At 46.9% G+C, this 126,485-nt stretch overlaps 4 protein-coding genes and 1 long non-coding RNA gene across 5 annotated transcripts in view; all 5 read left to right on the top strand.

Moving 5' to 3' along the window:
- LOC133362418 (zinc finger protein 260-like) overlaps positions 1–13,702 on the top strand; it is a 14,431-nt gene extending 729 nt beyond the window's left edge. The window contains exons 2-4 of the mRNA XM_061581360.1: positions 515–578; positions 1,562–2,035; positions 11,309–13,702. Coding sequence (XP_061437344.1) covers positions 1,590–2,035; positions 11,309–12,614 — 1,752 coding nt within the window. The 5' untranslated portion in view covers positions 515–578; positions 1,562–1,589 and the 3' untranslated portion in view covers positions 12,615–13,702. The remainder of the gene's footprint in view (positions 1–514; positions 579–1,561; positions 2,036–11,308) is intronic.
- Positions 13,703–21,470: 7,768 nt separating this feature from the next.
- LOC133362424 (zinc finger protein 883-like) lies at positions 21,471–52,270 on the top strand. The gene is made up of 6 exons (XM_061581365.1): positions 21,471–21,526; positions 22,447–22,513; positions 23,021–24,166; positions 36,370–41,472; positions 50,367–50,436; positions 52,191–52,270. The coding sequence occupies exons 3-4, from the start codon at positions 23,049–23,051 to the stop codon at positions 37,151–37,153; spliced, it is 1,902 nt and encodes a 633-aa protein (XP_061437349.1). The 5' UTR covers positions 21,471–21,526; positions 22,447–22,513; positions 23,021–23,048; the 3' UTR covers positions 37,154–41,472; positions 50,367–50,436; positions 52,191–52,270.
- Positions 51,714–84,783, top strand: LOC133362427 (zinc finger protein 271-like). Its single transcript, XM_061581372.1, has 5 exons — positions 51,714–51,847; positions 52,257–53,224; positions 60,636–61,120; positions 70,551–71,577; positions 82,372–84,783. Exons 1-5 carry the CDS (start codon positions 51,714–51,716, stop codon positions 83,244–83,246), a joined length of 3,489 nt encoding a protein of 1,162 aa, XP_061437356.1. The 3' UTR covers positions 83,247–84,783.
- LOC133362425 (uncharacterized) lies at positions 66,153–70,461 on the top strand. The gene is made up of 3 exons (XR_009757499.1): positions 66,153–66,212; positions 68,561–68,630; positions 70,376–70,461. It is a non-coding gene; the product is annotated as an uncharacterized LOC133362425 (long non-coding RNA).
- A 12,280-nt stretch (positions 84,784–97,063) lies between the features above and the next one.
- On the top strand, positions 97,064–98,686 carry LOC133362423 (zinc finger protein 626-like). Its single transcript, XM_061581364.1, has one exon. It carries the CDS (start codon positions 97,274–97,276, stop codon positions 98,012–98,014), a length of 741 nt encoding a protein of 246 aa, XP_061437348.1. The 5' UTR covers positions 97,064–97,273; the 3' UTR covers positions 98,015–98,686.
- The last annotated feature ends 27,799 nt before the right edge of the window (positions 98,687–126,485 follow it).

The raw sequence follows: 126,485 nt of genomic DNA on the forward strand, positions 1-126,485 counted from the left end.
TGTGGTGGTGGTGCTTGTGGTGGTGGTGCTTGTGGTGGTGGTGGTGCTTGTGGTGGTGGTGGTGCTTGTGGTGGTGGTGGTGCTTGTGGTGGTGGTGGTGCTTGTGGTGGTGGTGGTGCTTGTGGTTGTTGTTGTGGTGGTTGTTGTTGTGGTTGGTGTGTACCGAGGTAGAGCCTCGCTCTCTCTCTCGTCGGGATGTCAATTCAGTAGCAGCGAGCATGGAAGCGATGTCCAGGTTGGAACTTTACAACGCGGGGCCTTGCCTCCTGCCCTCGCCTGATCGCGTTTGCTTCAATTCTGTCACTTAGAGTTGTGTTTTTTGTTTGCGTTCCGACTGCAGGTATTGTGGTCTATGCAAACATGACTCCTCGTAAAAAAAGGTGTCAGTTTTCTTGCCAGATAGAAGAATAAAAAAACAATTATATCTCGCTTAAGTTGAATTTATCTTCACTCGGCTCCCCACTTTGTAACTTTGTTTTACTTTAAATATTAACACAGTTTTTATTTTTACCAGGCCAAGCCCGCTTGAGCTGCTGTACCGCTCTTGTTTTCAGAAGCGACCCGCCCACAACAACAAGGTGAGGCTCGTCAACAGCGTGGCGGTGTTCACTCTGGACGCGTGGCGGTGTTCACTCTGGACGCGTGGCGGTGTTCACTCTGGACGCGTGGCGGTGTTCACTCTCTGCATGTGGAGTGGGGACAACCGGGGGATCCGGAGGGAAATCCACGCGACCACGGGAAGAGAGAAAGACACACAAACTAAATATACAGCAGGCGTCAGAGTTTGGATGAACCCACGACTTCCTGTATGCCAGGAGAGGTAGTTAACATCTCACCACGGGGAGCGAGAGAGACACGCAGCCTCGGCGGTGTTGATTAATCCTCATTGAATTACTTTGTGGAGTCAGGAAGCATTAATAGTGAGCGGATGAAGGTGGCTAGGCATGGGTCTGGACACACCTCTTAACCATGCCAGTGTGTGACAGTGTAAAGTTTGTGTTTGCAATAAAGTCTATTAACTCTATTGAACACGGAGGTTATATCACAACAATAGTTTGTTTTTGTTTTCCTCTGGAACTTTATAAGAATGGAAACAGTCAAGAAGTTAACACAGCACACACATGCAGCTGAAGTCAGATCTGTTAATTTCAGCGTGCAAGAACATCGTGAGCCTGGCTGGCTTCACACCTCTAAGTTGCGATTGAACATTAATATTATGCATTTTTGCATAACACAAATAGTATCATTTTCAACACCTTTTGCTATGTCAGCTAAATTTAGCTTTCATAAATATTCCTTTTGTAGCTAGACAGCCAAAATTGTGTGCTCGGAGTTTTGGGTTAACATTCATTTTGAAGATTCGAGTGCTTCCAGGCATGTTTATGACCATTCGCCCTCTCATTGCGTGCCAGAACAGCCCATGTGATGAATTTGGGAAACTTTTTCACTATATCATGAATATATGAATAAGTGTCGACTTATAAGTCATGTGTTACTGTGTAAATATGCATTCCTATGTGCATTGATACTGACGTGGATATAACTTTTTTTCTGTCTGCAGCTGTCGCTTCCTCTGTCGAATTTGTCTGATGGAGCAAAGGCACTCGGCGCGGCTCGGTGCAAAAAGGCATCAATGCGACCAGTGTGCATACAGCACGGATTATATTAGACATTTGACACAGCACCAGAGAACTCACACAGGAGAGAAACCCTTTAAGTGCAGTGTGTGTGGGAAGGCGTTTTCAGATTCATCTACTCGTGTAATACACCAGAGAACACACACGGGAGAGAAACCCTTCAAGTGCAGAGTGTGTGGGAAGGCGTTTGCATGTTCATCTAATCTTGTAAAACACCAGAGAATGCACACGGGAGAGAAACCCTTCAAGTGCAGAGTGTGTGGGAAGGCGTTTGCAGAGTCATCTACTCTTGTAATACACCAGAGAACACACACGGGAGAGAAACACTTCAAGTGCAGTGTGTGTGGGAGGGAGTTTGCACGTTCATCTACTCTTGTAATACACCAGAGAACACACAAGCATCAGAAGATCCACAAGGAGTGGAGTCTGAAATCAGCTTGCGAAAGTCAAAGTGCCGCAATGAGCCCATCCCTCATCAAACAAGAACCGGAAGACAATTTCGGCTTGGACGATGTTAAAGGTATCGAGGTGAAACATGAAGAGGTGCAGGTGAAATGTGAAGAAGTGATGGTGAAGAGCGAAGAAGTGAAAGTAAAATGTGAAGATAAAGATTCAACTCCAAAATCGGACCTTCACATCGATGGAGGCAACGTGAAGCAGGAGGAGAATTCTGACTGTGAGGCAGAGCGAGGCAACTCCCAGCAGTTTGTGGAAGTGGAGGTGTGGGTGGACTTCCTCCGAGAAAATACAAAGTCAAATGGAGACCCGGTAGATGCGTAAGCTTGAGACGATGTCGCTCCAATCGATGCACCTTTGTCACAGGCCTTTAATGACAAGAATGTGAAGTTGAACACTCAGTTCCTAGGTTCAACCTGCAGGGTAAGAGCAGCCAGTTCTTGTAAACCTGTGTGTTGGGTAGATCTCTAACCAGGAGCGGGAGCCAATAAGCTCCCCAGCATTCACTATGTTATCAATTGTATTTATATGGTGCTTGCTTAATCGCCCCGGCAATTCGGAGTTTTGTATCGTATCTCGTCTCAACCACTCGAAGAGCATCCCCAAGTAGCAGCTGCCCCTGTGTGGCACAAGGTGGTGGCCCTGCACCGGCCTACATGTGGACAAGAGCCTGTCAGTAGGGGGCGATGGTTGATGTGGCATCTCAGTTGTGGAGTTTGTAATGTTTAGCATTTGATCAATTTTGACCCAGACGCCAGCATGCAATGGCCGACTCGTTTTGAATGACACAATAGTATGTTGTACATACACTGTTAAGCAGACGGTGGTATCATTTAAAATAGCTACTTGTTAATATGATGTAACCTGATGCAGCATATTTCAGTGCAGTAATTCAATTTTGTTAAAATGACTCAATAAGTTAGAATGATTACTTGTCTGATGGTGTGCGTACATGTAACATTTTGTCTATAAGGGTCAAACATTGAATAAGTCATGTTAGGACACAGTTTGTGTTTTGAAGTAACCTGTACAGGATCACTCAGGTGAGACTCCTTCGTGTGATACAGGTCAAAGGGTATTTTCGTGTTTTCAGGACGCATCTCCCTCTGGAGCAACTCATTGTCTTTCAAATAGGGAGCACACTTGGATAATTCATCTGTTAAAAGGAATACCACTCAAAAGTTACACGTAGAGGAGATACATTCTCTACAACACGAATTATAATTTTGTATTACGTGTTGACGTAGATTTTGTCGAATTAGGACGAGAAATGGTCCTTGCCGATTAAAGTCTGGATGTTCACAACCATGGGTTGAAGCAAGCCTGACCGCCTGCGGTGCCCCTCACAACCATTTACGGCCTTGGGCCAGGAAAGTCACAAAAAAAATAGCACACGAACGACGCATCCGCGCAAGCACCCGATGCTCCGTTTTGAAGTTTGAAAATGAAACAACTTTGAATTATTCATTGAAAACGACATTTCGTGTAAATTTTATCTCGTCGTTAAGTAGATGGCCTTGCTGGGGATTTCATTCGATGCGGACTTTCACCTGGTTGGGATCGCTGGATTGAGATGAGGCGACACAGAGCTGGCCGTGCGAGAAGACCGCCGTCTGCAGATCAATTCCAACGTGATCGAACGTCTGTCCCTGCGCCTCCGTCGTTCATGCAGGGGGCGCGTAGGTTTACAGCGCCCCCTGCATGAAAACGACAGAAAGTGCAGCGTTCATTACAGTTAAAGTAGTGTGCTTATATATAAATTCATTTTTTGTCTGTCTGTGTGTTCACGCGCTTGCGAGGGATTTGTCTCTCTAACAGTGGGGTTTACGAAAAAAATTTGCCCGGTACCACGCCGGAAGCCCTGCGGTTGGCAAGCACTATTCGTTTTTCACATCCGTCACCATTAAATTAGTTTAATTAGCGATTTTGTGCGATATTTATTTATTTATGTAGTTTTGCCGCACGATGCGGGACAAAGCACGCAATTGCGCCCCTAGCAACGCACACACGATCGATAAAAAAATCTCATTCGCGTTAACAATGCTTAAAAAATATACACACAACGCTGAGGTTCATTCTTCAAAGTCTTATGTCCCCCCCACCCCAATGCGTGCAGTTACTGCTATAAAGTCCGTAGATATTAATATTAGAGCGCTTAGATGGCATTGTTGCAGCGCGGGTGGGGAGAGCGGCCCAGCCCCCAGCCTGGCAATGTGTCACCTCCTCTGGCTTGGCAATCTAGGCGAGGCCGCGGGCTCTGCATGGGACTAGGCCCCACCACGGCAATGTGAAGTAGAATTTTATTTAATCTTTCGCTAAGAACTCAAGTTTATTGTTTACTATTATGAAACAAATAAGTTAGCAAATATTACAATAAAAATGTTTGTGTGTAGAAAACTAATATTGCACTATTTGGTTGCTAAATATGTTCTTGTTTAGCTGTGTTTCTATGAAGCTGAGACGGTGTACTGCCAGTCCGTGCTGTTACCTGCTGCCTGCTCATTAATTAACGTCGGTGCACTGGCACCATTTTGGCGAATTGCCCGATGATGCGAAACGTCGTACTCAAAAATTGTAAATGTTGTGGATTCACTCTTCAACACACCGGTGGTCTAAAGTAGGGAACTTTTGTCTTTGTCAACGTGACAGTTTTTTGCTGATTGGCCGTGTCGGGTGGTGGAGGATTACGACACATAAATAATAACGCGATCTAACCCAAAAATGTTTGTAATAAATAATATTGGTCGCGAAAGCCTACATGTTAAACTATTATCTACACTGCTAATTTTGCTTTTGGGCATTGAGTGTATGCCAGTCTATAATCTGTTGCCTGCTTCTTTACCTCACTCGGTGTACTGCCAGCCTTTCATGTTGACTGTATCCTGCTTTATCAGCTGCTGACCATATTGCCAGCCTTTTATGTCGACTGTAGCAATGCTTGTGTCATTGAGTCGGCGTACTGGCAGTCTATAATCTAGACTGTAGCCTACTTCTCAACTTAGCTCTGCGTACTGCTGCTCTTTAATGTAAGCTTATTTCATCTTATTTCTTCAATGCATTTCTATTGTTTCGATTGCACACGTCACGCTATTTACTGATACGTAGTACTGCGATGCCGATTAATATGTTATACTGCTAAATACGTTGGATTTTCTTAGCTACAGCCCATTGCATTTCGTCTATCGTTTTGTTACATTCGTGGGAACATCACCCATTTAAATTTTGTCGTACCGCACCTTTACTTTCCACCAAAGCGGGGAGCACGCAGGGAGGTTCAATGCCCCAAATATTGTTGACCTTGCTTTCTTACGGTGGGTGAGGAACATTGTGAGAGAGACATTGTTCTTCCATACCAAGAAAACACCATCGCACAATTTCTTGACACTAACAGAGCATACAATGCCCTACAATAACACATTTTCTTGTCGCAAGGCCAAGATGGGTACCACGTCAAGATTCCTCCAATTACAAATTTGCAGGACAAAGACATCCTTACGAAACTGTCTCGTCTAAAAAAACTTCTATTCCTTCGTGATCATGGACAGAGGAGGACACCACATTGTGGTGCGCCAACCTCTATCACCAATATGTTGTCGATGAGTATGCCAACATTGAGAGTGAGCGCCTTTTACATTCTACTGAATCAAAACCGCCTGTGTGTGAACAGTATGCTCATCTCTGGGACGCCATCAATTCCGAAGGAGATGCAAACTGTTACAATGTGGGCTGATTAGTTGTTTTGCCTTCATCCTTCACAGCTCCACCAAGATACATGCATGAGAAAACTCGGGATGCCATGACGTACATCAGCCAATATGCCACTCCCCATCTCTTCATCACATTCACTTGCAATCACAAATGAAAGGAGATCCAGGTTTACCTTCATCCAATCCAAAAGCCACCAGACAGACATGACATCTTAGTGAGGGTCTAAAACTCAAAGTTTATGACCTCATGATGCTTATTATGACCAACGAAGGCGGCGTGTTTGGATAGACAAGCAGTAACTTGCACACCGTTGGGTGGCTAAAACGTCGTCCACCTCGTGCTCACATTTCGCTATGGATGAGGGAAACAATTCATGCAAGTCACATTGACACATTAATCAGTGCTAAGCTATCTCACCCCCATCCAGACCCTGCTTTTTTTTCTGTGCGGTCTGCAACCAAATGGTCCATGGCCCATGTGCCCAGTTCTAGCCAAATGCGCCATGTATGCAAGACCACAGGTGTACCAAAAGGTATCCACGGAACTACTTGCAAGACACTCAGTGATGGCTATCCTCGATATCGTCACAGAAATACTAAGCATGGTGGATTTCAAACAATGCTCAGACCTGCCACTAACTCGCTAATGAAGGTTCACAACCGGTGGATCGTTCCCTACTGCCCTGTACACACACACAGTGTGTACACACACACACACGGTGTGTACACACACACACACGGTGTGTACACACACACACAATAATGTCCACGTTGTTGAGCTGAGCTCACACACCCAAGGGGTCCCTGTTCAAGGGAGGGAGCGATGAAAAATGAATCTAAATCAACTTAAACTCCAACCCCGCTCTGTGACGTCACCATTCATCATGACCTCATCGGTGTGAAACGCCAGCGGGAGGTGTGCCTCGCTAGTGGCGTCATGTCACCAAAGTATTCACCACACCCCGCCCAACGGGCCCTTGAGCGTGACGTCATCTCTGCCTGGGTCACTTCCGTTATATGTTCAAGTACTATGCTTATTTGGGCAAAGCCACACCCAGTGACTGGTGGTTCATTAACATAATTTATTCGTGAAAGACGTCACGAGTTCGTTGTGACCTGTTCGGCACCCACGCCCATCCCTCCACGTGTGGGCCAGGCTCAATAACATAATTTATGTAAGTTACAGAGCCGCTCATTGTGGGAGGGGAGTGTCTTGTACCACGCAAGTGACGTCATGTCACCTGCTGCTGCCGCGTGACGTCACGAGGTAACGGAAAGTTGCCGCTCCGCGCGGGAACTGAAATCCGAGGTGAGAAATTCTCATCGCGGTTGTGGTGGTTGTGGTGGTGGTGGTTGTGGTGGTGGTTGTGGTGGTTGTTTACCGAGGTAGAGCCTCGCTCTCTCTCTCGTAGGGATGTTATGTGAGTAGCAGCGAGCATGGAAGCGATGTCCTGATTGGAACTTTACAACGCGGGGCCTTGCCTCCTTCCCTCGCCTGATGGCGTTCGCTTCAATTCTCTCGCTTAGTTTAGCAATTTCGATTTAAAGCTTTCGTGACTTCCGGGTATTCATCTCCTTGGTTCTTTTGGTAAAGTCACGTAGAATGGAAATAATAAAATACAAATTTTTTAAACAAAATAATACGAATAAAACATAACAGTTTATTATGTTTTATATCACGTAGAATGGAAATAATAAAATAATAAAACTAATATTAGGTTTTATATGTTTATTATTTTATTATTTCCATTCTACGTGACTTTACCGAAAGAACCAAGAAGATAGTTTAGCAACCTGTGAAAGAACGCGATCAGCCAGGCGATGCGTTAGTTGTGTTAACTCGAGATGTGACGCTTTCGTGACTGCCAGGATTCATACTCTTAGGTTTTTTTCGGTAAAGTCACCATGTAGGTAAAAAATGAAATAAAAATTCATAAAAGTAACAATAGAAATAAAATATGAAATAAATCACGACGTTTCGGAGGCAACACAAGTCTCCGTCATCAGGTGGCACCGTCACAGCCAGATTTGCTGCATCAAGTGAGGCGTGATTTTTTATTTATTTCTATTTTTACTTTTATTAATTTTAAATTCATTTGTTACCTGCATGTTGACTTTACCGAAACAACCTAAGAGTCTGTTAGTTGGTGTGTTGACCGACTCTCTGTGTTGCATTACATTTGAAATGTTAAGTTTGTTTGATTAAGTGTCTCTCTCTGTGTGCAGTCACCAAAGCTCCAAATCTCTCATTGACACAAGGCCGTAATTATAATGTTATAATAAATATAATATATTAATTATAATGTTATAATAAGTATAATATGTTATAATTATAACATGTTATAATAATCATAATATGTTATAATAATTATAATAATCAAATATGCCCCTCCAATATATTGCTGTAAAATATTTGTAAATAATAATTGCGATGCTCTGTTAATAAAAACAACAATTTGCTAAACCTTGGCCACGAAATCTGGACTTGTCTTCATATAACAATGCATAGATTTCTGTTTATATGATTGCGTTGTACTTTATGAATCCCTAATCTCTGCCATTACATACTATGAAACAAGGAAAGGTAAAAAAAGAAAAAACAGAGCAATGTAATACAATACACTATTAGGACATTATTGTATAAAATAAAACAAATTCCATCCCATGTGCTAGTGAACTTTTACAAATATTTTAGGGAGGAAAATGCAGGAAATGAGTTTTCAATTTTAGATATTTTTCTGGGGGGGGACCCCAGACCCCCTGCAAGATTTGGTCCCCCCAATGTTGACTCCGTGGCTACGGCCTTGCATTGACATGCTAATTTCTCTACCCCCCCCCCCCCTCTCTACCCCCCCCCCCCCTCTCTCTCTAAGGCCTCGACACAGGCGTTGTTTCTCTGTGTGTCTCTGTGTGTGTGTGTCTCTCTCTGTGTCTGTCATGTCTCTGTGTGTGTCTCTCTCTGTGTGTCTGTGTCATCTCTCTGTGTGTCTCTGTGTCTCTGTGTCATCTCTCTCTGTGTCTATGTGTGTGTCTCTCTCTCTGTCTTTCTGTCATCTCTCTCTGCTTATGTGTCTGTCTATGTGTCTCCGTGTCTGTGTTTTGTCTCTCTCTCAAATTGAGAAATCTTTGGAAGAACGTTATCAACCTGTTGGGGTGTTGACTGTTATGTTAGCTGACTCTCTGTGTTGTATTGCATTACATTTCTAAGTTTACTAGGTTTTTTTTCTCTTTCATTTGTACCTGATGATGATTGCTTGTATTGCAATTGAAACGTTGTATGCTATTTGCACACAGCGTTGGTTTTAGGTGCTTTTTGTGGAATATTTTGCTGTTTTTCCCTGGATTTTCATGTTTGCACAGTCACTTAGTCACTTTAAGATGTTTTCTCGTTCATGTTTTTGTTTGTTGCGGTTGCATCCGATTCAAGAGCCGAATGGCTCACGGGGCTATACCAAATAAATGAAACTGAAACTATAATTTTATTTATTTATTTATTCTACGTGACTTTACCAAAAGGACCAAAGAGTATCTTGCTTAAGTTTTAATTTCTCTTCGCCTGGCTCGCTACTTTGTAACTTTGTTTTATTTTAAATATTCGCAGTTTTTTTTCTTCATTTTTTACCAGGCCACGCCCGCTTGAGCCTGCTGTACCGCTCTTGTTTTCAGAAGCGACCTGCCCACAACAACAATAACAAGGTGAGGCTTGTCAACAGCGTGGCGGTGTTCACTCTGGACGCGTGGCAGTGTTCACTCTGGACACGTGGCGGTGTTCACTCTGGACACGTGGCGGTGTTCACTCTAGACGCGTGGCGGTGTTCACTCTAGACGCGTGGCGGTGTTCACTCTGGACACGTGGGGGTGTTCACTCTAGACGCGTGGCGGTGTTCACTCTAGACGCGTGGCGGTGTTCACTCTAGACGCGTGGCGGTGTTCACTCTGGACACGTGGCGGTGTTCACACTGGACGCGTGGCGGTGTTCACTCTCTGCATGTGGAGTGGGGACAACCGGGGGATCCGGAGGGAAATCCACGCGACCACAGGAAGAGAGAAAGACACACAAACTAAATATACAGCAGGCATCATGGTTGGGATGAATCCACGACTTCCTGTATGCCAGGAGAGGTAGTTAACATCTCACCACGGGGAGCGAGAGAGACACGCAGCCTCGGCGATGTTGATTAATCCTCATTGAATTACTTTGTGGAGTCAGGAACCATTAATAGTGAGTGGATGAAGGTGGTTAGGCATGGGTCTGGACACACCTCTTAACCATGCCAGTGTGTGACAGTGTAAAGTTTGTGTTTGCAGTTAAGTCTATTAACTCTATTCAACACGGAGGTTATACTGTATCGCAACAATAGTTTGTTTTTGTTTTCCTCTGGAACTTTATAAGAATGGAAACAGTCAAGAAGTTAACACAGCACACATGCAGCTGAAGTCAGATCTGTTCATCCCAGCATTCAAGGACATCGTGAGTCTGGCTGGCTTCACACCTCTAAGTTGCGATTGAACATTAATTTATGCATTTTTGCATAACACAAATAGTATTCTTTTCAACACCTTTTGCTATGTCAGCTAAATTTAGCTTTCATAAATACAGTGATCCCTCGTTTATCGCGGTTAATGGAGACCGGAACCCCCCGCGATAAGTGCAAATCCGCGAAGTAGGATTGGCCCCCCTAAGAATTTCCGTATATGTGTGTGTGGGTACCAGAATGTTTAAAATATGTATATTTATACTTTATATATATATATATTTTACTTAAATCTATTTAATTATAAAACCTTAATATTATACATTCACTCTCTCTCATACGATACGTATTATGGTGTTCTACACTCACCAGTTAATTTCGAACAAAACACTAAGATACGCGAGACACAGTTGACAGCATGAACGAGAGTGGCGAGATACAACAAGGGAATAAGCTGGGAGAGGATGCGATGATGCGCAGCCAATCAGCTCACGGGATACTGTACATCCACTCGTGCTCTCATTCGTCGATCTCGCGCCGGGAACCAATCACGTGCCTTGTCTGAAAAATCCACGATGCACTGAGGCCGCGAAACTTGAACCGTGAAGTGGCGAGGGATTACTGTATTCCTTTTGTAGCTAGACAGCCAAAATTGTGTGCTCGGAGTTTTAGGTTTAACATTCATTTTGAAGATTCGAGGGCTTCCTGGCATGTTTATGACCATTCGCCCTCTAATTGTGTGCCAGAACAGCCCGTGTGATGAATTTGGGAATCTTTTTCACGATATCATGAATATATGAATAAGTGTCGACTTCTAAGTCATGTGTTACCGTGTAAATATGCATTCCTCTGTGCATCGATACTGATGTGGATATAACATTTTTTCTGTCTGCAGCTGTCGCTTCCTCTGCAGACTTGGTCTGATGGAGCAAAGGCACTCGGCGCGGCTCGGTGCAAAAAGGCAACAATGCGACCGGTGTGCATTCAGCACGGATCGTCCTGAACATTTGACAAGGCACCAGAAAACTCACACGGGAGAGAAACCCTTCAAGTGCAGTGTGTGTGGGAAGGCGTTTTCAGATTCATCTGCTTTTATAAAACACCAGAGAACACACACGGGAGAGAAACCCTTCAAGTGCAGTGTGTGTGGGAAGGCGTTTTCAGATTCATCTAGTCTTGTAAAACACCAGAGAACACACATGGGAGAGAAACCGTTCAAGTGCACTGTGTGTGGGAAGGCGTTTTCAGATTCATCTGCTCTTATAAAACACCAGAGAACACACACGGGAGAGAAACCCTTCAAGTGCAGTGTGTGTGGGAGGGCGTTTGCACGTTCATCTGCTCTTGTAATACACCAGAGAACACACACGGGAGAGAAACCCTTCAGGTGCAGTGTGTGTGGGAAGGCGTTTGCACATTTATATACTCTTATAACGCATCAGAGAACTCACACGGGAGAGAAACCCTTTAAGTGCAGTGTGTGTGGGAAGGTGTTTTCACAGTCAGCTAATCTTGTAGCACACCAGAGAACACACACGGGAGAGAAACCCTTTAAGTGCAGTGTGTGTGGGAAGGCGTTTTCACAGTCAGCTAATCTTGTAGCACACCAGAGAACACACATGGGAGAGAAACCCTTCAAGTGCAGTTTATGCGGGAAGGCGTTTGCACAGTCATCTGCTCTTGAAAGACACCAGAGAACACACACAGGAGAGAAACCCTTCAAGTGCAGTGTGTGTGGGAAGGCGTTTGCATGTTCATCAGATCGTCATTTACACCAGAGAACTCACACGGGAGAGAAACCCTTCAAGTGCAGTGTGTGTGGGAAGGCGTTTGCACGTTCATCTGCTCTTCATGCACACCAGAGAACACACACGGGAGAGAATCCCTTCAAGTGCAGTGTGTGTGGGAAGGCATTTGCACAGTCATCAAATCTTCAAAGACACCAGAAAACACACAAGCATCAGAAGATCCACAAGGAGTGGAGTCTGAAGGCAGCTTGCGAAAGTCAAAGTGCCGCAATGAGCCCATCCCTCATCAAACAAGAACTGGAAGACAATTCCAGCTTAGACTCTTTTAAAGGTATAGAGGTGAAACGTGAAGAAGTGATGGTTAAGAGTGAAGAAGTGATGGTGAAGAGCGAAAAAGTGAAGGTAAAATGTGAAGATGAAGATTCAACTCCAAAATCGGACCTTCACATCGATGGAGGCAACGTGAAACAGGAGGAGAATTTTGACTGTGAGGCAGAGCGAGGCAACTCCCAGCAGTTTGTGGAAGTGGAGGTATGGGTGGACTTCCTCCGAGACAATACAAAGTCAAATGGAGACCCGGTAGATATGTAAGCCAGTGACGATGTCGCTCCAATAGACGCACTTTTGTGACAGGCTTTTAATGACAAGAATGAAGTTGAACACTCAATTCCTAGGTTCAACCTGCAGAGTAAGAGCGGCCAGTCTGTGTGGACCTGTGTGTTGGGTAGATCTCTAACCAGGAGCGAGAGCCAATACGCTCCCAAGCATTCGCTATGTTATCAATTGCATTTATATGGTGCTTGCTTAATCGCCCCGGCAACTCGGAGTTCTATATTGTTTCTTGTCTCAAACACTCGAAGGGCATCCCCAGGTAGCAGCTGCCCCTATGTGGCACAAGGTGGTGGCCGTGCACCGGCCTGCATGTGGACAAGAGCCTGTCAGTAGGGGGCGATGGTTGATATGGCATCTCAGTTGTGGAGTTTGTAGATAATATTTTTAGAATTTGCTACATTTTGACCCAGATGCCAGCATGCAATGGCCGACTCGTTTTGAATGGTGCATTAGTATGTTGTACATACACTGTTAAGCAGACGGTGTGTATTTTTTTAATTAGCTTCTTGTTAATAGGATGTAACCTAATGCAGTATATTTCAGTGCAGTAATTCAATTTTGTTAATATGCCTGTCAATAAGTTAGACTGAATACTTGTCTGATTGGGTTCGTACATGTAACCTTTTGTCTATAAGAGTCAAACACTGAATAAGTGATGTTAGGACACTGTGTGTTTTTTGAGTAACCTGTACAGATTACTCAGGTGAGACTCATTGTTCTTGTGATACAGGTCAAAGGGTATTTTTGTGTTTTCAGGAAGCATCTCCCTCTGGAGCAACTCATTGTGTTTGAAATAGGGAGCATACTCGGATCATTCATCAGTTACAAGGCATACCACTCAAAAGTTACACGTAGTGGAGATACATTTTCAACAACACAAATTAAAATGTTGTATTCCGTGTTGACGTAGATGTTGTCGATTTAGGACGAGAAATGGTCCTTGCTGATTAACGTCTGGATGTTCACAACCATGGGTTGAAGCAAGCCTGACCGCCTGCGGCGTCCCTCAACCATTTACGGCCTTGGGCCAGGAAAGTCACGAAAAAAATTGTCCACGAACGACGCATTCACGCAAGCACCCGATGCTCCCTTTTGAAGTTTTAACATTAAACAACTTCGAATTGTATATTGTTTTGCATTTGATATTTGTATTTCATTAAAAGCTGATATCATTTTACATCTGGAAGACTTCATTGAAAACGACATTTCGTGTGAATTTTCTCTAGTCGTTAAGTAGATGGCCTTACCAGGGTTTGGTTCGATGCGGACTTTCACCTGGTTGGGATCGCGGGGTGGAGAACAGGTCCCTGCGGGGTGGGCTGGTAGGAACGAATAACCAAAGAATATAAACATAATGTATTATTACACTTGTTTAGCCAGGAAAGCCTCACTGAGTATAAAGGTTTTTGTAGGGTCCTGTCAAGTGTTTGCAGTAGGGGGTGATGTTGCTACACCGAATCAGACGATACGAAGGGAGAGTTTGAGGCCTAGTTCTAGGCTTTAGGCCGCTGTGAGTTAATTTTTAAATTAAATGTTTTAATTAAAAGCTATCTCAGGGAATGTTACACTTGTTTAGCCAGGAAAGCGTCACTGAGTCTAAAGGTTTTTGTAGGGTCCTGCCAAGTGTTTGCAGTAGGGGGCGATGTTGCTACACGGACGGACGATATAATCTATTGTAGGCTGGTTCACTTCGTTCCTACCAGTATAAGGCGACATAGAGCTGGCCGTGCCAGAAGACCGCCGTCTGCAGATCGATTCCAACGCGATTGAACGTCTGTCCCTGCGCCTCCGTCGTTCATGTAGGAGGCACGTAGGTTTGCAGCGCCTCCTGCATGAAAACGACGGAAAGTGCAGCGTTCATCACAGTTAAAGTGCGCTTATATAAGAGTACTCGCGGGAAGTACCCGACATTGCCCGGGCGAAAAAGACACACACATGGACTTAGACACACGAACATGGACCCACACACACAAACACATCTACTTACACAGACATTCGTTTCCGATACACACACATGGAGTTACATATGCAAATCGACGTACACACATACAGGGACTCGCACGCAGACTCTCACACTCACATGGACCTAAGCACACATGGATTTACACACATATCGACTAAGAGATACACACATGGACTTACACACACATGAACTCACACACACATGGACTCACACACATACATATCTTGAGGTGCAAATGACGACGCGGAGGCAGCTCTTCAGTTAAGGGCTTGCGCCAGTTATTTATTAAGAGTTTCGGGTAACTTCCCCAGGGGTAAGTGTCCTTCACTAGGTTTCTTCACACGAACCTTCACTCTGTCTCTTCCTAGCTCGGCGAGCTCCAGGGCTCTCTCCCTCGAGTCGGATCGGGGGTACAACCAACACTGACTGGGGAGAGCAGCACCTTCTATTACTACGGCCGGCTTGTCTCCAGACTCCCTGAGCTCTACCCCTGGCTGGCTCTTCAACCGTTCTCTATCTCGGGCTCCCACAGTGACCCTGCTTTCGACACGAGGTCCCCCTTAAGTACCTCGAGGAGGCATGACGTCATCGCCTAGCCCAGCGCACATGACGTCACGTCCATGACATCGCACTGGACAGGGAACATGATGTCACATCCCCATATTACTCCTCTACACATAGACTCATACACATTGGCCTACACACACATACGGACTCACACAGATATGGACTTTAGATACACACACATGGAGTTATACACACATCGACTCAAACACATTGACTTACACAAATATGAACAAAGATCAAAAACTTCGATTTAAAGCTTTCGTGACTGCAGAGATTCATCTTCTTGGTTCTTTCGGTAAAGTCACGTAGAAGGAAAATAATAAAATAATAATAAAAATAAAAACGTAATAAAATAATTCTCACGACGTTTCGGCCACAACGCAAGCAGCCGTCCTCAGGTGGAGAACAGGTCTGTCGAGAGGACGACTGCATGTGTTGTGGCCGAAACGTCATGAGAATAATTTTATTACGTTTTTATAAAATGTTTATTATTATTTTATTATTTCCATTCTACGTGACTTTACCGAAAGAACCAAGAAGATGAAAGATCAAAGATCCCCCGTAAAGCCTTAAAAGACTGTAGGGGCAAGTGCTGTTAGCGAGCACCTATGGACAACAACAACAACAACCGCCATTCGCCACTAAGTGGCGGTGACGTCACCACGACGCTTGTGCCAGGCCAAGTGCACCTTGAGGCCACGTGAAGTGTCGAACGCCCGCTGGCAGGAGGTCACGGGGCAGACCCAGGTGCCACGGGTCGACTGACCGAGATGACCGAGATGACTGGCTGATGCACCACCTGTGCCCTCTACTGTACCAACTTGCTGTGCTTTAGCCACCCGGCGCTCCGCTCGTTGTTGTGAGCGTCGCTCCTCCGCCCTCCGTTGTTGTTGGAGGGCGACTGCCTCCAACTGCTCAGTAGCGTCCTTCACGAGCCTCCTCCACTGAGGCCGATCTTGACACCGCTGGTACCAGTCATCGGAAAGTCCACTCAGCTCCACGTCCTCCTGTACCACATCACTCCATCTCTTCTCTAGCCCGTGCCGCGCCCGTTTAGCCCCCTTGATCCGGCCGAACAAAAGCTGTTTAGGCATGCGGTGGCTGGGCATGCGGGCTACATGACCCAGCCAACGCAGCCTTGCCTGCCGGAGGAGCTCACTGATGGGACTTTGCCCAGATCTTTCAAGGACTTGTGAGCTCCTCACACAATCCAGCCTGGTTAAACCCAGGATGGATCGTAGGCAGGCCAGCCTAAATGTTTCCAACCGGCGAAGATGCTCCATTAGGGGGGTCCACGTTTCGCAAGCGTAGAGAAGGGAGGGAATGACCGTGGCCGAGAAGACCTGAAGCTTCGTGCGGAGCGACAGACCAGGTAGCTTCCACACAGCGTTACGCAACCGATGAAAAGATATTGCCGCTCGACTGATTCGGAGTGAGACCTCTGCTGATAAACTGGAGCCGGTCATAAGCACACTGCCCAGGTATGGGAAACTCTCAACTCTCTCCACAACTGCCCCATCACCGATTGGGAGTTGTGGGGGTGGAGTGTCCGATGGTACAAAATACCCAGGCAGGTGCTTAGTTTTGGTGGGGCTGATGGTAAGGCCCCACCTCTTAGTGGCACGCTCCAGTCTCAGCAGCAGCGTCTCCAACTCCTCTTCTGAATGAGCAGCTATTACCAAATCATCAGCATACATAACGTGGTTGACCAATAGGGAGCCAACCCTTGATCGCACCCGGGCGTCGATCAGCGCTCATTATATCTGTACCAAATGGAAATTCCCCCCCGGTACAGCTATTAAAGGCTTCACGAACTACGCAGTCGAAATAGATGTTAAATAATGTGGGAGCCAGAGGACATCCCTGTCGCACCCCAAGGTGTACAGGGAAAGGCTCCGACTCCCGGCCACGTAGTTTTACCCGTGCCCGCTCACCATCATGAAGGTCCTTAATGATCGTGAGCAGAGGGTCAGGGACTCCGAAAGCACGAAGAACAACCCAGAGCCCAGTCCTACTGATGGTATCATAGGCCTTGACCAGGTCAATAAAGCAGAGATGTAGGTCTTTTTGGAATTCCCTAAACCTCTGCTGTAGCAGATGGACAGAAAATATGGCATCTGTGCAGGACCGCCCTTTCCTGAAACCGCATTGGGGCTCCGCAAGCCTCTTCTCAGCGTGCCTAGCAAGGCGATGTTGAATAATCCTCGCCAGGACCCACACTGAGGAGTGAGATGCCCCTGTAGTTGTTACAGTCGGTGCGGTCCCCCTTCTTAAAGAGGGGAACCACCAGGGCATCCTTCCAGTCCTGCGGAACCCGTCCAGCGGTCCAGACTGTTGTTATGATGTCATATAGGGCAGTCTGTGCACAAACGCCACCCTCCCTCAGCATTTCGCTTGGGAGATCATCTCTGCCCGGTGCCTTTCCTGGTCTCAGACTCCGGATCGCCCTCAGTACTTCCTCAACAGCTGGCACCTCAGCCAGCCACTCACAGGGGGTGACCTCTTCCAATATTTGAGGCACCGCAGCCTCAGCAGGGTTATCCCCACTTTGTGCCATGATGTTTTCCTGGCTGAGAGATTTCCCTCCCCCAGGACCTCACAGAAATGCTCAGCAAATCTGCAAACCTGTTCCTGGGGGTCGGAGATTGGATCACCGTTTTTTCCTCTAATGATGGTAATAGGTGTGGCGCTGCAGGTTACTTTTTTTGATGGAGTTAAATAGTGATTTGTGATCGCGGGCCACTGAGGCAGACTCCATCTCCTCAGCAACCCTAACACATATGGACTAACACACATACACATCGACGTACATACACACATCAACTGACACACATAGACACACACACACACAGTGACTTACACACTCACATGAAGCCATGCACACACTTGCCCTAACACACACCCAGCGACTGACACACACACATGGACGAATATGCACACTTGGACTTACACACACATCGACGTACACAGACATCTGGCGTTGCCCGGTCAAAAAGGACACAGACACACCGATTACACACACACATGGACCTAAACACACACACATCGACTCACACACACATCGACTTACACAGCAATCCCCGATGATGCCACAGCTCGAGCAATTTTCTCTCGCTGGTGAGCCTTTGCGAGGAGCAGTTTGAAAACAAAGGTCTTCCCAGTACTGGCAGGTGCATCAATGATACAATTGACTCGATTTGTAGTCTCAATGTCTTTCAAGATTTCCCTGTAGGCTTCTATTTGTGCATCCAACAGCTTTGGTTAATTGTCCTAAATAAATGTAAGAATCTGTAAAGCATAATAGCATATTTCACGTAGGATCTCTTGAGCAAGGGCATGCAGGTTGTCCCTGTAGGGTGTTGGTAGTCCCATAGACGTGAAGTATTTTACAGCAATGGAGTGCAGTTTGTCGTGAAGGAGGATGAGGGCCTGTTTGAAGGTAACATCAGAAAAGTTGACGTCCAAGTTTGTATTTTGTTATTGAGCTCCGTGGAGGATGTCCTCTCTCATGCCCTCTTTGTATTTTTGCCAGAGTCCCTTGGGGATAGATGGGCTGCAAACTTGAAGATTTATGCAGAAGAGCAATGTCAGTTGTAAAGGGGACTGACCAACAGAAGCTTCTGTCATAGCTTTATGAATATGGTGATCATGCGCAATAATTGCACGAAGATTGCAAGCTTCGCTGTATGTTTGAAAGACAACTCGTTCCACTGTTTATATGTCTTGGAAAGATTCGTGCCATTTGGCAACATGGAGAAGCATTGGGAGAAAGTAGCACTGCTGATTGTTGGGATAAACTGTGTAGACTCGTCCTAAGGCATCCGATTCACCGTCAGCAGCACTTCGCTTCCATTTTTTTAGCAGTCCATGTATAGTAGGAGGGAACTTAATGGTAGAGCAAGTTGGCAGCAAATGGGTCACTTGGGCACAAAACCAAGAACGCCATCAGGGTGGTATCTTGTGGAGCCAGGGCTGTTGTTGGGCATTTCCTTTGGTGACATAGATGCGTTGACCATTTTGGAGGTGAAATGCCAAATGGACGACTGTGGGGGAACGGTCATGGATGGGGAAGCCAAGAATTCTGCAAATGGCCTCATTGTTGCTGATGTATCTTCCTTGGAAAAAAGGTTTGGGTCATGCACACTTTGCCCATCTGTTTTGTAAGGCAAAAACAACCATGTCAGAGCCTTTTTACTTTAAAATGTCATGGTGAAATTTCCCACTTTTTTACGTAATATATAGGATACTAAGGCTAAGCACACCCGAGGATTGCACTTTTGTTGAAAAATGAAGCTGTAAAATTTGGCCATTTTTGGCCAAAAACGGCATAGGTTAGTATGCTGATTTTCTTTATTGGGACGTGAACATTTCATCATAAAATGTTCCACTTTTAATCTAATACATGGCATACTAAGGGTAAATACAATTGATGAATGAACTTTTTGTTGAAAAAGCTATGAAAATTTGGCTTATTTTGGTTAAAACCGGTATAAGTAAGTACCCGATTTTCCTTTTGGGACGTGACAATTTAATCGAGAAATTTCTCACTTTTAAAGTAATATAGAGCATACTAATGCTCAACAAAATGGAGGAATTCACTTTTTCTTGCAAAATCTAGCTATGAAAATGTAGCAAATTTTGGCCAAAAACGGCATTGGTAAAGTATGCCGATTTGATCTTTTTGCTTAAAATTTCATGGTGAAATGTCCCACTTTTAATGTAATACATAGGCTACTCAGGCTCAATACAACCGAGGAATGCACTATTTATTTAAAAATACAGCTGCAAACATTCGTTCAATTTTAGCTAAAGACGGCAGAGGTTAGTATGTCGATTTTCTGTTTGGAACGTGAACATTTCATCGTGAAATTTTCCGCTTTTAATCTAATACATAGCATACTAAGGCTAAATACAATGGAGCAATGCACCTTTGTCGACAAATAAGGCTGTGAAAGTTTGGCCAATTTTGGCCGATTTAATTTTTTTACTTTAAAATTTCATGGTGAAATTTCCCACTTTTTAACGTTATAGGATACTAAGGCTAAGCACACCCGAGCATTTCACTTTTGTTGAAAAATGAAGTTGCAAATATTTGGCCATTATTGGCCAAAAACGGCATAGGTTAGTATGCCGATATTCTATATTGAGACGTGCACATTTCATCATAAAATGTTCCACTTTTAATCTAATACATAGCATACTAAGAGTAAATAAAATTGATGAACTTTTTGTTGAAAAGTTATAAAAATTTGGCTTATTTTGGTTAACACCGGCATAAGTATTCCCGATTTTATTTATGGGACGTGAAAATTTTATCGTGAAATTTCCCACTTTTAAAGTAATATAGAGCATACTAATGCCTAACAAAATGGAGGAATTCACTTTTTCTTGAAAAATCTAGCTATGAAAATTGAGCAAATTTTGGCCGAGAACGGCATAGGTTAACTATGCCGATTTGATCTTTTTACTTCAAATTTCATGGTGAAATTTCCCACTTTTAATGTAATATATAGGCTAGTCAGGCTCAACACAACCGAGGAATGCACTTTTTGTTGCAAAATATAGCTGTAAAAATTCGTTCAATTTTAGCCAAAAACGGCAGAGGTATGTCGATTTTCTGTTTGGGACTTGAACATTTCATAGTGAAATTTTCCACTTTTAATCTAATACATGGCATACTAAGGCTAAATACAATGGAGGAATTAACTTTCGTCCTAAAATAAAGCCGTCAAAGTTGGGCTTATTGAGCCTAAAAATGACAGTATGCCGATTAACTTTTTTACATTCGAAAATTTCATGCATGAAATTCCCAACTTTTTAACGTAATATATTGGCTACTCAGGCTAAACACAACCAAGCAATGCACTTTTCGTTGAAAAATAAAGCTCGAAAATTTTGATCAATTTTGCCAAAAAAACGGCCTAGGTTAGTATGGCGATTTTCCTTTTATGGACGTGAAAATGTCATCGTGAAATGTCGCCAGCGGTGTGCTGGAGAGCCAAGCCACGACATCTACAAAGTGCTGCTCATAGCGAGTAGCAGCACCGGTAGAGGTCGTCACGGCACACACAGAGGGGGTGGGTGGCCAGCACCACGCCCGGCCGCCTTTGTCTCCCCAGTGCTGGCGATGTTGACACACCACACCGGGGACTCGTTTGAGGCCGTTTCGACACTGCCGCTCCCCTTCTGTCAACAAACTTGAACTCTGACTCCGCTCTCTGACGTCACCGCTCAGCGTGACCTCATCGGCATCAAACGCCAGGGGGAGGTGTACCCCGCAAGTGACGTCATGTCACCTGCTGCCGCGTGACGTCACGAGGGACCAGGAAGTTGCCGCTCCGCCCGTGAACTGAAATCCGAGGTGAGAAATTATCATCTCGGTTGTGGTGGTGGTGGTTTTGGTGGTGGTTGGTTGTGGTGGTTCTTGTGGTTGTGGTGGTGGTGGTTGTGGTGGTTGTGGTGGTGGTGGTGGTGGTGGTGGTGGTTGTGGTGGTGGTGGTGGTTGTGGTGGTGGTGGTGGTGGTGGTTGTGGTGGTGGTGGTGGTTGTGGTGGTGGGTGTGGTGGTTGTGGTGGTGGTGGTGGTTGTGGTGGTGGGTGTGGTGGTTGTGGTGGTTGTGGTGGTGGTTTTGGTGGTGGTTGGTTGTGGTGGTTGTGGTGGTGGTTGTGGTGGTTGTGGTGGTGGTTGTGGTGGTTGTGGTGGTGGTGGTTGTGGTGGTTGTTGTGGTGGTGGTGGTTGTGGTGGTAGTTGTGGTGGTGGTGGTTGTGGTGGTGGTTGTGGTGGTGTTTGTTGTGGTGGTGGTTGTGGTGGGGGTGATGTTGGTGGTTGTGGTTGTTGTGGTGGTGGTTGTGGTGGTGGTGGTTGTGGTGGTGGTGGTGGTGGTGATGATGGTGCTTGTGGTGGTGGTGGTTGTTGTTGTGGTTGGTGTGTACCGAGGTAGAGCCTCTCTCGCTCTCTCGTAGGGATGTCAATTGAGTAGCAGCGAGCATGGAAGCGATGTCCAGGTTGGAACTTTACAACGCGGGGCCTTGCCTCCTGCCCTCGCCTGATGGCGTTTGCTTCAATTCTCTCGCTTAGAGTTGTGTTTTTTGTTTGCGTTCCGACTGCAGGTATTGTGGTCTATACAAACATGACTCCTCGTAAAAAATGTGTCAGTTTTCTTGCCAGATAGAAGAATAAAAAACCAATTATATCTCGCTTAAGTTGAATTGGTCTTCACCCGGCTCCCCACTTTGTAACTTTGTTTTACTTTAAATATTAACACAGTTTTTATTTTTACCAGGCCAAGCCCGGTTTAGCTGCTGTACCGCTCTTGTTTTCAAAAGCGACCTGCCCACAACAATAACAAGGTGAGGCTCGTCAACAGCGTGGCGGTGTTCACTCTGGACGCGTGGCTGTGTTCACTCTAGACGCGTGGCGGTGTTCACTCTAGACGCGTGGCGGTGTTCACTCTAGACGTGTGGCGATGTTCACTCTAGACGCGTGGCGGTCTTCACTCTGGACGCGTGGCGGTGTTCACTCTCTAAATGCGGAGGGGAAACTGGGGGATCGGGAAGGAATTTCACTTGACCACGGGTAGAGAGAGACACGCAGCATCGGCTGTGACAGCCAAAATTGTGTGCTCGGAGTTTTGGGTTAACATTCATTTTGAAGATTCGAGGGCTTCCAGGCATGTTTATGACAATTCGCCCTCTCATTGTGTGCCAGAACAGCCCGTGTGATGAATTTGGGAAACTTTTTCACTATATCATGAATATATGAATAAGTGTCGACTTATAAGTCATGTGTTACTGTGTAAATATGCATTCCTCTGTGCATCGATACTGACGTGGATATAACTTTTTTTCTGTCTGCAGCTGTCGCTTCCTCTGTCGAATTTGTCTGATGGAGCAAAGGCACTCGGCGCAACTCGGTACGACAAGGCAACAATGCGACCGGTGTGCATACAGCACGGATCGTCCTGAACATTTGACACGACACAAGAGAACTTACACAGCAGAGAAACTCTTCAAGTGCAGTGCGTGCGGCAACACGTGTTTAGATTCATATACTCTTGTAAAACACCAGAAAACACACACGGGAGAGAAACCCTTCAGGTGTAGTGTGTGTGAGAAGGCGTTTGCACGTTTATCTACTCTTGTAGCACACCAGAGAACACACACGGGAGAGAAACCCTTCAAGTGCAGTGTGTGTGGGAAGGCATTTGCATGTTTATCTACTCTTATAACACACCAGAGAACTCACACGGGAGAGAAACCCTTCAAGTGCAGTATGTGTGGGACGGCGTTTGCACAGTCATCTGTTTTTAAAAAACACCAGAGAACACACACAGGAGATAAACCCTTCAAGTGCAGTGTGTGTGGGAAGGCGTTTGCACAGTCATCTGCTCTTGTAGCACACCAGAGAACACACACGGGAGAGAAACCCTTCAAGTGCAGTGTGTGTGGGAAGGCGTTTGCACATTCATCTGCTCTTGTAAAACACCAGAGAACACACACGGGAGAGAAACCCTTCAAGTGCAGTGTGTGTGCGAAGGCGTTTGCACGTTCATCTGCTCTTCATGCACACCAGAGAACACACATGGGAGAGAAACCCTTCAAGTGCAGTGTGTGCGGCAAGGCGTTTGCACAGTCATCAAATCTTCAAAGACACCAGAGAACACACACAGGAGATAAACCCTTCAAGTGCAGTGTGTGTGGGAAGGCGTTTGCACAGTCATCTGCTCTTGTAGCACACCAGAGAACACACACGGGAGAGAAACCCTTCAAGTGCAGTGTGTGTGGGAAGGCGTTTGCACATTCATCTGCTCTTGTATTACACCAGGGAACACACACTGGAGAGAAACCCTTCAAGTGCAGTGTGTGTGGGAAGGCGTTTGCACGTTCATCTGCTCTTCATGCACACCAGAGAACACACACGGGAGAGAATCCCTTCAAGTGCAGTGTGTGTGGGAAGGCATTTGCACAGTCATCAAATCTTCAAAGACACCAGAAAACACACAAGCATCAGAAGATCCACAAGGAGTGGAGTCTGAAATCAGCTTGCGAAAGTCAAAGTGCCGCAATGAGCCCATCCCTCATCAAACAAGAACCGGAAGACAATTCCAGCTTAGACGCTTTTAAAGGTATCGAGGTGAAACGTGAAGAAGTGATGGTGACGAGTGAAGAAGTGATGGTGAAGAGCGAAAAAGTGAAGGTAAAATGTGAAGATGAAGATTCAACTCCAAAATCGGACCTTCACATCGATGGAGGCAACGTGAAGCAGGAGGAGAATTCTGACTGTGAGGCAGAGCGAGGCAACTCCCAGCAGTTTGTGGAAGTGGAGGTATGGGTGGACTTCCTCCGAGACAATACAAAGTCAAATGGAGACCCGGTAGATATGTAAGCCAGTGACGATGTCGCTCCAATAGATGCACCTTTGTGACAGGCTTTTAATGACAAGAATAAAGTTGAACACTCAATTCCTAGGTTCAACCTGTAGAGTAAGAGCGGCCAGTCTGTGTGGACCTGTGTGTTGGGTAGATCTCTAACCAGGAGCGAGAGCCAATAAGCTCCCAAGCATTCGCTATGTTATCAATTGCATTTATATGGTGCTTGCTTAATCGCCCCGGCAACTCGGAGTTCTATATCGTTTCTCGTCTCAAACACTCGAAGGGCATCCCCAGGTAGCAGCTGCCCCTATATGGCACAAGGTGGTGGCCGTGCACCGGCCTGCATGTGGACAAGAGCCTGTCAGTAGGGGGCGATGGTTGATGTGGCATCTCAGTTGTGGAGTTTGTAGATAATGTTTATAGAATTTGCTACATTTTGATCTAGATGCCAGCATGCAATGGCCGACTCGTTTTGAATGGTGCATTAGTATGTTGTACATACACTGTTAAGCAGACGGTGCGTATTTTTTTAACTAGCTTCTTGTTAATAGGATGTAACCTAATGCAGTATATTTCAGTGCAGTAATTCAATTTTGTTAATATGCCTGTCAATAAGTTAGACTGAATACTTGTCTGATTGGGTTCGTACATGTAACCTTTTGTCTATAAGAGTCAAACACTGAATAAGTGATGTTAGGACACTGTGTTTTTGGAGTAACCTGTACAGATTACTCAGGTGAGACTCATTGTTCTTGTGATACAGGTCAAAGGGTATTTTTGTGTTTTCAGGAAGCATCTCCCTCTGGAGCAACTCATTGTCTTTGAAATAGGGAGCACACTCGGATCATTCATCAGTTACAAGGCATACCATAGTGGAGATACATTCTCAACAACACGAATTAAAATGTTGTATTACGTGTTGACGTAGATGTTGTCGAATTAGGACGAGAAATGGTCCTTGCTGATTAACGTCTGGATGTTCACAACCATGGGTTGAAGCAGGCCTGACCGCCTGCGGTGCCCCTCAATCATTTACGGCCTTGGGCCAGGAAAGTCACGAAAAAAATTGTCCACGAACGACGCATTCACGCAAGCACCCGATGCTCCCTTTTGAAGTTTTAATATGAAACAACTTTGAATTGTATATTGTTTTGCATTTGATATTTGTATTTCATTAAAAGCTGACATCATTTTACATCTGGAAGACTTCATTGAAAACGACATTTCGTGTGAATTTTCTCTAGTCGTTAAGTAGATGGCCTTACCGAGGTTCGGTTCGATGCGGACTTTCACCTGGTTGGGATCGCGGGGTGGAGATAAGGCGACACAGAGCTGGCCGTGCCAGAAGACCGCCGTCTGCAGATCAATTCCAACGCGATCAAACATCTGTCGCTGCTCCTCCGTCGTTTATGCAGGGGTGTTGTATATGTTGGATTATGAAATTTTGATGAAAATAATAAAAAGTAATAATTTTCCAAAAAATGCGCAAAGCGCATTAATTATGTTAATGTGTGAGTTAATATGCATAAATTATGGTAATGCGTGTAATTATATGCATAAATTATGATAATCACGGAGATAACCGTTGTAATTTATGCGGATGCTTGCGATTATGTAAAAGTGTGCAGTTGTGATAATTAAGCTTAGCTTCGTTTATCCAGTGTTATATCAATCAGGATAACACGATTTTCATCGATTAAACGTTTACTGATTATCCTAGTGTGTGTTATAATATTTTAGGTCTCCAGTTTCAGATCTCATCACAGGCTACAGTTCTCAAGAATAAGACAGTTTTGCATGGACTTGGAAGGAACACTCGTTATGCTTCTGTGATAACAATTTTATTCTAAACAAACACGTGACATTCTATCATGCAGGTCAAACATGCGTCAATAATTCATTTGCGAGACTATGCATTTAACTAAATTGAATAACCAAACTCTTATGCATTTGCGAGATTATGCATTCGACTAATATGAATAACTAAAACTCTTATGCAATTACGAGATTATGCATTTGACTAAAATGAATGAATAAACACTTATGCATTTGCGAGACTATGCATTTGACTAAAATGAATGAATAAACACTTATGCATTTGCGAGAATATGCATTTAACTAAATTGAATAACTCAAAACTCTTATGCATTTGCGAGATTATGCATTAACTAATATGAATGAATAAACACTTATGCATTTGCGACATTATGCATTTAACGAACTGAATGACTAAAAACCCTCCTAACAATCGTAACCTCTACCTTTCCACCAGACATCTCATTAGTTCGCCCATGTATCGATCACAATCGGCGACTGGCCGAGTTTGAAAACAAGCATGACACACTTCCTATGGCGGTAATAAAAAGCACTTATTGTATCCCAGAGGCGAAAGTATATGTCAATAGATTCATCGGCAAGTATAAAATATTTTTAACGGAATGTTTGATATAATGGTGGGTGAGGGCGTGTATGTGGGAGAGCGAATCTGGCTCTGTTTTAATTAATGCTTCGGCGAGACTCTATGACAAAGGAAACTGGTTTGACAAGATATTCTCTCTCTGTGTACGGTCGATTCGTAATGAGGATTTCGAGAGGTTGAGTTTGCCTCGACGAGTCTATTGATCGCCTATGTGATGAGCGGAACAAGGGAAAGGCACGGAAAACAACCTCACTCTTATAACCGACGGACTCTTAATCACTCGATGGGCCACGATTCCTCATGGCCAGCTGATGGTTCATGTAGTTGATAATCAGTCTTCCGATAATTGTGTAGGGTTGATATGATGGTAAGGACGAAATAGATAGTCTCAAAGGGGGGTGGGCGTCGACGCGAGCGCATGTGAGCCTACGTGAGGGAAGTTGTGGGTACGAACGACTTTCGGAGAAGGGCCCTCTGGCTGACGCAGCTGCGGTGATCGGCTGCTTCAGACTCCTCCCTCGGCTGAGCCCGTACGAAGATTGACGGCGCGGCTGCGCTCGTTTGCGTGGTCAGGGGAGCACGTGTGTGGTGGCGGCAAGGGAACTGGCTCGTTCACTCTTGTGCGGCAGGCGAGCACCTCGGCGATGCACGTCAAGGCGATGCACGTCAAGGCGACGCACGTCGCCACCCCACGAGCCTCGTCCTTCTGGATGACGAGAGCTTCTTCGTTGGCGGCGACGAGGAGAGATGGCTGTCGCCCTGGAGATCTCTGGTGGGGCATTAGCCCGGAGACGAGATGAGATGTAGGCCGGAGCTCGTGAAGATCTGTGGTGGAGCCGAAGCCCTGGCGACGAGATGGGGCCCAGAGCCCCCTGACGATCTGCTTTGGATGGATTTTTCTTCGGCTTATATTGGGAAATTCCACTCAGTTTCCCGAGTTGTTCAAAAGGCTGTGTCATAAAACATTCCTGTGGGGGTGAACCATCTGCGTCCATGTGTGTGTCGTGTGCGTGTCCGTCCGTGTGTTTCGCGTGCGTGTTTGTCCGTGTGTTTATTAGCTTTGAAGACACAGCTGTGTAATCATTCTGAAAGGGGGGGGGGGGGGTGGGGGCCTCGCGACGGCGCCACCTAAGTTATTCATTAACCAGACCGATGATTCGCGTCGAGTTATATATAAAAAAAAATATTCGAATCCATGTTTTTGTTACTGAATAATATTTGTCGCGAAAACCTACGCGTTAAGCGAGCTTAATTATTCCCTCCCTTGCTCGGGGATCATATCTTTTGTCTCACACAGCTTAAGTTGTTTTGGTTTGGAAGTTGAAATGCGACTTATTTCCATTATGCCCAAGTTATGCCGAAACCGTGTTCACGATGTTTCATCGTGACCCGATCTCCCATGGAAATGTTATTTGCTTGCGTGGGCAATTTTTGCTGTCCGTGTTGCGGGGAGACAAAGACGGTTGTTTCCACGGTGGAAGCACCTGGCGCATGTGCTTATTTATTTATTCGAAGGCGTGTGTTAATTTCCTTTGAGCCATTGCCCCAACCTTTATGGGTGTCATTTCCTGGCTTTGTGCCTGCGTGTGGAGATCCTCTCGGAAAGACAAAGACGGCCGTATTGCTCGCTTCTCATGGGGTGTTGCGTTTGGTTAATTTTGAGAGCCTTCTCCGCCCTTAGCTCCTCTAGGATATCCACTTTAATTCCGTACTTATTATTTGACTTCTTGTGATTATTTAATCTGATATCCCGGCTAGGAATTTTGTTTTGGAGCGACCCAAGCCATAATTATTCTTTGATGCTTCGGCCCGGCCGCGTAGAAATTATTTAAGGTAAATAATGTCCGTATTTAATTAATAATGATGGGTCGTGATTCTGGTGCAGACTGTAGTCTGATTTCCAATTGGAGTGAGGATAGATTCTGTTTGCTTAATCTTCATGGCTAAGTTGGTAACTTTGTGTATCTAACATGGTTCAAAGACCCGTCTGTGCTTTTTGTCGTCAATGCTGTTTCTTTGTTAAGAATATAATTATCTCTTCCTCCGTGGTGCCTGGTTTTGTAACGAAAGGGTGTCATTCTAACCCCCCCCCCCCCCCGCTTGCAATTCTCCCCTCTCTTGTTCCTCTTGTGTGAAATTCGGGGAGTTTTTATGACCTTGATTGCCCTCTTTCATGCCCTCTTTCCTTTGAAATGAGGTATGCGCGCATCTGTGGAAGTGTGGGGGCGTGTTCGTTCCACGTTGCCCCGTGTCTATTAAAAAACGATATTATATATGTTGGCAGAATAATTCCTAAAAAAAAATAATATAAAAAAAATAAAAAGGGGGTATATACACAACAGGGGGCACGTAGGTTTGCAGCACCTCCTGCATGAAAACTAAGGAAAGTGCAGGGTTCATCACAGATGAAGTTGTGTGCTTATATAAGAGTACTCGCGGGAAGTACCCGGCGTGAAATTTCCCGTTTTTTATCGTAATATATAGGATACTAAGGCTAAGCACACCCGAGGATTGCACTTTTGTTGAAAAATGAAGTTGCAAATATTTGTCTATTATTGGCCAAAAACGGCATAGGTTAGTATGCCGATTTTATATATTGGGACGTGCACATTTCATCATAAAATTTTCTACTTTTAATTTAATACATAGAATACTAAGGCTAAATACAATGGAGCAATGAACTTTTGTCGACAAATAAGGCTGAAAGTTTGGCCAATTATGGCCGATTTTATTTTTTTACTTTAAAATTTCATGGTGAAATTTCCCACTTTTTAAACGTAATATATATAGGATACTAAGGCTAAGCACACCCGAGGATTGCACTTTTGTTAAAAAATGAAGTTGCAAATATTTGTCCATTATTGGCCAAAAACGGCATAGGTTAGTATGCTGATTTTATATATTGGGATGTGCACATTTAATCATAAAATGTTCCACTTTTAATCTAATACATAGCATACTAAGGGTAAATACAATTGATGAATTAACTTTTTTTTTAAAAAGAAAGCTATGAAAATTTTGCTTATTTTGGTTAAAACCGGCATAAGTATGACGATTTTATTTTTGGGGCGTGAAAATTTAATCGTGAAATTTCCCACTTTTAAAGTAATATAGAGCATACTAATGCTTAACAAAATGGAGGAATTCACTTTTTCTTGGAAAATCTAGCTATGAAAATGTAGCAAATTTTGGCCAAGAACGGCATTGGTAAAGTATGCCGATTTGATCTTTTTACTTCAAATTTCATGGTCAAATTTCCACCTTTTAATGTAATATATAGGCTAGTCAGTCTAAACACAACCAAGGAATGCACTTTTTGTTAAAAAATACAGCTGTAAAAATTCGTTCAATTTTAGCCAAAAACGGCAGTTTTTTCTGTCAACAAACTTGAACTCTGACCCCGCTCTCCGACGTCACCGCTCAGCGTGACCTCATCGGCATCAAACGCCAGGAGGAGGTGTACCCCGCAAGTGACGTCATGTCACTTGCTGCCGCGTGACGTCGCGAGGGACCAGGAAGTTGCCGCTCCGCCCGTGAACTGAAATCCGAGGTGAGAAATTATCATCGCGGTTGTTGTGGTGGTGGATGTGGTGGTGGTTGTGGTGGTGGATGTGGTTGTGGTTGTTGTGGTTGTGGTTGTTGTTTACCGAGGTAGAGCCTCGCTCTCTCGTAGGGATGTTATTTGAGTAGCAGCGAGCATGGAAGCGATGTCCAGATTGAAACTTTACAAAGCGGGGCCTTGCCTCCTGCCCTCGCCTGGTCGCGTTCGCTTCAATTCTCTCGCTTATTCTTTGGTTTTTTCGGTAAAGTCACGTATAAAAATAAAATAATAAATTAAATAATAGCATACGACGTTTCGATTGCAACACAAGCAATCATCATCAGGTATAATGAAATAGCGACATAGAATATAACCAGAAAACTATAGACAGACATATAAGCAGACAGATATCACCAAGATACATAGAGAGAGCAACCCAGGTACAGAGAGAGGTGATCGTCTCTGTGGGGTGGCCTTAAATAGACAGAGGGGGGCGGAGGCAGAGAGAGGGAGGGGGTAGGGAAAACATTTACATGTCAATGAGTACGAAGGGAGGGGAGTAAGGTAAGCAGGCTTAGAGGGAGACAGAACACACTAAATTAAATAACCTAGCAAAGTATCGAAATGTTATGTAAAACGACACAGAGAGTCGGTCAACACACAATTAACGCATTGCCTGGTCGATTACGTATTTCAAAGATTGCTAAGTTAGAATTTAAGTGTGAAAATTCCAAAGAAAGACAAAACATAAAAAAGAGGAACGGAGACACACAGACAGAGCAGAACCTAAGAACGATACAAAACGAGTGTAGACAGAGAAAATTACACTAAATATACAGGCAGAGAGAACAAGAAACCCAGAGAGAGAGAAAAAGGTAAACTTGGAACTTCCCCGTAGAAGTGGTTCAATCTTAATTTTGGAGCTTTCGTGACTGCAGGAATTATTCTTTGGTTTTTTCGGTAAAGTCACGTATAAAAATAAAATAATAAATAAAATAAAATAATAAATTAAATTAAGATTGAACCACTTCTACGGGGAAGTTCCAAGTTTACCTTTTTCTCTCTCTCTGGGTTTCTTGTTCTCTCTGCCTGTATATTTAGTGTAATTTTCTCTGTCTACACTCGTTTTGTATCGTTCTTAGGTTCTGCTCTGTCTGTGTGTCTCCGTTCCTCTTTTTTTATGTTTTGTCTTTCTTTGGAATTTTCACACTTAAATTCTAACTTAGCAATCTTTGAAATACGTAATCGACCAGGCAATGCGTTAATTGTGTGTTGACCGACTCTCTGTGTCGTTTTACATAACATTTCGATACTTTGCTAGGTTATTTAATTTAGTGTGTTCTGTCTCCCTCTAAGCCTGCTTACCTTACTCCCCTCCCTTCGTACTCATTGACATGTAAATGTTTTCCCTACCCCCTCCCTCTCTCTGCCTCCGCCCCCCTCTGTCTATTTAAGGCCACCCCACAAAGACGATCACCTCTCTCTGTACCTGGGTTGCTCTCTCTATGTATCTTGGTGATATCTGTCTGCTTATATGTCTGTCTATAGTTTTCTGGTTATATTCTATGTCGCTATTTCATTATACCTGATGATGATTGCTTGTGTTGCAATCGAAACGTCGTATGCTATTATTTAATTTATTATTTTATTTTTATACGTGACTTTACCGAAAAAACCAAAGAATAATTCCTGCAGTCACGAAAGCTCCAAAATTAAGATTCTCTCGCTTAGTTTAGCGACCTGTGGAAGAACGCGATCAGCCAGGCGATGCGTTAGTTGTGTGTTGACCGACTCTCTGTGTTGCGTTGCATTTCTAAATTTGACTAAGTTTGATTAAGTGTCTCTCTCTGTGTGCAGTCACCAAACCTCCAAATCTCTCATTGACACAAGGCCGTAGTTATAATATGGTATAATAAGTATAATATTATGTTATAATTCTAATATGTTATAATAATTAAAATACTCAAATATGCCCCTCCAATATATTGCTGTAAAAATCTTTAAAAATAATAATTGCGATGCTCTGTTAATAAAAATAACAATTTGCTAAACCTTGGCCGCAAAATCTGGACTTGTCTTCATATAACAATGCATAGATTTCTGTTTATATGATTGCGTTGTACTTTATGAATCGCTAATCTCTGCCATTACATACTATGAAACAAGGAAAGGTAAAAAAGAAAAAACAGAGCAATGTAATACAATACACTATTAGACATTATTGTATCAAATAATAATTCCATCCCATGTGTTAGTGAACTTTTACAAATATTTTTGGGAGGAAATGGCAGGAAATGAGTTTTCAAATTTAGATATTTTTCTGGGGGGGGACCCCAGACCCCCTGCAAGATTTGGTCCCCCCCAATTTTGACTCCATGGCTACGGCCTTGCATTGACGTGCTAATTTCTCTACCCCCCCCCTCTCTCTACCCCCCCCTCTCTCTGCCCCTCTCTCTATTGAAGGCCTCGACACAGCGTTGTTTCTCTGTGTGCTTGTGTGTCTCTCTCTGTGTGTCTCTGTGTCATCTCTCTGTGTCTATGTGTGTGTGTCTCTCTCTGTGTGTCTGTGTCATCTCTCTGTCTACAGTGAGGGAAAAGAGTATTTGATCCCCTGCTGATTTTGTACGTTTGCCCACTGACAAAGAAATTATCAGTCTATAATTTTAATGGTAGGTTTATTTTAACAGTGAGAGACAGATTAACAACAACAAAAATCCAGAAAAACGCATGTCAAAATGTTATAAATTGATTTGCATTTTAATGAGGGATATAAGTACTTGACCCCTCTGCAAAACATGACTTAGTACTTGGTGGCAAAACCCTTGTTGGCAATCACAGAGTTCAGACGTTTCTTGTAGTTGGCCACCAGGTTTGCACACATTTCAGGAGGGATTTTGTCCCACTCCTCTTTGCAGATCTTCTCCAAGTCATTAAGGTTTCGAGGCTGACATTTGGCAACTCGAACCTTCAGCTCCCTCCACAAATTTTCTATGGGATTAAGGTCTGGAGACTGGCTAGGCCACTCCAGGACCTTAATGTGCTTCTTCTTGAGCCACTCATTTGTTGCCTTGGCCGTGTGTTTTGGGTCATTGTCATGCTGGAATACCCATCCACGACCTATTTTCAATGCCCTGGCTGAGGGAAGGAGGTTCTCACCCAAGATTTGACAGTACATGGCCCCGTCCATCGTACCTTTGATGCGGTGAAGTTGTCCTGTCCCTTTAGCAGAAAAACACCCCCAAAGCATAATGTTTCCACCTCCATGTTTGACGGTGGGGATGGTGTTCTTGGGGCCAAACACGGCGAGTTGAGTTGATGCCAAAGAGCTCCATTTTGGTCTCATCTGACCACAACACTTTCACCCAGTTGTCCTCTGAATCATTCAGATGTTCATTGGCAAACTTCACATGGGCATGTAAATGTGCTTTCTTGAGCAGGGGGACCTTGCGGGCGCTGCAGAATTTCAGTCCTTCACGGCGTAGTGTGTTACCAACTGTTTTCTTGGTGACTATAGTCTCAGCTGCCTTGAGATCATTGACAAAATCCTCCCGTGTAGTTCTGGGCTGATTCCTCACCGTTCTCATGATCATTGCAACTCCACGAGGTGAGATCTTGCATGGAGCCCCAGGCCGAGTGAGATTGACAGTTATTTTGTGTTTCTTCCATTTGCGAATAATCGCACCAACTGTTGTCACCTTATCGCCAAGCTGCTTGGCGATGGTCTTGTAGCCCATTCCAGCCTTGTGCAGGTCTACAATCTTGTCCCTAACATCCTTGGAGAGCTCTTTGGTCTTGGCCATGGTGGAGAGTTTGGAATATGATTGATTGATTGCTTCTGTGAACAAGTGTCTTTTATACAGGTAACAAGCTGATATTAGGAGCACTCCCTTTAAGAGTGTGCTCCTAATCTCAGCTCGTTACCTGTATAAAAAACACCTGGGAGCCAGAAATCATTCTGATTGAGAGGGGGTCAAATACTTATTTCCCTCATTAAAATGCAAATCAATTTATACCATTTTTGACATACCATTAAAATTTTAGACTGATCATTTCTTTGTCAGTGGGCAAACGTACAAAATCAGCACTGTATGTGTGTGTCTCTCTTTGTGTGTCTCTGTGTCATCTCTCTCTGTGTGTCTATGTGTGTGTCTCTCTCTCTGTGTGTCTTTGTGTCATCTCTCTCTGCTTATGTGTCTATGTGTCTCCGTGTCTGTGTTTTGTCTCTCTCTCAAATTGAGCAATCTTTGGAAGAACGTTATCAACCAGTTGGGGTGTTGACTGTTATGTTAGCTGACTCTCTGTGTTGTATTGCATTACATTTCTAAGTTTACTAGGTTTTTTTTCTCTTTCATTTGTACCTGATGATGATTGCTTATGTTGCAATCGAAACGTCGTATGCTATTTGCACACAACGTTGGTTTTAGGTGCTTTTTGTGGAATATTTTGCTGTTTTTCCCTGGATTTTCATGTTTGCACAGTCACATAGTCACTTTAAGATGTTTTCTCGTTCATGTTTTTGTTTTTTGCGGTTGCATCCGATTCAAGAGCCGAATGGCTCACGGGGCTATACCAAATAAATGAAACTGAAACTATTATGTAATTTATTTATTTATTCTACGTGACTTTACCGAAAGAACCAAAGGGTATCTTGCTTAAGTTTTCATTTCTCTTCACCTGGCTCGCTACTTTGTAACTTTGTTTTAGTTGAAATATTCACACTTTTTTTTTCATTTTTTACCAGGCCACGCCTGCTTGAGCTGCTGTACCGCTCTTGTTTTCAGAAGCGACCTGCCCACAACAACAACAACAAGGTGAGGCTTGTCAACAGCGTGGCGGTGTTCACTCTAGACGCGTGGCGGTGTTCACTCTGGACGCGTGGCGGTGTTCACTCTGGACGCGTGGCGGTATTCACTCTGGACACGTGGCGTTGTTCACTCTCTGCATGTGGAGTGGGGACAACCGGGGGATCCGGAAGGAAATCCACGTGACCACGGGAAGAGAGAAAGACACACAAACTAAATATACAGCAGGCATCATGGTTGGGATGAATCCACGACTTCCTGTATGCCAGGAGAGGTAGTTAACATCCCACCACGGGGAGCAAGAGAGACACGCAGCCTCGGCGATGTTGATTAATCCTCATTGAATTACTTGTGGAGTCAGGAAGCATTAATAGTGAGTGGATGAAGGTGGCTAGGCATGGGTCTAGACACACCTCTTAACCATGCCAGTGTGTGACAGTGTAAAGTTTGTGTTTGCAGTTAAGTCTATTAACTCTATTGAACACGGAGGTTATGCTGTATCACAACAATAGTTTGTTTTTGTTTTCCTCTGGAACTTTATAAGAATGGAAACAGTCAAGAAGTTAACACCGCACACACATGCAGCTGAAGTCAGATCTGTTCATTCCAGCGTGCAAGGACATCGTGAGCCTGGCTGGCTTCACACCTCTAAGTTGCGATTGAACATTAATTTATGCATTTTTGCATAACACAAATAGTATTATTTTCAACACCTTTTGCTATGTCTGCTAAATTTAGCTTTCATAAATATTCCTTTTGTAGCTAGACAGCCTAAAATTGTGTGCTCGGAGTTTTGGGTTAACATTCATTTTGAAGATACGAGGGCTTCCAGGCATGTTTATGATCATTCACCCTCTCATTGCGTGCCAGAACAGCCCATGTGATGAATTTGGGAAACTTTTTCACTATATCATGAATATATGAATAAGTGTCGACTTATAAGTCATGTGTTACTGTGTAAATATGCATTCCTATGTGCATTGATACTGACGTGGATATAACTTTTTTTCTGTCTGCAGCTGTCGCTTCCTCTGTCGAATTTGTCTGATGGAGCAAAGGCACTCGGCGCGGCTCGGTGCAAAAAGGCATCAATGCGACCAGTGTGCATACAGCACGGATTATATTACACATTTGACACAGCACCAGAGAACTCACACAGGAGAGAAACCCTTCAAGTGCAGTGTGTGTGGGAAGGCGTTTTCAGATTCATCTACTCGTGTAATACACCAGAGAACACACACGGGAGAGAAACCCTTCAAGTGCAGAGTGTGTGGGAAGGCGTTTGCATGTTCATCTAATCTTGTAAAACACCAGAGAATGCACACGGGAGAGAAACCCTTCAAGTGCAGAGTGTGTGGGAAGGCGTTTGCAGAGTCATCTACTCTTGTAATACACCAGAGAACACACACGGGAGAGAAACACTTCAAGTGCAGTGTGTGTGGGAGGGAGTTTGCACGTTCATCTACTCTTGTAATACACCAGAGAACACACACGGGAGAGAAACCCTTCAGGTGCACTCTGTGCGGGATGGCATTTGCACGTAAACAAAATCTTCAAAGACACCAGAGAACACACAAGCATCAGAAGATCCACAAGGAGTGGAGTCTGAAATCAGCTTGCGAAAGTCAAAGTGCCGCAATGAGCCCATCCCTCATCAAACAAGAACCGGAAGACAATTTCGGCTTGGACGATTTTAAAGGTATCGAGGTGAAACATGAAGAGGTGCAGGTGAAATGTGAAGAAGTGATGGTGAAGAGCGAAGAAGTGAAAGTAAAATGTGAATATGAAGATTCAACTCCAAAATCGGACCTTCACATCGATGGAGGCAACGTGAAGCAGGAGGAGAATTCTGACTGAGGCAGAGCGAGGCAACTCCCAGCAGTTTGTGGAAGTGGAGGTGTGGGTGGACTTCCTCCGAGAAAATACAAAGTCAAATGGAGACCCGGTAGATGCGTAAGCTTGAGACGATGTCGCTCCAATCGATGCACCTTTGTCACATGCCTTTAATGACAAGAATGTGAAGTTGAACACTCAGTTCCTAGGTTCAACCTGCAGGGTAAGAGCAGCCAGTTCTTGTAAACCTGTGTGTTGGGTAGATCTCTAACCAGGAGCGGTTAGAAACATTGGGTCAAACATTGAATAAGTCATGTTAGGACACAGTGTGTGTTTTGAAGTAACTTGTACAGGATCACTCAGGTGAGACTCCTTCGTGTGATACAGGTCAAAGGGTATTTTTGTGTTTTCAGGACGCATCTCCCTCTGGAGCAACTCATTGTCTTTCAAATAGGGAGCACACTTGGATAATTCATCTGTTACAAGGAATACCACTCAAAAGTTACACGTAGAGGAGATACATTCTCTACAACACGAATTATAATTTTGTATTACGTGTTGACGTAGATTTTGTCGAATTAGGACGAGAAATGGTCCTTGCCGATTAAAGTCTGGATGTTCACAACCATGGGTTGAAGCAAGCCTGACCGCCTGCGGTGCCCCTCACAACCATTTACGGCCTTGGGCCAGGAAAGTCACAAAAAAAATAGCACACGAACGACGCATCCGCGCAAGCACCCGATGCTCCGTTTTGAAGTTTGAAAATGAAACAACTTTGAATTATTCATTGAAAACGACATTTCGTGTGAATTTTATCTCGTCGTTAAGTAGATGGCCTTGCCGGGGATTTCATTCGATGCGGACTTTCACCTGGTTGGGATCGCGGGATTGAGATGAGGCGACACAGAGCTGGCCGTGCGAGAAGACCGCCGTCTGCAGATCAATTCCAACGTGATCGAACGTCTGTCCCTGCGCCTCCGTCGTTCATGCAGGGGGCGCGTAGGTTTACAGCGCCCCCTGCATGAAAACGACAGAAAGTGCAGCGTTCATCACAGTTAAAGTAGTGTGCTTATATAAATTCATTTTTTGTCTGTCTGTGTGTTCACGCGCTTGCGAGGGATTTGTCTCTCTAACAGTGGGGTTTACGAAAAAAATTTTCCCGGTACCACGCCGGAAGCCCTGCGGTTGGCAAGCACTATTCGTTGTTCACATCCGTCACCATTAAATTAGTTTAATTAGCGATTTTGTGCGATATTTCTTTATTTATTTATGTAGTTTTGTCGCACGATGCGGGACAAAGCACGCAATTGCGCCCCTAGCAACGCACACACGATCGATAAAAAAATCTCATTCGCGTTAACAATGCTTAAAAAATATACACACAACGCTGAGGTTCATTCTTCAAAGTCTTATGTCCCCCCCACCCCAATGCGTGCAGTTACTGCTATAAAGTCCGTAGATATTAATATTAGAGCGCTTAGATGGCATTGTTGCAGCGCGGGTGGGGAGAGCGGCCCAGCCCCCAGCCTGGCAATGTGTCACCTCCTCTGGCTTGGCAATCTAGGCGAGGCCGCGGGCTCTGCATGGGACTAGGCCCCACCACGGCAATGTGAAGTAGAATTTTATTTAATCTTTCGCTAAGAACTCAAGTTTATTTACTATTATGAAACAAATAAGTTAGCAAATATTACAATAAAAATGTTTGTGTGTAGAAAACTAATATTGCACTATTTGGTTGCTAAATATGTTCTTGTTTAGCTGTGTTTCTATGAAGCTGAGACGGTGTACTGCCAGTCCGTGCTGTTACCTGCTGCCTGCTCATTAATTAACGTCGGTGCACTGGCACCATTTTGGCGAATTGCCCGATGATGCGAAACGTCGTACTCAAAAATTGTAAATGTTGTGGATTCACTCTTCAACACACCGGTGGTCTAAAGTAGGGAACTTTTGTCTTTGTCAACGTGACAGTTTTTTGCTGATTGGCCGTGTCGGGTGGTGGAGGATTACGACACATAAATAATAACGCGATCTAACCCAAAAATGTTTGTAATAAATAATATTGGTCGCGAAAGCCTACATGTTAAACTATTATCTACACTGCTAATTTTGCTTTTGGGCATTGAGTGTATGCCAGTCTATAATCTGTTGCCTGCTTCTTTACCTCACTCGGTGTACTGCCAGCCTTTCATGTTGACTGTATCCTGCTTTATCAGCTGCTGACCATATTGCCAGCCTTTTATGTCGACTGTAGCAATGCTTGTGTCATTGAGTCGGCGTACTGGCAGTCTATAATCTAGACTGTAGCCTACTTCTCAACTTAGCTATGCGTACTGCTGCTCTTTAATGTAAGCTTATTTCATCTTATTTCTTCAATGCATTTCTATTGTTTCGATTGCACACGTCACGCTATTTACTGATACGTAGTACTGCGATGCCGATTAATATGTTATACTGCTAAATACGTTGGATTTTCTTAGCTACAGCCCATTGCATTTCGTCTATCGTTTTGTTACATTCGTGGGAACATCACCCATTTAAATTTTGTCGTACCGCACCTTTACTTTCCACCAAAGCGGGGAGCACGCAGGGAGGTTCAATGCCCCAAATATTGTTGACCTTGCTTTCTTACGGTGGGTGAGGAACATTGTGAGAGAGACATTGTTCTTCCATACCAAGAAAACACCATCGCACAATTTCTTGACACTAACAGAGCATACAATGCCCTACAATAACACATTTTCTTGTCGCAAGGCCAAGATGGGTACCACGTCAAGATTCCTCCAATTACAAATTTGCAGGACAAAGACATCCTTACGAAACTGTCTCGTCTAAAAAAACTTCTATTCCTTCGTGATCATGGACAGAGGAGGACACCACATTGTGGTGCGCCAACCTCTATCACCAATATGTTGTCGATGAGTATGCCAACATTGAGAGTGAGCGCCTTTTACATTCTACTGAATCAAAACCGCCTGTGTGTGACCAGTATGCTCATCTCTGGGACGCCATCAATTCCGAAGGAGATGGAAACTGTTACAATGTGGGCTGATTAGTTGTTTTGCCTTCATCCTTCACAGCTCCACCAAGATACATGCATGAGAAAACTCTGGATGCCATGACGTACATCAGCCAATATGCCACTCCCCATCTCTTCATCACATTCACTTGCAATCCCAAATGAAAGGAGATCCAGGTTTACCTTCATCCAATCCAAAAGCCACCAGACAGACATGACATCTTAGTGAGGGTCTAAAACTCAAAGTTTATGACCTCATGATGCTTATTATGACCAACGAAGGCGGCGTGTTTGGATAGACAAGCAGTAACTTGCACACCGTTGGGTGGCTAAAACGTCGTCCACCTCGTGCTCACATTTCGCTATGGATGAGGGAAACAATTCATGCAAGTCACATTGACACATTAATCAGTGCTGAGCTATCTCACCCCCATCCAGACCCTGCTTTTTTTTCTGTGCGGTCTGCAACCAAATGGTCCATGGCCCATGTGCCCAGTTCTAGCCAAATGCGCCATGTATGCAAGACCACAGGTGTACCAAAAGGTATCCACGGAACTACTTGCAAGACACTCAGTGATGGCTAACCTCGATATCGTCACAGAAATACTAAGCATGGTGGATTTCAAACAATGCTCAGACCTGCCACTAACTCGCTAATGAAGGTTCACAACCGGTGGATCGTTCCCTACTGCCCTGTACACACACACAGTGTGTACACACACACACACGGTGTGTACACACACACGGTGTGTACACACACACACAATGTACACACACACACAATAATGTCCACGTTGTTGAGCTGAGCTCACACACCCAAGGGGTCCCTGTTCAAGGGAGGGAGCGATGAAAAATGAATCTAAATCAACTTAAACTCCAACCCCACTCTGTGACGTCACCATTCAGCATGACCTCATCGGTGTGAAACGCCAGCGGGAGGTGTTCCTCGCTAGTGGCGTCATGTCACCAAAGTATTCACCCCGCCCAACGGGCCCTTGAGCGTGACGTCATTTCTGCCTGGGTCACTTCCGTTATCTGTTCAAGAACTATGCTTATTTGGGCAAAGCCACACCCAGTGACTGGTGGTTCATTAACATAATTTATTCGTGAAAGACGTCACGAGTTCGTTGTGACCTGTTCGGCACCCACGCCCATCCCTCCACGTGTGGGCCAGGCTCAATAACATAATTTATGTAAGTTACAGAGCCGCTCATTGTGGGAGGGGAGTGTCTTGTACCACGCAAGTGACGTCATGTCACCTGCTGCTGCCGCGTGACGTCACGAGGTAACGGAAAGTTGCCGCTCCGCGCGGGAACTGAAATCCGAGGTGAGAAATTCTCATCGCGGTTGTGGTGGTTGTGGTGGTGGTGGTTGTGGTGGTTGTTTACCGAGGTAGAGCCTCGCTCTCTCTCTCGTAGGGATTTTATTTGAGTAGCAGCGAGCATGGAAGCGATGTCCAGATTGGAACTTTACAACGCGGGGCCTTGCCTCCTGCCCTCGCCTGGTCGCGTTCGCTTCAATTCTCTCGCTTAGTTTAGCAATTTCGATTTAAAGCTTTCGTGACTGCAGTGATTCATCTCCTTGGTTCTTTTGGTAAAGTCACATAGAATGGAAATAATAAACTACAAATTTTTTAAACAAAATAATACAAATAAAACATAACATTTTATAATGTTTTATATCACGTAGAATGGAAATAATAAAATTATAAAACTAATATTAGGTTTTATATGTTTATTATTTTATTATTTCCATTCTACGTGACTTTACCGAAAGAACCAAGAAGATAGTTTAGCAACCTGTGAAAGAACGCGATCAGCCAGGCGATGCGTTAGTTGTGTTAACTCTAGATGTGACGCTTTCGTGACTGCCAGGATTCATACTCTTAGGTTTTTTTCGGTAAAGTCACCATGTAGGTAAAAAATGAAATAAAAATTCATAAAAGTAACAATAGAAATAAAATATGAAATAAATCACGACGTTTCGGAGGCAACACAAGTCTCCGTCATCAGGTGGCACCGTCACAGCCAGATTTGCTGCATCAAGTGAGGCGTGATTTTTTATTTATTTCTATTTTTACTTTTATTAATTTTAAATTCATTTGTTACCTGCATGTTGACTTTACCGAAACAACCTAAGAGTCTGTTAGTTGGTGTGTTGACCGACTCTCTGTGTTGCATTACATTTGAAATGTTAAGTTTGTTTGATTAAGTGTCTCTCTCTGTGTGCAGTCACCAAAGCTCCAAATCTCTCATTGACACAAGGCCGTAATTATAATGTTATAATAATGATAATATATAAATTATAATGTTATAATAAATATAATATATATAAATTATAATGTTATAATAAGTATAATATGTTATAATAATTATAACATGTTATAATAATCATAATATGTTATAATAATTATAATAATCAAATATGCCCCTCCAATATATTGCTGTAAAATATTTGTAAATAATAATTGCGATGCTCTGTTAATAAAAACAACAATTTGCTAAACCTTGGCCACGAAATCTGGACTTGTCTTTATATAACAATGTGTAATGCGGGCGCGGGCGACCTCCCGGATGTGACGTCACGGAGAGGTGGAGTTAGGTGACGTGGGAGGAAAGGTTAAGGTTCTTAAGGGAGGAGACCGGAAGAGGAAGGCAGAACGAGTGGGACTGGACCAGAGTAAGGCCACGTGGGCAAAGCCAAGGGGTGGCAGCGGCGGCCAGCGGTGGCCAGCTAAGGGAGCAGCCAGCGGAGCTGCGAGAGAAGACAGCGGTGGGGCGGCTGGAGAGAAGGCGGACGAGGAGCTGCGGGGAACACAGCCGGCGAGGCTGTGTGTGAGGGAGAGGCTACGAGAGCGACGAGAGGAGAGAGAGGCTGAGAGAACGACGAGGGGAGGAACTGCAGGAGAGCAGTATCAGTGTCAGTATAGAGTCTTATAGAAGGACAGCCGTGCGGGTTAAGAGAGAAGAACCGAATAAAGGACACCAAGCCAGACATCGTGGTCGAGTCCTTTATTACATTGGTGTCGGAAGTGCAACGGCATGTCGAAACAAGTGAGAAAGAAAAATGTTCCAGCGCCGGCATCGGCTTCTTCGTCCGAAGACGAAGACTTCCCTCCAAACATGGATCCTGCCAGGGTGGTGGAGGAGAGCCCTGCTGAAACGAGTGCGGGGACGGGAGTGGAAGATGTAGCCACAGTGTCAGGGCCGCCGACACCATCAGACGCTGATCGGCGATGGCTGCAGGTGGCTGAGCAACTGGAGACTCTCAAGGACGCCCTGGGCCAATTGTGTCATCTCGTCACCCCAAGCACGGCGACGGAGAGAGCGGAGAGTGCTCCACAGGCCGCCACGGGTTCTTCACTCCCGGCGCCATGGGCCACGCGGCAGGAGGCCGCCATCTTGCGCGTGCCGCGGCGGGAATCCGCCATCTTGACCACGCCGCGATTCGACGCCATTTTGAATTTGCCTCCGGAGGAACCATCGGCGGAGGGCGGAGTGAAGCGAAGTCGGAGTCGCCATCTCACCACGGTCAAGGAATTCGCCATTGGGGGCGACTGGAGCGCTTTCGCCTGCAGATTTTTAGCGGCGGTCCGTTCTGCGAGATGGACCGATGCTGAGGCCTTGGAAGTGTTGCCGACTCTTCTGGACGACGAATCTGTTCGTTTTTTTCGCTCCATTAAGGCCGAGAAGAAGAGGACATTATATGGAGTTTTTCAAGAAATGGCCGACGCCTACGAGCCACCTGACGACGCGCATCGGCGATTCGCTCAACGACAACGAGCGCCCGAGGAGTCGCCTGTGGCGTACAGGGGTGCAGTGCTTGATTTAGCTATGGCCGCGTATCCAGATACAACACCTGACCTGCTCGAGCCTCTCATCTTGGGCAAGATGCTCGAGCTGTCGCGGGATCTTGGGATTCCCATGCCGGTGTGCGGGCATGAGAAGCTCACCTCCCGGGCGGCGGCGAAATGTCTGGATGCACAATTCAACCTACGACGATGGAAACAGGTCACGGCGTGGACAGGGGGGCCCGTCGCGGAGGGTGGCGCTCTGGGTTGGGACCCTACGAAGTCGGTATACGTGCCGGATGAGCGGGGCCCTCAGGAGCTGACGGCCGCCTCGGTGCCATGGTCAGGCCGCGGTGGACCGGCCTCTCGTGCTGCACCGCCGATACGCGGGCGGCGCGATGCAAGGCCTGCGCTTCGGCGCAACGACGCCGATTGCTTCCGCTGCGGACGGAAGGGCCACTACGCGAAGGACTGCTGGGCCCGCATCCCGGGTCCGCCACAACAGGAGGCCTCATTACCGGCCAAGCCGCCCAAGGATCCACCGAAACAGGCAAGTCGGCACGCACCAGACACCCGGCAAGGCTTTACACCTCACCCATCACCTTCGTTGTGCGGTCATAGTGTTGTTGTTAAAGAGGGACCTTCGACGGGGCCTTGTCGCTCTGTGACGCAGTGGCGCAAATTGGCACGGAGGGTTGTTGCGGCCGCTACGGGTTCGTCCACCGTGCCGGGGTCTATACAAGGGGTGGACGTGCGCATTTTGGTCGATTCCGGGGCGTCCGCGACTATTATTTCGGATGTCATTTTTCATCTGTTAGGCATCCCACCCGGGGCCGTGCGTCCGGTTTACGGGTCGTGCGTCGCTGCGAACGGGGGTAGTATGGGCATCGTGGGCCAGGTGGACGCTAAAATATCTATTGGGGATGTGTCGGCCTCGGGCGTTGTGTTGATTTCAAGATCCTTGGCAGTTCCCTGTTTATTGGGCACTGATTTTCTGGCTAAAATGCCTATTTTGATCAAAATTAATGAGAATTGTATTGAACTGCCGGGTGGCCGTCAAATTTCGTTTCTGCCGTCGCCCTGGGGGCGACCTGCTTCGGCCGTACAAGTGCAGGCGCTATCCGTGGCATCTGTTGATATTCCACCTGGTTCACAGATGCTTATTCCCCTGCGGTATCGGAAGCCCCTGCCTGGTCGGCTGGGAGCGGTTGGGATCTTGTTGTCACCTTCAGCCTCGATAACGGCCGGATCGGCGCTGGTCGGAGCGCAGACCATCGTCCGGCCAGATCAATTACCGTTTTTGCAGGTGCTCAATGCGGGTACGGAAAATGTCTGTGTCCCAGCCGGCACGGTTGTGGCACATGCCACCACGGCATTTACGGCTCACGATTGTTCGCATAGCCAGGGAGTGGTTGCTGGTGTTTCCGAGCCTGTGGCTTCGGATGACCGCTGGATTGCTAGCTTATGTGACGGAAATTCTTCCCTGTCTGTGGATCAACGGGGTGCGCTTCATAAATTGTTATTGACGTATTCCGATGTGTTTAGCTCCAATGATTTGGATTTGGGACGCACCTCATTGCTTCACCATCACATTGCTACAGGCGACGCTGCCCCTATTCGGTTGAATTCGCACCGAATGAGTCCGGCCGAGCGAGAACACGTTCGGGGGGCAGTGGAGGATATGTTGGCTGCGGATATTATATCGCCGTCGAACAGCCCATGGGGCGCGCCTGTGGTTTTGGTTAAGAAAAAGGATGGCAAATTGCGATTCTGTGTTGACTTTCGAAAATTGAATAAGATATCGGTGGCAGATGCGTATCCCCTGCCGCGTATGGACGACTCCCTCGACGCATTGTCGGGGGCTAAGTATTTCTCTACACTGGACCTCTCTTCGGGATTTTGGCAGCTTCCCCTTGACGAGCCCTCACGGGAGAAGACCGCATTCCGTACGCCGCAGGGGTTGTTTCAATTTAACTGCCTGCCGATGGGGCTGAATGCGGCCCCTGCCACATTTCAAAGGCTCATGGAACTCGTTTTGACGGGGTTGCAGTGGGAGACATGTCTCATATATTTGGACGATATCATCGTCTTCAGCCGCACATTTGATGAACATTTAAGGCGGCTGGAGACGGTGTTCGCGAGGATGCGCTCCGCGAACTTGAAATTTAAACCAAAGAAATGTCACCTACTGCAACGGTCCGTCCGTTATTTGGGGCACATCGTGAGTGCTGAGGGGGTGTCTACGGACCCGGAAAAAACGGCGTGCGTCCGAGATTGGCCGACTCCGGTCACCGTGGGGGATGTACGTCGCTTTCTGGGATTTGCCTCGTATTATCGAAGATTTGTACCGAATTTTGCGACCATCGCGAGGCCCTTGCACCTCCTTACGGGTAAGGGACGTAAGTTTGCGTGGGGACCGCCGGAGGAGGCGGCCTTTCAGAGTCTGCGTAATCTGTTGGCTACCGCCCCAACATTGGATTATCCGGATTTCAATCAACCGTTCATTCTTGATACGGATGCGAGCGACACAGGTATTGGCGCGGTGTTGTCTCAGTCTAAAGGGGGCGTAGAGCGCGTCGTTGCGTATGGTAGCCGGGTCCTGTCGCCCGCGGAAACACGCTACTGTGTCACTCGCAGGGAACTCTTAGCCGTTGTTTTTTTCCTACGTCAGTTTCGACCGTACCTGTACGGCCGTTCCTTTATCGTACGTACGGATCATGCGGCCTTGCAATATGCCCTTAAAATGGATCAACCTTCCGGCCAGCTGTCGCGTTGGTTGGACACGCTGCAAGAATTTTCATTTCAAATTCACCATCGTAAAGGGGTGCGCCATGCGAACGCAGACGCACTTTCTAGGTTGCCGCAGCGCTCCCCTTGCAAATGTGCGTCGGGGACGCAGAGATGTGCGCCCAGCCTACCCCCCCCTCAGCCGGTGGTATTGGCTGTGGAGAAGTCGGATGCTACTGTGGAACCGGGGCCGACTGATGGGGTTTTGAATCTGCCACGGTCTGTTTGGATAAGGGAGCAAATGATGGATGAGTCGTTAGTGTCCTTGCGGAAGCGATCCAAAGTGGAGGTTGGGGGTCCGGTTACGGAGGGTGCGCCGGAAACCGCGGTCCGAGATGGTCTGCTTATGTGGAGGGAAAGTCTCCAGGAACACTGGCGTCTAGTGGTGCCTGCGTCCCTCCGATACGAGTTGATTAGAACTCTCCATTGTGACACGCTATTACATCTGGGTGTGCAGAAGACCTTGTTGACGTTGCAACGTCATTATTTTTGGCACGGCATGTCGACGGATGTCGTGGGGCACGTCCGCGCGTGCCCTGACTGTGCCCGGCGTAAGCCTCCTAAACATCCTTATGTGCCACCCTTACAGTCAATTCGGGTGTCTCGGGTCAATGAATTGGTGGCACTGGACATTTTGGGACCTTTCCCACCTTCGGCGAGGGGTAATAAATATTTGCTGGTCGGGGTTGAGTACCTCTCCCGTTGGCCGATGGCCTGGCCGTTGCCCGATCAATCGGCCGCGGCCATTACCGACGCCTTTTTGTTCGGATATGTTATGGACAAGGGTGCGCCGGAGAGACTCCTTACGGATCAGGGCCGAAATTTTTCTTCGAAATTATTGGCGGAAGTATGCGCGGGCCTAGGGACTAAGAAGGTCCGGACATCCCCATACCATCCGCAAACGGATGGTATGGTTGAGCGGCTAAACCGGACATTGTCTGCCATGCTGTGCCACACGGTGAGTGAGCAACAATCGGATTGGGACCTGCACATCCCGGGGGTGCTTTCGGCGTACAGGATGACTCCTCATGCGGCTACGGGTTTTTCGCCATTTTACCTTATGTATGGTCGGGAAAACGTGCCGCCAATGGATGTGCAGATGGGAACCGGTGTGAGGGGACCTTGTAAACCGCTTCCTGACTACATTCGGGACACTGTTCGCCGGGTCTCGGAGGCGCGGGAGAGTGCCCGTGTGGCTACGGCCAAAGCTCAGGCCCGAAATGAGAGGTACGCACGGCGTTCCAAAGGGGAGTGCCCCTGGAAGGTTGGGGACCTGGCCTGGCTCCATTGCCCGCAGGTGCGGCCGGGTACCTCTCCCAAATTTCACAAACCTTGGCGAGGGCCTGTCCGCCTCATTGAGGTTCCTAATCCTCAGTCGGCGCGTGTTCAAATTGGTTCTCGCCGCTGGTTTGTTCACACGTCGCGCTTGAAACCGTATGTTGCTCCCCTACATGATGCATCATCTCCCAATGTTGCCTTGCCGGGGTCTGTTGCTGCCGACTCTCCCCCGCCTGCGTCCATTGATCTTGCTAGAGCGCCTGTCGTACCTGTTCCAGGCAGGCCGGCCTTGACACCGGAGGGGACGAGGCGCTCTGCTCGGAGGGTGCCTGCCAGATCTGCGGGTCCTTCGAGCCCTGCAGCCCTTCCGACCCCGCTGCAGACGCATCCGCGGGACAAGCCCAAAACTGATCCTTCAAGGACACGGGACGTTGGTGGACTTCCAACAGCGACAGGGGGATTTCACCCTGTCGCTCCTCAAACTCAATCACGTTCCCGTTCCGCGGATGGGCCGCCGACCGTCCGGGACGGGCCGGCGACCCGCACACGCTCTAAATCCCTTGTGTTTCGTTGATTGTTATGTTGTATTGTTCTTACTGTGTATTTATTGCCTGCTTCTGCTACGTTATTGATTGTTGAGTTGTGTTGATTGTTCTTACTGTTATATTGCATGCTTGGTGTCCTTTGGTGTGTTACGCTCGGGTTCGCCCGCATTACTGTTGGTGTTGTTCAGCCGAGGTCGGCTGGGTTTTTCTCCACGGGGGAGGGTGGTGTAATGCGGGCGCGGGCGACCTCCCGGATGTGACGTCACGGAGAGGTGGAGTTAGGTGACGTGGGAGGAAAGGTTAAGGTTCTTAAGGGAGGAGACCGGAAGAGGAAGGCAGAACGAGTGGGACTGGACCAGAGTAAGGCCACGTGGGCAAAGCCAAGGGGTGGCAGCGGCGGCCAGCGGTGGCCAGCTAAGGGAGCAGCCAGCGGAGCTGCGAGAGAAGACAGCGGTGGGGCGGCTGGAGAGAAGGCGGACGAGGAGCTGCGGGGAACACAGCCGGCGAGGCTGTGTGTGAGGGAGAGGCTACGAGAGCGACGAGAGGAGAGAGAGGCTGAGAGAACGACGAGGGGAGGAACTGCAGGAGAGCAGTATCAGTGTCAGTATAGAGTCTTATAGAAGGACAGCCGTGCGGGTTAAGAGAGAAGAACCGAATAAAGGACACCAAGCCAGACATCGTGGTCGAGTCCTTTATTACAAATGCATAGATTTCTGTTTATATGATTGCGTTGTACTTTATGAATCCCTAATCTCTGCCATTACATACTATGAAACAAGAAAAGGTAAAAAAGAAAAAACAGCAATGTAATACAATACACTATTAGACATTATTGTATAAAATAAAACAAATTCCATCCCATGTGTTAGTGAACTTTTACAAATATTTTAGGGAGGAAAATGCAGGAAATGAGTTATCAAATTTAGATATTTTTCTGGGGGGGGACCCCAGACCCCCTGCAAGATTTGGTCCCCCCCAATGTTGACTCCGTGGCTACGGCCTTGCATTGACATGCTAATTTCTCTACCCCCCCCCTCTCTACCCCCCCCTCTCTCTCTAAGGCCTCGACACAGGCGTTGTTTCTTTGTGTGTCTCTGTGTGTGTGTGTCTCTGTGTCTGTCATGTCTATGTGTGTGTCTCTCTCTGTGTGTCTGTGTCATCTCTCTGTGTGTCTCTGTGTGTCTCTCTGTGTCTCTGTGTCATCTCTCTCTGTGTGTCTATGTGTGTGTCTCTCTCTCTGTCTTTCTGTCATCTCTTTCTGCTTATGTGTCTGTCTATGTGTCTCCGTGTCTGTGTTTTGTCTCTCTCTCAAATTGAGAAATCTTTGGAAGAACGTTATCAACCTGTTGGGGTGTTGACTGTTATGTTAGCTGACTCTCTGTGTTGTATTGCATTACATTTCTAAGTTTACTAGGTTTTTTTTCTCTTTCATTTGTACCTGATGATGATTGCTTGTGTTGCAATTGAAACGTTGTATGCTATTTGCACACAGTGTTGGTTTTAGATGCTTTTTGTGGAATATTTTGCTGTTTTTCCCTGGATTTTCATGTTTGCACAGTCACATAGTCACTTTAAGATGTTTTCTCGTTCATGTTTTTGTTTGTTGCGGTTGCATCCGATTCAAGAGCCGAATGGCTCACGGGGCTATACCAAATAAATGAAACTGAAACTACAATATTATTTATTTATTTATTCTACGTGACTTTACCGAAAGGACCAAAGAGTATCTTGCTTAAGTTTTAATTTCTCTTCACCTGGCTCGCTACTTTGTAACTTTGTTTTATTTTAAATATTCGCAGTTTTTTTTTCATTTTTTACCAGGCCACGCCCGCTTGAGCTGCTGTACCGCTCTTGTTTTCAGAAGCGACCTGCCCACAACAACAATAACAAGGTGAGGCTTGTCAACAGCGTGGCGGTGTTCACTCTGGACGCGTGGCGGTGTTCACTCTGGACGCGTGGCGGTGTTCACTCTGGACGCGTGGCGGTGTTCACTCTGGACGCGTGGCGGTGTTCACTCTGGACACGTTGCGGTGTTCACTCTGGACGCGTGGCGGTGTTCACTCTAGACGCGTGGCGGTGTTCACTCTAGACGCGTGGCGGTGTTCACTCTGGACACGTGGCGGTGTTCACTCTGGACGCGTGGCGGTGTTCACTCTGGACGCGTGGCGGTGTTCACTCTCTGCATGTGGAGTGGGGAGAACCGGGGGATCCGGAGGGAAATCCACGCGACCACAGGAAGAGAGAAAGACACACAAACTAAATATACAGCAGGCATCAGGGTTGGGATGAATCCACGACTTCCTGTATGCCAGGAGAGGTAGTTAACATCTCACCACGGGGAGCGAGAGAGACACGCAGCCTCGGCGATGTTGATTAATCCTCATTGAATTACTTTGTGGAGTCAGGAAGCATTAATAGTGAGTGGATGAAGGTGGTTAGGCATGGGTCTGGACACACCTCTTAACCATGCCAGTAGGTGACAGTGTAAAGTTTGTGTTTGCAGTTAAGTCTATTAACTCTATTGAACACGGAGGTTATACTGTATCACAACAATAGTTTGTTTTTGTTTTCCTCTGGAACTTTATAAGAATGGAAACAGTCAAGAAGTTAACACAGCACACACATGCAGCTGAAGTCAGATCTGTTCATCCCAGCATTCAAGGACATCGTGAGTCTGGCTGGCTTCACACCTCTAAGTTGCGATTGAACATTAATTTATGCATTTTTGCATAACACAAATAGTATTATTTTCAACACCTTTTGCTATGTCAGCTAAATTTAGCTTTCATAAATACAGTGATCCCTCGTTTATCGCGGTTAATGGGGACCGGAACCCCCCGCGATAAGTGCAAATCCGCGAAGTAGGATTGGCCCCCCTAGGAATTTCCGTATATGTGTGTGTGGGTACCAGAATGTTTAAAATATGTATTTTTATACTTTATATATATTTTACTTAAATCTATTTAACTAGCTGTACTACCCGGCTTCGCCCGGGACTTGTATCCACCACGGCCGGCCGCCTTTGTATATATTTTACTTAAATCTATTTAATTATAAAACCTTAATATTATACATTCACTCTCTCTCATACGATACGTATTATGGTGTTCTACACTCACCAGTTAATTTCGAACACAACACTAAGATACGCGAGACACAGTTGACAGCATGAACGAGAGTGGCGAGATACAACAAGGGAATAAGCTGGGAGAGGATGCGATGATGCGCAGCCAATCAGCTCACGGGATACTGTACATCCACTCGTGCTCTCATTCGTCGATCTCGCGCCGGGAACCAATCACGTGCCTTGTCTGAAAAATCCACGATGCACAGAGGCCGCGAAACTTGAACCGTGAAGTGGCGAGGGATTACTGTATTCCTTTTGTAGCTAGACAGCCAAAATTGTGTGCTCGGAGTTTTAGGTTTAACATTCATTTTGAAGATTCGAGGGCTTCCTGGCATGTTTATGACCATTCGCCCTCTAATTGTGTGCCAGAACAGCCCGTGTGATGAATTTGGGAATCTTTTTCACGATATCATGAATATATGAATAAGTGTCGACTTCTAAGTCATGTGTTACCGTGTAAATATGCATTCCTCTGTGCATCGATACTGATGTGGATATAACTTTTTTTCTGTCTGCAGCTGTCGCTTCCTCTGCAGACTTGGTCTGATGGAGCAAAGGCACTCGGCGCGGCTCGGTGCAAAAAGGCAACAATGCGACCGGTGTGCATTCAGCACGGATCGTCCTGAACATTTGACAAGGCACCAGAGAACACACACGGGAGAGAAACCGTTCAAGTGCACTGTGTGTGGGAAGGCGTTTTCAGATTCATCTGCTCTTATAAAACACCAGAGAACACACACGGGAGATAAACCCTTCAAGTGCAGTGTGTGTGGGAGGGCGTTTGCACAGTCATCTGCTCTTGTAATACACCAGAGAACACACACGGGAGAGAAACCCTTCAGGTGCAGTGTGTGTGGGAAGGCGTTTGCACATTTATATACTCTTATAATGCACCAGAGAACTCACACGGGAGAGAAACCCTTTAAGTGCAGTGTGTGTGGGAAGGCGTTTTTACAGTCAGCTAATCTTGTAGCACACCAGAGAACACACACGGGAGAGAAACCCTTTAAGTGCAGTGTGTGTGGGAAGGCGTTTTCACAGTCAGCTAATCTTGTAGCACACCAGAGAACACACATGGGAGAGAAACCCTTCAAGTGCAGTTTATGCGGGAAGGCGTTTGCACAGTCATCTGCTCTTGAAAGACACCAGAGAACACACACAGGAGAGAAACCCTTCAAGTGCAGTGTGTGTGGGAAGGCATTTGCATGTTCATCAAATCGTCATTTACACCAGAGAACTCACACGGGAGAGAAACCCTTTAAGTGCAGTGTGTGTGGGAAGGCGTTTTCACAGTCAGCTAATCTTGTAGCACACCAGAGAACACACACTGGAGAGAAACCCTTTAAGTGCAGTGTGTGTGGGAAGGCGTTTTCACAGTCAGCTAATCTTGTAGCACACCAGAGAACACACATGGGAGAGAAACCCTTCAAGTGCAGTTTATGCAGGAAGGCGTTTGCACAGTCATCTGCTCTTGAAAGACACCAGAGAACACACACAGGAGAGAAACCCTTCAAGTGCAGTGTGTGTGGGAAGGCGTTTGCATGTTCATCAGATCGTCATTTACACCAGAGAACACAGACGGGAGAGAAACCCTTCAAGTGCAGTGTGAGTGGGAAGGTGTTTGCACAGTCATCTGCTCTTGAAAGACACCAGAGAACACAGAAGCATCAGAAGATCCACAAGGAGTGGAGTCTGAAATCAGCTTGTGAAAGTCAAAGTGCCGCAATGATCTCATCCCTCATCAAACAAGAACCGGAAGAAAATCCCAGCTTGGACACTTTTAAAGGTGTCAAGGTGAAATATGAAGAGGTGAAGGTGAAATGTGAAGAAGTGATGGTGAAGAGTGAAGAAGTGATGGTGAAGAGTGAAGATGTGATGGTGAAGAGTGAAGAAGTGATGGTAAAATGTGAAGATGAAGAGTCAACTCCAAAATCGGACCTGCACATTGATGGAGGCAACGTGAAGCAGGAGGAGAATTCTGACTGTGAGGCAGAGCGAGGCAACTCTCAGCAGTTTGTGGAAGTGGAGGTGTGGGTGGACTTCCTCCGAGACAATACAAAGTCAAATGGAGACCCGGTAAATGTGTAAGCCTGAGACGATGTTGCTCCAATAGATGCACCTTTGTCACAGGCTATTAATGACAAGAATGAAGTTGAACACTCAATTCCTAGGTTCAACTTGCAGAGTAAGAGTGGCAAGTCTGTGTGGACCTGTGTGTTGGGTAGATCTCTAACCAGGAGCGAGAGCCAATAAGCTCCCAAGCATTCGCTATGTTATCAATTGCATTTATATGGTGCTTGCTTAATCGCCTCGGCAACTCGGAGTTTTGTATCGTATCTCGTTTCAAACACTCGAAGAGCATCCCCAAGTAGCAGCTGCCCCTGTGTGGCACAAGGTGGTGGCCCTGCACCGGTCTGCATGTGGACAAGAGCCTGTCAGTAGGGGGCGATGGTTGATGTGGCATCTTAGTTGTGGAGTTTGTAGGTAATGTTTAGAATTTCATCAATTTTGACCCAGATGCCAGCATGCAATGGCCTACTCGTTTTGAATGGTGCATTAGTATGTTGTACATACACTGTTAAGCAGACGGTGCGTATTTTTTTAATTAGCTTCTTGTTATTAGGATGTAACCTAATGCAGTATATTTCAGTGCAGTAATTCAATTTTGTTAATATGCCTGTCAATAATTTAGAATGAATACTTGTATGATGGTGTGCGTACATGTACCATTTTGTCTATAAGGGTCAAACATTGAATAAGTGATGTTAGGACAAAGTGTGTGTTTTGCAAGTAACCTGTACAGATCACTCAGGTGAGACTCATAGTTCTTGTGCTACAGGTCAAAGGGTACTTTTGTGTTTTGAGGAAGCGTCTGCCTCTGGAGCAACTCATTGTCTTTGAAATAGGGAGCACACTCAGATCATTAATCAGTTACAAGGAATACCACTCAAAAGTTACACGTAGAGGAGATACATTCTCAACAACATGAATTATAATTTTGTCTTACGTGTTGACGTAGATTTTGTCTAACTAGGACGAGAAATACTCCTTGCTGATTAACGTCTGGATATTCGTAATTATCAGTTGAAGCAACCCCGGCTGCTCTTGAGACGCTGTGCACCAATACGGATCCACAGGTGGCTTGCACTGAATCAATGACGGACTCCCAGAAGGCTGTGCTAGTTATAGTTTGTGTAAAATATTCCTCTGTTTCATGGAAAGATCGATAAATGAAAGATGTGTCTGCTGATCTGCTTCATAGCAAGGAGGTAATTTTAAGAGCACATTTGAAATGCATTTTTGGTACAGATTTGTATTCGGTTACAAGGCAGAGCACATCTAGTAGATACATTCTGCACAACATCACTCATTTGAAATTTGCATGACGTCTTATATGTTGGCGAACTAGGACAAGAAATGGTCCTTGCCGATTAACGTCTGGATGTTCACAACCATGTGTTGAAGCAAGCCTGACCGCCTGCGGCGTCCCTCACAACCATTTATGGCCTTGGGCCAGGAAAGTCACGAAGAAAATTGCGCACGAACGACGCATTCACGCAAGCTCCCGATGCTCCGTTTTGAAGTTTTAAAATGAAACAACTTTGAATTGTATTATGTTTTGCATTTGATACTTGTATTTCTTCATTAAAAGCTGATATCATTTTTCATCTGGAAGACTTCATTGAAAATGACATTTCGTGTGAATTTTCTCTCGTCGTTAAGTAGATGGCCTTACCAGGGTTCGGTTCGATGCGGACTTTCACCTGGTTGGGATCGCGGGGTGGAGATAAGGTGACACAGAGCTGGCCGTGCCAGAAGACCGCCGTCTTCAGATCGATTCCAACGCGATCGAACGTCTGTCCCCGCTCCTCCGTCGTTCATGTAGGGGGCGCGTAGGTTTGCAGCGCCTCCTGCATAAAAACGACGGAAAGTGCAGGGTTCACCACAGATGAAGTTGTGTGCTTATATAAGAGTACTCGCGGGAAGCACCCGGCGTGGAATTTCCCACCTTTTATCGTAATCTATAGGATACTAAGGCTAAGCACACCCGAGGATTGCACTTTTGTTGAAAAATGAAGTTGCAAATATTTGTCCATTATTGGCCAAAAACGGCATAGGTTAGTATGCCGATTTTATATATTGGGACGTGCACATTTCATCATAAAATGTTCAACTTTTAATCTAATACATAGCATACTAAGGGTAAATACAATTGATGAATGAACTTTTTGTTGAAAAAGAAAGCTATGAAAATTTGGCTTATTTTGGTTAAAACCGGCATAAGTATCCCCGATTTTATTTTTGGGGCGTGAAAAACTAATCGTGAAATTTCCCACTTTTAAAGTAATATAGAGCATACAAATGCTTCACAAAATGGAGGAATTCACTTTATATTGGAAAATCTAGCTATGAAAATTGAGCAAATTTTGGCCAAGAACAGCATTGGTAAACTATGCCGATTTGATGTTTTTACTTAAAATTTAATGGTGAAATTTCTCACTTTTAATGTAATATATAGACTACTCAGGCTAAACACAACCGAGGAATGCACTTTTTGTAAAAAAATACAGCTGTAAAAATTCGTTACATTTTAGCCAAAAACGGCAGAGGTTAGTATGTCGATTTTTTGTTTGGGACGTGAACATTTCATCGTGAAATTTTCCACTTTTAATCTAATACATATCATACTAAGGCTAAATACAATGGAGCAATGAACCTTTGTCGACAAATAAGGCTGTGAAAGTTTGGCCAATTATGGCCGATTTTATTTTTTTACTTTAAAATTTCATGGTGAAATTTACCACTTTTTTTACGTAATATATAGAATACTAAGGCTAAGCACACCCGAGGATTGAACTTTTGTTAAAAAATGAAGCCCATTATTGGCCAATAACGGCATTTTTATCTAACACATGGCATACTAAGGGTAAATACAATAGAGGAATTAACTTTCGTCCTAAAATAAAACTGTGAAAGTTGGGCTTATTGAGCCTAAAAACGGCACAGTATGCCGATTAACTTTTTTACATTCGAAAATTTCATGCATGAAATTCCCCACTTTTTAACGTTATATATAGGCTACTCAGGCTAAACACAACCAAGGAATGCACTTTTCGTTGAAAAATAAAGCTAGAAAATTTTGATCGATTTTGCCAAAAAACGGCCTAGATTAGTATGGCGATTATCTTTTCATGGACGTGAAAATGTCATCGTGAAATGTCGCCAGCGGTGTGCTGGAGAGCCAAGCCACAACATCTACAAAGTGCTGCTCATAGCGAGTAGCAGCACCGGTAGAGGTCGTCACGGCACACACAGAGGGGGTGGGTGGCCAGCTCCACGCCCGGCCGCCTTTGTCTCCCCAGTGCTGGCGATGTTGACACACCGCACCGGGGACTCGTTTGAGGCCGTATCGACAACGCCGCTCCCCTTCTGTCAACAAACTTGAACTCTAACCCCGCTCTCTGACGTCACCGCTCAGCGTGACCTCATCGGCATCAAACGCCAGGGGGAGGTGTACATCGCAAGTGACGTCATGTCACCTGCTGCCGCGTGACGTCACTAGGGACCAGGAAGTTGCCGCTCCGCCCGTGAACTGAAATCCGAGGTGAGAAATTATCATCGCGGTTGTGGTGGTGGTGGTTGTGGTGCTTGTGGTGGTTGTGGTGCTTGTGGTGGTGGTGGTGCTTGTGGTGGTGGTGCTGCTTGTGGTGGTGGTGCTGCTTGTGGTGGTGGTGGTGCTTGTGGTGGTGGTGGTGCTTGTGGTGGTGGTGGTGCTTGTGGTGGTGGTGGTGCTGCTTGTGGTGGTGGTGGTGCTGCTTGTGGTGGTGGTGGTGCTGCTTGTGGTGGTGGTGGTGCTGCTTGTGGTGGTGGTGGTGCTGCTTGTGGTGGTGGTGGTGCTGCTTGTGGTGGTGGTGGTGCTGCTTGTGGTGGTGGTGGTGCTGCTTGTGGTGGTGGTGGTGCTGCTTGTGGTGGTGGTGGTGCTGCTTGTGGTGGTGGTGGTGGTGCTGCTTGTGGTGGTGGTGGTGCTGCTTGTGGTGGTGGTGGTGCTGCTTGTGGTGGTGGTGGTGCTGCTTGTGGTGGTGGTGGTGCTGCTTGTGGTGGTGGTGGTGCGCTTGTGGTGGTGGTGGTGCTGCTTGTGGTGGTGGTGGTGCTGCTTGTGGTGGTGGTGGTGCTGCTTGTGGTGGTGGTGGTGCTGCTTGTGGTGGTGGTGGTGCTGCTTGTGGTGGTGGTGGTGCTGCTTGTGGTGGTGGTGGTGCTGCTTGTGGTGGTGGTGGTGCTGCTTGTGGTGGTGGTGCTGCTTGTGGTGGTGGTGCTGCTTGTGGTGGTGGTGCTGCTTGTGGTGCTTGTGGTGCTGCTTGTGCTGCTTGTGGTGCTTGTGGTGCTGCTTGTGGTGCTTGTGGTGCTGCTTGTGGCTGCTTGTGGTGCTGCTTGTGGTGCTGCTTGTGGTGCTGCTTGTGGTGCTGCTTGTGGTGCTGCTTGTGGTGCTGCTTGTGGTGCTGCTTGTGGTGCTGCTTGTGGTGCTGCTTGTGGTGCTGCTTGTGGTGCTTGTGGTGCTGCTTGTGGTGCTTGTGGTGCTGCTTGTGGTGCTTGTGGTGCTGCTTGTGGTGCTTGTGGTGCTGCTTGTGGTGCTTGTGGTGCTGCTTGTGGTGCTTGTGGTGCTGTTGTGGTGCTTGTGGTGCTGCTTGTGGTGCTTGTGGTGCTGCTTGTGGTGCTTGTGGTGCTGCTTGTGGTGCTTGTGGTGCTGCTTGTGGTGCTTGTGGTGCTGCTTGTGGTGCTTGTGGTGCTGCTTGTGGTGCTTGTGGTGCTGCTTGTGGTGCTTGTGGTGCTGCTTGTGGTGCTTGTGGTGCTGCTTGTGGTGCTTGTGGTGCTGCTTGTGGTGCTTGTGGTGCTGCTTGTGGTGCTTGTGGTGCTGCTTGTGGTGCTTGTGGTGCTGCTTGTGGTGCTTGTGGTGCTGCTTGTGGTGCTTGTGGTGCTGCTGTGGTGCTTGTGGTGCTGCTTGTGGGTGCTTGTGGTGCTGCTTGTGGTGCTTGTGGTGCTTGTGGTGCTGCTTGTGGTGCTGCTTGTGGTGCTGCTTGTGGTGCTGCTTGTGGTGCTTGTGGTGCTGCTTGTGGTGCTGCTTGTGGTGCTGCTTGTGGTGCTGCTTGTGGTGCTGCTTGTGGTGCTGCTTGTGGTGCTGCTTGTGGTGCTGCTTGTGGTGCTGCTTGTGGTGCTGCTTGTGGTGCTGCTTGTGGTGCTGCTTGTGGTGGTGCTTGTGGTGGTGCTTGTGGTGGTGCTTGTGGTGGTGCTTGTGGTGGTGCTTGTGGTGGTGCTTGTGGTGGTGCTTGTGGTGGTGCTTGTGGTGGTGCTTGTGGTGGTGCTTGTGGTGGTGCTTGTTGTTGTGGTTGGTGTGTACCGAGGTAGAGCCTCGCTCTCTCTACGGGATGTCAATTGAGTAGCAGCGAGCATGGAAGCGATGTCCAGGTTGGAACTTTACAACGCGGGGCCTTGCCTCCTGCCCTCGCCTGATCGCGTTTGCTTCAATTCTGTCGCTTAGATTTGTGTTTTTTGTTTGCGTTCCGACTGCAGGTATTGTGGTCTATGCAAACATGACTCCTCGTAAAAAAGGTGTCAATTTTCTTGCGAGATAGAAGAATAAAAAAACAATTATATCTCGCTTAAGTTGAATTTATCTTCACCCGGCTCCCCACTTTGTAACTTTGTTTTACTTTAAATATTAACACAGTTTTTATTTTTACCAGGCCAAGCCCGCTTGAGCTGCTGTACCGCTCTTGTTTTCAGAAGCGACCTGCCCACAACAACAAGGTGAGGCTCGTCAACAGCGTGGCGGTGTTCACTCTGGACGCGTGGCAGTGTTCACTCTGGACGCGTGGTGGTGTTTACTCTGGACGCGTGGTGGTGTTTACTCTGGACGCGTGGTGGTGTTTACTCTAGACGTGTGGCGGTGTTCACTCTGGACGCGTGGCGGTGTTCACTCTCTGCATGTGGAGTGGGGACAACCGGGGGATCCGGAGGGAAATCCACGCGACCACAGGAAGAGAGAAAGACACACAAACTAAATATACAGCAGGCGTCAGGATTTGGATGAACCCACGACTTTCTGTATGCCAGGAGAGGTAGTTAACATCTCACCACGGGGAGCGAGAGAGACACGCAGCCTCGGCGGTGTTGATTAATCCTCATTGAATTACTTTGTGGAGTCAGGAAGCATTAATAGTGAGTGGATGAAGGTGGTTAGGCATGGGTCTGGACACACCTCTTAACCATGCCAGTGTGTAACAGTGTAAAGTTTGTGTTTGCAGTAAAGTCTATTAACTCTATTGAACACGGAGGTTATATCACAACAATAGTTTGTTTTTGTTTTCCTCTGGAACTTTATAAGAATGGAAACAGTCAAGAAGTTAACACAGCACACATGCAGCTGAAGTCAGATCTGTTCATTTCAGCGTGCAAGAACATCGTGAGCCTGGCTGGCTTCACACCTATAAGTTGCGATTGAACATTAATATTATGCATTTTTGCATAACACAAATAGTATCATTTTCAACACCTTTTGCTATGTCAGCTAAATTTAGCTTTCATAAATATTCCTTTTGTAGCTAGACAGCCAAAATTGTGTGCTCGGAGTTTTGGGTTAACATTCATTTTGAAGATTCGAGTGCTTCCAGGCATGTTTATGACCATTCGCCCTCTCATTGTGTGCCAGAACAGCCCATGTGATGAATTTGGGAAACTTTTCCACTATATTATGAATATATGAATAAGTGTCGACTTATAAGTCATGTGTTACTGTGTAAATATGCATTCCTCTGTGCATTGATACTGACGTGGATATAACTTTTTTTCTGTCTGCAGCTGTCGCTTCCTTTGTCGAATTTGTCTGATGGAGCAAAGGCACTCGGCGCGGCTCGGTGCAAAAAGGCATCAATGCGACCGGTGTGCATACAGCACGGATTATATTAGACATTTGACACAGCACCAGAGAACTCACACAGGAGAGAAACCCTTCAAGTGCAGTGTGTGTGGGAAGGCGTTTTCAGATTCATCTGCTCTTGTAAAACACCAGAAAACACACACGGGAGAGAAACACTTCAAGTGCAGTGTGTGTGGGAGGGAGTTTGCACGTTCATCTACTCTTGTAATACACCAGAGAACACACACGGGAGAGAAACCCTTCAGGTGCACTCTGTGCGGGACGGCATTTGCACGGAAACAAAATCTTCAAGTACACCAGAGAACACACACGGGAGAGAAACCCTTCAAGTGCAGTGTGTGTGGGAGGGAGTTTGCACGTTCATCTACTCTTGTAATACACCAGAGAACACACACGGGAGAGAAACCCTTCAGGTGCACTCTGTGCGGGACGGCATTTGCACGGAAACAAAATCTTCAAGTACACCAGAGAACACACACGGGAGAGAAACCCTTAAAGTGCAGTGTGTGCGGGAAGGTGTTTGCACAGTCATCAAATCTTCAAGGACACCAGAGAACACACAAGCATCAGAAGATCCACAAGGAGTGGAGTCTGAAATCAGCTTGTGAAAGTCAAAGTGCCGCAATGAGCCCATCCCTCATCAAACAAGAACCGGAAGACAATTTCGGCTTGGACGATTTTAAAGGTATCGAGGTGAAACATGAAGAGGTGCAGGTGAAATGTGAAGAAGTGATGGTGAAGAGCGAAGAAGTGAAAGTAAAATGTGAAGATGAAGATTCAACTCCAATATCGGACCTTCACATCGATGGAGGCAACGTGAAGCAGGAGGAGAATTATGACTGTGAGGCAGAGCGAGGCAACTCCCAGCAGTTTGTGGAAGTGGAGGTGTGGGTGGACTTCCTCCGATAAAATACAAAGTCAAATGGAGACCCGGTAGATTCGTAAGCTTGAGACGATGTCGCTTCAATCGATGCACCTTTGTCACAGGCCTTTAATGACAAGAATGTGAAGTTGAACACTCAGTTCCTAGGTTCAACCTGCAGGGTAAGAGCAGCCAGTTCTTGTAAACCTGTGTGTTGGGTAGATCTCTAACCAGGAGCGGGAGCCAATAAGCTCCCCAGCATTCACTATGTTATCAATTGTATTTATATGGTGCTTGCTTAATCGCCCCGGCAATTCGGAGTTTTGTATTGTATCTCGTCTCAACCACTCGAAGAGCATCCCCAAGTAGCAGCTGCCCCTGTGTGGCACAAGGTGGTGGCCCTGCACCGGCCTACATGTGGACAAGAGCCTGTCAGTAGGGGGCGATGGTTGATGTGACATCTCAGTTGTGGAGTTTGTAATGTTTATAATTTGATCAATTTTGACCCAGACGCCAGCATGCAATGGCCGACTCGTTTTGAAAGACACAATAGTATGTTGTACATACACTGTTAAGCAGACGGTGGTATCATTTAAAATAGCTACTTGTTAATATGATGTAACCTGATGCAGCATATTTCAGTGCAGTAATTCAATTTTGTTAAAATGACTCAATAAGTTCGAATGATTACTTGTCTGATGGTGTGCGTACATGTAACATTTTGTCTATAAGGGTCAAACATTGAATAAGTCATGTTAGGACACAGTGTGTGTTTTGAAGTAACCTGTACAGGATCACTCAGGTGAGACTCCTTCGTGTGATACAGGTCAAAGGGTATTTTTGTGTTTTCAGGACGCATCTCCCTCTGGAGCAACTCATTGTCTTTGAAATAGGGAGCACACTTGGATCATTCATCTGTTACAAGGAATACCACTCAAAAGTTACACGTAGAGGAGATACATTCTCTACAACACGAATTATAATTTTGTATTACGTGTTGACGTAGATTTTGTCGAATTAGGACGAGAAATGGTCCTTGCCGATTAAAGTCTGGATGTTCACAACCATGGATTGAAGCAAGCCTGACCGCCTGCGGTGCCCCTCACAACCATTTACGGCCTTGGGCCAGGAAAGTCACAAAAAAAATAGCACACGAACGACGCATCCGCGCAAGCACCCGATGCTCCGTTTTGAAGTTTGAAAATGAAACAACTTTGAATTATTCATTGAAAACGACATTTCGTGTGAATTTTCTCTCATCGTTAAGTAGATGGCCTTGCCGGGGATTCCATTCGATGCGGACTTTCACCTGGTTGGGATCGCGGGATTGAGATGAGGCGACACAGAGCTGGCCGTGCGAGAAGACCGCCGTCTGCAGATCAATTCCAACGTGATCGAACGTCTGTCCCTGCGCCTCCGTCGTTCATGCAGGGGGCGCGTAGGTTTACAGCACCCCCTGCATGAAAACGACAGAAAGTGCAGCGTTCATCACAGTTAAAGTAGTGTGCTTATATATAAATTCATTTTTTGTCTGTCTGTGTGTTCACGCGCTTGCGAGGGATTTGTCTCTCTAACAGTGAGGTTTACGAAAAAAATTTGCCCGGTACCACGCCGGAAGCCCTGCGGTTGGCAAGCACTATTCGTTTTTCACATCCGTCACCATTAAATTAGTTTAATTAGCGATTTTGTGCGATATTTCTTTATTTATGTAGTTTTGTCGCACGATGCGGGACAAAGCACGCAATTGCACCCCTAGCAACGCACACACGTTCGATAAAAAAATCTCATTCGCGTTAACAATGCTTAAAAAATATATACAACGCTGAGGTTCATTCTTCAAAGTCTTATGTCCCCCCCACCCCAATGCGTGCAGTTACTGCTATAAAGTCCGTATATATTAATATTAGAGCGCTTAGATGGCATTGTTGCAGCGCGGGTGGGGAGAGCGGCCCAGCCCCCAGCCTGGCAATGTGTCACCTCCTCCGGCTTGGCAATCTAGGCGAGGCCGCGGGCTCTGCATGGGACTAGGCCTCACCACGGCAATGTGAAGTAGAATTTTATTTAATCTTTCGCTAAGAACTCAAGTTTATTGTTTACTATTATGAAACAAATAAGTTGGCAAATATTACAATAAAAATGTTTGTGTGTAGAAAACTAATATTGCACTATTTGGTTGCTAAATATGTTCTTGTTGTGCTGTGTTTCTATGAAGCTGAGACGGTGTACTGCCAGTCCGTGCTGTTACCTGCTGCCTGCTCATTAATTAACGTCGGTGCACTGGCACCATTCTGGCGAATTGCCCGATGATGCGAAACGTCGTACTCAAAAATTGTAAATGTTGTGGATTCACTCTTCAACACACCGGTGGTCTAAAGTAGGGAACTTTTTGTCTTTGTCAACGTGACAGTTTTTTGCTGATTGGCCGTGTCGGGTGGTGGAGGATTACGACACATAATTAATAACGCGATCTAACCCAAAAATGTTTGTAATAAATAATATTGGTCGCGAAAGCCTACATGTTAAACTATTATCTACACTGCTAATTTTGCTTTTGGGCATTGAGTGTATGCCAGTCTATAATCTGTTGCCTGCTTCTTTACCTCACTCGGTGTACTGCCAGCCTTTCATGTTGACTGTATCCTGCTTTATCAGCTGCTGACCATATTGCCAGCCTTTCATGTCGACTGTAGCAATGCTTGTGTCATTGAGTCGGCGTACTGGCAGTCTATAATCTAGACTGTAGCCTACTTCTCAACTTAGCTATGCGTACTGCTGCTCTTTAATGTAAGCTTATTTCATCTTATTTCTTCAATGCATTTCTATTGTTTCGATTGCACACGTCACGCTATTTACTGATACGTAGTACTGCGATGCCGATTAATATGTTATACTGCTAAATACGTTGGATTTTCTTAGCTACAGCCCATTGCATTTCGTCTATCGTTTTGTTACATTCGTGGGAACATCACCCATTTAAATTTTGTCGTACCGCACCTTTACTTTCCACCAAAGCGGGGAGCACGCAGGGAGGTTCAATGCCCCAAATATTGTTGACCTTGCTTTCTTACGGTGGGTGAGGAACATTGTGAGAGAGACATTGTTCTTCCATACCAAGAAAACACCATCGCACAATTTCTTGACACTAACAGAGCATACAATGCCCTACAATAACACATTTTCTTGTCGCAAGGCCAAGATGGGTACCACGTCAAGATTCCTCCAATTACAAATTTGCAGGACAAAGACATCCTTACGAAACTGTCTCGTCTAAAAAACTTCTATTCCTTCGTGATCATGGACAGAGGAGGACACCACATTGTGGTGCGCCAACCTCTTTCACCAATATGTTGTCGATGAGTATGCCAACATTGAGAGTGAGCGCCTTTTACATTCTACTGAATCAAAACCGCCTGTGTGTGAACAGTATGCTCATCTCTGGGACGCCATCAATTCCGAAGGAGATGCAAACTGTTACAATGTGGGCTGATTAGTTGTTTTGCCTTCATCCTTCACAGCTCCACCAAGATACATGCATGAGAAAACTCGGGATGCCATGACGTACATCAGCCAATATGCCACTCCCCATCTCTTCATCACATTCACTTGCAATCCCAAATGAAAGGAGATCCAGGTTTACCTTCATCCAATCCAAAAGCCACCAGACAGACATGACATCTTAGTGAGGGTCTAAAACTCAAAGTTTATGACCTCATGATGCTTATTATGACCAACGAAGGCGGCGTGTTTGGATAGACAAGCAGTAACTTGCACACCGTTGGGTGGCTAAAACGTCGTCCACCTCGTGCTCACATTTCGCTATGGATGAGGGAAACAATTCATGCAAGTCACATTGACACATTAATCAGTGCTAAGCTATCTCACCCCCATCCAGACCCTGCTTTTTTTTCTGTGCGGTCTGCAACCAAATGGTCCATGGCCCATGTGCCCAGTTCTAGCCAAATGCGCCATGTATGCAAGACCACAGGTGTACCAAAAGGTATCCACGGAACTACTTGCAAGACACTCAGTGATGGCTATCCTCGATATCTTCACAGAAATACTAAGCATGGTGGATTTCAAACAATGCTCAGACCTGCCACTAACTCGCTAATGAAGGTTCACAACCGGTGGATCGTTCCCTACTGCCCTGTACACACACACAGTGTGTACACACACACACAATGTACACACACACAATAATGTCCACGTTGTTGAGCTGAGCTCACACACCCAAGGGGTCCCTGTTCAAGGGAGGGAGCGATGAAAAATGAATCTAAATCAACTTAAACTTCAACCCCGCTCTGTGACGTCACCATTCAGCATGACCTCATCGGTGTGAAACGCCAGCGGGAGGTGTTCCTCGCTAGTGACGTCACGTCACCAAGGTATTCACCCCACCCCGCCCAACGGGCCCTTGAGCGTGACGTCATCTCTGCCTGGGTCACTTCCGTTATCTGTTCAAGCACTATCCTTATTTGGGCAAAGCCACGCCCACTGACTGGTGGTTCATTAACATAATTTATTCGTGAAAGACGTCACGAGTTCGTTGGGACCTGTTCGGCACCCACGCCCATCCCTCCACGTGTGGGCCAGGCTCATTAACATAATTTATTTAAGTTACAGAGCCGCTCATTGTGGGAGGGGAGTGTCTTGTACCCCACAAGTGACGTCATGTCACCTGCTGCTGCCGCGTGACGTCACGAGGTAACGGAAAGTTGCCGCTCCGCGCGGGAACTGAAATCCGAGGTGAGAAATTCTCATCGCGGTTGTGGTGGTTGTGGTGGTGGTTGTGGTGGTGGTGGTTGTGGTGGTGGTGGTGGTGGTTGTGGTGGTGGTTGTGGTGGTTGTTTACCGAGGTAGAGCCTCGCTCTCTCTCTCGTAGGGATGTTATTTGAGTAGCAGCGAGCATGGAAGCGATGTCCAGATTGGAACTTTACAACGCGGGGCCTTGCCTCCTGCCCTCGCCTGGTCGCGTTCGCTTCAATTCTCTCGCTTAGTTTAGCAATTTCGATTTAAAGCTTCTTTCGTGACTTCCGGGTATTCATCTGCTTGGTTCTTTCGGTAAAGTCATCACGTAGAATGGAAATAATAAAATACAAATTTTTTAACAAAATAATACAAATAAAACATAACATTTTATTATGTTTTATATCACGTAGAATGGAAATAATAAAATAATAAAACTAATATTAGGTTTTATATGTTTAATGTTTTATTATTTCCATTCTACGTGACTTTACCGAAAGAACCAAGAAGATAGTTTAGCAACCTGTGAAAGAACGCGATCAGCCAGGCGATGCGTTAGTTGTGTTAACTCGAGATGTGACGCTTTCGTGACTGCAAGGATTCATACTCTTAGGTTTTTTTCGGTAAAGTCACCATGTAGGTAAAAAATGAAATAAAAATTCATAAAAGTAACAATAGAAATAAAATATGAAATAAATCACGACGTTTCGGAGGCAACACAAGTCTCCGTCATCAGGTGGCACCGTCACAGCCAGATTTGCTGCATCAAGTGAGGCGTGATTTTTTTTATTTCTATTTTTAGTTTTATTAATTTAAAATTCATTTGTTACCTGCATGTTGACTTTACCGAAACAACCTAAGAGTCTGTTAGTTGGTGTGTTGACCGACTCTCTGTGTTGCATTACATTTGAAATGTTAAGTTTGTTTGATTAAGTGTCTCTCTCTGTGTGCAGTCACCAAAGCTCCAAATCTCTCATTGACACAAGGCCGTAATTATAATGTCATAATAAATATAATATATATTAATTATAATGTTATAATAAGTATAATATGTTATAATTATAACATGTTATAATAATCATAATATGTTATAATAATTATAATAATCAAATATGCCCCTCCAATATATTGCTGTAAAATATTTGTAAATAATAATTGCGATGCTCTGTTAATAAAAACAACAATTTGCTAAACCTTGGCCACGAAATCTGGACTTGTCTTCATATAACAATGCATAGATTTCTGTTCATATGATTGCGTTGTACTTTATGAATCCCTAATCTCTGCCATTACATACTATGAAACAAGGAAAGGTAAAAAAAGAAAAAACAGCAATGTAATACAATACACTATTAGGACATTATTGTATAAAATAAAACAAATTCCATCCCATGTGCTAGTGAACTTTTACAAATATTTTAGGGAGGAAAATGCAGAAAATTAGTTTTCAATTTTAGATATTTTTCTGGGGGGGGGGACCCCAGACCCCCTGCAAGATTTGGTCCCCCCAATGTTGACTCCGTGGCTACGGCCTTGCATTGACATGCTAATTTCTCTACCCCCCCCCCCTCTCTACCCCCCCCCCTCTCTCTCTAAGGCCTCGACACAGGCGTTGTTTCTCTGTGTGTCTCTGTGTGTGTGTGTCTCTCTCTGTGTCTGTCATGTCTCTGTGTGTGTCTCTCTCTGTGTCTGTATCATCTCTCTGTGTGTCTCTGTGTCTCTGTGTCATCTCTCTCTGTGTCTATGTGTGTCTCTCTCTCTCTGTCTTTCTGTCATCTCTCTCTGCTTATGTGTCTGTCTATGTGTCTCTGTGTCTCCGTGTCTGTGTTTTGTCTCTCTCTCAAATTGAGAAATCTTTGGAAGAACGTTATCAACCTGTTGGGGTGTTGACTGTTATGTTAGCTGACTCTCTGTGTTGTATTGCATTACATTTCTAAGTTTACTAGGTTTTTTTCTCTTTCATTTGTACCTGATGATGATTGCTTGTATTGCAATTGAAACGTTGTATGCTATTTGCACACAGCGTTGGTTTTAGGTGCTTTTTGTGGAATATTTTGCTGTTTTTCCCTGGATTTTCATGTTTGCACAGTCACATAGTCACTTTAAGATGTTCTCTCGTTCATGTTTTTGTTTGTTGCGGTTGCATCCGATTCAAGAGCCGAATGGCTCACGGGGCTATACCAAATAAATGAAACTGAAACTATAATTTTATTATTTATTCTACGTGACTTTACCGAAAGGACCAAAGAGTATCTTGCTTAAGTTTTAATTTCTCTTCACCTGGCTCGCTACTTTGTAACTTTGTTTTATTTTAAATATTCGCAGTTTTTGTTTTCATTTTTTACCAGGCCACGCCCGCTTGAGCTGCTGTACCGCTCTTGTTTTCAGAAGCGACCTGCCCACAACAACAATAACAAGGTGAGGCTTGTCAACAGCGTGGTGGTGTTCACTCTGGACGCGTGGCGGTGTTCACTCTGGACGCGTGGCAGTGTTCACTCTGGACGCGTGGTGGTGTTCACTCTGGACGCGTGGCGGTGTTCACTCTGGACACGTGGCGGTGTTCACTCTAGACGCGTGGCGGTGTTCACTCTAGACGCGTGGCGGTGTTCACTCTGGACACGTGGGGGTGTTCACTCTAGACGCGTGGCGGTGTTCACTCTAGACGCGTGGCGGTGTTCACTCTAGACGCGTGGCGGTGTTCACTCTGGACACGTGGCGGTGTTCACACTGGACGCGTGGCGGTGTTCACTCTGGACGCGTGGCGGTGTTCACTCTCTGCATGTGGAGTGGGGACAACCGGGGGATCCGGAGGGAAATCCACGCGACCACAGGAAGAGAGAAAGACACACAAACTAAATATACAGCAGGCATCAGGGTTGGGATGAATCCACGACTTCCTGTATGCCAGGAGAGGTAGTTAACATCTCACCACGGGGAGCGAGAGAGACACGCAGCCTCGGCGATGCTGATTAATCCTCATTGAATTACTTTGTGGAGTCAGGAAGCATTAATAGTGAGTGGATGAAGGTGGTTAGGCATGGGTCTGGACACACCTCTTAACCATGCCAGTGTGTGACAGTGTAAAGTTTGTGTTTGCAGTTAAGTCTATTAACTCTATTGAACACGGAGGTTATACTGTATCACAACAATAGTTTGTTTTTGTTTTCCTCTGGAACTTTATAAGAATGGAAACAGTCAAGAAGTTAACACAGCACACACATGCAGCTGAAGTCAGATCTGTTCATCCCAGCATTCAAGGACATCGTGAGTCTGGCTGGCTTCACACCTCTAAGTTGCGATTGAACATTAATTTATGCATCTTTGCATAACACAAATAGTATTCTTTTCAACACCTTTTGCTATGTCAGCTAAATTTAGCTTTCATAAATACAGTGATCCCTCGTTTATCGCGGTTAATGGAGACCGGAACCCCCAGCGATAAGTGCAAATCCGCGAAGTAGGATTGGCCCCCCTAGTAATTTCCGTATATGTGTGTGTGGGTACCAGAATGTTTAAAATATGTATATTTATACTTTATATATATATATATTTTACTTAAATCTATTTAATTATAAAACCTTAATATTATACATTCACTCTCTCTCATACGATACGTATTATAGTGTTCTACACTCACCAGTTAATTTCGAACACAACACTAAGATACGCGAGACACAGTTGACAGCATGAACGAGAGTGGCGAGATACAACACGGGAATAAGCTGGGAGAGGATGCGATGATGCGCAGCCAATCAGCTCACGGGATACTGTACATCCACTCGTGCTCTCATTCGTCGATCTCGCGCCGGGAACCAATCACGTGCCTTGTCTGAAAAATCCACGATGCACTGAGGCCGCGAAACTTGAACCGCGAAGTGGCGAGGGATTACTGTATTCCTTTTGTAGCTAGACAGCCAAAATTGTGTGCTCGGAGTTTTAGGTTTAACATTCATTTTGAAGATTCGAGGGCTTCCTGGCATGTTTATGACCATTCGCCCTCTCATTGTGTGCCAGAACAGCCCGTGTGATGAATTTGGGAATCTTTTTCACGATATCATGAATATATGAATAAGTGTCGACTTCTAAGTCATGTGTTACCGTGTAAATATGCATTCCTCTGTGCATCGATACTGAGGTGGATATAACATTTTTTCTGTCTGCAGCTGTCGCTTCCTCTGCAGACTTGGTCTGATGGAGCAAAGGCACTCGGCGTGGCTCGGTGCAAAAAGGCAACAATGCGACCGGTGTGCATTCAGCACGGATCGTCCTGAACATTTGACAAGGCACCAGAAAACTCACACGGGAGAGAAACCCTTCAAGTGCAGTGTGTGTGAGAAGGCGTTTTCAGATTCATCTGCTTTTATAAAACACCAGAGAACACATACGGGAGAGAAACCCTTCAAGTGCAGTGTGTGTGGGAAGGCGTTTTCAGATTCATCTAGTCTTGTAAAACACCAGAGAACACACACGGGAGAGAAACCGTTCAAGTGCACTGTGTGTGGGAAGGCGTTTTCAGATTCATCTGCTCTTATAAAACACCAGAGAACACACACGGGAGAGAAACCCTTCAAGTGCAGTGTGTGTGGGAGGGCGTTTGCACGTTCATCTGCTCTTGTAATACACCAGAGAACACACACGGGAGAGAAACCCTTCAGGTGCAGTGTGTGTGGGAAGGCGTTTGCACATTTATATACTCTTATAATGCACCAGAGAACTCACACGGGAGAGAAACCCTTTAAGTGTAGTCTGTGTGGGAAGGTGTTTTCACAGTCATCTAATCTTGTAGCACACCAGAGAACACATACGGGAGAGAAACCCTTTAAGTGCAGTGTGTGTGGGAAGGCATTTTCACAGTCAGCTAATCTTGTAGCACACCAGAGAACACACATGGGAGAGAAACCCTTCAAGTGCAGTTTATGCGGGAAGGCGTTTGCACAGTCATCTGCTCTTGAAAGACACCAGAGAACACACACAGGAGAGAAACCCTTCAAGTGCAGTGTGTGTGGGAAGGCATTTGCATGTTCATCAGATCGTCATTTACACCAGAGAACTCACACGGGAGAGAAACCCTTTAAGTGCAGTGTGTGTGGGAAGGCGTTTTCACAGTCAGCTAATCTTGTAGCACACCAGAGAACACACACGGGAGAGAAACCCTTTAAGTGCAGTGTGTGTGGGAAGGCGTTTTCACAGTCAGCTAATCTTGTAGCACACCAGAGAACACACATGGGAGAGAAACCCTTCAAGTGCAGTTTATGCGGGAAGGCGTTTGCACAGTCATCTGCTCTTGAAAGACACCTGAGAACACACACAGGAGAGAAACCCTTCAAGTGCAGTGTGTGTGTGAAGGCGTTTGCATGTTCATCAGATCGTCATTTACACCAGAGAACACAGACGGGAGAGAAACCCTTCAAGTGCAGTGTGAGTGGGAAGGTGTTTGCACAGTCATCTGCTCTTGAAAGACACCAGAGAACACAGAAGCATCAGAAGATCCACAAGGAGTGGAGTCTGAAATCAGCTTGTGAAAGTCAAAGTGCCGCAATGATCTCATCCCTCATCAAACAAGAACCGGAAGAAAATCCCAGCTTGGACACTTTTAAAGGTGTCAAGGTGAAATATGAAGAGGTGAAGGTGAAATGTGAGAAGTGATGGTGAAGAGTGAAGAAGTGATGGTGAAGAGTGAAGAAGTGATGGTAAAATGTGAAGATGAAGAGTCAACTCCAAAATCGGACCTGCACATCGATGGAGGCAACGTGAAGCAGGAGGAGAATTCTGACTGTGAGGCAGAGCGAGGCAAGTCTCAGCAGTTTGTGGAAGTGGAGGTGTGGGTGGACTTCCTCCGAGACAATACAAAGTCAAATGGAGACCCGGTAAGTGTGTAAGCCTGAGACGATGTTGCTCCAATAGATGCACCTTTGTCACAGGCTATTAATGACAAGAATGAAGTTGAACACTCAATTCCTAGGTTCAACTTGCAGAGTAAGAGTGGCAAGTCTGTGTGGACCTGTGTGTTGGGTAGATCTCTAACCAGGAGCGAGAGCCAATAAGCTCCCAAGCATTCGCCATGTTATCAATTGCATTTATATGGTGCTTGCTTAATCGCCTCGGCAACTCGGGAGTTTTGTATCGTATCTCGTTTCAAACACTCGAAGAGCATCCCCAAGTAGCAGCTGCCCCTGTGTGGCACAAGGTGGTGGCTCTGCACCGGTCTGCATGTGGACAAGAGCCTGTCAGTCGGGGGCGATGGTTGATGTGGCATCTTAGTTGTGGAGTTTGTAGGTAATGTTTAGAATTTCATCAATTTTGACCCAGATGCCAGCATGCAATGGCCTACTCGTTTTGAATGGTGCATTAGTATGTTGTACATACACTGTTAAGCAGACGGTGCGTATTTTTTTAATTAGCTTCTTGTTATTAGGATGTAACCTAATACAGTATATTTCAGTGCAGTAATTCAATTTTGTTAATATGCCTGTCAATAATTTAGAATGAATACTTGTATGATGGTGTGCGTACATGTACCATTTTGTCTATAAGGGTCAAACATTGAATAAGTGATGTTAGGACAAAGTGTGTGTTTTGCAAGTAACCTGTACAGATCACTCAGGTGAGACTCATAGTTCTTGTGCTACAGGTCAAAGGGTACTTTTGTGTTTTGAGGAAGCGTCTGCCTCTGGAGCAACTCATTGTCTTTGAAATAGGGAGCACACTCGGATCATTCATCAGTTACAAGGCATACCACTCAAAAGTTACACGTAGTGGAGATACATTCTCAACAACACGAATTAAAATGTTGTATTACGTGTTGACGTAGATGTTGTCGAATTAGGACAAGAAATGGTCTTTGCTGATTAACGTCTGGATGTGCACAACCATGGGTTGAAGCAAGCCTGACCGCCTGCGGTGCCCCTCAATCATTTACGGCCTTGGGCCAGGAAAGTCACGAAAAAAATTGTCCACGAACGACGCATTCACGCAAGCACCCGATGCTCCCTTTTGAAGTTTTAATATGAAACAACTTTGAATTGTATATTGTTTTGCATTTGATATTTGTATTTCATTAAAAGCTGACATCATTTTACATCTGGAAGACTTCATTGAAAACGACATTTCGTGTGAATTTTCTCTAGTCGTTAAGTAGATGGCCTTACCGGGGTTCGGTTCGATGCGGACTTTCACCTGGTTGGGATCGCGGGGTGGAGATAAGGCGACACAGAGCTGGCCGTGCCAGAAGACCGCCGTCTGCAGATCAATTCCAACGCGATCGAACATCTGTCGCTGCTCCTCCGTCATTCATGCAGGGGTGTTGTATATGCTGGATTATGCAATTTTGATGAAAATAATAAAAAATAAAAAAAAATTCCGAAAAATGCGCAAATATGCATAAATTATGATAATGCATGTAATTATATGCATACATTATGATAATCACGGAGATAATCGTAGTAATTTATGCGGATGCTTGCGATTATGTTAATGTGTGCAGTTGTGATAATTAAGCTTAGCTTCGTTTATCCAGTGTTATATCAATCAGGATAACACGATTATCATCGATTAAACGTTTACTGATTATCCTAGTGTGTGTTATATTTTAGGTCTCCAGTTTCAGATCTCATCACAGGCTACAGTTCTCAAGAATAAGACAGTTTTGCATGGACTTGGAAGGAACACTCGTTATGCTTCTGTGATAACAATTTTATTCTAAACAAACACGTGACATCCTATCATGCAGGTCAAACATGCGTCAATAATTCATTTGCGAGACTATGCATTTAACTAAATTGAATAACCAAACTCTTATGCATTTGCGAGATTATGCATTCGACTAATATGAATAACTAAAACTCTTATGCAATTACGAGATTATGCATTTGACTAAAATGAATGAATAAACACTTATGCATTTGCGAGACTATGCATTTAACTAAATTGAATAACCAAACTCTTATGCATTTGCGAGATTATGCATTCGACTAATATGAATAACTAAAACTCTTATGCAATTACGAGATTATGCATTTGACTAAAATGAATGAATAAACACTTATGCATTTGCGAGACTATGCATTTGACTAAAATGAATGAATAAACACTTATGCATTTGCGAGAATATGCATTTAACTAAATTGAATAACTCAAAACTCTTATGCATTTGCGAGATTATGCATTAACTAATATGAATGAATAAACACTTATGCATTTGCGACATTATGCATTTAACGAACTGAATGACTAAAAACCCTCCTAACAATCGTAACCTCTACCTTTCCACCAGACATCTCATTAGTTCGCCCATGTATCGATCACAATCGGCGACTGGCCGAGTTTGAAAACAAGCATGACACACTTCCTATGGCGGTAATAAAAAGCACTTATTGTATCCCAGAGGCGAAAGTATATGTCAATAGATTCATCGGCAAGTATAAAATATTTTTAACGGAATGTTTGATATAATGGTGGGTGAGGGCGTGTATGTGGGAGAGCGAATCTGGCTCTGTTTTAATTAATGCTTCGGCGAGACTCTATGACAAAGGAAACTGGTTTGACAAGATATTCTCTCTCTGTGTACGGTCGATTCGTAATGAGGATTTCGAGAGGTTGAGTTTGCCTCGACGAGTCTATTGATCGCCTATGTGATGAGCGGAACAAGGGAAAGGCACGGAAAACAACCTCACTCTTATAACCGACGGACTCTTAATCACTCGATGGGCCACGATTCCTCATGGCCAGCTGATGGTTCATGTAGTTGATAATCAGTCTTCCGATAATTGTGTAGGGTTGATATGATGGTAAGGACGAAATAGATAGTCTCAAAGGGGGGTGGGCGTCGACGCGAGCGCATGTGAGCCTACGTGAGGGAAGTTGTGGGTACGAACGACTTTCGGAGAAGGGCCCTCTGGCTGACGCAGCTGCGGTGATCGGCTGCTTCAGACTCCTCCCTCGGCTGAGCCCGTACGAAGATTGACGGCGCGGCTGCGCTCGTTTGCGTGGTCAGGGGAGCACGTGTGTGGTGGCGGCAAGGGAACTGGCTCGTTCACTCTTGTGCGGCAGGCGAGCACCTCGGCGATGCACGTCAAGGCGATGCACGTCAAGGCGACGCACGTCGCCACCCCACGAGCCTCGTCCTTCTGGATGACGAGAGCTTCTTCGTTGGCGGCGACGAGGAGAGATGGCTGTCGCCCTGGAGATCTCTGGTGGGGCATTAGCCCGGAGACGAGATGAGATGTAGGCCGGAGCTCGTGAAGATCTGTGGTGGAGCCGAAGCCCTGGCGACGAGATGGGGCCCAGAGCCCCCTGACGATCTGCTTTGGATGGATTTTTCTTCGGCTTATATTGGGAAATTCCACTCAGTTTCCCGAGTTGTTCAAAAGGCTGTGTCATAAAACATTCCTGTGGGGGTGAACCATCTGCGTCCGTGTGTGTGTCGTATGCGTGTCCGTCCGTGTGTTTCACGTGCGTTTGTCCGTGTGTTTATTAGCTTTGAAGACACAGCTGTGTAATCATTCTGAAAGGGGGGGGGGGGGGGGGGGGCCTCGCGACGGCGCCACCTAAGTTATTCATTAACCAGACCGATGATTCGCGTCGAGTTATATATAAAAAAAAATATTCGAATCCATGTTTTTGTTACTGAATAATATTTGTCGCGAAAACCTACGCGTTAAGCGAGCTTAATTATTTCCTCCCTTGCTCGGGGATCATATCTTTTGTCTCACACAGCTTAAGTTGTTTTGGTTTGGAAGTTGAAATGCGACTTATTTCCATTATGCCCAAGTTATGCTGAAACCGTGTTCACGATGTTTCATCGTGACCCGATCTCCCATGGAAATGTTATTTGCTTGCGTGGGCAATTTTTGCTGTTCGTGTTGCGGGGAGACAAAGACGGTTGTTTCCACGGTGGAAGCACCCGGCGCATGCGCTTATTTATTTATTTATTTGAAGGCGTGTGTTAATTTCCTTTGAGCCATTGCCCCAACCTTTATGGGTGTCATTTCCTGGCTTTGTGCCTGCGTGTGGAGATCCTCTCGGAAAGACAAAGACGGCCGTGTTGCTCGCTTCTCATGGGGTGTTGCGTTTGGTTAATTTTGAGAGGCCTTCTCCGCCCTTAGCTCCTCTAGGATATCCACTTTAATTCCGTACTTATTATTTGACTTCTTGTGATTATTTAATCTGATATCCCGGCTAGGAATTTTGTTTTGGAGCGACCCAAGCCATAATTATTCTTTGATGCTTCGGCCCGGCCACGTAGAAATTATTTACGGTAAATAATGTCCGTATTTAATTAACAATGATGGGTCGCGATTCTGGTGCAGACTGTAGTCTGATTTCCAATTGGAGTGAGGATAGATTCTGTTTGCTTAATCTTCATGGCTAAGTTGGTAACTTTGTGTATCTAACATGGTTCAAAGACCCGTCTGTGCTTTTTGTCGTCAATGCTGTTTCTTTGTTAAGAATATAATTATCTCTTCCTCCGTGGTGCCTGGTTTTGTAACGAAAGGGTGTCATTCTAACCCCCCCCCCCCCGCCTGCAATTCTCCCCTCTCTTGTTGTGTGAAATTCGGGGAGTTTTTATGACCTTGATTGCCCTCTTTCATGCCCTCTTTCCTTTGAAATGAGGTATGCGCGCATCTGTGGAAGTGTGGGGGCGTGTTCGTTCCACGTTGCCCCGTGTCTATTAAAAAACGATATTATATATGTTGGCAGAATAATTCCTAAAAAAATAATATAAAAAAAATAAAAAGGGGGTATATACACAACAGGGGGCACGTAGGTTTGCAGCGCCTCCTGCATGAAAACGAATTAAAGTGCAGGGTTCATAACGGATGAAGTTGTGTGCCTATATAAGAGTACTCGCGGGAAGTACCGGGCGTGAAATTTCCCACTTTTTTACGTAATATATAGGATACTAAGGCTAAGCACACCCGAGGATTGCACTTTTGTTGAAAAATTATGTTGCAAATATTTGGCCATTATTGGTCAAAAACGGCATAGGTTAGTATGCTGATTTTATATATTGGGATGTGCACATTTAATCATAAAATGTTCCACTTTTAATCTAATACATAGCATACTAAGGGTAAATACAATTGATGAATTAACTTTTTTTTTTTAAAGAAAGCTATGAAAATTTTGCTTATTTTGGTTAAAACCGGCATAAGTATGACGATTTTATTTTTGGGGCGTGAAAATTTAATCGTGAAATTTCCCACTTTTAAAGTAATATAGAGCATACTAATGCTTAACAAAATGGAGGAATTCACTTTTTCTTGGAAAATCTAGCTATGAAAATGTAGCAAATTTTGGCCAAGAACGGCCTTGGTAAAGTATGCCGATTTGATCTTTTTACTTCAAATTTCATGGTCAAATTTCCACCTTTTAATGTAATATATAGGCTAGTCAGTCTAAACACAACCAAGGAATGCACTTTTTGTTAAAAAATACAGCCGTAAAAATTCGTTCAATTTTAGCCAAAAACGGCAGTTTTTTTCTGTCAACAAACTTGAACTCTGACCCCTCTCTCTGACGTCACCGCTCAGCGTGACCTCATCGGCATCAAACGCCAGGGGGAGGTGTACCCCGCAAGTGACGTCATGTCACCTGCTGCCGCGTGACGTCGCGAGGGACCAGGAAGTTGCCGCTCCGCCCGTGAACTGAAATCCGAGGTGAGAAATTATCATCGCGGTTGTTGTGGTGGATGTGGTGGTGGATGTGGTGGTGGATGTGGTGGTGGATGTGGTTGTGGTGGTGGTTGTGGTTGTTGTTTACCGAGGTAGAGCCTCGCTCTCGTAGGGATGTCAATTGAGTAGCAGCGAGCATGGAAGCGATGTCCACGTTTAAACTTTACAACGCGGGGCCTTGCCTCCTGCCCTCGCCTGGTCGCGTTCGCTTCAATTCTCTCGCTTAGTTTAGCGACCTGTGTAAGAACGCGATCAGCCAGGCGATGCGTTAGTTGTGTGTTGACCGACTCTCTGTGTTGCATTGCATTTCTAAATTTGACTAAGTTTGATTAAGTGTCTCTCTCTGTGTGCAGTCACCAAACCTCCAAATCTCTCATTGACACAAGGCCGTAGTTATAATATGGTATAATAAGTATAATATTATGTTATAATTCTAATATGTTATAATAATTAAAATACTCAAATATGCCCCTCCAATATATTGCTGTAAAAATCTTTAAAAATAATAATTGCGATGCTCTGTTAATAAAAATAACAATTTGCTAAACCTTGGCCGCAAAATCTGGACTTGTCTTCATATAACAATGCATAGATTTCTGTTTACATGATTGTGTTGTACTTTATGAATCGCTAATCTCTGCCATTACACACTATGAAACAAGGAAAGGTAAAAAAGAAAAAACAGAGCAATGTAATACAATACACTATTAGACATTATGGTATCAAATAAAAAAAATCCATCCCATGTGTTAGTGAACTTTTACAAATATTTTTGGGAGGAAATGGCAGGAAATGAGTTTTCAAATTTAGATATTTTTCTGGGGGGGGGACCCCAGACCCCCTGGAAGATTTGGTCCCCCCCAATGATGACTCCATTGCTACGGCCTTGCATTGACGTGCTAATTTCTCTACCCCCCCCTCTCTCTACCCCCCCCCCTCTCTTTCTACCCCCCCCCCTCTCTGCCCCTCTCTCTATTTAAGGCCTCGACACAGGCGTTGTTTCTCTGTGTGCTTGTGTGTCTCTCTCTGTCTCTGTGTCATCTCTCTGTGTCTATGTGTGTGTGTCTCTGTGTGTCTGTGTCATCTCTCTGTGTGTCTACAGTGAGGGAAAAGAGTATTTGATCCCCTGCTGATTTTGTACGTTTTCCCACTGACAAAGAAATGATCAGTCTATAATTTTAATTGTAGGTTTATTTGAACAGTGAGAGACAGATTAACAACAACAAAAATCCAAAAAAACGCATGTCAAAATGTTATAAATTGACTTGCATTTTAATGAGGGAAATAAGTATTTGACCCCTCTGCAAAACATGACTTAGTACTTGGTGGCAAAACCCTTGTTGGCAATCACAGAGTTCAGACGTTTCTTGTAGTTGGCCACCAGGTTTGCACACATTTCAGGAGGGATTTTGTCCCACTCCTCTTTGCAGATCTTCTCCAAGTCATTAAGGTTTCGAGGCTGACGTTTGGCAACTCGAACCTTCAGCTCCCTCCACAAATTTTCTATGGGATTAAGGTCTGGAGACTGGCTAGGCCACTCCAGGACCTTAATGTGCTTCTTCTTGAGCCACTCATTTGTTGCCTTGGCCGTGTGTTTTGGGTCATTGTCATGCTGGAATACCCATCCACGACCTATTTTCAATGCCCTGGCTGAGGGAAGGAGGTTCTCACCCAAGATTTAACAGTACATGGCCCCGTCCATCGTCCCTTTGATGCGGTGAAGTTGTCCTGTCCCTTTAGCAGAAAAACACCCCCAAAGCATAATGTTTCCACCTCCATGTTTGACGGTGGGGATGGTGTTCTTGGGGCCATAGGCAGCATTCCTCTTCCAAACACGGCGAGTTGAGTTGATGCCAAAGAGCTCCATTTTGGTCTCATCTGACCACAACACTTTCACCCAGTTGTCCTCTGAATCATTCAGATGTTCATTGGCAAACTTCACATGGGCATGTAAATGTGCTTTCTTGAGCAGGGGGACCTTGCAGGCGCTGCAGAATTTCAGTCCTTCACGGCGTAGTGTGTTACCAACTGTTTTCTTGGTGACTATAGTCTCAGCTGCCTTGAGATCATTGACAACATCCTCCCGTGTAGTTCTGGGCTGATTCCTCACCGTTCTCATGATCATTGCAACTCCACGAGGTGAGATCTTGCATGGAGCCCCAGGCCGAGTGAGATTGACAGTTCTTTTGTGTTTCTTCCATTTGCGAATAATCGCACCAACTGTTGTCACCTTATCGCCAAGCTGCTTGGCGATGGTCTTGTAGCCCATTCCAGCCTTGTGCAGGTCTACAATCTTGTCCCTGACATCCTTGGAGAGCTCTTTGGTCTTGGCCATGGTGGAGAGTTTGGAATATGATTGATTGATTGCTTCTGTGAACAGGTGTCTTTTATACAGGTAACAAGCTGATATTAGGAGCACTCCCTTTAAGAGTGTGCTCCTAATCTCAGCTCGTTACCTGTATAAAAAACACCTGGGAGCCAGAAATCATTCTGATTGAGAGGGGGTGAAATACTTATTTCCCTCATTAAAATGCAAATCAATTTATACCATTTTTGGCATGCGTTTTTCTGGATTTTTGTTGTTATTCTGTCTCTCACTGTTCAAATAAACCTACCATTAAAATTATAGACTGATCATTTTTTTGTCAGTGGGCAAACGTACAAAATCAGCACTGTATGTGTGTCTCTCTTTGTGTGTCTCTGTGTCATCTCTCTCTGTGTGTCTATGTGTGTGTCTCTCTCTCTGTGTCTTTGTGTCATCTCTCTCTGCTTATGTGTCTATGTGTCTCCGTGTCTGTGTTTTGTCTCTCTCTCAAATTGAGCAATCTTTGGAAGAACGTTATCAACCAGTTGGGGTGTTGACTGTTATGTTAGCTGACTCTCTGTGTTGTATTGCATTACATTTCTAAGTTTACTAGGTTTTTTTTCTCTTTCATTTGTACCTGATGATGATTGCTTATGTTGCAATCGAAACGTCGTATGCTATTTGCACACAGCGTTGGTTTTAGGTGCTTTTTGTGGAATATTTTGCTGTTTTTCCCTGGATTTTCATGTTTGCACATTCACATAGTCACTTTAAGATGTTTTCTCGTTCATGTTTTTGTTTTTTGCGGTTGCATCCGATTCAAGAGCCGAATGGCTCACGGGGCTATACCAAATAAATGAAACTGAAACTATTATGTAATTTATTTATTTATTCTACGTGACTTTACGGAAAGAACCAAAGAGTATCTTGCTTAAGTTTTCATTTCTCTTCACCTGGCTCGCTACTTTGTAACTTTGTTTTATGTGAAATATTCACAGTTTTTTTTTCATTTTTTACCAGGCCACGCCCGCTTGAGCTGCTGTACCGCTCTTGTTTTCAGAAGCGACATGCTCACAACAACAACAACAAGGTGAGGCTTGTCAACAGCGTGGCGGTGTTCACTCTGGACGCGTGGCGGTGTTCACTCTGGACACGTGGCGGTGTTCACTCTAGACGCGTGGCGGTGTTCACTCTCTGCATGTGGAGTGGGGACAACCGGGGGATCCGGAGGGAAATCCACGCGACCACGGGAAGAGAGAAAGACACACAAACTAAAAATATACAGCAGGCGTCAGGGTTGGGATGAACCCACGACTTCCTGTATGCCAGGAGAGGTAGTTAACATCTCACCATGGGGAGCGAGAGAGACACGCAGCCTCGGCAGTGTTGATTAATCCTCATTGAATTACTTTGTGGAGTCAGGAAGCTTTAATAGTGAGCGGATGAAGGTGGCTAGGCATGGGTCTGGACACACCTCTTAACCATGCCAGTGTGTGACAGTGTAAAGTTTGTGTTTGCAGTTAAGTCTATTAACTCTATTGAACACGGAGGTTATATCACAACAATAGTTTGTTTTTGTTTTCCTCTGGAACTTTATAAGAATGGAAACAGTCAAGAAGTTAACACAGCACACACATGCAGCTGAAGTCAGATCTGTTCATTCCAGCGTGCAAGGACATCGTGAGCCTGACTGGCTTCACACCTTTAAGTTGCGATTGAACATTAATTTATGCATTTTTGCATAACAAAAATTTTATTATTTTCAACACCCTTTACTATGTCAGCTGAATTTAGCTTTCATAAATATTCCTTTTGAAGCCAGACAGCCGAAATTGTGTACTCTGAGTTTTGGGTTAACATTCATTTTGAAGATACGAGGGCTTCCAGGCACGGTTATAACCATTTGCTCTCATTGTGTGCCATAACAGCCCGTGTGATGAATTTGGGAAACTTTTTCACTATATCATGAATATATGAATAAGTGTCGACTTCTAAGTCATGTGTTACCGTGTAAATATGCATTCCTCTGTGCATCGATACTGACGTGGATATAACTTTTTTTCTGTCTGCAGCTGTCGCTTCCTCTGCAGAATTGGTCTGATGGAGCAAAGGCACTCGGCGCGGCTCGGTGCAAAAAGGCATCAATGCGACCGGTGTGCATACAGCACGGATTATATTAGACATTTGACACAGCACCAGAGAACTCACACAGGAGAGAAACCCTTCAAGTGCAGTGTGTGTGGGAAGGCGTTTTCAGATTCATCTACTCGTGTAATACACCAGAGAACACACACGGGAGAGAAACCCTTCAAGTGCAGAGTGTGTGGGAAGGCGTTTGCATGTTCATCTAATCTTGTAAAACACCAGAGAATGCACACGGGAGAGAAACCCTTCAAGTGCAGAGTGTGTGGGAAGGCGTTTGCAGAGTCATCTACTCTTGTAATACACCAGAGAACACACACGGGAGAGAAACACTTCAAGTGCAGTGTGTGTGGGAGGGCGTTTGCACGTTCATCTACTCTTGTAATACACCAGAGAACACACACGGGAGAGAAACCCTTCAGGTGCACTCTGTGCGGGACGGCATTTGCACGTAAACAAAATCTTCAAGTACACCAGAGAACACACACGGGAGAGAAACCCTTCAAGTGCAGTGTGTGCGGGAAGGTGTTTGCACAGTCATCAAATCTTCAAAGACACCAGAGAACACACAAGCATCAGAAGATCCACAAGGAGTGGAGTCTGAAATCAGCTTGCGAAAGTCAAAGTGCCGCAATGAGCCCATCCCTCATCAAACAAAAACCGGAAGACAATTCCAGCTTGAACGATTTTAAAGGTATCGAGGTGAAACATGAAGAGGTGAAGGTGAAATGTGAAGAAGTGATGGTGAAGAGCGAAGAAGTGAAGGTAAAATGTGAAGATGAAGAGTCAACTCCAAAATCGGACCTTCACATCGATGGAGGCAACGTGAAGCAGGAGGAGAATTCTGACTGTGAGGCAGAGCGAGGCAACTCCCAGCAGTTTGTGGAAGTGGAGGTGTGGGTGGACTTCCTCTGAGACAGTACAAAGTCAAATGGAGACCCGGTAGATGTATAAGCTTGAGACGATGTCGCTCTAAGTTATGCACTTTTGTCACAGGCCTTTAATGACAAGAATGTGAAGTTGAACACTCAGTTCCGAGGTTCAACCTGCAGGGTAAGAGCAGCCAGTTCTTGTAGACCTGTGTGTTGGGTAGATCTCTAACCAGGAGCGGGAGCCAATAAGCTCCCAAGCATTCACTATGTTATCAATTGTATTTATATGGTGCTTGCTTAATCGCCCCGGCAATTCGGAGTTTTGTATCGTATCTCGTCTCAACCACTCGAAGAGCATCCCCAAGTAGCAGCTGCCCCTGTGTGGCACAAGGTGGTGGCCCTGCACCGGCCTACATGTGGACAAGAGCCTGTCAGTAGGGGGCGATGGTTGATGTGGCATCTCAGTTGTGGAGTTTGTAATGTTTAGAATTTGATCAATTTTGACCCAGACGCCAGCATGCAATGGCCGACTCGTTTTGAATGACACAATAGTATGTTGTACATACACTGTTAAGCAGACGGTGGTATAATTTAAAATAGCTACTTGTTAATATGATGTAACCTGATGCAGCATATTTCAGTGCGTACATGTAACATTTTGTCTATAAGGGTCAAACATTGAATAAGTCATGTTAGGACACAGTGTGTGTTTTGAAGTAACCTGTACAGGATCACTCAGGTGAGACTCCTTCGTGTGATACAGGTCAAAGGGTATTTTTGTGTTTTGAGGAAGCGTCTGCCTCTGGAGCAACTCATTGTCTTTGAAATAGGGAGCACACTCGGATCATTCATCAGTTACAAGGCATACCACTCAAAAGTTACACGTAGTGGAGATACATTCTCAACAACACGAATTAAAATGTTGTATTACGTGTTGACGTAGATGTTGTCGAATTAGGACAAGAAATGGTCTTTGCTGATTAACGTCTGGATGTTCACAACCATAGGTTGAAGCAAGCCTGACCGCCTGCGGTGCCCCTCAATCATTTACGGCCTTGGGCCAGGAAAGTCACGAAAAAAATTCACACGAACGACGCATTCACGCAAGCACCCGATGCTCCGTTTAGAAGTTTTAAAATGAAACAACTTTGAATTGTATTATTTTTGAATTAGATAATCGTATTTCTTCATTAAAGCTTATGTCATTTTACATCTGGAAGACTTAATTGAAAACAACATTTCGTGTGAAATTTCTCTAGTCGTGAGGTAAATGGCCTTACCGGGGTTCGGTTCAATGCGGACTTTCACCTGGTTGGGATCGCGGGGTGGAGATAAGGTGACATAGAGCTGGCCGTGCCAGAAGACCGCCGTCTGCAGATCGATTCCAACGCGATTGAATGTCTGTTCCTGCTCCTCCGTCGTTCATGTAGGGGGCGAGTAGGTTTGCAGCGCCTCCTGCATGAAAACGAAGGAAAGTGCAGGGTTCATAACGGATGAAGTTGTGTGCTTATATAAGAGTACTCGCGGGAAGTACCGGGCGTGAAATTTCCCACTTTTTAACGTAATATATAGGATACTAAGGCTAAGCACACCCGAGGATTGCACTTTTGTTGAAAAATTATGTTGCAAATATTTGGCCATTATTGGTCAAAAACGGCATAGGTTAGTATGCCGATTTTCTATATTGGGATGTGAGCATTTCATCATAAAATGTTCCACTTTTAATTTAATACATAGCATACTAAGAGAAAATATAAAATTGATGAATTAACTTTTTGTTGAAAAAGCTATGAAAATTTGGCTAATTTTGGTTAACACCGGCATAAGTAAGTATCCCCGATTTTATTTTTGGGACGTGAAATTTTAATCGTGAAATTTTCCACTTTTAAAGTAATATAGAGCATACTAACAAAATGGAGGAATTCACTTTTTCTTGGAAAATCTAGCTATGAAAATGTAGCAAATTTTGGCCAAGAACGGCATTGGTAAAGTATGCCGATTTGATCTTTTTACTTCAAATTTCATGGTTAAATTTCTCACTTTAATTGTAATATATAGGCTAAGTCAGTCTAAACACAACCAAAGAATGCACTTTTTGTAAAAAAATACAGCTGTAAAAATTCGTTCAATTTTAGCCAAAAACGGCAGAGGTTAGTATGTCGATTTTCTGTTTGGGACGTGAACATTTCATAGTGAAATTTTCCACTTTTAATCTAATACATATCATACTAAGGCTAAATACAATGGAGGAATTCACTTTCGTCCTAAAATAAAGCTGTGAAAGTTGGGCTTATTGAGCCTAAAAACGGCACAGTATGCCGATTAACTTTTTTATATTCGAAAATTTCAAGCATGAAATTCCCCACTTTTTAGCATATGGGCTACTCAGGCTAAACACAACCAAGGAATGCACTTTTCGTTGAAAAATAAAGCTAGAAAATTTTGATCGATTTTGCCAAAAAACGGCCTAGATTAGTATGGCGATTATCTTTTTATGGACGTGAAAATGTCATCGTGAAATGTCGCCAGCGGTGTGCTGGAGAGCCAAGCCACAACATCTACAAAGTGCTGCTCATAGCGAGTAGCAGCACCGATGGAGGTCGTCACGGCACACACAGAGGGGGTGGGTGGCCAGCACCACGCCCGGCCGCCTTTGTCTCCCCAGTGCTGGCGATGTTGACACACCGCACCGGGGACTCGTTTGAGGCTGAGTCGACGTAGGGGAGGCTCAGGACCGGCTCAGAAAGTCGTCACTGGCGGCGTTGGCCACGAGCGGGAATGGAACTCGGCTGGTCGGTGCGGAGCGCAGCGCTCACCACGACACTGCCGCTCCCTTCTGTCAACAAACTTGAACTCTGACCCCGCACTCTGACCTCACCGCTCAGTGTGACCTTATCGGCGTCAAACGCCAGGGGGATGTGTACCTCTAGTGACGTCATGTCACCCACCCCCTCGACCGCGAAGCTCTTGAGCGTGACGTCACCTCCGCTCGGCCACTGTCGATATGTCCCAGTGCCAATCCTTATTTGGGCAAAGCCACGCCCGGTGACTGGCGCCTCATTAACATAATTTATGCGTAAAAGTCGTCGCGAGTTTTTTTGCGACGGGTTCAGCAGCCCCGCCCCATCCATCCACGTCTGGGCTGGGCTCATTAACATAATTTATTCAAGTTAAGTCCCGTTCGTCGTGGGAGGAGAGTGTCTTGTACCCCGCAAGTGACGTCATGTCACCGCCTGCTGCCGCGTGACGTCACGAGGTAACGGAAAGTTGCCGCTCCGCGCGGGAACTGAAATCCGAGGTGAGAAATTCTCATCGCGGTTGTGGTGGTTGTGGTGGTGGTGGTGGTTGTGGTGGTGGTTTTTGTTGTAGTGGTTGTTTGTGGTTGTTGTTTACCGAGGTAGAGCCTCGCACTCTCTCTCGTAGGGATGTCAATTGAGTAGCAGCGAGCATGGAAGCGATGTCCAGATTGAAACTTTACAACGCGGGGCCTTGCCTCCTGCCCTCGCCTGATCGCGTTCGCTTCAATTCTCTCGCTTAGTTTAGCGACCTGTGGAAGAACGCGATCAGCCAGGCGATGCGTTAGTTGTGTGTTGACCGACTCTCTGTGTTGCATTGCATTACTTTTTCAAATATTAAGTTTGTTTGATTAAGTGTCTTTCTCAGTGCTGTCACCAAAGCTCCAAATCTCTCATTAACACAAAGCCGTAATTATAATATATTTTAATTATTATAATATAAAATAATTATATGTCTGTGTCTCTTTCTGTGTTATCTCTCTCTGCTTGTGTGTCTGTGTGTGTCTCTGTGTCATCTCTCTGTGTGTCTCTGTGTCATCTCTTTCTGTCTGTGTGTCTCTGTGTCATCTCTATCTGTCTGTGTGTCTCCGTGTTTGTGTTTTGTCTCTCAAATTGAGCAACCTGTGGAAGAACGTTATCAGCCAGGCGATGCGTTAGTTGTGTGTTGACCGACTCTGTGTTGCATTGCATATCTAAATTTGACTAAGTTTGTTTGATTAAGTGTCTCTCTCTGTGTGCAGTCACCAAACCTTCAAATCTCTCATTGACACAAGGCCGTCATATGTTATAATTATAATATGTTATAATAGTTATAATAATATATATTAATTATAATGTTCTAATAAGTGTAATATGTTATAATAATTATAATAATCAAATATGCCCCCCCAATATGTTGCTGTAAAATATTTGTAAATAATAATTGCGATGCTCTGTTAATAAAAACAACAATTTGCTAAACCTTTGCCACAAAATCTGGACTTGTCTTCATATAACAATGCATAGATTTCTGTTTACATGATTGCGTTGTACTTTATGAATCCCTAATCTCTGCAATTACATACTATGAAACAAGAAAAGGTAAAAAAGAAAAAACAGCAATGTAATACAATACACTATTAGACATTATTGCATAAAATAAAACAAATTCCATCCCATGTGTTAGTGAAATTTACAAATATTTTAGGGAGGAAATGGCAGGAAATTAGTTTTCAAATTTAGAAATTTTTCTGGGGGGGGACCCCAGAACCCCCGGAAGATTTGGTCCCCCCCAATGATGACTTCGACACAGGCGTTGTTTCTCTGTGTCTATGTGTGTGTGTCTCTGTGTGTCTGTGTCATGTGTCTATGTGTGTGTCTCTCTCTGTGTGTCTCTCTGTCATCTCTCTCTGTGTGTCTGTGTGTGTGTCTCTCTCTCTCTGTGTCTTTGTGTCATCTCTCTCTGCTTATGTGTCTGTCTATGTGTCTCCGTGTCTGTGTTTTGTCTCTCTCTCAAATTGAGCCATCTTTGGAAGAACGTGATCAACCAGGTGGGGTGTTGACTGTTATGTTAGCCGACACTTTGTGTTGTATTGCATTACATTTCTAAGTTTCATATTCTTAGGTTTTTTGGTAAAGTCACGTAGGTAAAAAAATTTCATTAATAAAAGTAAAATAAAATAAAAATCACGACGTTTCGGAGGCAACACAAGCTTCCGTCTTCAGGTGGAACCGTCACAGCACGATTGCTGCATCCTACTTGACGATTGCTGCATCTTACTTGATGCAGCAATCGTGCTGTGACGGTTCCACCTGAAGACGGAGGCTTGTGTTGCCTCCAAAACGTCGTGATTTTTATTTTACTTTTATTAATTTAAATTTTTTACCGACGTGACTTTACCGAAAAGACCTAAGAAAATGAATCCTTGCAGTCACGAAAGCTTCAAATCTAGAATTTCTAAGTTGACTAGGTTTGTTTTCTCTTTCATTTGTACCTGATGATGATTGCTTGTGTTGCAATCGAAACGTCGCATGCTATTATTAAATTTATTTATTCTACGTGACTTTCCCGAAAGAACCAAAGAGTATCTTGCTTACGTTTTAATTTCTCTTCACCTGGCTCGCTACTTTCTAACTTTGTTTTGTTTTAAATATTCACAGTTTTTTTTACCAGGCCATGCCCGCTTGAGCTGCTGTACCGCTCTTGTTTTCAGAAGAGACCTGCCCACAACAACAAGGTGAGGCTTGTCAATAGCATGGCTGTGTTCACTCTAGACGCGTGGTTATGTTCACTCTAGACGCGTGGCGGTGTTCACTCTAGACGCGTGGTGGTGTTCACTCTATACGCGTGGTTGTGTTCACTCTAGACGCGTGGCGGTGATCACTCTAAACGCGTGGCGGTGTTCACTCTAGACGCGTGGCGGTGTTCACTCTATACGCGTGGCGGTGTTCACTCTAGACACGTGGCGGTGTTCACTCTAGACGCGTGGCGGTGTTCACTCTAGACGCGTGGCTGTGTTCACTCTAGACGCGTGGCGGTGTTCACTCTAGACGTGTGGCGGTGTTCACTCTAGACGCGTGGCGGTGTTCACTCTGGACGCGACCACTGGGAGAGAGAGAGAGAGACACGCAGCCTCGGCTGTGTTGGTTGATCCTCAATTAATTACTTGGTGGAGTGAGGAAGCATTAATACTGAGCAGGTGAAAGTGGCTAGGCGTGGGTCTGGACACACCACCACCTGTGAACCATGCCAGTGCGTGACAGTGGAGCCAGTGGGGGTGGGGTGGCACGTGCCCCCTCAACGTTCCGATCGAAATCCCTAATTTCGATGGGGTCATTGGGGTTTATTAGTAACTAGCTTCACTACCCGGCTTTGCCCGGGACTTGGATTCTTGTCTTGGATTAAAACACGTCCTACGTGGAGTGTTTGGGGGGGGGGTGACGTCAGCAAGCACTGCGTAATGCTTCCGCATGCGGGTGTGACTTCACAAATATGACGTCACCGCTCACTTGCGTGCAAAATAAATGCATTGATGTGCACCCCCACCCCCCCCAAAATACAAAAGTCTATTTTTATACTTTTCGCATTGTGTACAGTCTGGAAGCTACCCACATGCCTAATTTCAAGTTTGTTGCATGTTTTCGAACAGACATTCACAAATTTCCCTTTTATATATATAGATAAATCAGCATTTTGCGACCCCCACCGCCACCGTGTGGCATATTATTACGTGCCAGGGACTCTGAGAGGACAACAGTCCGTGTCCATAATTGGCAATAAGAAACGGCAAAGCAGTTACAAGCGACTCGCAGAATTGTGCGCAGTTGCGTCTACAGTACACGACTTCCCTGAAGGCATCAACACCTTCAGCGAGCACGATGCCGATCACACGCGTCAAATAAAAAGCAAGGGACAAGTTTTTACTAACAACTCCTTACTAACAACTTCTTACTTAATAACAACTCCTATCATTTTTCATTGTTGGAGGGGTTTCCCCCCCTACCTGAAAATCCTGGCTCCGCCTCTTGAGTGTGTGACAGTGTCAAGTTTATATTTGCAGCAAAGTCTATTAACTCTATTGAGCACGGAGGTTTTTCCAAAACAGTAGTTGTTTTTTTTTTCCTCTGGAACTCTTTGTAAGAATGGAGTCAGGAAGTTAACACAGCACACGGTGCAGCTGAAGTCGGAACTGTTCATCCCAGCATTCAAGGACATCTGTGCCTGGCTTCACACCTCTAAGTTGCGATTGAAAATTAATTTATGCATTTCTGCAGAACAAAAATTGTATTATTTTCAACACCCTTTACTATGTCAGCTGAATTTAGCTTTCATAAATATTCCTTTGAAGCCAGACAGCCGAAATTGTGTACTCGGAGTTTTGGGTTAACATTCATTTTGAAGATACGAGGGCTTCCAGGCACGGTTATAACCATTTGCTCTCTCATTGTGTGCCATAACAGCCCGTGTGATGAATTTGGGAATTTTTTTCACTATATCATGAATATGTAATGCGGTTGTAAATGGCCCTCCGGAGGTGCCGTCATGGGGGGAGGAGTTAGGTCACGTGGGGGGAGAGGGGTTGAGTATAGAAGGAGGGGAACCGGAAGAGGAAAGGGAGTGACGGGGAACCAGGAACAGAGGAAGGCCACGTAGGGCGAAGCGGGGTGTGGCGAGATCGCCACGAACACGGGGAGGAACGAGGATCGGCACCGTTGGCCAGCGGTGACCGACCCGAGGCAGCAAGGAGGGCTGCAGTCGGCAGCGGGGCTGCAGAGACAGAGTGGGCAGCGGGTCTGCATACAGTGGCAGCCAGAGGGTCTGCACATAGGGGTAGCAGCGGGAGTCTGCATAGGGGTAGCAGCGAGTCTGCAGGGAGGAGGTTACAGTAGATGAAGCAGAGAGTCAGAGGGGAGAGGAAGCTATAATAGCAGTGAATAGCCGGGGGCTACAAATACAGAGTTATAACAGAGTGCCGTGTGGGTGAAGACGAGAACCCAATAAAAGACACGAAGACAGAAAGAAGTGTCCGAGTCCTTTTATTACACTGGAGTCAGAAGTGAAACGGCATGGCGAAACAACTGAGGAAGAAGAATATCCCATCTCCGGCGTCGGCTTCATCATCGGACGACGACGATCTTCCTCCTGAGGTCGGCTTCACTTCGGCGGAGGGAGAGATCCGTGAGGGCCCGGGTGTCGAGGAGGTTGCCGCTGCGTCCGACCCATCTGCGTTGAAGGACGAAGATTTAAGATGGACCCGGATGGCGGAGCAACTGGCAACCCTAAAAACCGTCATCACGGAGTTGTGTGACCTTGTCACGCCAAGGGCGGCGTTGGAAGGTGACGGTGGTGATCGGCAGGAGCCCGGGTCGTCTTCGATGGCGCCGCCATCGTCCACGCGGCGTGAAGACGCCATCTTGGGCGTGGCGCACCACGGAAGGCGGGAAGCCGCCATTTTGGGGCCGCCGCGAGGATCGTCCGCCATCTTGGCGACACAGCGTTGCGACGCCTTGCTGAACTTACCGCCGGAAGAGTCAGCGACGGACGGAAGCAAGCCAAGGAGTCGCAGTCGTCACCTTACAACCGTCAAAGAGTTCTCCATCGGGGGCGATTGGAGTGCGTTCGCCTGTAGATTTTTGGCGGCGGTACGTACGGCAAGGTGGACGGACGCTGAGGCACTGGAGGTGCTCCCGACTCTTCTTGATGATGAGTCCGTTCGTTTTTTTCGCTCTATAAAAGCTGCGAAGAAGAAAACTCTGCGAGGGGTGTTCGATGAAATGGCGGACGCGTACGAGCCACCGGATGACGCCCATCGCCGATTTGTGCAGCGGCAACGCGCACCTGAGGAGTCACCTGTAGCGTACAGGGGCGCCGTGTTGGAACTCGCTATGGCCGCTTACCCGGAGATGGAGCCTGACCTGCTGGAACCACTCATCTTGGGGAAGATGTTGGAGTTGTCCTGAGATCTCGGCATTCCTATGCCGGCGTGCGGTCACGAAAAACTCACGTCCCGGACCGCGGCCAAGTGTTTGGACGCCCAGTTCAATCTCCGCCGCTGGAAACAGGTGACGGCGTGGACGGGCGGTCCTGTCGTCGATGGGGGGGCCGTAGGGTGGGACCCTACGAAGGCCGTGTACGTGCCGGATGCGACCGGCCAGAAGGAGTTGTCGGCTGCCTCTGCTCCGTGGCCGGCCCGGAGCGGGCCGGGGCCGCGGGCTCCGCCGCCGGTGCGGCCGCGTCGGGACGGGGTGCCCGCTGCGCGCCGCCCCGACGTCGACTGCTTCCGCTGCGGCCGTCGGGACCACTATGCCAGGGACTGCTGGGCCCGGGTTCCGGGGCCGCCCCAGCAGGAGGCCTCGACAGCGGACGCCCCAAAGAAAGACCCTCCGGCACAGGCAAGTCGGTGCGCACCAGACACCCGGCAAGGCCCGACACCTCACTCATCGCCGTTGGTATGCGACGCGGATGTTGTAAAATACGGGAGGCCAGTATCTGCGCCTTGTCGTTCGATAACGCAGTGGCGTAAGCTGGCTCGGCGGGTTGTCGCGGCCGCTACCGGGTCGTCCACTGTACCGGGGTCGATTCAAGGGGTGGACGTACGTATTTTGGTGGATTCCGGGGCGTCCGCGACCATTATTTCGGATGTGATATTCCATCTTTTGAACATCCCACCGGGGGCCGTGAGGCCGGCTTACGCTTCCTGCATCGCTGCGAACGGGGGTAGTATGGGCATTGTGGGACAGGTGGACGCTAACATTTCTTTCGGGGGTGTCTCGGCCTCGGGCGTTGTGTTAATTTCAAGGTCCCTGGCGGTTCCTTGCCTGTTGGGTACGGATTTTTTGGCTAGGATGCCCATTCTAATTAGAATCAATGAAAATTGCATTGAACTACCAGGGGGCCGGAAATTGGCGTTCTTACAGTCCGCCTGGGGGCGGCCGGCTCCGGTTGCCCAGGTGCAGGCGTTATCGGAAGTTTCGGTTGATATTCCACCTGGCTCGCAGATGCTCATTCCCTTACGATATCGGAAGCCGGTTCCGGGTCGGCAGGGTGCTTGTGGGATTTTGCTGTCGCCGTCCGCCGCTGTTACGGGCGGATTGGCACTGGTGGGGGCGCAAACCATTGTCCGTCCGGATCAGCGCCCGTTTTTGCAGGTGTTAAATGCGAGTACTGAAAGCGTGTGTGTGCCGGCTGGTACCGTTGTGGCACACGCCACTACGGCGTTTACGGCTCAGAGTGACATTCCGGACGGGGGGCTGGTGGGTGGTGTTTCACACGATGGAGGGGTGGACGATCGTTGGATCGCCGAACTATGTGCGGAAAATTCGGCCCTTTCCACCGAGCAGCGTTGTGCGATTCATAAATTATTATCGAGCTATTCCGATGTGTTTAGCTCGGACGATTTGGACTTGGGACGCACCTCACTGCTCTCTCATCATATCGACACGGGGGACGCTGCCCCTATCCGCTTGAACTCGCATCGGATGAGTCCGGCTGAGCGTGAGCATGTTCGAGGGGCGGTGGAAGACATGTTGAAAGCGGATATTATATCTCCGTCTAATAGCCCGTGGGGCGCGCCTGTTGTGTTGGTTAAAAAAAAGGATGGTAAGTTGCGATTTTGTGTGGATTTTCGGAAGTTGAATAAAGTGTCGGTGGCAGATGCGTATCCCCTGCCGCGTATGGACGATTCTCTCGACGCCTTGTCAGGGGCTAAGTTTTTTTCAACGCTAGATCTCTCTTCGGGCTTCTGGCAGCTCCCCCTTGACGAGCCCTCGCGGGAAAAGACAGCTTTCCGTACGCCGCAGGGGTTATTCCAATTTAACTGTCTGCCGATGGGGTTGAATGCAGCCCCTGCCACTTTTCAGCGATTGATGGAGTTGGTATTGACGGGGTTGCAGTGGGAGACATGTCTCATTTATTTAGATGATATTATTGTCTTCAGCCGCACATTTGATGAGCATTTACTGCGGTTGGAGGCTGTGTTTGCCAGAATGCGTTCTGCTAATTTGAAATTCAAGCCTAAGAAATGTCATCTACTGCAACGCTCCATTCGATACTTGGGACATATTGTTAGTGCGGACGGGGTGGCCACGGATCCAGAGAAAACTGCGTGTGTCAGGGATTGGGCGACCCCGGCCACGGTGGGTGATGTGCGTCGGTTTTTGGGGTTCGCCTCATATTATCGGAGGTTTGTTCCGAATTTCGCTACTATCGCCAGGCCTTTGCATCTCCTTACTGGGAAGGGGCATAAATTTGTGTGGGGACCGCCGGAGGAGGCGGCGTTTCGGAGCCTGCGCGATTTATTGGCTACTGCGCCGACGTTGGATTATCCGGATTTTGAACATCCCTTCATTCTGGATACTGATGCGAGTGACACTGGTATTGGGGCGGTGTTGTCCCAGTCAAAAGGTGGTGTTGAGCGTGTGGTGGCGTATGGGAGTCGGGTTTTGTCTCCCGCGGAAACCCGTTACTGCGTCACTCGCAGGGAACTTTTGGCTATTGTGTTTTTTCTCCGCCAATTTCGACCGTATCTGTACGGTCGGTCGTTTATTGTCCGAACGGACCATACGGCCTTGCAGTACGCTCTTAAGATGGACCAGCCATCCGGACAATTGGCGAGATGGCTGGACACGTTGCAAGAATTCTCCTTCCAAATTCACCATCGGAAGGGTGTGCGTCACGCTAACGCGGACGCACTGTCCAGGTTGCCGCAACAATCCCCTTGTGCGTGTGCGTCGGGGACGCATAGGTGTGGACCGACTCAGCCCCCCCCTCAGCCTGTCGCGCTGGCAGTGGATGTTCTCGAAACTCCGCTTACACCGGGACCGGTTGATGGGGGACCGGCTGACGGGATTTTGCGTCTTCCACGGTCTGTGTGGATTCGGGAGCAAATGTTGGACGATTCTTTGGTGTCGTTACGAAAACGTACGGAGAAGGCGGGTAAGGAAGTCGGTGCGGGTGGTATTTCGGAAACCGCTCTCCGAGATGGGTTACTGATGTGGAGGGAAGGGATACAGGAACACTGGCGTCTCGTTGTGCCTGCGTCATTGCGCTATGAATTGATTAGATCTTTGCACTGTGACACACTTTTACACCTGGGGGTGCAGAAAACCCTATTGACGCTGCAACGAGACTATTATTGGCACGGCATGACGACGGATGTCGTCGGTCACGTTCGCGCGTGTCCCGATTGTGCCCGCCGTAAACCGCCTAAACATCCATATGTTCCGCCGATACAATCGATTCAAGTATCTCGGGTTAATGAGCTGGTGGCGTTAGATATTTTGGGACCCTTTCCGCCATCCGCTAAGGGAAATAAGTATTTACTGGTGGGGGTGGAGTACCTCTCTCGCTGGCCGATGGCCTGGCCCTTGCCTGACCAGTCAGCGGCGTCTATTACGGACGCCTTTCTATTTGGGTATGTAATGGACAAAGGGGTTCCGGAGAGGCTCCTTACGGATCAGGGACGTAACTTTTCGTCAAAATTGTTGGGGGAGGTGTGTGCGGCTCTTGGAACTAAAAAGATACGGACGTCCCCCTACCACCCACAAACGGATGGTATGGTGGAACGGTTGAATCGGACTCTGTCCGCCATGCTGTGCCATACAGTCGGGGAAAATCAATCTGACTGGGATTTGCATATCCCTGGGGTGCTTTCGGCGTATCGCATGACGCCGCACGCGGCTACTGGATACTCGCCGTTCTTCCTTATGTACGGCCGTGAGAATGTGCCGCCGATTAATGAGCAGTTGGGAACCGGTGCGAGGGGACCTGTTAAGCCTCTTCCTGAGTATATTCAGGACAACGTTCGCCGTGTCACTGAGGCGAGGGAAAGAGCCCGCATGGCTACAGCCAAAGCTCAGGCCAGGAATGAGCGGTGTGCCCGACGTTCGAAGGGGGAGTGCCCCTGGAAAAAGGGGGACCTGGCCTAACTTCATTGCCCACAGGTGCGGCCAGGTACCTCTCCTAAATTACATAAACCGTGGCAAGGTCCGGTCCGCCTCATTGAGGTTCCCAACCCACAGTCGGCGCGTGTTCAGGTTGGTTCGCGGCGCTGGTTCGTGCATACATCCCGGTTGAAGCCATACATTGCCCCGCGGCCGGATGCGTCATCTCCCGAAGTTGCCTTGCCGGGGTCTGTTGCTGCCGACTCGCCCTTGCCTGTGTCTGCTGACCTTGCGAGAGCGCCTGTCGTACCCTTCACAGACAAGCCGGCCGTGACAGCGCAGGGAGGGGGACCTTCCGCTTGTGGGACGCCGACCGGAGCCGCAGAACCCACGGGACCTGCAGCTCTTCCTATCCCTCCGCGGACGCGAGTGCGGGATGTCTCTGGACGCGAGCGGGACAGTGGCGGGCCTCCAATGGCGACGGAAGAACTTGCGCCCGTCGCCCCTAAAACCCTTCCACGTTCCCGCTCGGCGGGTGGGCTGCCGACCGTCCGGGACGGCCCGGCTACCCGTACTCGCTCGAAATCCCTCACGTTTCGTTAAATTGTGTTGTGTTGTGTTCATTGTTATATTGTTCTTCGATGCTTCGTGTCTTTTTACGTGTTGGCCCTTTGCACCCGCATTGCTTTTCAGGTTGCAATTCAGCCGAGGTCGGCTGGATTTTCTTTATGGGGGAGGGTGATGTAATGCGGTTGTAAATGGCCCTCCGGAGGTGCCGTCATGGGGGGAGGAGTTAGGTCACGTGGGGGGAGAGGGGTTGAGTATAGAAGGAGGGGAACCGGAAGAGGAAAGGGAGTGACGGGGAACCAGGAACAGAGGAAGGCCACGTAGGGCGAAGCGGGGTGTGGAGAGATCGCCACGAACACGGGGAGGAACGAGGATCGGCACCGTTGGCCAGCGGTGACCGACCCGAGGCAGCAAGGAGGGCTGCAATCGGCAGCGGGGCTGCAGAGAGAGAGTGGGCAGCGGGTCTGCATACAGTGGCAGCCAGAGGGTCTGCACATAGGGGTAGCAGCGGGAGTCTGCATAGGGGTAGCAGCGAGTCTGCAGGGAGGAGGTTACAGTAGATGAAGCAGAGAGTCAGAGGGGAGAGGAAGCTATAATAGCAGTGAATAGCCGGGGGCTACAAATACAGAGTTATAACAGAGTGCCGTGTGGGTGAAGACGAGAACCCAATAAAAGACACGAAGACAGAAAGAAGTGTCCGAGTCCTTTTATTACAAATATATGAATAAGTGTCGACTTATAAGTCATGTGTTACTGTGTAAATATGCATTCCTCTGTGCATCGATACTAACGTGGATATAACTTTTTTTCTGTCTGCAGCTGTCGCTTCCTCTGTCGAATTTGTCTGATGGAGCAAAGGCACTCGGCGAAGCTCGGTACGACAAGGAAACAATGCGACCGGTGTGCATACAGCACGGATTATACTGGAAATTTGACACGGCACCAGAGAACTCACACAGGAGAGAATCCCTTCAAGTGCAGTGTGTGTGGGAAGGCGTTTTCAGATTCATCTACTCTTGTAAAACACCAGAAAACACACACGGGAGAGAAACCCTTCAAGTGCAGTGTGTGTGGGAAGGCGTTTTCAGATTCATCTACTCTTGTAGCACACCAGAGAACACACACGGGAGAGAAACCCTTCAAGTGCAGTGTGTGTGTGAAGGCGTTTGCACAGTCATCTGCTCTTCAAAGACACCAGAGAACACACAAGCATCAGAAGATCCACAAGGAGTGGAGTCTGAAATCAGTTTGTGAAAGTCAAAGTGCTGCAATGATCCCATCCCTCATCAAACAAAAACCGGAAGAAAATCCCAGCTTGGACACTTTTAAAGGTATCGAGGTGAAATATGAAGAGGTGAAGGTGAAATGTGAAGAAGAGATGGTGAAGAGCGAAGAAGTGAAGGTGAAATGTGAAGAAGTGATGGTGAAGAGCGAAGAAGTGAAGGTAAAATGTGAAGATTCAATTCCAAAATCAGACCTTCACATCGATGGAGTCAACATGAAGCAGGAGGAGAATTCTGACTGTGAGGCAGAGCACGGCAACTCCCAGCAGATTGTGGAAGTGGAGGTGTGGGTGGACTTCCTCTGAGACAGTACAAAGTCAAATGGAGACCCGGTAGATGTATAAGCTTGAGACGATGTCGCTCTAAGTTATGCACTTTTGTCACAGGCCTTTAATGACAATAATGTGAAGTTGAACACTCAATTCCTAGGTTGAACCTGCAGAGTAAGAGCGGCCAGTCTTTGTGGACCTGTGGGTTTGGTAGATCTCTAACCAGGAGTGGGAGCCAATAAGCTCCCAAGCATTCGCTATGTTATTAATTGCATTTATATGGTGCTTGCTTAATTGCCTCGGCATTTCGGATTTTTGTATCGTATCTCGGCTCAAACACTCGAAGAGCATATCCAAGTAGCAGCTGCCCCTGTGTGGCACAAGGTGGTGGCCCTGAACCGGCCTGCATGTGGACAAGAGCCTGTCAGTAGAGGGCGATGGTTGATGTGGCATCTCAGTTGTGGAGTTTGTAATGTTTGGAATTTGCTCAATTTTGACCCAGACACCAGCATGCAAAGGCCTACTCGTTTCGAAAGTATGTTGTACATACACTGTTAAGCAGACGGTGAATATTTTTTGAAATAGCTTGTTAAAACAATGTAACCTGGTGCAGCATATTTCAGTGCAGTAATTCAATTTTGTTAAAATTACTCAATAATTTTGAATAAATACCTGTCTTATTGTGTGCGTACATGTAACAATTTGTTTATGTTCTGCCTCATGGCAGGGGCTTTGCCTCACAGGAATTTTCTGTTTTTGATGCTAATTTTGGTCATGTGACCAGGAAGTTGCGATTTAAGATTCCCACTCAACCACGCGGGCGTCGGCCATTACACACATAATTCAAGATGGCGGCACACATTGCTTCCCAGTGAAGCCAGCCGCAATTATCCATTGTGGGAGCTTTAGAAGCATTGTCTGTAAGTTCGTTTATGTTCTTATAATATTGGCAATGCTGTTATAATGTTAGAATGGCCATTATAATGATGCAAATGCCTTTATAATGCTGTTAAATTGTTATGGTAAATACGAGGCCTAGTTAACAATGGAGCCTGCAACTTTCCTTATTGTGAATGTTACTTGTAATTAAATAAGTCGAGTCAAACTTGTACCCAAGTAACTACATTGTGATCCTGAGAGCAAGGATGACGAAATATCTCATCCACAATTTTGTGTTATGTGTAATACTGTACATTTGGGGTGCAGTGTGATGAATACACGATGTGCCTTTATGTAACAGCAGCTTATGCTCTTGTATAGTTATTCAGTGGTAATGTAGGGGCCTGGTCCATCCAGGGTCTATTGTTGAGAAACATGTTATCTAAGACAATGTTCTGATGCTGTGGTGTTCATTCATTGTGTTGGTGTTTCCGGGTTATAACAGATGCTGTATCTGTGCTGTTTTCTCACCAGTTTTACCTCGTTAAAATCAATAATTGACGTTTGGAGTCGGATGTTCACCCTGGCTCTGAGGGTTTATTGGACGCGAGGTTATCTACTCAGCTAGCGGTGCAACGCAGCGCACAGCGAGGCTGAGACAGTTTATAAGGGTCAAACATTGCATAAATAATGTTAGGACAAAGTGTGTTATTGGATTAACGTGTACAGATAACTCGGGTGAGACCCGTTGTTCTTGTGATACAGGTCAAAGGATATTTTTGTGTTTTCAGGAAGCGTCTGCCATTGGAGTAACTCATTGTCTTTGAAATAGGGAGCACACTCGGATCATTCATCAGTTACAAGGCATACCACTTAAAACTTACACGTAGAGGAGATACATTTCGATTTAAAGCTTTCGTGACTGCAGGGATTCATCTTCTTGGTTCTTTCGGTAAAGTCACGTAGAATGGAAATAATAAAATAAAACATAAAATAATTCTCACGACGTTTTAGCCACAACGCAAGCAGCCGTCCTCAGGTGAAGACCAATGTACAAATAATATATAGTATCATAATTGTATAGTGAATATACATCAGTGTGATATACATTAGGGTGGGTAGAATAATACATAGTGTAATATTACAATGTGTATAGCAATAAAGTATATCATTTAATGTTGGGTTTGTCTATTGCAGTATATAGTACGGTGTAGACTCGTGTGATGTAAGAGAATAAAGTTTAGATGGAAGAATACATTTTTTTGCGACGTAGAATTGTAATGTATTATTTATTGTTAGTAACTCAGCTTATTGTAGAGTATATTTAGTATACTGATGATACTATGTAGTTTATACTTTAGTTGTTTACGTGGTGGTTTTAGTTATTGCAGCTACATACTATTAACACTCCTTCCCTTTATGAATGCTACCCCTATCCCCTCCCTTTGATGCTGCTAATCCTGCATAATAAACGGGCATAAGTAGTACTAATCACATGCCTGCATTTCCCATATTCCCTCCCTTTGATGCTGCTAATCCTGCATAATGCACGGGCATAAGTTGTACTAATCACATACCTGCATTTCTCATAAATATGCTAAATTCCTCTTGATATGCAAATTATTTTGTCAAGGCACCCTTCCCCCCCCCCTTCCAAACCAGCTTAAATATACGCTCCAAGCATGGTGCTGTTTCATTCAGACGCTGTCTCCCCGACAGACCTGGTCTTCACCTGAGGACGGCTGCTTGTGGCCAAAACGTGAGAATTATTTTATTATGTTTTATTTTATTATTTCTATTCTACGTGACTTTACCGAAAGAACCAAGAAGAGGAGATACATTCTCTACAACACGAATTATAATTTTGTCTTACGTGTTGACGTAGATTTTGTCTAACTAGGACTAGAATTGCCCCTTGCTGATTAACTTCTGGATGTTAACAACCATCGGTTGAAACAAGCCCGGCTGCTCTTGAGACACTGTGCACCAATAAGGGTCCACAGGTGGCTTGCACTGAATCAATGACGCACTCCCAGAAGGCTGTGCGAGTTATAGTTTGTGTAAAACATTCCTTTGTTTTGTGGAGAGATCGATAAATGAAAGATGTGTCTGCTGATCTGCTTCATAGCAAGGAGGTAATTTAAAAGCACATTTGAAATGCATTTTTGGTACAGATTTGTATTCGGTTACAAGGCAGAGCACATCTCGTAGATACATTCTCCACAACAACACTCAGAATTTTGCATGACGTCTTATATGTTGGCGAACTAGGACAAGAAATGGTCCTTGCCGATTAACGTCTGGATGTTCACTACCATGGGTTGAAGCAAGCCTGACCGCCTGCAGCCCCCTCAATCATTTATGGCCTTGGGCCAGGAAAGTCACGAAAAAATTGCCCACGAACGACGCAAACTCCTGATGCTCTGTTTTGAAGTTTTAAAATGAAACAACTTTGAATTGTATTCTTTTTGAATTAGATAATTTTATTTATTCATTAAAAGCTTATATAATTTTACATCTGGAAGACTTCATTGAAAACGACATTTAGTCGTTAAGTAGATGGCCTTGCCGGGGGTTCGGTTCGATGCTGACTTTCACCTGGTTGGGATCGTGGGGTGGAGATAAGGCGACATAGAGCTGGCCGTGCCAGAAGACCGCCGTCTGCAGATCGATTCCAACGCGATCGAACGTCTGTCCCTGCGCCTCCGTAGTTCATGCAGGGGGCGCGTAGGTTTGCAGCGCCCCCTGCATGAAAACGACGGAAAGTGCAGCATTCATCACAGATAGATGAAGTTGTGCGCTTTTATAAAAGTATCGCCAGTGGGTTTTCAAAGTACCTTCGTCTTACAGAAATCAATTTCGTGTGAGCCCACCGCATTAAAACAATGCTCAGCTGAGCGAGGCGAGCCACGTGACTTCTGCCACGACAATGTCCGGATGTTTTCGCCTGAGGACGACTGTGTTGCGATCGAAAAGTCGTGATTTCTTTTTTTACTTTCTTTTTTCTACCTACGTGACTTTACCACGGCTTTACCGAAAGAACCAAAGAGTATGAAAGACGTCTTGTCTGCTGATCTTGTTCATATCTGTGTATATCGATATCCCACATTGCTTGCACGTACACACCACACACAATGAAATAAATAGAAACTAGAACGACTCCCGGGGATGGGCAAAGATCGAGGAATCTCTTTCAATGGAGCGAGTTCAGTGTGTTCGATTCAACATCTCTCTGTTCGCCTCTGTGTGTCTCTCTGCCTGTGTCTCTCTGTCTCTGTGTATCTTTCTCCGTCTCTGTTCCTCTTGTCTGTGTCTGTCCACCTGTCTTGTCTGTGTGTGTCTGTCTATCAGCGTCTATCCAACCGTTGTCAACGACTGTCAGTAGCAGCACGCGCCCGTTCAACTCCCACGGTTACACGCCACTCAAACTTGCTCCCAACACAAAGATAAAGATCGCCCATATAGCCTGGACAGAATGTTGGGGCAGGTGCTGTTAGCGAGCACCTAACACAAAGACAAATATCCCGCGTATAGCCTTAACAGACTGTAGGGGCAAGTGCTGTTAGCGAGCACCTATTACGGGTGGGATGGTACACGAGGGGGTGGGTGGCCAGCCTCACACCCGGCCGCCTTTGTCTCCCTAGTGGCGATGTTCACTACACACCGCACCGGGTACTCGTTTGAGGCCGAGTCAAGTTCAAGTTAATTTATTAGGTATAGCCCTGTGAGCCATTCGACTCTTGAATCGGGTGCAACCGCAACAAACAAAAAATATGAACAAGAAAACATCTTAAAGTGAATATGTGACTAAATACAAACAGAAAATCCAAGAAAAGACAGCAAAATATTGCAGAAAAAACACCGTACACCAACGCTGTGTGCAAAAACCCCAGTGGGATGCAAGTCAACAACAACCACAAGACAACTTAGATTAAGGCCATCAGTCTTACTTCGTACTACAACAAACAAACATGGCCAAACCAATAAACTTTTCGAAATCACCAAAATAAAGCAATGAAACAGTGATCATAGGAACTGTGATGGAATTTTCACAATAAACGACATAAACAACATGTACTACCAAAACCCTGCAGCCATAGCTGGCTGCATGAGTCACTCCACAACAGCAGGAGCATCAGTCGGAGTTTCATAATTTTTCAATGCACCTTTAAGATCAGCACACTAAATCAAAACACAGGTCATACTTTGTAGCGATCATTCGGAGCGAAACATTTTATTTTAGGCCTCTGAATTGCACTGGCAGCTAGGGGTGTACAACTCCTCTAGAGAAGTTTTGAGTGAAGATCTCATAGGTAGTGACTCAAGTTGCAGTTTATTGGCAACAGCATTCCAGACCCTGTGGGCATCAATAGCAAAGGCCCTTCCTCCAGTATATGTACTGCAATAGGGAATATGAAGCTGGTAAATGAGCATAGACCTTAGGTCAAATTTGTTCTATGAAACAGAGGAGATCCAGCAGGTAATCTGCGGATTTTTTGTAAGTAAATCATGAATAAATATGATCTGGTGCACAAGCCGTCGAACATTAATATATGTTAAGTTTGACCCAATGTAGAGATCACAGTGGTGAGTCCAATATGGGCAGTTCAATGCAAATCTTAAGGCCGAGTGATACATTGAGTGAAGCTTCTTCAGTACAGTACTTGGGGCTGATTTATACACGATGTCACAGTAATCAAGTAGAGGCAGTATGGTAGCTTTTATCAATTCCAAACGGAACATAGGAGGGAAGCAGTGCTTGTGTCGATATAGAAAACCAATTTTAATTGTCTTTTTCCCAATATAATCAATGTGATCTTCAAAATTCAGTTTTGAATCCAGGATGACCCCAATATACTTATAGATCTTGACTTGCTCTATTTAATCATTATTTAAGGAATGTAATTGGGGGAAAATAACTTCCCGCTTTAGTCCTGGTGAGAAGCATAGAAACTTGGTTTTGGCAGAATTTAGGACTAGTTTAAGAGCAACTAGCTGATGTAGTTTGTTGAAATCACCCTGGAGCTTAGCAAACACGTCATCCGGAGAGCGGCCAGCAGTAATCAGTACCGTGTCATCTGCAAAAAGATTTACCCTGGAATGATCCGGTTCAGTGCCCAAGTCATTTATATAAAGAGAGAACAAGCGGGGACCGAGAATGGAACCCTGTGGAACCCCTTTTGTTATCTTAACACTGTTTGACCTCCAACCATCTGTGAATACAGTTTGGTTGCGAAAAAAGAGGTAATTTTTAAACCATTTTACTGTGTTTTCGGAAAAACCGAGGCAACTTATTTTACTAAGCAGGATGTTGTGGTCTACTATATCAAAAGCTTTGGACAAGTCAAGAAAAAGACAGGCGCAGTACTGCTTATTATCAAGGCTACTGTAAATGTGATTCAGAGAGTCTAATGCAGCAGATGTGGTGTTGAGGCCACGTGAAGTGTTTCAGTTTCATTTATTAGGTATAGCCCTGTGAGCCATTTGACTCTTGTATCGAGTGCAACCGCAACAAAAACATGAACAAAAAAACATCTTAAAGTGACTATGTGACTGCAAACAGAAAATCCTGCAAAAAAACAGCAAAAATATTCCAGAAAAGGCACCGTACACCAGCGCTGTGTGCAAAAATCCCAGTGGGATGCAAGTCAAACAACAACAACAACCACAATACAACTTAGATTTAGGCCATCAGTCTTACTCCGTACTACAACAAACAAACATGGCCAAACCAAAAAACGTTTTCGAAATCACCAAAATAACGCCCGATGGCAGAAGGTCACGGGGCAGACCCAGCAGGTACCACAGGTCGACTGGCTGAGACGACTGGCTGAAACCGCACACACACAAACACACACCCACACACCTGCCAGCACACAAAGACAAAGATTCCCCGCATACCCTGTAACAGACTGTCAGGGCAAGTGCTGTTAGCGAGCACCTATGAAAGCCGGCACTGCGGCACACGAGGGGGTGGGTGGCCTTTGTCTTCCCAGTGGCGATGTTTACACACCGCACCGGGTACTCGTTTGAGGCTGAGTCGACCTAGGGGAGGCCCGCGACCGGTTCAGATAATCGTCACCGGTGTTGGCCGTGAACGGGAATCGAAATCGGGTCGCCAGGTTCTTAGCGCAGCGTAGCGCTGACCACTACTACAGTACACTATACACTACCACTACTACACTACTACTAATACACTACCACTATACACTACTACACTACACTATACACTGCACTACTACTACCACTATACACTACCACTACTACACTACCACTATACACTACAATATACGCTACTACTACCACTACTACACTACCACTATGACACTACTACTATACACTACACTATACACTACCACTACTACACTATACACTACTACAAGCACTACTACACTACATTATACACTACTACTACCACTACTACACTATCACTACTACACTACCAATATACACTACTACACTACACTATACACTAATACTACCACCTCACACTACCAAGACTACACTACACTATACACTACCACTACTACACTATACACTACTACAAGCACTACTACACTATATTATACACTACTACACTACCACTACTACACTACCACTATACACTACCACTACTACACTACACTATACACTATTACTACCACTACACACTACCAAGACTACACTACACTATACACTACCACTACTACACTATACACTACTACAAGCACTACTACACTACATTATACACTACTACACTACCACTATACACTACTACACTACACTATACACTACTACTACCACTACACACTACCAAGACTACACTACACTATACACTACCACTACTACACTATACACTACACAAGTGTAATGGATTCCGGAGACACTTGTAGATGTAACTTCTTTATTACGATTCAACACTCTCCAACAGTCCAACTCTCCAACAGTCCAACTCTCCAACAGTCCTGACACTCTGTTACAGCCTAGGTACACAGCCTAGGTACACAGCCTAGATACTCTACTCTGGCTACGCTCTGGAACTCGCCCTCACAAGGTCGTAGAGTCGGGAGTTCCAGAGTCCCACCACCGGCTCTCACAACGTCCCAGGGTCCTCCGATGGCTGGTCTTGGGTCTTGGGTCTTGAGCTACGAATGGCTCTGATCGTCCAGGGAGCTCCGCTTTTATGCCCAGTCCCCAACGAGGGGTGGGGCCGTGTGCGCCCCCAGATATCCCACAGAGCACACACAGCCCCCCCTCTTTGGCGGCGCCAAGGGGATTAAGCGCCTGGAAACTCAACGCCTGACGCCAAGAGGCTTAAGCGTCTGACCCGCCTGAGAACCCACCACCTGGTGCCAAGAGGCTTAAGCGCCTGGCCCACCCAGGGTCCCAGAGCCCCCAGCAGCCCCTCCCTTCTTATGTCACTACATTACCCCCCTCTACGTAGCCTCCAGCCGTCCCGGCTGTCAATAATTAGAAAGTTTAAATTAACGAAAGGGAGAGAGAGAAAAAAAATACACGAGCCTCAACAGGAAAAGAAAAGAGAACAAGAAAGCAACCATAAATACCATAACCAACCTGTACAACTTTACACTATATACAAGCATCAATCAACAAAAAGGTGAAGCAATGACATGTGAACAAACGACCCGCGGCACACCTAGCCCTCCTCGGGATCCGCATAGAAAACGGGGAATTAACAACAACAAATATACAGATTCCGACGCGTTGGATGCACAACCACCACATGGATGGCAGGGTTCCACACCACCCTGCCAGCCTCCCATCCGTCAGGTGGTGAGAAGGCGAAGACCAACATGTCGAGCATCCCTCTACACACACTAATCCGGACGTCTGTTTACGTCCCGGGTCGAGAAGTCGTACTTCAGGGCCGACCCATGTATTGGGCAAAGAAGTCGCACTTCAGGGCTGCTCCAGTATCTACATTTTAAAATATATATATATAAAATTGACATGACACAAACAAAATAAATCTGCCTGCTCCTGTCTATAAATGGTGGCCGCACGCACGAACCGCATCTCCAAAAGGCATCCCGTGCTTGCGTCCCAGCAGCTCTCAATGAGGACCACCACCGACATTACATGTCAACCATTAGCACCCCCCGCCTTTCCAACGTGGCGCCTCCATCCTAAAACTGCGCACGTCGGCCATATCGGGGGGGGAATTTCCGTGTTACCACCCCACCGCCTTTCTGACGCGGCATCACAACCAGTAGCACGCGTCGGCCATTTCGGGGGGCTTCAACCCAGTCTCTCTCCAAGACTCGCATCGCAGCATATAGCTGTACCGACCGAGCTGAGACCCAATCTCTCTCCAAGACTCGCATCGCAGCATATAGCTGTACCGACCGAGCTGAATCCCAATCTCTCTCCAAGACTCGCATCGCAGCATATAGCTGTACCGACCGAGCTGAGACCCAATCTTTCTCCAAGACTCGCATCGCAGCATATAGCTGTACCGACCGAGCTGAGACGACCCATCGTTCACTCCCTGCACAACATGCACCCTAACAACTGAGGGATACAGTCCCAACGTAACGGGACAACTACACCTGAACACCACGAATCTCCAGCCCACTGTTTCAACGCGCCTCGGAGTGTTTCAATCTCCGGGCCGTCAGGGCGAGCCTACTGCTCCAGACGCACCATGGAGGGTCTCAACCTCCGGGCCGTCAGGTCAAGCCGTCAGCCATAGCATGACGGGACCACACTCTCTGAGCCATGTGAGCACACAGCCCACTAGGCTAGACATGCCACGGAGTGTCTCTATCTCCGGGCTGTCAGGTCAAGCCGTCAGCCATAGCATGACGGGACCACAACTCTCGTGTTAGACAGGCAACACCCGCTGGGCCATCCTGGTCAGGATCTGCACCCCAAGATATTTGAGAGCCAGCATGACAATTCCAAATCCTTGGCAGCATGTCACCATCTCAAGATAAATGCCCCATACAGTATATACATCGCTAACAATGACAGCACAAGCTATACATTAACAATCACGAACAAAGCTCAATACAAACCATACATTGTTAACAATCAGAAGCAAAGTTTTGCACACACATTGACAACACTCACGAGCGAAGCTCCACACAGTTTACCTAACAACAATCACGACTCCCCGACGACAGCGAAGAGAATGTCAACAAAAAAATCATTAATCCGGAGCGCGTAAATTGACGAAGTGTCAGGGGCCTGGTCTCCCGACCTCCAACCTTTGGCCAGAGCAGCAAAGGCGGCGACCAGCGTGTCGGTCGATGTGCCGGCCCCGGCGCCGGTTACAGTAAGAATGGCGCCCTCACTGTCCGGTCGCAGCGCTGATGACGCGGTATGCTAGGTTGAAGCCAGCTGTCGTTCGGCAGTGAAGGTCGCAGCGCTGATGACGCGGCGTTGCGAGGTTGGACAGCGCTGAGCCCAGAAGTGACGTTGCTTCCAGCGGTCATTGCTCCCCCGGCAGAAGTGACGACACACCCGGATGTATTTGTGCCGGGAACGGCTGCGGCGGGATGGCGCGGCCGCTGCGCCGCCTCTCTCCCTCCTGTCTCCGCCTGTGAGCGACGCATGTCGTCCAGGATGGAGACGGTGGCATGGAGCAGCTCAGTGAGGCGAAGCAGCGCCTCCTCCATCGCTGCTCCCGACGCTGGAGAGGGGACGGTCGGCAGAGCAGACAGTTGTTCAGCCGGCGGTGCAGCGTCGCTGTCGGCCGGCGTTGGCCGCCCCATCGCTGCTTGTTCCTCGACATCGCCGTCAGGACTGAAGGTACGTGGCTTACTCCTTGTCTCCATAGCCACTTCTGACGCCAAATGTAATGGGTTCCGGAGACACTTGTAGATGTAACTTCTTTATTACGATTCAACACTCTCCAACAGTCCAACTCTCCAACAGTCCAACTCTCCAACAGTCCTGACACTCTGTTATAGACTAGGTACACAGCCTAGGTACACAGCCTAGATACTCTACTCTGGCTACGCTCTGGAACTCGCCCTCACAAGGTCGTAGAGTCGGGAGTTCCAGAGTCCCACCACCGGCTCTCACAACGTCCCAGGGTCCTCCGATGGCTGGTCTTGGGTCTTGGGTCTTGAGGTACGACTGGCCCTGATCGTCTAGGGAGCTCCGCTTTTATGCCCAGTCCCCAACGAGGGGTGGGGCCGTGTGCGCCCCCAGATATCCCACAGAGCACACACAGCCCCCCCTCTTTGGCGGCGCCAAGGGGATTAAGCGCCTGGGAACTCAACGCCTGACGCCAAGAGGCTTAAGCGTCTGACCCGCCTGAGAACCCACCGCCTGGTGCCAAGAGGCTTAAGCGCCTGGCCCACCCAGGGTCCCAGAGCCCCCAGCAGCCCCTCCCTTCTTATGTCACTACACAAGCACTACTACACTACATTATACACTACTACTACCACTACTACACTACCACTACTACACTACCACTATACACTACCACTACTACACTATACACGACACTACTACTACCACTACTACTAGCACTACTACACTACACTATACACTACTACTACCACTACTACACCAACGCCCCCCACCCACATTACACACACAGGAACACATATAGTGACATCGCTGGATGTCACCAGGCTGTAAGAGCAGTGCTGGCCCTATAGGGCACTCTGTGTGTAAGTGCCGACCTAAGAGGAAGGTCGTGGGATGCCATGGCACTCTGGATGACCCGGGAGGACACGTGACCGGGTTGAATGACAGGGGGGCCCCGAAGAGGGGGCTAGGAGGGTCACGTGGGTAGAACCCAGGTTCCCCCTGACGCTTCTGGAAGGGGGGCGTGGCCAAGGGTGGAGCCAACCACGCCGCAGAGAATAATAGCCGGGTCCCGAGAGGGACCAGGTTGGTTGTGCTTCATCCCGGGAAAGAAACCCTTCGACTACGATCTCCTTCTGCGAGTCTTCCAGCACGTGGACCCAGGCACATGCTGTTGGTCACGGGTCCGTAGTTAACAGTTGCGTGGTAACGAGCGTAGTTAGCCGGTTGGTCACTACCCGGGGTTGTTATCGTGTCAAGGGGAAAGTTTACCCCGTGTGTTGGAGCTAAATAAATGCGCTGCCTCCAAGTCTAAGTGTGCGACTCAGTTGAACCCACTATGTAATTGTAGGAGTGTTAATCGGCACTCCCCACACTGTTAGCTGGTAGCTCCCCCTTCTCGTCAACAGGGAGTGGAAGCGCTACTGTGCCAGTGTTAGTGACCATGCCCCAAAAGGAGCCAACGACAATTCCTGGGAAACGGACCCCAGGAGGGGGAGACCGGGGGGCAGAGGTCGCAATCGGGTACCCGATACCCGTACCCGGCCAGGTACGGGTAGCCGTTTGCGACCCTGGTGCGGCCGGGTACGGGAAGCCGCACGTGACTCACCTAACTGATGAGAAGGCCGTGAGTCACTGGTGAGTCACCGTTTGTCACTCATTTCCCAACGTCTTGTCTCTTCTCACAATTCAAGTTCCTAGAATCAACCCACCCGCACCTGCAACATGGCTTAATCCCAGAGGTCGCAATCAGGTACCCGATACCCGGCTACCCATACCCGGCCGGGTACGGGGACAGGTACCCATTTGCGACCCTGGTGCAGCCGGGTACGGGTAAGGAATCAAACCCCGTTTGCGAGCTCTGCCGGGGGGTGATGTCACCTTCCAGAAAGTTCTGGAAGGGAGGTGTGGTAAGGGTGGAACAAGCCAGACCTCTCCAGGGTCTGGCTCAGTCGTCTCCAAGCCGAAGACTGAAGACCTGGGCTGAAGATAGAACCCTGGACCCAAAGATCCACCGTCCTTCGAAGGGCCAGAGCTTAGTGAGGCCAGTGGTCAGGACCCGAAGACGCGGTACAGTCTAGTCAGATAGCCTCCCCTAGGGCCCCCAACCGGAGGACGAAAGGGTAATGGGGTTCCCAGTGATAGGGCCGGTGTAGTCCAGGGGCCGTACCTCTCCAAGTATCGGGTAAAGGGGCCGTTATACCCTTTGTGTAAGGGAACTTGTAGACGAGCCAAACAAATATCGTGTTGCCTCACAAGAAGTTATCCGTCAAATTTATACCCACTACAACAACAACCGCCATTCATTCGCCACTAAGTGGCGGTGACGTCACCACGACGCTTGTGCCAGGCCATGTGCACCTTGACGCTACCACGTGAAGTGTCGAACGCCCGCTGGCTGGAGGTCACGGGGCAGACCCAGGTGTCACAGGTCGACTGACTGAGATGACTGAGACGACTGGCTGATGCACCACATGTGCCCCCTACTGTGCAAACTTGCTATGCTTTAGCCACCCGGCGCTCCGCTCATTGTTGTGAGCGTCGCTCCTCCGCCCTCTGTTGTTGTTGGACGGCGACTGCCTCCAACTGTCCAGTAGCGTCCTTCACGAGCCTACTCCACTGAGGCCGATCTTGACACCACTGGTACCAGTCATCGACAAGTCCACTTAGTTGCACGTCCTCCTGTACCACATCAATCCATCTCTTCTCTAGCCCGTGCCACGCCCGTTTAGCCCCCTCGATCCGGCCGAACAAAAATTGTTTGGGCATGCGGGCTACATGGCCCAGCCAATGCAGCCTTGCCTGCCGGAGGAGCTCACCAATGGGACTTTGTCCGGGTCTTTCGAGGATTTGTGAGCTCCTCACACAATCCAGCCTGGTTAAACCCAAAATTGATCGTAGGCAGGCCAGCCTAAATGTTTCAAACCGGCGAAGATGCTCCATTAGGGGGGTCCACGTTTCGCAAGCGTAGAGAAGGGAGGGAATGACTGTGACCGGGAAGACCTGACGCTTCGTGCAGAGCGACAGACCAGGTAGCTTCCACACAGCGTTATGCAACTGATGAAAAATAATGCCGCTATACTGATTCGGAGTGAGACCTCTGCAAATCATGAGGACACTGCCTAGGTATCGGAAACTCTCCACTCTCTCCATAACTGTTCCATCACCGATTAGGAGTTGTGGGGGTGGAGTTTCCCGATGGTACAAAATACCCAGGCAGGTGCTTCGTTTTGGTGGGGCTGATGGTAAGGCCCCACCTCTTATTGGCACACTCCAGTTTCAGCAACAGCGTCTCCAACTCTTCCTCTGAGTGAGCCGCAATTACCAGGTCGTCGGGATACATAATGTGGTTGACCAATGGGGAGCCATCCCTTGACTGCACCCGGGCATCGATCAGCCTCCCATTGTATCTGTACCAGATGCTCAGACTGTGAAATGAGAAGTGAAAAAACCTCTGCCCGCATGGCCGCGTTCACCTTTCAAGTTTCCTCATTCCTGAGAACCGGACTCCGTTACCACCTTGTCAGAGAGCCAGCGGGAGAGTGCCAGAGTCAGAGACAGAGAGAGATCGAGAGACCAGGAGACTGAGACAGAGAGACCAGGAGACTGAGAGAGACAGAGAGACAGAGACAGAGCCAAAGATAGACAGAGCCAGACACAGATAAACAGAGACAGAGCCAGACAGAGATAGACAGAGCCAGACACAGATAGACAGAGACAGACAGTGACAGACAGAGAGAGACCCTGCAGCTCCAGCGAGGCCAGTGACGCCATGCCCATGGCTGAGTCTATGCACGCCGCTTTCACCCTGCTGAAGGTGTGGAAGCTCGCGGTGTGGAACGGCCTCGCCGCGGCCCTCGTGGTGGTGGGCCAGGAGGTGTTCACCAACTACGCGTTCCGGTGCTCCTGCGTCCACGACCTCAACGTCGCCATCGTCGTCGTGGTCTTCGTGGTCCCGGCTGCCGTTCTCCTCTGCTTGGGGTTCCTGCTGCAAACCGATACCTGGAGGGCGGTGACCGGCTGCCGGCCCAGAGGAGCAGCCCCCCCCCCCCACTGGTACAGAAAGAGCAGCTGGCAGTAGCAGCTGCTGCTCCTGCCGCTGCTTCTGGTCGATGTTGGCCAAGGCGCTGATCGCCCCCATAGTGTGGGTGAGCGCCGCGCTGCTCACGGGGGACTACGTGGTCTGCGCCCACAGCGGGAGCACCGGGGCCGGCAAGGACCTCCTGAGCGAGGAGCTGAACGTGCCGGAGGTGTTGGCTCGCATCCCCTGCCCGAACATTTCTCTGCACGCGAACATCAGCGACGACATCGCCAGACAGATACGCGAAGAGACCAACAACTGGCTCTACACCGTCTCTCAGGTGAGGTGCATGGTACCCCACAGACTCAGCACTGCTACCCATAGACTCAACACTGTCACCCACAGACTCAGCACTGCCACCCACAAACTCAGCACTGCCACCCATAGACTCAGCACTGTCACCCATAGACTCAGCACTGTTACCCATAGACTCAGCACTGCCACCCACAGACTCAGCACTGTCACCCATAGACTCAGCACTGGAACAGCGTGTTAGTAATTACAAGCCCATGGGCTGCACAAAAATTTAGCAGCCTCCTACCGTTGTTATTGAGCTGATCTGGCCTATGCCTTCCAATCACTCCCGAGGGGCCACTTTAGCCAGCACCTGTGATAGGAGGTCATAGAAGCCATCTGACTCATCGGCCTTGCCTGCATCCCTCCACGGATGTTCGTCTTCAGTTGGGGCATAAGTAACCACGACCACCACTCCTCGCCTCCGGTTGATGGGAAGGCGAGCCAAAAGTAGCCTGGGGCTTACAGCTTCCCACACCTCACCACCATGCTCCCACGTCCCCTTCATTCTTTTTTTCAGAAGAAGAGCCACACCCTGTTGTTTTGGCAGTCTCCTGCCCCGGGTAGAGGACTGTCCACCCCTCATGGTGGCAGGAGCCACAGCCAGTCCACCGGAATACCACATAGATCCAGGTGGTACCGGTTCAGCTCCCGACAGAGGAGTGGCAGCCTCTCCTCCGTAGTGAGCATTCGAACATTCCAGGTGCCCACACGTAGTGGTTTGTTGTTGTTTTTGGAGGAGCCCCGAGGGTGAAGATTCAGTCTCCTGGCTCTGCCAGATGTGGTTTGGCCAGGAGACGTCATAGACGCCTGTCCCCCCGGGGCCTCTGGCACAAGTTTAATTATATGTTTTATTTACAAACACACATACACACATAAACACACATACACACACACGTACACATACACGTGCACATACACGTGCACACACACGTACACACAACAACCGCCATTCGCCACTAAGTGGCGGTGACGTCACCACGATGCTTGTGCTAGGCTATGTGCAACTAGTCCTCGGCAAGGTAAGGTAAAAGTTAACAGGTAAAAAGCAACGAGCTTACCTTTTACCCTTACCCCATACAAATTACCCGATTACATGGTAATTACTGGGGTACTACTACGACATAAAAAAGGTTTATAACGGTAAATGCGAGGTAGAGCGCTTTAATCATATCGAATACTCTCGATTATTCCAATTTTACACGCTTTCTTTTAACTCACTCTGTATTTCGTTGTTATCGTTATTGTTGTTGTTGTCGTTGTTGTCGTCGTCGTCGCTGTCGTATCCTCAAATTTTGAAACTAAATTTTAACCCACTTCCTAATGTGGTATCGACTGCAAACTTGGTATACGTATGTCATAATGGTGACAATACTATATTATATAACTAAAGAAATACATATTTTTAAACGATCTTTTGTATACGTTATGTTTCGGCTTGGCTCTAATTGTCCACGCTCAACTAACGTTGGCTGTAAATCACCACGGTCCCTTACGTTGTGGCAAGCCTCGGGGTCACTTCCTGGAGTTGTGGAGTTCTGCCATTACTAGTAACATTTCATAAAAGCGTGTTTTTAATAAAGTTGTTTTAATATTACTTATTAAATGGAGGCCACGGACTGCGCCACGGAGATTCTAGCGGTAAACAAGGCACCGTATTTACCGGGTAATACTTCGCGCTATCTTTACCCTACCGGGTAATTCTTCCGAGCTACCTTTACCCTGTACCCTTTACCTTACCCCTTGGCATGTCGACACCTTTACCCTTTACCCTTTTACCCGGTAAAAAGGGTAATTTACATTACCTTGCCGAGGCCTATGTGCAACTTGAGGCCAGTGAAGTGTCGAACGCCCACAGGCAGGAGGTCATGTGGCAGACCCAGATGCCACAGGTCGACTGATTGAGACGACTGGCTGATGCACCACCTGTGCTCCCTACTGTGCCAACTTGCTGTGCTTTAGCCAACCGGTGCTCCGCTCGTTGTTGTGAGCGTCGCTCCTCCACCCTCCTTTGTTGTTGGAGGGCGATTGCCTCCAACCGCCCAGTAGCAGCGTCCTTCATGAGCCTCCACCTCCACAGAGGTCGATCTTGACACCGCTGGTACCGGTCATCGGCAAGTCCACTCAGCTCCACGTCCTCCTGTACCACATCACTCCATCTCTTCTCTAGCCCGTGCCGCGCCATTTAGCCCCCTCTATCCGGCCGAACAAAAGCTGTTTATGCATGCGGTGGCTGAGCGTGCGGGCTACATGGCCCAGCCAACGCAGCCTTGACTGCCGGAGGAGCTCACCGATGGGACTGTCCAGATCTTTCAAGGATTTGTGAGCTCCTCACACAATCAAGCCTGTAGGTTAAACCCAGGATGGATCGTAGGCAGGCCAGCCTAAATGTTTTTAACCGGTGAAGATGATCCATTAGGGGTGTCCACGTTTCGCAAGCTTAGAGAAAGGAGGGAATGACCGAGGCCGAGAAGACCTCAAGCTTCGTGCGGAGTGACAGACCAGGTAGCTTCCACACAGCGTTTTGCAACTGATGAAAAGATAATGCCGCTCGACTGATTCGGAGTGAGATATCTGCTAATCATGAGCACACTGCCTAGGTATGGGAAACTCTCCACTCTCTCCACAACTGCCCTATCACTAATTGGGAGTTGGGGGGATGGAGTGTCCGATGGTTCAAAATACCCAGGCAGGTGCTTAGTTTTGGTGGGGCTGATGGTAAGGCCGCACCTCTTATTCGCAAGCTCCAGGTTCAGTAGCAGCACCTCCAACTCCTCCTCTGAGTGAGCAGCAATTACCAGGTCATTAGCACCCGGGCATCGATCAGCCTCCCATTGTATCTGTACCAGATGGATATTCCTCCGGTACGGCTATTGAAGGTTTCACGAACTACGTGGTCGAAATAGATGTTAAACTAGCTTTACTACCCGGCTTCGCCCGGGACTTGGATTCACGACGCCCGGCCGCCTTTGTCTCCCCCAGTGGCGATGTTCACACACCATACCAGTTACTCGTTTGAGGCTGAGTCGACCTAGGGAGGCCCAGGACCGGTTCAAATAATTGTCACTGGTGTTGGCCGTGAGCGGGAATCGAACTCGGGTTGCCGAGTTCGTAGCGCAGCATAGCGCTAATCACTACACCACCGCTCCCCCACACATGGCAAATTTCAAGTTAGTTGCATGTCAGGAAGTACGCAAAACATTTTGAACAGACACACACATTCACAAATTTTCCATTTATATATACAGTGAGGGAATAAAGTATTTGATCTCCTGCTGATTTTGTACGTTTTGCCCACTGACAAAGAAATGATCAGTCTATAATTTTAATGGTGAGTTTATTTGAACAGTGAGAGACAGAATAACAACAACAAAATTCAGAAAAACGCATGTCAAAAATGTTATAAATTGATTTGCATTTTAATGAGGGAAATAAGTATTTGACCCCTCTGCAAAACATGACTTAGTACTTGGTGGTAAAACCCTTGTTGGCAATCACAGAGGTCAGACGCTTCTTGTAGTTGGCCACCAGGTTTGCACACGTCTCAGGAGGGATTTTGTCCCACTCCTCTTTGCAGATCTTCTCCAAGTCATTAAGGTTTCGAGGCTGACGTTTGGCAACTCGAACCTTCAGCTCCCTCCACAGATTTTCCATGGGATTAAGGTCTGGAGACTGGCTAGGCCACTCCAGGACCTTAATGTGCTTCTTCTTGAGCCACTCCTTTGTTGCCTTGGCCGTGTGTTTTGGGTCATTGTCATGCTGGAATACCCATCCACAACCCATTTTCAATGCCCTGGCTGAGGGAAGGAAGTTCTCACCCAAGATTTGACGGTACATGGCCCCGTCCATCGTCCCTTTGATGCGGTGAAGTTGTCCTGTCCCCTTAGCAGAAAAACACCCCCAAAGCGGTGGGGATGGTGTTCTTGGGGTCATAGGCAGCATTCCTCCTCCTCCAAACACGGCGAGTTGAGTTGATGCCAAAGAGCTCCATTTTGGTCTCATCTGACCACAACACTTTCACCCAGTTGTCCTCTGAATCATTAGATCCTCAAAATGGGTTGCTGGTGGACAGCGAGTCGACTCTGGTTTCCGCCTCCCTCCACTCAGAGCCTACATGGACGACATTACAACATTGACCACCACTGTCCCATGCACCAGGAGACTGCTCAGAAATCTCGAGGAGAACATCAGCTGGGCCCGTATGAAGATAAAACCATCCAAGTCACGCAGCATCTCGATTGTGAAGGGAGTACTCTCTGACCTGAAATTCTTCATCGGAGATGCCCAAATCCCAACAGTGTCTGAGCAGCCGGTAAAAAGCCTTGGAAGGTGGTATGATGCAAGCCTGAAGGACAAGGACCAGGTGCAACAGCTGCGTAAAGACATCAGTAGTAGCCTACAGTCCATCGACAACACCCAGCTACCTGCAAAGTTAAAGGCCTGGTGTCTGCAGTTTGGTCTCCTACCCCGGGTGTTGTGGCCCCTAGCAGTGTATGAGGTTCCAATCTCAACAGTGGAGAAGATGGAAAGAGGAGTCACAGGCTACTTAAAGAAGTGGCTCGGAGTTCCACGATGCCTTACCACCATAGGCCTCTATGGAGATGGTGTCCTCAAGCTGCCCCTCACCAGTCTAACCAAGGAATTCAAGTGTGCAAAAACCAGGCTCCAGATGACACTGAATGAATCTCGAGACCCAGTGGTGAGCAACAACGCGCCGACCTTGGCAACTGGGCGCAAATGGAGGCCAGGAAAAGCAGTCCAGGAGGCAACAGCAGCCCTCAGACATGCTGACATTGTGGGTCATGTTCAGCAAGGGAGAGGAGGCCTTGGGCTAACTAGCCGTGCTGCTTGGAGTAAGGCCACTGCACCAGAGCAGCGGAAGATGGTAGTGCAGGAAGTACGCCATCAGGAGGAGGCTGCAAGGTGGGCCAAGGCAGTCTCTCTTGCCAAACAGGGACAGTGGACTCGATGGGACAGTGTGGAGAAGAGGAAGATCAGCTGGAAGGATCTGTGGGCCATGGAAGCGAGGCAGTTGAGCTTTTCCATCAGAGCAACATATGACGTCCTTCCAACACCAGTTAATCTTCACCAATGGTATGGTGAAGATCCGGACTGTGCCCTCTGTTCCATGCCAGCCAACCTCAGGCACATTCTCACAGGGTGTAAAACAAGCCTCACCCAAGGACGCTACACTTGGCGTCACAACCAAGTCCTTAAAAACCTTGTGTCCGCCCTGGAGGACAAGCGAGCTGCCACCAACTCCCTACCACCCCCAGCAGCATCACACCCCTAACGGACGACCTTTGTCCGCGAAGGGGCTAAACCACCAAAGAGCGGCTCTCCACCAATAGAGCGAGACCAGCTGCGCTTGGCCTGCGACTGGAAAATGCTAGCTGATATTGGCCGGCAACTTGTGTTTCCTCCGGAGATCGCAACCACCACCCTAAGACCTGACATGGTGCTCTGGTCCCGTTCGCTCAAGAAGGTCGTCATCATTGAGCTCACAGTACCCTGGGAGAACTCACTAGATGAGGCTTATGAGCGAAAACATCTGCGCTATGCCAATCTAGCTGCCGAAGCACGGCATCATGGCTGGAACACAGAAGTCCGACCAGTGGAGGTGGGCTGCAGAGGTTTTGTGGCAACATCCACAACCAGACTGCTTAGAGACCTGGGAATTAAGGGCCAGAGCCAGCGTTCGGCAATCAGAGCCGTATCGGAGGCGGCAGAAGGCAGCAGTCAGTGGCTCTGGATGAAGAGGAAAGACCCCAGTTGGGCCCCGAAGTGAGAGGGCCGGGAGGTATGCGGTCGACAATGCTTGACTCAGGGAGGAGGACGCCCCTGCCATGCATAGTCCCATGAGATGTTGGCTATCAACAACAAGGCAACTCCTATGACTAATTGGGAATGGGACGCAAGCGTAGGATTGATCACCCTGTCGCTGGCCGCCTTTGGGGAGGGTGTATAGTGTGAAAGGCCGAAACACCCTAGGAACCAAAGGTACACTACTGACGATGCGCTCCCCAAATTTCACCAGGCTCACTGTTCAGGAACTCTTGGAAGTGCTTGCACAAAGGATAGTAACATCTCATCCTGTGTTCTTGGAATCAGATGTTCATTGGCAAACTTCAGACCGGCATGTATATGTGCTTTCTTGAGCAAGGGGACCTTGCGGGCGCTGCAGGATTTCAGTCCTTCACGGCGTAGTGTGTTACCAACTGTTTTCTTGGTGACTATGGTCCCAGCTGCCTTGAGATCATTGACAAAATCCTCCCGTGTAGTTCTGGGCTGATTCCTCACCGTTCTCATGATCATTGCAACTCCACGAGGTGAGATCTTGCATGGAGCCCCAGGCCGAGGGAGATTGACAGTTCTTTTGTGTTTCTTCCATTTGCGAATAATCGCACCAACTATTGTCACCTTCTCACCAAGATGCTTGGCGATGGTCTTGTAGCCCAATCCAACCTTGTGAATGTCTACAATCTTGTCCCTGACATCCTTGGAGAGCTCTTTGGTCTTGGCCATGGTGGAGAGTTTGGAATCATGCTTCTGTGAACAGCTGTCTTTTATACAGGTAACAAGCTGAGATTAGGAGCACTCCCTTTGAGAGTGTGCTCCGAATCTCAGCTCGTTACCTGTATAAAAGACACCTGGGAGCCAGAAATCTTTCTGATTGAGAGGGGGTCAAATAATTATTTCCCTCATTAAAATGCCAATCAATTTATAACATTTTGACATGCGTTTTTCTGAATTTTGTTGTTGTTATTCTGTCTCTCATTGTTCAAATAAACCTACCATTAAAATTATAGACTGATCATTTCTTTGTCAGTGGGCAAACGTACAAAATCAGCAGGGGATCAAATTATTTTTCCCTCACTGTAGATGTGGGAGCCAGAGGACATCCCTGTCACACCCCAAGGTGTACAGGGAATGGCTCTGAGTCCCGATCACGTAGTACACATCACGTACGTACAATGCGCCCGGAAAGTGACAAAATAACACAATCCACGACCCTTTTTTCCTTTCTTTCTCCTTCCAGTTGGCTGGCTTCAGTCTCATCGCTGTGTCCATTCTGGTGGGGACAGCGATTGTGTGCTTCTGCAGATGCCGCTCAAACAGGAACCTGAAGGAGCAGCAGTTCCGAGATCAGTACCGGCAGGTACTCCCCTCTCTGTTGTTGCTGCTGTAACTTCTTGGGTAGAAGATGTTGACGACCTCGCCTGGTACGCAGGAAGTTGTGGGTTCGATCCTGACCCTGACGATGCCCGCCGCTGCGCTGCTGCTGCGGTATAATCGGAGTCTGCGTCTCTCCTTCTCTCCCGTGGCCGCGTGGATTTGTCTCCAGGTCCTCTGGGTTTTCCCCTCAGTCAACAACACCACGCGTTTAGAGAATTGTGGCTGCAGCTATAAATTCGCACGCGATGATGATACCGGCCACTTGGTCGAGCTGCTGTTATTTGTGATAACCACGATCGCTTCTGAACAAAGAGCTGCGCAGTAGCTAAGTGGGCCTCACCTGGTAACAATAAAATATATTGTTTAGTTTAAATTTGACTCTCTATGAGTATGGGACTCTGTGGGCGGATTGAGTCTCTGTGGGTCTCCGGTTTTGTATAAATCTCTGTAGGTCTCTGGGTCTTTATAAGTCTCTGTGAGTCTCTGGGTCTCTATAAGGCTTTGTGGGTCTTTGTGGGTTTCTGGGTCTGTATAAGTCTCTGTGGGTATCTATAAGTCTCTGTGAGTCTCTGGATCTGTATAAGTCTCTGTAACTCTCTGGATCTGTATAAGTCTCTGTGAGTCTCTGGGTCTGTATAAGTCTCTGTGGGTCTCTATAAGTCTCTGTGAGTCTCTGGATCTGTATAAGTCTCTGTGAGTCTCTATAAGTCTCTGTAAGTCTCTGGGTCTGTATAAGTCTCTGTGGGTCTCTATAAGTCTCTGTGAGTCTCTGGGTCTGTATACGTCTCTGTGAGTCTCTGGGTCGGTAGAAGTCTCTGTGGGTCTCTGGGTCTGTATAAGTCTCTGTGGGTCTTTATAAGTCTCTGTGATTCTGTGAGTCTCTGGGTCTGTATAAGTCTCTGTGGGTCTTTATAAGTCTCTGTGATTCTGTGAGTCTCTGGGTCTGTATACGTCTCTGTGGGTCTACAAGAGTCTCTGTGTGTCTCTGTTTCTCACGCCCTCAGGAGGAGCGCACGGTGTTCAAGGAACAAGCGGTGGCATTCATAAAGAAACACGCCGAGCGGGATGCCGAGACATTCTTCGTGAAGATTGGAGAGAAGTTTTCGGCTGACGGATCAATAACCGACTTGGAGTCTTTCCACAAAACCTGGGCCGACATCTCAAAGCCGGGAGAGGGCAGTGATGATACCCACTTCAGCAGGCTTCAAGTCTATGCCAAATCCATAAAATCACAAGCACAACAACAACCATAACTACCACCACAACAACCAGAACCACCACAACTACTACCACAATAACCGTAATCACCACAACTACCACTACCACTAAGCACCACAACAACAACAATCACAACAACCATAATCACAACGACCACCACCACCATCATCTCCATCATCACCACCACCACCGACATCTCCAATTCCCGGCCACGTTGTTTTACCTGGGCCCGCTCACCATCATCAAGGTCCTTAATGATCGTGAGCCGAGAGTCAGAGACTCCTAAAGCACGAAGAACAACCCTGAGCCCAGGCTTACTGATGGTATCATAGGCCTTGACCAGGTCTTGTTGGAATTCCCTATACCTCTGTTGTAGCAGACGGACAGACAATATGGCATCTGTGCAGGACTGCCCTTTCCTCAAACCGCATGTGCCTTTCGTGGTCTCAGACTCTGCATCGCCTTCAGTACTTCCTCAACAGATGGCACCTCAGTCAGCCACTCACAGGGGCTGACTACTTCTTCCAATATTTGAGCCTCGGCAGGGTAATTCCCACTTTGCCCCATGATATTTTCCAAGCTAATGGATTTCCCCTCCCCCAAGACCTTACAGAAATGCTCAGAAAATGTGCGAAATTATTCTTGGGGGTCAGAGATTGCATCGCCATTCTTTCCCCTAATGATGGTGATAGGTGTGGCGCTGCAGGTTATTTTTTTGATGGAGTGAAAGATGATTTGTGATCGCGGGCTACTGAGGCAGACTCCATCTCCTCAGCAACCCACGACCACCACCCATCCTTGTAGCACCTCACGCCCTCTCCGAACCTCCGAGTGAAAGCTGCTTTTAAGCCTCCTCATTCTCTGATGTGGGATGCTGTAGCCGATGAGAGTGGGCCTGTCGCTTTTTATCAGCCAGCCTAAACACCTCCTCTGTCAGCCAGGGTCTCTGAGGAGGTGTGGACCATAAACCCAAAGCGGTCAATCCAGCTGCATGAGCCACAGTCCTAAACCTCGCCCATTTCCGCTTGACATCAGGAGGAGGGACGATATGCCAACCCCAGCTGCAAGCGATGATGAAATTCTCGCTTGCAACTTTCATCAGCTAGCCGAGACCAGGTCACTGTGGGTTTGAATGGGATCCTGGGTATACACCCACCACCAGAGTGGAAGAATGGCAGGCGTTTCTTACAGTCGATGGTCAGCGGGTAGATCAGCTCCACGATAGGTCCTGCTGTCAAGGACATGGGCCCGCATCCCCTAATCCATCATTATGTAGTCCAGCAGATGTTCTTGCTTGAACCCGGCATGCATACATGATGTTGTGTGGATACGCCAATGCCGGAACAGCGTGTTGGTAATTACAAGCCCATGGGCTGCACAAAAATCTATCAGCCTCCTACTGTTGTTATTGATCAGATCTGGCCCATGCCTTCCAATCACTCCAGGCCAGGTGCAAGTATCATGACCAACTCGAGCATTGAAGTCACCCAACAAGATGACTCTGTCCGGAAGGGCCACTTTAGCCAGCACCTGTGACAGGAGGTCATAGAAGGCATCTGACTCATCGGCTTTGCCTGCATCCCTACACGAGTGTTCGTCTTCGGTGGGAGCATAAGTAACCACGACCACCACTCCTCGCCTCGGGTTGATGGGAAGGCGAGCCCAAAGTAGCCTGCCGCTTACAGCTTTCCACACCTCACCACTATGCTCCAACTCCCCCATCATTCTTATGTTCAGAAGAAGAGCCACTCCTTGTTGTTTGGCAGTCTCCTGCCTCAAGTAGAGGACTGTCCACCCCTCATGGTGGCAGGAGTCAGAGCTGGTGGTCCACTGGACCTCCTGAATGCCACAGAGTTCCAGGCGGTACCGGTCCCGATCCTAATAGAGGAGTGCAGCCTCTTCTCTGCAGTGAGCGTTCGAACATTCCACGCAGCCATCTGTAGTGGTTTTTTGCCGTTTCTGAAGGAGCTCCGAGGATAAAGATACAGTCTCCTGCTCCGCCAAATGGGGTTTGGCCAGGAGACGTCATGGACGCCTGTCCCCCCGGGACCTCCGGCATAAGGTAAGTTAAGGGGTTACCAGCCCCTCGCACCTGTCCAGAGGCCCCATTTCGCCACTGTGGTGGCTACAAGCGCCATGAGTTGAATGGTCAAATTGTAATCGGCCTTTTCCCCATGCTCACCACAGTATTGCCGTCCGGCACCATCGGAGAGGTGGGCGTAGTTTTGGCGACATACACCCAGACACCCAGACACCCAGACACCCAGACGACAAAGATCCCCCATATAGCCTTAACATACTGTAGGGGCAAGTCCTGTTAGCGAGCAACTATGAAGGCCGGAATGGCACACGAGCGGCTGGATGGCCAGCACCTTAACCAACCACCTTTGTCTCCCCAGTGGCGATGTTTACACACCGCACCAGGTACTCATTTGAGAATGAGTCAACCTAGGGGAGGCCCAGGACCGGTTCAAATAATCGTCACTTTTGTTGGCCGTGAGTGGGATTCGAACCCGGGTCGCCAGGTTCGTAGCGCAGCGCGTTAACCACTACAATACCGCTTCCCACACACACACCCCCCACACACACAGACACACAGACACGCACAGACACACAGACACATGCCGCGTCATGATCTTGTGATTCGATCATTGATGCTTTTCTCATAATTTCACGCGGTAATAATCAAGGTTGTTTTTTCTCTTGGGTTCAATCGCATAGAGGTCTTCGTGGGCTCGACAAGGCTGCTCCATACTTGGAGTCGTGGTGCGTCGCTCTCTCCCCGCGGTCACGTGGATTGTTATCCAGGCGGGGGGGGGGGAGGGGGGAGGGGGAGGGGCGTCCCTCCATTTTATAATGGCCGCTACTGGGCCCACGCGTTTCCACGTGCCAAGCCCCCAGCTGTGTCCGCTGTCTCCGCTAGTGAACGAGGGCTGCCGCACGGTCACCACCAGACACAGCGTCGCTGTAACAATGTTTTTTTTTACATCTTTTTCTGTCAATAAAAGTGGCGTTTGGTGTTAAGATGTTGAAACACCAAACGGAAACCTTACGCAAGGCATCACGTCACTTGTATTCACCACACACATACCTGTGGTGAACTTGAAACAAAAAGCCGAGCTCTGGTAGTCGATGATGTGGTCCCACAGCAACGGAGCAACTCCTCCGGCACCGCCATCTTCTCGCACCCCCTCCACTAAACACACACACACGCACACCCCCACTAAACACACACACGCACACTAAACACACACAACCACGTAGGATCTCAATGGGGGGGGGGGGGGTGCCTGACACCACGGGTTTTTATCCGAAGGGCCCCTAGCAGAGATGTCCCCCGGTTTCCCGTTGCCAGGAGATTGGCCGACCCCCCCCCCCCCCAGGCCGGATTACATGGCGCCCCCACTAAAATCAACTTTAAAAGTCGTAGTCGACCTAGGGGAGGCCCAGGACCGATTCAGATAATCGTCACTGCTGTTGGCCGTGAGCGGGAATCGAACTCGGGTCGCCAGGTTCGTAGTGCAGCGAAGCGCTAACCACTACACTATCTTTCCCCACCACACACACAGACACACCCAGGTACAGACACACAGATGTACAGACACACCCAGGTATAGACACACATATGTACAGCCACCAGAGGTGTGGACTCGAGTCATGTGACTTGGACTCGAGTCAGACTCGAGTCATGAATTTGATGACTTCAGACTCGACTTGGACTTGCATAACAATGACTTTGTCTCACCTCTGACAGCCACACACAGGTTCACACATAACAGGATGTTTATTCGCTCAGATTGTAAAATGAGAAGTGAAAAAAACCTCTTCCCACACGGCCACGTCCACCGTGCAAGTTTACTCACTCCTGAGAAGCGAACAGAGAGAGATCGAGAGACCAGGAGACTGAGACAGAGAGACCAGGAGACTGAGAGAGAGACAGATAGAGAACGACATACACATATAGAGACAGATAGACAGAGACCGACAGACAAACAGAGACAAACAGAGCCAGACAGACAGAGAGAGAGAGACCCTGCAGCTCCAGCGAGGCCGGTGACGCCATGCCCATGGCTCCGTCTCTGAAGGCCGCTTTCACCCTGCTGAAGGTGTGGAAGCTCGCGGTGTGGAACGGCCTCGTCTCGGCCCTCGTGGTCGTGGGCCAGGAGGTGTTCACCAACTACCGGTTCCGGTGCCCCTGCGTCCACGACCTCAACGTCGCCATTGTCGTCGTGGTCTTCGTGGTCCCGCCGCCGTTCTCCTCTACTTGGAGAACACAACGGTTACTCAACAGTTACTCTACACATCGGGTGGTGACCACCGACCTACCCTGGCTAACACACACTCGTCTCTTAGCTACTCCAGCGTGACCCAGCCAGGTGGCTGCTGGTGGTCCGCTCACTGTAGGCCTTCTCTTCTTGGCATCTTCACGAGGCGTCTTCATTCTCCGCAGGAACAGCCACGAACCTCCTGAGGCGGCTGCTTATATGGGCCTCGGCGTGCCCGGGCCTCACCCCGGCCACGCCTCCCTTCGAGCTCCCTCTCGAAGCCCCCCCTGCTGTCCACGTGCCCCCCGAGGTCCCCCTGGACCCCCGGCCCCCACTGGGATCCGGTCACGTGTCCAGCACCGGCCCTGACGTCATTCCCGCCTCAAGCCGGGATGACGTCATGTGTGTGTGTAGACCCACATGGTAGTAAAGTTCCTGGCACAGTGACGTCATACGTGTGCACACAGTAATGGTACCACAATCATTACACATGTATAATAGAGTTTTTTGGGTTAGATCGGGTTTAACGACACATATTTACGCGATCTAACCCAAAACCATATGTTATAAATTAGATCACAGTTTTGTGATGTGCAAAGTGGCATTACCAATTATATTATTCGCTCACCTAGCGATACCATGCAAAGACTGCGTAGATGTTCGATTCATTGTCAGGTCAATTAGAACATTAACATAAATGTCGCAATAGTTGTAGAAGCAGTTGTGACCCAGACCTAATAGTAACTTTTTTCCCACCATGAATAAACAGATTCCTCACAACAATGAAGTTATCCTTAGGACAAAAAGGCATGTCATTCGAATGCATCCTTTG

This window comes from Lethenteron reissneri, unplaced genomic scaffold, assembly GCF_015708825.2.
Source record: "Lethenteron reissneri isolate LAM-NWPU_2019-01 unplaced genomic scaffold, ASM1570882v1 scaffold_147, whole genome shotgun sequence".
Lineage (NCBI taxonomy): Eukaryota > Metazoa > Chordata > Hyperoartia > Petromyzontiformes > Petromyzontidae > Lethenteron > Lethenteron reissneri.

Coding starts and splice junctions, on each gene's coding strand:
- LOC133362424 (XM_061581365.1), top strand. CDS start 23,049: ATGGAGCAAAGGCACTCGGCGCAACTCGGTACGACAAGGCAACAATGC. Junction 24,167..36,369: donor AGACACCAGAAAACACACAA/GCATCAGAAGAT, acceptor CTCGGCGCGGCT/CGGTGCAAAAAGGCATCAAT.
- LOC133362427 (XM_061581372.1), top strand. CDS start 51,714: ATGAACGAGAGTGGCGAGATACAACAAGGGAATAAGCTGGGAGAGGAT. Junction 61,121..70,550: donor AGTGCAGTGTGTGCGGGAAG/GTGTTTGCACAG, acceptor GTGTGTGAGAAG/GCGTTTTCAGATTCATCTGC. Junction 71,578..82,371: donor GGCGTTTGCATGTTCATCAG/ATCGTCATTTAC, acceptor ATTATATTAGAC/ATTTGACACAGCACCAGAGA.
- LOC133362423 (XM_061581364.1), top strand. CDS start 97,274: ATGGAGCAAAGGCACTCGGCGAAGCTCGGTACGACAAGGAAACAATGC.